Source organism: Moschus berezovskii, chromosome 26, assembly GCF_049115385.1.
Source record: "Moschus berezovskii isolate FMDL1 chromosome 26, NW_MosBer_1.0, whole genome shotgun sequence".
NCBI classification, from domain to species: domain Eukaryota; kingdom Metazoa; phylum Chordata; class Mammalia; order Artiodactyla; family Moschidae; genus Moschus; species Moschus berezovskii.
The window spans coordinates 37,252,383-37,396,561 of NC_142485.1; the positions used below are offsets into that span (position 1 = coordinate 37,252,383).

Genomic DNA, 144,179 nt, shown 5'->3' on the forward strand with positions numbered 1-144,179 from the left:
GGAGGCTTATCAGGAGATTGGTTATGCAGAGATTAGGTATAACACATCTATTAGCCATGCAAGTGAAAATGGCAAGTAGATGGCAGATGCATCATTGATGTTCAGGGAAGAATTCTGGGTTGGAAATATACATTAGGAAATCATCAGCATAGAGATGGTATTTATAGCCATAGGACAGGTTGAGACTTCCAGGAGAGTAAGTGTAATGAAGAGCTTGGGGCATTTCAGCATTTCACACACACACACACACACACGTATATATGTTTACATCCTAAATACTTACATATCATATAGATACCATAAAATATATAGATTCATACACAATAGAAATATATGTATATATATTTTAAGATTACTATATATTATTAATTGGAGAAGGAAATGGAAAATGAGATATTATGAAGACATTATGAAATAAAGATATTATGAAGAAGAAAATTCATGCTTTGTAATGCATGCCTGGATATGCCATGTAATCACCAAAGTTGGACCATAAGATGAGCTATGAAGCTCTGCACTTTCCAAAGACCAAAACAAGATCTACTGCACAGGGTTGGAGCACAAGGTGTGTCTGTGGAAGCAGCCTCACCCCAGTTGAAGGGGAGGCAGGAGTGAGATCACGCAGTATCTCATATTCAGGGCGTGTGAAAGCTGATTCATGTCATTAAGCTGCACTGGCTATTTCAAGGCAGCCTGTTTTCTGAATCGACTTGCAATCTGCAGATGGTTCTGTGTCCATCTTGTACTGTGTGTGTGTTAGTTGCCCAGTTGTGTCTGGCTCTGTGCGATCCCATGGACTATAGCCTGCCAGGTTCCTCTGTCCATGGAATTCTCCAGACAAGAATACTGGACTGGGTTGCCATTTCCTTCTCCACCATTGGGCAGTAGTTAAGTTTTCTATCACCCTCTTGTGAGATAGGTAAAATGCATGAATTTTGCCCTTTAGATTCAAGAGACTTGAAGGACTTGAACAATGATGTGAAAGAATTGTCTAACCTCAAACTTTTATTTACCTATTTACTCAATTGTTTGCTTGATTTTTATTTTTAAAATTATAGGGCAGTAGGGTGTAGCATAAACTACAAATGGGAAGTATTAGAAGAAGAAACATCAGCTAGAGGTCAATTGAAGGATGCAGTCTTGACCTAAGGCAGTGCAGTGGGAATGCGGACCACAGCAGCCAGACACGAGAGGGATTTAAAAGGCAGAATCACCAAATTGGACATTTATTAGATGTGGAGTGAGGCCTCTATGGCAATGTGGATGGTACTGTCACTAAGAAGAATAGAAAATATGGTTAGAAGAAGAGTTTGAGTTTAAAATTTGTGTTTTGTATACTTTGAACTTAAGAGTCTTGTCAGAGAGCCATTCATTTGTATTTTTATTTTTGCATAGTTAGTATTAAAGGATTAGCAATAAATATTTGGGAATGATCAGAGTATGCAGAGTGTCAATTAAAACTGGGAATTCAGAAAACCCTTCTATTGCTACAATTTCAAATACTTTACCAGATTAAATTTTCCTAAAGTACTGCTTCCATCTGTAAGTTCTCTCCTGATCTGTGGTAATACCCATTTCTAGGAAAGTAAACTTGCCTAGATAGTATATTAAAAAGCAGAGACATTACTTTGCCAACAAAGGTCCGTCTAGTCAAGGCTATGGTTTTTCCCATGGTCATGTATGGATGTGAGAGTTGGACTGTGAAGAAAGCTGATCGCCGAAGAATTGATGCTTTTGAACTGTGCTGCTGGAGAAGACTCTTGAGAGTCCTTTGGACTGCAAGGAGATCCAACCAGTCCATTCTAAAGGAGATCAGTCCTGGGTGTTCATTGGAAGGACTGATGCAAAAGCTGAAACTCCAATACTTTGGCCACCTCATGTGACGAGTTGACTCACTGGAAAAGACTCTGATGCTAGGAAAGGTTGGGGGCGGGAGGAGAAGGGGATGACAGAGAATGAGATGGCTGGATGGCATCACTGACTCGATGGACATGAGTTTGAGTGAACTCCAGGAGTTGGTGATGGACAGGGAGGCCTGGCGTGCTGTGATTCATGGGGTCGCAAAGAGTTGGACATGACTGAGCGACTGAACTGAACTGAACTGAACTGAAACTTGCCTGAATGTATCATAAAAGTCTCTGATCTCATCAAACTCTGTCTTTTCAGCTTTACCTCCCATTATCTGTATCTATTAGTCTGTTTTAATGAAATTTGACTTAATCTTTTGGAGTCCCTGTGATTTTGTGTGTATTATTTGATTTGCTTAGAATTCTTTGTCTTCCTCTCTCTAAAATTACATATTCCCTTTGCTCAAATTCATGCTACATCTGACAGTGACATGTTTTGTTGATTTATGTCAAACTGTAATCTGAGAATAACTCTAAAAGAGATCTGAAATATATAGTGAAAATCATTCAAATCCTATAAAACAAAATAATTTGCCTTTTCAATTGAAGGTTTTTAAGCTTTACTTAATAAAATATGGTCAAGGCACAAGTCCTGCTAGATTTTACAATAGTATTAGGTCCACACTTTCATGTAAATCTAACAAGTGGATTTCAGGCTAAATTAACTCTTCTATTTACAGCTATTCTTTACAAGACAGTACCCCTTTAGGCAGCAAACATCTGCCATGCGATTAACATGTCTGGGAAAATTTGAGTCATAGCTTATTAATTATGGCTTAGTGAGAACTGAGTAGAACTTAACCAAACAAAGGAAAGTCAATACAATTGATTCTGGGAAAGCCAGAAACACTCATCTGTTTTCAATTAATTCATAATTTGATCACTCAAGCAAATTATGGAAGAAATGAGGCATTTCTTATATTAGACTGGTTGTAAAAACAAAAGACTGGTTGAGATACTTTCTTTCAGGGATTCCTATTAAATTGTATTCACAGTGTGTTAGATTTAGAATAAACCTCAAGGAACCATCTATGGCAGCCTGTAGATTGCTAATGGTTCACCTATGACTGACTGGTTCAAGCTTAGATCACTATCATATCTGCCACCTACTGAGAGTAAAAATTTGCTCAGTTAAACAGCTGTTTAGTGATGAAAATGGAATTTTCATTAATTTATTCTCACCGATTCTAGTTTTTAAAATTATCAACCTTGTGGATTCTGTTGGGAGTTAATGGCATATGTTGGTGAATATAATGCAACCATGTGAGTAAGTTCACAGTATGGACATGAAAGGCCTAATCAAAGTCAAAAAAATAATAAATTTTAACTATGAACACTACTTAATAACAGTTAACCATGAAACTTCTGTATTTTTTCAAATTAATGAGATACAGCATAGAACCTGTTGCGAAGAACTGACTCGTTAGAAAAGACCCTGATGCTGGGAAAGATTGAAGGCAGGAGAAGGAGGCAACAGAGGAAGAGATGATTGGATGGCATCACCGACTCGATGGATATGAGTTTGAGCAAGATCCAGGTGTTGGTGATGGACAGGGAGATCTGGTGTGTTGCAGTCCATGGAGTCCCAAAGAGTCAGACATGACTGAGTGACTGAATTGAACTGAACACAGAATGATTAAACTACTTTTCAAAATAATTCACTGGAATTTATCTAATTTACTAATTAGTTTATAAACTATTTTCAAACTTAGATCTCTTTCATGTGCAGCCGCATAGGGCTTATGGTTCAGATTGGGTTGGGTTCTAAATTAAATATTGATAAGTTAAAATGTAATTCTTTAAGGACAGTTATAAGCTGTCTAATTTTTTTAGAGTCAAATTTTATCACTGAAGTATAACTGCATAACTTGCATAGATCTGAAAGAAATTAAGTAAATGTACTGCCTAACCACCACTCAGCACAACATACAGAAGGTTATCAGCACCACAGAAACTTTCCTTATGCCCCTTCTTATCATTTCCTTCCTCCCTAAAGTAATCACTATTCTGATTTCCATTGCCCAAAAATGTTTTTCTAGGTTTGACACTTATTCAAATGGCTATCATAAATAAAGCTGCCATGAAAATATATACACATCTTTTGGGAGTATTGCCAAGAGTAAAATTGTTGCATCAAAGTTTAGGGCTACTAGATAACCAAAATCATTTCCTAAGATATTTTATCAACTCAGATTCTCAATAGCAATGCACATGATTTCAGTTGCTCCAAATCCTCACACTTACTCATTATTATCACGTGTATGCTTCACATTAGTGTGCTCAGGAGCATACAGTGGTATTTTATTTTGGGTTTCATTTGCATTTCCTTGATGATTAATGATATCAAGCATACTGGGTCACTTGAGTATATTCTTTTATGAGTATATTCTTCTGTTCATATATTTTGTCCATTTGTCTATTAGACAATCTTTGCAGATTTTTGTTATATATAATGGATATGCATATATGTAAATGGCAACCCACTCCAGTACTCTGGCATGGAAAATCCCATGGACGGGGGAGCCTGGTGGGCTACAGTCCATGGGGTTTCAGAGTAGGACATGACTGAGCAACTTCACTTTAACTTTCATGTATATGCATACTATATATAAATAAAACGTCTATATCCCTTTATACATTTCCACTCTCTTAACAACGTCTTCAGGTGAACCTGGATGGTCATAATTTTAATAAAATCCAATAGGTAATTTTTTTCATTTACGGTTAGTAGTTTTTGTGTCCTATTTAAAAATCTTCCCAAGCCCCAATTCCAAGCCTCCACAATTCACCTGTTTAACCTTCAGTGCACATATGTACTTGTTCTTTGATTTTTGTTTGAAGTTTTGCTTGTGTGTAGCAGGAAAGATGGGCTATTGTGACCTGACACTTCATGCTATAACCTCAAATTCCATATATATAGTATTTTGAAATGGCCAATTGGATGTCATTGCTATCTTGGTGCTCAAATCTATTTTATGGTCTTAAAAAAAGCATGGAATATTTGGCTTTGTGTTTATTACCAAGTCAATTAAAATATATCCCCACCATCTCATTAAGTAATTCCAATTGTTTTTTGAAACTAAACTTATCTTTCCCTTGATCTGAAATATTATTTTCATGGTACCCTTTAAATAATTTTATTGGTATTCATTAATTTCTGATCTAAGAGTCATTTAGTTCAGTGTAGTTCAGTTGCTCAGTCATGTCTGACTCTTTGCGACCCCATGGACTGCAACACACCAGGCATCCCTGTCCATCACCAACTCCTGGAGCTTGCTCAAATTCATGTCCATAGAGTTGGTGAGGCCATCCAACTTATCTTTTCCTTGATCTGAAATATTTTTGAATGGTGCCTTTAAATAATTTTATTGTTATTCATTAATTTCTGATCTAAGAGTCATTTAGTTAGGTGAGGTATTTAGAGGAGACAGGCAGTGTAGATTGTTCTTCAGATTATTCACTGGCTATGTAAGTCTTCCTAAAATTCCATTTTTAGAAATAAAGAGAAAGAATGGTTCCTATGGACAGATTTAAGGAAACTGTTTCAGGACATTCATTCAGCAATTCTGGGTAAAAAGAATACATAATAAGCTGAACAGTCAGAATTTCCTTCCGTATTAAACTCTGCCCTCATGTCTTGGCTGGTTGGTGAGGATTGTGTTCCTTGATCTGCTTTTTGTGATCAGCATTTTCTTCCCTCTTCTCATCACTCTCATTTTTAACTCTTTTGCTTCCTGTTAAGCAAGTACTCTTAAAGCACAAGCCTCAAAAGCAAGTGTTAATGTGATAAAAAAAAAGTCTTTCCAGATTTTCTCAGGATATGGATGGCAGAAAGTAGGTTGGCGCTGCATAACAAGTTTCCAGTCAGACACTGCTTTATTCTTTCACAAGGAGTATATATTTCAAAGAAATGCTAGATTTTTTGGAAGAGGAAATCTGGAGATGTTAATACTTGACAACTCTTAAAACCCAGAGTGAGACCTATTTTTCTATTTGGCATAGAAGTTGATGAGTATAATAAAGAAATCACTGAAACCATATTTAACATGACATATGCTTTAAAGAAGTAAGTTTTGTTCATATTTTGTTGATATTTTCTGTAAACTTAATGATTAGTGTAAACTAACCAGAGCAATAAGATAGGTTTAAGAAACATTCAACAGCTCAAGCCAGCAATTTCTGCTGAAGATGAACTTTCTTTGCTAAGCTATAACTTTAATTTTGCCATATTTTGAAAGAAAAGGAAAATTAATCTAGTGCAAAAAAATGAAAGACAATTAACATTAGGACCTTATTCTAAGGAAGATTAAGAAGCAAAGCTATAGTCTTTTTAATTAATGGTAGTTACTACAGATCAATGACCTATGGTTCGTGGACAAGAGGTTATAGAAGCTACCTGGTGAGGAAGAGTGCAAGAAAGCAGAGGTGATGCTAATGTTACTACTGATGCCACTCTAATTAGATATTAGACAGTCAGCTTTTCTTCCAGTATGCTAATTTATAACACTGAAAGTCCATAGTGGGCTGTTTACATTTACAAAATCATTATTATGGAAAAGATTAAGAAGTGTTTTCTCTATCTCTCATTATTTGGAGGTACAAATGTGGGGATTAGAATGACATTTACACTGGAAATTCAGAGAAGGCAATATAAATGTTAAGATAATACAACAGTATACCAGCAAACATGTTTCAGTTAGTAGTTTTTAATTCAGAAATAAAAAATGAATAGAAGTATAGAAGAAAAGCATGCAGAAGAAGAAATACACAATTTACTTCTTCATCTTTAACAAAGGCTCATGCGATCTTGTAACCACAATGGGATCCCAATCTCTATTCTTGCTGGAACCAAGGAATTTAATTCTTTCCTTTCTAATTAAGGCCTATTTTCTGGATATGCTCCTGCTTTTCTCACAGATCTTTTGAGGTCAACTAGCAGATTTACTACAAAATATTCACTGTTAATACTATCTTTTTTTCCATTTGCTCTTGTAAATAATGCTGTCGAGAGATATCTGCAAAAGTTTTTCAGATTTTACCCAAATAAATGAGATTGTAGAGTGATTTATAAAGAGTATAAAAACAATAATTTTAAATTATTTTTTAAAATTTTATAAGTATTTACTATGGAAAGGTATGATGTTAAGTATTTTATATATGTTTAGTGGCTCATGGCTCTATTTTTGCTAATTGCCTGACCTTGGATAAGACCATTCACACTCTATTTTCTCATAAATAAAAAGAATATAACAGAATAGTGTTTTGCTATTTTGTTATTCTAATATGTAAACATTTTTTGGTTTTTTTTTGTATTTGAATTAAATAACTAACATTGATAGGCAAATATGAGTTACACATTTTAAAATACAGTATCAGTCCTCTCTGGTTTCATCACAATTTTTTAAAATTTATTTATTTTAATTGGAGGCTAATTACTTTACATTATTGTATTGGTTTTGCCATACATTGACATGAATCTGCCCTGGGTGTACATGTGTTCCCCATCTTGAACCCCCTTCCCACCTCCCTTCCCATGCCATCCCTCTGGTTCATCCCAGTACACCAGCCCTGATATGTAAACATTTTAGCCAACTGAATATTATTTAATTTTTTAGATGAATAACAACTTGTATTATGATTAATCATTATGAAAAATAATGTTGAGCATCTTTCCATGTACTTATTTGATATTCAAATGTAATTTGTGAAGTATATCTGTCACATCATTTGCCCATTGGGTTGTTTTCATATTACTGACTTTTGAAAGTTATTTACATATTATTAATTGACCCCTTTACCATTATCAGTTCAGTTCAGTTCAGTCGCTCAATCATGTCGACTCTTTGCAACCCCATGAATCGCAGCACACCAGGCCTCCCTGTCCATCACCAACTCCCGGAGTTCACTCAAACTCATGTCCATCGAGTCGGTGATGCCATCCAGCCAACTCATCCTCTGTCATCCCCTTCTCCTCCTGCTCTCAATCTTTCCCAGCATAAGGGTCTCTTCCAGTGAGTCAACTCTTCGCAAGAGGTGGCCAAAGTACTGGAGTTTCAGCTGTAGCATCAGTCCTTCCTATGAACACCAAGGACTGATCTCCTTTAGGATTGACTGGTTGGATCTCCTTGCAGTCCAAGGGACTCTCGAGCATCTTCTTCAGCAACACAGTTCAAAAGCATCAATTCTTTGGCGATCAGCTTTCTTCACAGTCCAACTCTCACATCCATACATGACCACTGGAAAAACCATAGCCTTGACTAGACGGACCTTGGTTGGCAAAGTAATGTCTCTGCTTTTTAATATGCTATCTAGGTTTGTCATAACTTTCCTTCCAAGGAGTAAGCATCTTTTAATTTCATGACTGCAGTCACCATCTGCAGTGATTTTGGAGCCCCAAAAAATAAAGTCTGACACTGTTTCCACTGTTTTCCCATCTATTTCCCATGAAGTGATGGGACCAGATGCCGTGATCTTAGTTTTCTGAATATTGAGCTTTAAGCCAACTTTTTTCACTCTCCTCTTTCACTTTCATCAAGAGGCTTTTTAGTTCCTCTTCACTTTCTGTCATAAGGGTGGTGTCATTTGCATATCTGAGGTTATTGATATTTCTCCCGGGAATCTTGATTTCAGCTTGTGCTTCTTCCAGCCCAGCGTTCCTCATGATGTACTCTGCATATAAGTTAATAAGCAGGGTGACAATATACAACCTTGACGTACTCCTTTTCCTATTTGGTACCAGTCTATTGTTTCATGTCCAGTTCTAACAATTGCTTCCTGACCTGCATCTATTTACCATTATATAAAGATCTTATTTTTGTCTTCTACTACCTTTTTGACTCAAATATATTGTTTGTTTGATAAAGGTGCCGCTAACTCTGATTTTCTTTGGTTTTCATGTGCCTGAAGTACCTTTTGCCACATCTTTACTCTAAGCCTATGTGTGTCCTTTAAGCCGAAGTGAGCCTCTTGTTGGCAGCATACAGTTGGCTCTTGATATTTTTTATTTGCTTTGGTTTTGTTATTTAATCCATCAATCCACTGTGTCTTTTACTTGGAGAATTCAATTCATTTCTACTAAGAATAATTATTGAAACGTAAGGACTTACTAATGCCATATTATTAATTACTTGCTGGATGTTTTGAAGTTCTCTTGTTCTTCCTCTCTTGCTGCCTTCCTTTGTGAATTGATTAATTTTTTATACTGCTATTCTTTGACCCCCTTCTCTACTTACGTTGTGTTTTCCTATGGCTTATTGAATTTCCTTCACACAGGCCTTTTGCAGTCTTACCTGGTTAAGCACAGATCGCCATGTGTTTGGGTTTGGGTTTGTGTGAAGGTTATTGTGATCCTTTGTGGCATCATGTTATCTGGATCATTTTCTTTAAAGTTTTGTGCTATTGTCTTTGTACTGAAGTAACAAACTTCAAATACAAATACAAACTTATATCATTTTTACTAACAATGTCATTGTATCCAAACTCCTATTTTTTGCTCCAGTGAATCGCTGGCACTCATTCTGTGGAAACTGGTCTCCCATCGAGGCTTTCTCATCCATGAAGAGCTGTCTAATGCAGTGTTCTCCATAGAACACTGCAGAATCCAAAGCCAGGGAAGAGTGCAGACTTGCCACGTAAGCAACCAGTCTCTCATTTTCCCAAACACAAGTCTACACGCTTCCCTTTAATCCTGTTCCACTCTTGTCCCATTTTGCTGATGACTCCATTCTACTCTCCCTTTGCTTTCAATGACCTTGCTCTACTGAGTGACTTTCTCCTCTCCTGTTCATTGTTTCTGTTTAATTTCATGATATATGGAGATGCATAGTGTTTGCTGTGGATTCTACTATCTCAAGACACCTTCTTATGGCCTCTGCTTTCTGGCTCCTTTGGCTCGGCTCTGATCCCAGTTACAGACTCATTCTTTTATGTATTCAGTAAAATTAACTCTCTAGTCTATTTTATTCTGCAGCTATTCAACCCCAGTCATTTGTTGTTGAATGTTACACAAACACTTTTTCATGAGGAAATGTATGTTTTTCAGCAATACTTTTAATTATACAGAAGACTCTAATCTCATACACTGGTTTTCCCTTGTGGCTCACATGGTAAAGAATCCACCCGTAATTTCATACATGAGTTTGTCCAATGGCATAAAATGATTTTACTGAGGAAACAAAAATCCCTGCTTTAACATATATGCCAGTATATAAGACACCAAGACACGAGGAAGAAAAAAAATGTGAATTTACAGTTGGTGAGACAAGTAAGTTATGTAAGGAATTATAATACAATAATCTAGATGCTAAAATCAATGCACAAACTAACCTCTCAGGGAATACAAAAGAAGGAGTGATTATGTGTAAAGGCGGAGAAAGGATGATTACAAGAGACAGTGCTGGAGTTTCTGACAGTGAATAGAAGGGAGGAGGGACATTAGAGGCAGAGGCAGTATCTGTTCCTGTAGATTTAGGGACATTCTCTTTTGTTTTTGCTCCTGCTAGTATAAGTCATTACTTCTTTAGGGACCCAATTATCCTTTCACATGATATAGAACGTAAACTATTATGAGGATATTCAACATGGGAAAATAACTGAGAAATGTGTAACCTTGTAGGCCACCATTTAAAATAGTCATCCTTATTTTAGGTGACAAAACTATACACTGTCTCCAGATGGAAATGTCAATTAAGAATATCATTTTAACATCCTCATAAGCATCTGGTCATTGAAGCCACTTGACCATTTCCTAGTTTTATATTAACACATATGAAGGAAATAATTGTACTTCACAGATGGTTTTATTCTAGGGTATGTGAATTTATGACTTTGTAGAGGGAGGGTCATATGTTTAAAACTTTTCTAAAGCTTCAGATGAGCCAGACTTATTAATGTATTATTGTTGCAATCTACTATTTTCAAAATCTCCCTATACTAAGCAAAGACTTGTTAGTCATCTGTCTTGTTAAAACTTACTGCAATTGAAAAAGCAATCATTGAGGGATTCTTTATGTAGTTGATTTATATAATGATTAGAAGCTTAAATTCTAGAGGTTGGGCTTAGGCAAGCAATTCCTAAAAATCAAGTCTGATTCAAGAAGAAATTTTCCAAAAAACCCCCAAAGGATCTTTAAAAAATAGTCCCATGAAGGTACAACAAGTATGTTTGCAATTACCCCACCAGCTTCCTGTTTCATCCCTTTTGGAGGTAAGTTTTTCAAACAATCCAGCTGCTGCCTGTACTATCACAAAAATGTTGGCTGAGTTCTGAAAATGAGAGGAGGCCTTCACCAGATGTGATCTTGCACTGCAAGCAACTCATGTCTTCTGGGTTCTCAGACCTACATCTGGTTGCTGCATGTTTAACTGTGCTAGAATTTTAGTCTCTGAAATGAAAAATGTCCTCTTTAGCACAGCTGGAACATTCTTGTATTATTTCAGTTAATGTTAACTATCATACTACTTGAAACACTAATGCTCAGTAATTTAAAATGAGATGCATGTGTACTTCATGTTGATGGAACGTCCAAGCAGGTATTCATTTGGATGCTCCATCCACACGAACAGTTGATGGCAGGCACCTCTTTCCAAGCAGCAATTCTAGGACCCAGGCTTCCTTCAGTGTGCAGACCCACACTGTTGAGCAGGTGGCTTCCTGGGCTCCCATGCTTTTCTGCATCAGGCCCGTCAAGGACAGAGGACATCGAAATTACAGGGGAGGAGTTTAATGACTAGTTCTGGAAGCGATGCGTTTGGTTTCTCCCATATTCTACTGGCTGGGACTCAGTAACATGATCACCATAACAAGCTAGTTCTTAGGAAAAAAGTAAATGGATCTGATAAGCAGTTTGCTACTATCCTCTATAGCTTCCGTCTAGGGTCTTTCCTATGCCAGGTGTCTATTTAATCTGAAGTAATTTGGAAAATTTCTATATTCCCATGTACTTCTTTAGGCTGTCTTCTAAAGTGTTTGGTTTTTTTTTTAAATATTCTTTTTGTGTGTCTCCTGCATTGGTTGGAGTTTTAAAAAAATATCCTTCAGTTTTATTCAAAATAATAAATTGGAACAACTTGAATTCCAAAGGATTTGTTGCCCACTGAGACTCATTCCCTGTTTTAATCTCTACTAATATTCTGAGTAAGACTCAGGCTGAGGGAGAGGTTCACATATCAGTCACTCAGTCCCTGACTCAGCACATCTTTATGGTGCCTGATCTGAAGCAGGAATTTCTGGAACCCTGCGATATATTGCTGCATAAAAGAGATAAAGACCCTTTAACGTGGAGTTTCCAACTGGAAGAAATGAAAAACAGGTGAAAAAGATGAAAACCAGATCAAATGAATGAGTTGATTGTAAGGTACATGAATAAATGACAACTGAAATGGAAAAAGGAAAAAGAAAGGTCAGAGAATGACCAGTGTGGTGTTGGTGGAGGATGGCTGCACTGTCAAATAAGGTGACAGACACACTTTACTGAGTGCGACATTTGAGCAGATCCTTAACAGAGATGCTTCCTGGGAAAGAGCGTTTTAAGCAGAGGAAACAGGCTATGTAAAGACCCTGAGGTGTGATCATGTTTAATATGTTGGAGAAACAACCAGAGAGGACTTGTGGCCAGAGTGAGGAAAACGGAGATGGTAAGAGAAGAAGAGATCAGAGAATTAACGGGGCAGAATTCAAAGGACACACATTTTGAAAGAGGCTGAGAAATGCAAATTGATCTCTTTAAAACTGTGCCTTTCAGTTTCAACTGTGCCTAGTTGAAGAAACCTTATCCTCTACAGAGATAATTTGAAAAAAAAAACTGAGTAATATTTTGTAATATTTTGCTGACAAAGGTCCGTCTAGTCAAGGCTATGGTTTTTCCAGTAGTCATGTATGAATGTGAGAATTGGACTATAAAGAAAGCTGAAGAGTGCTGAAGAATTGATGCTTTTGAACTGTGGTGTTGGAGAAGAATCTCGAGAGTCCCTTGGACTGCAAGGAGATCCAACCAGTCAATCTAAAGGAGATCAGTCCTGAATATTCATTGGAAGGACTGATGCTGAAGCTGAAACTCCAATACTTTGGCCACCTGATACCAAAAACTGACTCATTGGAAAAGACCCTGATGCTGGGAAAGATTGAGGGCAGAAAAGGGGACGACAGAGAATGAGATGGTTGGATGGCATTACCAACTTGATGGACATGAGTTTGAGCAAGCTCCGGGAGTTAGTGATAGAAAGGGAAGCCTGGTATGCTTCAGTCCATAGGGTCACAAAGAGTCCGACATGACTGAGTGATTGAACTGAACTGACTATGTTCTACAAAAATAATTTGAAAAAGAACTGGGTAATATTTTGTAGCTATATTATCTACAAGTTCAGGATGTGTTGCAAGTAACCAATATTTTAGTGCAATTTTCAAACAGAAGTGAATTTAGGATTTGGTCACATAATTCAATATATATAGAGAAAACTATTCATCTGGAGGAAATAGGTGGTATAAAATTCAAAGAAATTCTATTGATTCATCAATTATCTGTATTTCTTTCCTTTGTTAATCAGGTAACCAGGTATTTGGCAATTGGTATGTAGAAACAAGTTTCCTACTCATCTTTGTATCTTCAATATATTTGCCTTGCACATAGCAAACTGTATGAGAGTTTAAACTTCTAGTTAATATCATGTTGTTTAGACTCCAGACTATATTGTTTTGTTTTGCTTGGGGAGTTTGTAATAGGAAAAATTGATGTATTTTTATGTTCTAAAATACCATTTAAAAGAACATATTGTGTAGATAATTTTTCCATATTGAATTCACCCCTCTTTTATGACAGAGGTATATCCATTTTAATAGTGATGATTAACCAAATAAATTTCCATGAGGTACTGTGCTCCAATCTGTCTTCATTTATTTTTATTAAGATGGTGCCTGGTTTCCCATTTCCCTGCATTTTTCCTTCATGACTGTATCTTGTTTTCATAATTCAGTTAACTCTATTCTCATTGTTGAAAGATTTGTACTATTCAGGTGAGATATATTTTCAAGGTTTGTTTTTTTCCTGAATGTAATAATATTTCAGATTAGTCAAATTACCTCCAATTGCCTTCAAATTACCTTCAATATTTAGGGGCAAAGAGACTTTCGAAGCAATCCTAGAGACAATACATCATTCAAAAAATTTAAAATTAATCCCATTTATCTTTACTGACAGAATAGTCATGGAAAACTTTAAAGGAGAGAATAGTATTTGGGGATGACTATGTTAGAAACTTCCCTTTTGTTATTCAAGTTGGAGTCATGATGAGTGATATATGGATCCCCAGTCAGAGGATCTGGGGTCATCCCGCAAAGTTACATTTCAGTGAACTTCTGACAAAAAAATGATGATGCCATATGAGAAAGGTTAGGGGCTTTAGAGCTTTAGTTTTCAAAGAATTTAATCTTGTCTTTGGTAGGGAGTTAATTATAGAACTAATTGTGGAATTGATTTTCTTGAAGTAAGAGTTTGACATATTAGAATTATGACTAACAATTTATCCTAATTTTCTTCTCTCGACCAATAGCTTGACTCTGTTAGATTCTGGCGTGCATCTCTGTGTACTTCTCAAATAAAGTAAATTTTTGATTAACATAATTACTCCAGTAACACTTTTGCTTCGTATTTTCTCAGTGTTAAAGGACTTATTCTCTCTACAGGCCACATCTGCCTGTATATGTATATTTAATTTGTATACATGAGTGGGCATATACATGTATATGTATATGTGTGTGCACACATTATTATTGGTTAATATACATGCATATAGAAGATATATATATGTAGAAAAAATTTAATGCTAAAATATTAAAGGTATTAAAATGTATTTAACTAATATAGTTTCTTTTAAATAATTTTATTGAGGCAATACTTTAAAGGGGCTAGTGGCTTAGTACTGTTAGAAAAATTGATCCCAGAAGAATTGATCCTGTTCTGTATTAACTTGAATGCTGGAAAAATGCACATTCTATGCTAGAAGACAGAAATGAGCAAAATGTTCATCTCCTAAGACAGTGAAAAGTTAGAGGAAAAAAACTTTATTGCAGATATAGTAAAGCAGCAAAAGAAGACTAAATTATATCAAGAAGCAGTTTGGGGAGAAATAGGATCACTGTGAAAGGTACTAAGCATGTAGAAGAAATCAATATAACCAGCTGTTTATGAGTTCTTACTCTGAGATAAAGTTAATAAGTTGCCATAATAAACCCTCTTTTTGAATCCTTTCATCAAAGTTTTACTTTGAAATAATTTCAAATTCATAGAAAGATGCAAGGATAGTACAGAGAGGGTATATTTTTATGTAATCACAGTACATCATAAAAACAAGGGGACTGATATTGGTCCACAGTGTGTGTGTAGGTCTATTCTGCTGTGTCGTCTGTAGGCATGTGTAACCACTGACTTCTGTCTCCCACTGATCAAGATGGCCTGCTTGATTCCTAACTTGTTCATTCTTTCATAACTGTACATGCATGAGTGCCAACATGGTCCATGCCCCAGAGCAAAGAGCAACAGGTGCCCAATGGAACCAAAGTGACATACAAGATACTATGCCTGCAATAAGGACTGGAGTGCTGTATGGAGTATGTCAAGGCTGTATATTGAGATCTTGCTTATTTAAATTACATGCAGAATACATCATGCAAAACGCTGGGTTGGATGAAGCTCTGCTGGAATCAAGATTGCCAGGAGAAATATCAATAACCTCAGATATGCAGATGATACCACCCTAAATGGCAGAAAGTAAAGAAGAACCAAAGATCCTCTTGATGAAGTTGAAAGAGAAGAGTGAAAAAGCTGGCTTAAAACTCAACATTCAAAAAACTAAGATCATGGCATCTGGCCCCATCACTTCATGGCAAATGGATGGGGGGGAAATGGAAACAGTAACAGATTTTGTTTTCTTGGGCTCCAAAATCACTGCAGATGGTGGCTGCAGCCATGAAATTAAAAGACACTTGCTCCTTGGAAGAAAATCTCTGACAAACCTAGACAGTGTAATAAAAAGCAGAGACATCACTTTACCGACAAAGCTACAGTTTGTCCAGTAGTCATGTATGGGTGTGAGAGTTGGACCATAAAGAAGGCTGAGCACTGAAGAATTGATGCTTTCAAACTGTGGCTTTGGAGAAGACTCTTGAGAGTCCCTTGGAAAGCAAGAAGATCCAACCAGTCAATCCTGGAAATCCATCCTGAATATTCATTGGAAGGACTGATGTTGATGCTGAAGCTTCAATACTTTGGCCACCTGATGCAAAGAGCTGACTCATTGAAAAAGACCCTGTTGCTGGGAAAGATTGAATAACAGAGGATGAGATGGTTGAATGGCATCACTGACTCAATGGACATGAGCTTGAGCAAACTCTGGGAGACAGTGAAGGACGGGGAAGTATGTGTGCTATGGCCCATGGGATCGCAGAGAGTCAAACCCAACTGAGCAACTTAACAACAAGCAACACAGACTTAGAAATATGTGGTTGGACACAACATATCCCAGCCTAGACACTCTGTTCTCTTAAGGAAAGCTATGGTTTTCAATTCCTCCATGTTAACCTGACCACTGAGAATTTCTCCAAGGGCTGTAATCTCATAGTAATTATTCTTTAGATCTCAGACACTATCGCTGTCCTGTCCTTTCAAGGAAGTTTATTCTTCTGATTGTGACCTGCAAGAGGATACCGAGGTCAGCACCCTTGGATCCTGTCAGCCTCCTCTTTCTCCCTCTGAGGGTTTACTCCCTCTCTGGGTCAGTCCTCTTCCACAGTCTTCACAAAGCAAAGAGCTCATCTCACTCCCTTCTTGGACAGTTTCACCTTCCTTATTGTGTGGATTCTTTTCAGTGGAAAACTGGGAAATCGTTTTTGTATTCCTCCAAGTTTCCTATAGCACTGAGACCAAATTCCAAATCAGTAAATAAGATTTTTGAAAGATTTCTCAGGATTAATTTGTTCCTTTGAAATGCTGAGTTGTAAAAAGTTTTCGACCTTGTAGAGATAATGCTTCACTTTTGAAAATGAGGTGCTTGTGCTTCAGGAGTTGCACTGGTGACTGATTTTCAAGGATTTGGTCCGACCACATCGAGTAGGGTCCAGAGAAATCTCCTGGCAAGTGATCTTTTTCATGAGGCCATTTTCAGGCTTGGAAAATTGGTCAAAATTTATAATAGATGAAATTATGAGATCAGAGTTACAGTGAGAATGGAATACGCTATTTTTAGAGGTAATATAAAAATGTCACTATGTCAGCCATCAATACATTTTATCTTTTCATGGATTTATTTAGCAAAGGGAACAGCATCCAGTTCTCTTTACATTATCTTTAGGGTCAGGGATTTTTTTGGTTTACAGTGCTGCCAGTATAATTAAGAGCACTTCCTTTCACACTTAAAAAAGATGCCCCGATTAGAACAATAAATTATATGGTCACTCAAATCATCATCCTTAATTGTCAAATCCAAAGCCTCCAATTGGAATTTTAAAGTGTGCATGTGTGCACGCATGTGTGAAAGTGCAAGTGTATGTGTGTGCTAGTGTATATGTGAGTGTGTATGTGTGTATGTGACTGTGTGTACATGTACAAAGTCCACATTGCTCATAAAACTATGTTTGAATGTAACATCTTTGAGAATATTTCTGAGTTTCATTGGAGCTATGTTCTATTACTTGCCAAGATTTTTCTGGCTTCCTAAAAGTGTTTTTTAATCAAACCAGGAGTGCAGATGGTCAGTTCTCTGCTCAGTGACAGGGGAGTTAAAGCTTCTTTCTACATGACTACAGTCTGCTGAAACTTAACTATGACAGGAAGCTTACCCAAAAGATTGCAGTAACAAAACGTTACAGATTCTGAAACTCCCCAAAGATTACAGATGAACTAGGAGAGAATCCTGTTTTATTTATATTTAATTTCTGTGGTATCACTGTTCTACTCATGTACAGGTCAGATTTTGTAATATGGTGAGGAAACACAAAAAAATGATCACTTTCAGCTGACTCCAAAATACTTATCTCAAAGATAGAAATATGTTGATTTGATTTGTATTTAATCAAGAAAGTGGGCTTCTTGTTTAGAGGTATAATTAGAATTTTAATCTTTATATATTAATCAAAATTTACTACCTAAATATTTTTTCATAATACAAAGTTTACCTATATTGTCTAGAAGTTGATAAATGTGATTAGATGGGGTTTGGAGTAGAAAGTAATAAAGTAATTAGCTCTGAAATTTCTTAAACCCACTATTTCCTTTTAATTAATAAGAAAAATATTTCTAAATAAAATTAAAATCCCATAATACATAATTACACACTTATTATATATTATGTAAAAATAAAATAAAAATGTAACCAATAAAAATTCCCAGTGGTTTTATGAATCCAAGAAATATTTACACTGAAATTTAGAAACATACAGATTTCTGTTTTGGACTTGTGTGATATCAGAATGTAAGTTATGTTGGATAAAATGAATTTTAACTCATGGATGTGTTAGAGAGATCATTTCATGATGAAAGAAAACAACATTTTTACCCTCTAACTTTCCTGAACTACTTTGGGAACTTTGAGAGCTGTCGTTATGGAAGAAATTCTAATGTTTAGTTTCTGAAGCAATGATTCTATTGGGGGCCTCCATTTCCACAGAGAGTGTGACTGGAAGGAGCGTGTGCTTTGGAGAGATGCCGCAGGGACAGAGAGGATGCAGTGAGACAGAGCAGGGCTGTCTGCCCGCAGGGGACCCCATCCCCCTGCTTCACGTGCCGCCCTTTTGGCTGGGCATGATGTCGCTTCAGACAACCTGTCAGACACTAATTTCTTACTCCGCTGAGCACAGGAGTTCATTGTCAATGCCTAGAGGCTGCACTGTGCCAATCTGTATTTAGGGCCAGGAGAATCTGGAGAACCGTGGGTCTACAGGGGTGGAATGACTCTTACTCCTTGCCTTTAACACGTCAGTATCATTCGTATCTCATTGTTTCAACCTTTTAGAAAAATGACAGGTTTTAAATGAATCTCTTTCTTTCTCTCCCTTCCTTCCTGATACATACATGCATCCAGAGGGCTAGTTTTCAAGATGGTTGACATAAATACAGTTGTAGCCACGGCACAGACAACTGACCTCCATACATTTACTTTGTCCCTAAGTTAAACTCATAAAACCTCATTCTTTCTCTGGTATGATAGTAACTAACTAATCATGCTTATTATGTAGCAAGACATCTTTGAGTAATTTTATGCCAACTAATTAAAGCAGAGACATTACTTTGCCAACAAAGGTCCGTCTAGTCAAGGCTATGGTTTTTCCCGTGGTCATGTATGGATGTGAGAATTGGACTGTGAAGAAAGCTGATCGCCGAAGAATTGATGCTTTTGAACTGTGGTGTTGGAGAAGACTCTTGAGAGTCCCTTGTACCGTAAGGAGATCCAACCAGTCCATTCTAAAGGAGATTGATCCTGGGTGTTCATTGGAAGGACTGATGCTAAAGCTGAAACTGCAATACTATGGCCACCTCATGCGATGAGTTGACTCACTGGAAAAGACTCTGATGCTGGGAAAGGTTGGGGGCGGGAGGAGAAGGGGACGACAGAGAATGAGATGGCTGAATGGCATCACCAACTCTGTGGACATGAGTTTGAGTGAACTCCGGGAATTGGTGATGGACAGGGAGGCCTGGCGTGCTGTGATTCATGGGGTTGTGGAGAGTTGGGCATGACTGAGAGACTGAAATGAACTGAACTGAACTGAATTATTTTACCATACAACAATTAGGTAAGAGTTGATATTATTCTGTTTTTACAGGTGAGGAAACTGAGATAAAAGGTTAAGTACAAGATCACAAAACTGGTAAGGGACAGAGCCAGGATACAACCTCAAAGAACCACTCAACTCTGCTTTGAACAGACTTCTGGCTATCCATGTATCATATCAACACACGGGATAACTTCTAATCTCCTTGATCCCAAGGTGCGTGTGTGCTAAGTTGCTTCAGTTGTGTCCAACTCTCTGCAACCCGATGTACAATAACCTACGAGGCTCCTCTGTCCATGAGATTCTCCAGGTAAGAATACTGGAGTGGGTTGCCATGCCCTCCTTGAGGATCATCTTCCTGATCCAGGGGTCAAACCTGTGTCTCTTACGTCTCCCACATTGGCAGGAGGGTTCTTTACCACTAGCACCACCTGGGAAGCCCAAGGTAGGATTTTAAAAACGTAAACTATGGGTCAGACTGATACCTACAGTAGTTTCCATCTCCTCCCTAAGAATATTCATGTTTTCATCACAGTTATTAACATAATTGACAACATATATTTTGGCAATTTAAAATATTTTATGCAATCACAAAATAATCATTCTTTTTCTTGCAACTTGAACTGTGTCTCAATCTGACATCTACAAGTGCAATTAATTATCTGTACTCAGAATGTTCGCTCAGACCTGTTGATACCATTAAAATATTTTAAACACAAGCAGTTACAAGTTCTTTAAAGAATTTTATATAATTACCTAAAAATTCCAAGAATGCGTTTACGGGGTCATTTAATGCTCATGTATTTTCCAAGGCATTTGATTCCCTGCTCCAGGAAAGAAGGACATGTTCCATTTCAACCCCCATCATTTCCCTTCACCTTCCTGCAGTTACATTTGATAGTTATTGATAATTTGTATTTTGTTTACAGGATCATTTTTAAAAGATGCATTTAAACCTCGAAATTTTATTTCAATTGATTTAAGTCATCTCTCCCTATTTCCCCATTCCAGCCATACCCTTCTAACCTCCCCTCTTTTTCCAAAAATACTTCCTAGATTCTGTCAGTTATTCCTTTATATTTACATTACCAACTTGCTGGTATTGTTTGTAGCTATACCTTCTTCTTATTTTATCTATAGGTAAAGTGCCATTAAAATGGTTGTGACTGAGTGAATGTTGCTCTCTCGAGAGCTAAGGCATGGCCAGGACTACATTTTCTTTATTTGAATCCAACATGAACGTTCCTGGATTGCCTCAAAGAATCTGTCCCGAGATCATGGTCAAAATAATTTTTAATTACAGTCCTTCAATTATGACATGTTTTAATTAGCTTTATATTTGCACCGTGATGTTCTTACATAGATTTTGATTTCTCCATTGTTTCTAAGTGTGTGCTGCTGGGGAAGCTGGGAACTCACCCACTGGCTTCTGTCGCTCTAGGCTGTGGGGGAGAGGGGTGATGCTGGCCAAGTTCCTCTTATTCTCTCCAGCGCATCCAAACTTGTATTTTTCTCTCCGGTGTCATGCTGGAGCTTCTCCTCTGACATCTGGACCTCTCCAGGGGCTCTCTGGTCCGTGGGGTTCTGCACGAGTCAGCCTTCTGAGTCTCAGATGCTCAGAGACCAGGCCCCTGCCGGCCCCGCGGCCCACATCACGGCTGTCTGGCTGTTCCCCAGGCACACATGCGTAACCTCCTCCCTGTCCCGTGGCATCTGGGGCTGCATCTCTCAACTCCCTCAGAGGCACTTTTGTTAGTGAATGGATATTGAATTCTACTTGTTAAAGGGGGATGAAAATAAACGGCACCCAGTGCTGCCACAAGGCTGATGTCACGTGGCGGCCACACTTTTCTCCTGAGAAAACATACCTGGCAGGCCAGCAGGATCAGGGGCATTCAAAGGTCAAAGTTTCAGACTGCATCTACTAAGTCATTCACGTCTCGGTTCTCAGGGTCCCGTTCTTTCTCTAGGAAGAATTGACGATTGGTGTTAGGAGACTTGCTGGAGAGAAGCACTGAATATTTTGTAGGATGGTCATTTTACAGATGGACTGTGTCAGTTTCGTGCGTATCTCTGGGGACACGAAGAAGTACGGCACTGACTCTTGGCCAGATAAGGTAGTAGGCTAACTCATGATTTATGACAGACTGTTTAAAGTTCGGAACTCCCTGGTGGAACCCGGGCTGGTTTGTTTATTGATGGCTCGCATCTGGCATAACTGGTTATGCAGCTGATTTGGCTAGGTGACTATGGGGGAGTGGTGACTGCTGAATACTTCTAGGAGCCAAGTCTGCACAAATCTCGGAGGCTCAGGCCAGAGACAAAGCCAGCCCCTTGTGAACCCTCTGCTGCTGAGCTTGGGCCGTGATGCTCCTTATACCCTCTCATTCCTTCCACACTGTGTTCTATGCCATTATTTAAAATTCATATTACATGAATATGCTCTGCAGAATTTTGTTAGTCCTTTTTCTTCTCTAACCCTGTTGTATATACTGCAGTGTTTAAATCTCTGAAACTTCTCTCCTGTGAGTTAATCTTGAGCCCAGTCCTCCATTCAGTAGGCTCTCCTTTCGCAGGAGACAGGGCTTCTTTAAAATCTGGCAAGGCAGCCCTTTGGCATTCAGATTTTGTCCTTAATTGGTGATTAATCATCTTGGGCTTGTGGTTATCTCCCGACATTGGGTGAATGGCACTCGGTCACAGACACACGATTCAACAGTCTATTCCCTTCTGCTTCTCAAGTGCAGAAATATTATCCTGTTGATGTAATCCATCCCACCATCACTGCATCCCAGTTCTCTAATGATAAATGTTTTAACAACTGCATTATTACAGCAGTCATGGGCTATCTGTTCTCCATCCACCACTGGTAATGGAGTCCTTCATAATGCCAGATTTCTGGGGACTGATTCATATCCAAAATCTCATTTTAGAATCTGTTTCCTTGTGAGAAACACAGCTGTGAGCCAATCAGCAGCAGGTACTTGTGGCAGCTTGAGGATGAGGGGATTGGCTGTGAAAAAAAGAAATCACTACATTTGCTCTTTTTTCTTAACTAGTTGTACTTCTTCCCCCCGCCCCCCCCCCCCCACACACACACACACTTATGGGATCTTAGTTCCCTGACCAGAGATCAAACCTTTGCCCCCTTCAGTGGAAGGGCAGAGTTCTAACCACTAGACCACTAGAGAAGACTCCCAATTTGCACATTTTTCATAGTTAATTAAATGTGTTTTCAGAAGGAAGATAAGGCAAATGTATGTGTTTATTCTATTATCTAGAAGTGGAAGTGGTTATTTTAAAATTTCATTTAATACTGACTTGCTAAGGTTATTATTCTATATTCTAATTAATTTCTCAATTTACCCATGGAAAGGAATTTTTCAGACACAGTAGCAAAACCACAATCTAATCAAATACACTCACATTCATTCAAATGGAAATCAACATTACTACTCAGGATGTGAAAACAAAAATTGCTAAATAAATAATTCAATATACTTCCTCAAGAATATGAAATTATTCTACCTAGTATAAATAAATTCAAATAAGACTTTAAGTCTTCACAAGGTCAGAATTTTTCCTTTTTGAAGCAAGTAGAAAATACTTACATTAGTTATTTTTAATTTTAACTGATTATCCTATTTATTGAAGAAGCTGGCAGAGTGGGTCAACTACTGAAGATGTGTTTAATCAGGAAGCTCTATAAAATCAGTCTGGGATCAGAGAAGATTGAGCTGTAATCAACATCTAGTCAACCTTAGTGGGGAGCTTACACAGTGTCACCTTTAGGTGGCAGGGTGGTCCTATTTGGGACTGAGGGGAATTACAATGTGGAATCTGCTCCCAAGATTCCATGGACCCTGCAATTACAACTCAATGAATGTACTCTCTGGGAATAATTAGAAATGCATGCAAAAATGTGTGATTCATGATCAGAGAGAACACTGAAGATCAACAAAATGCCAGTGGATTCGATAAACATATTTCATAATTATGATAGAATAATGTGGAGGTATTAAATGCATTGTAGAAAAGAAAATATTTAACCTATGACTAATTAATAGAAATTAGTTCTGAAAAACTTATTCACATGTACATCTTTGAAACATTTGCTTTGAAAACCCATATTTAGTCTTAACATTCATTTTTGTTTTCTTAACTTTTCTTACTAGTTTGTTACTGTTGCCATCACTCCCACTACCATTTTGCTCAGCATTTACCAAAAGTATTGTTTTTCCTTTTTCGATAATATCAGGAATAGTGCTGGTATACAAAAATGCCTGATAAAAGGCTCAGTTATTTGAAGTCATTGCTAAACAAATCCAGTCATGTTAATTCAGCTAATTTGAAACATGTGAAAATGAGCAGACTTTGCCAATGGCAAGGAGCAGGATGAAAAAGGAAATATATTTTGTTTTCGAGCTTCTCTCAGTATTTGACAGGTCATGGAAAGTGAAGAAAACAACAAAAATCCACACTTAGAGAAAAATTTATCTGAACATTTTCAAAGTTTTATTTCTTCCAAAGTCAAGCAACTGCTAGGTGTCCCGTATCTTCCAAACCATAACTGGTAAACATTCCACTTCTCCTTAAATGGAAAATAATAAGAATATAAGTATATGAATGCAGAGTTCCATAGAATAGCAAGGAGAGATAAGAAAGCCTTCCTCAGCGATCAATGCAAAGAAATAGAGGAAAACAACAGAATAGGAAAAACAAGAGATCTCTTCAGGAAAATTAGAGATATCAAGGGAACATTTCATGCAAAGATAGGCTCGATAAAGGACTGAAATGGTATGGACCTAACAGAAGCAGAAGACATTAAGAAAAGGTGGCAAGAATACACAGAAGAACTGTACAAAAAAGATCTTCACGACCAAGATAATCACGATGGCATGATCACTCACCTGGAGCCAGACATCTTGGAATGTGAAGTCAAGTGGGCCTTAGAGAGCATCACTATGAACAAAACTAGTGGAGGTGATGGAATTCCAATTGAGCTATTTCAAATCCTGTGAAAGTGCTGCACTCAATATGCCAGCAAATTTGGAAAACTCAGCAGTGGCCACAGGACTGGAAAAGGTCAGTCTTCATTCCAATCCCAAAGAAAGGGAATGCCAAAGAATGCTCAAACTACCACACAATTACACTCATCTCACACACTAGTAAAGTCATGCTCAAAATTCTCCAAGCCAGGCTTTAGCAATATGTGAACCGTGAACTTCCAGATGTTCAAACAGGTTTTAGAAAAGACAGAGGCACCAGAGATCAAATTGCCAACATCCTCTGGATCATGGAGAAAGCAAGAGAGTTTCAAAAAAACATATATTTGTGCTTCATTGACTATACCAAAGCCTTTGACTGTGTGGATCACAATAAACTGTGGAAAATTCTGAAAGAGATGGGAATACCAGACCAACTGACCTGCCTCTTGAGAAACCTGTATGCAGGTCAGGAAGCTACAGCTAGAACTGAACATGAAACAACAGACTGGTTCCAAATAGGAAAAGGAGTGCGTCAAGGTTGTATATTGTCACCCTGCTTATTTAACTTATATGCAGAGTACATCATGAGGAACGCTGGGCTGGAAGAAGCACAAGCTGGAATCAAGATTGCCGGGAGAAATATCAGTAACCTCAGATATGCAGATGACACCACCCTTATGGCAGAAAGTGAAGAGGAACTCAAAAGCCTCTTGATGAAAGTGAAAGAGGAGAGTGAAAAGGTTGGCTTGAAGCTCAACATTCAGAAAACAAAGATCATGGCATCTGGTCCCATCACTTCATGGGAAATAGATGGGGAAACAGTGGAAACAGTCTCAGACTTTATTTCTTTGGACTCCAAAATCACTGCGGATGCTGATTGCAGCCATGAAATTAAAAGACGCTTACTCCTTGGAAGGAAAGTTATGACCAACCTAGATAGCATATTAAAAAGCAGAGACATTACTTTGCCAACCAAGGTCCGTCTAGTCAAGGCTGTGGTTTTTCCCATGGTCATGTATGGATGTGAGAGTTGGACTGTGAAGAAAGCTGATAGCCGAAGAATTGATGCTTTTGAACTGTGGTGCTGGAGAAGATTCTTGAGAGTCCCTTGGACTTCAAGGAGATCCAACCAGTCCATTCTAGAGGAGATCAATCCTGAGTGTTCATTGGAAGGATTGATGCTAAAGCTGAAACTGCAATACTTTGGCCACCTCATGCGACGAGTTGACTCACTGGAAAAGACTCGGATGCTGGGAGGGATTGGGGGCGGGAAGAGACAGGGACGACAGAGAATGAGATGGTTGGATGGCATCACCGACTCGATGGACATGAGTTTGAGTGAACTCCGGGAGTTGGAGATGGACAGGGAGGCCTGGCGTGCTGTGATTCATGGTGTCGCGAAGAGTCGGACACGACTGAGTGACTGAACTGAACTGAATAAGAATGTCTTAGTTTTACTAAAATGACTTAATTGTTAGCATTTTGAAAACAAGCATGAATAATGCTCTTACTTTTATGTTTTATATAACTAAAATATAAAACTGTATGTGATTCTATATTGTAATAATAATTCCTCATATTAGATCCTTCATATCTAATGAATTTCATAAAAATGAGGTAGAAAAATTTGAGTGTCATTGGCCCTTCCAGTTATTTCTCAGATTACAAAGACTTATCTTCTATTACTTCCCAATCTTTAGTTGAAACTTTGATTATAGCTAGAGAAAATTATGTCAGCATTTGTTTTGGGGTCACCTTACCCTAATTATTTATTCTGGATTCTGTGTAACATATGGATTCTCGGCTTATGTAAGGAAAATAGCAAGTGAGTCAGTGTTATTTTCAATGACCAGGTTTATAATATTGTGTTCCACTGGTCATCAGCCAAATGCTGGAGGTTTCAGCAATGTTAAATCAAGGTAGTTCCTCCCTTGGATCTCTCCACTAAGAAATTTTATATTCTAATTATACAAAACAGAAGTTTTTAGATATTAAGTTCTTTTCATCATGTATGATATTTATAGTTAATTTTAAATATGTGCTGGATTTATTTTTAAGATTAGATGGATTCAATTTTTTTTAATTAAATCATCAAATGTAATATGTACAAAATATTATCACCGTGTTGTTTATCAGACATATGGCATAGTGCCCAGAGTGCCAGTAAATATTCATTAAATTAATCAATTAAGGGAATAATATACTTAGAAGGCAGTATTTTTAAATGTTTTTCAGGAGTTATTGCCTTTAATTTTCTGTAAGTATATAGGGGATTAATAAACTTCTTTTCCTGTGTGAGGAGATGTATGTTAATTAACTTGATTATAGAAATCATTTCACTATGTACATGAGCATCAAATCATCATGCTCTATAGCTTAAATATACAATAGAAATAAACTGAAAAAGGTAGGCAATGGTACTATTTATGAATTAGTGAGTGAAAAATAGGATATGTGCTCCTTGATGTTGTCAACAGAAAGCAGGATAAAAAGAATTTAAACTATGGTTTGAGATTGCTTGTAAACTATTAATCAAAGGGAAATAAAATCTTTGAGTATTCATTCTTTTCTAGATAAATCAGAAAATCTGTACAGTCAGAAATGGATAGGTAGATACGGAGGAAGGGGACAGGGCAATGGACTGAAGTCCTGAAATTCTTTTGAAAGTAAGTTCATTGGGAATTCCCTGGCAGTCAAGCAGTTAGGACTCTACACTTTCACTGCAGGGGGCATGCGTTCGTTCCTTGGTTGGGGTACTGAGATCCCACATGCTATGCAGCATGGCCAATAAAAAGAAAAAGGACCTCACTGAGAATGATAGAGCAAGTGATAGTTAAAGACTGGAGTTAATGATCAGGCAACAGGAAGTTTGGAGTTTTATTTCACAGGTGGTACATTTCTAAATGATAAGACATTCTGGGATGTACCCATGAGAGGAATAGCTGGAACGGATTATATATTAATATATGGATACAATAAATGACAAGTAGCAAAGAAACCAGGATGCTGGAGGAACTGTCTTCATACATTCTGGCTCAGAGTTATGGTGGGGGTTGGTGTAGAGGGAGATTCTGAACCAAGTATGAGTATTTTCAATACTGAGGGAGCAGGACCAGAAAGCAGGAAGAAGGCAGAGACAAATGGAAAAGAAAATGGTACAGTCAGTCAGCAAGCAGAAACCACAAGCAGCAGCGTGGAGCCTTGCTGACCTGAAAGTAGCGTGAATCACAGGGATCTGTCTACCTTTTGTTGGAGGCGAGGAGAACAGGGTGGAGGGAAGGAAAGACCATTTTCCCCTGGATGGTACAGCAGAAGCAACGGCGCCTCAAGGAAAGTCATGTTTCAATTAAAGCCAAAAGGCATCGCGAATGTCTGAAGAAAAGGGGCATGTCTTCATTAGAGATGGAGTGAAAAGGAAAGGAGGAGTGAAATGCTGGTTCAGGAAAGAGTGCTGTACTTCCCCAGGTTTTAAAGTTGGATATTATTTCATAATTTGAAGAGAGATCATTGGTTTCTAAATGTGCCAGATTAACTCAATCCAGAACTTTAGCTTTGAGAGGATCTGGCAAAATGAATGCCACTTTTTCTTTTTTATAACCTCCCGAAGTGGCAACCCAATCCAATGTTCTTGCCTGGAGAATCCCAGGGACCGGGGAGCCTGGTGGGCTGCCGTCTATGGGGTCGCACAGTCGGACACGACTGAAGCGACTTAGCAGCAATATGGATTTACGCATGCTGTCAAATCACAATCATGTGAGAAGTACTAAGCACACTTGCAATTTTGCCTTTGAACATCCAAGTTCTGGGAGTGCTGCTCTCCAGTCTTGCTTCACACTTTCATGGAATTGCTGCTAAAAAAGATGTGTAAGAAAGATGTCGATACCGTCTCCTGTTTAGCAGTATGAATATATGTCGCTAGGTGAGTTCGCCATGGGTTATTTCACTTTTAATTATTAAAATATTAGATTTTGATCTCTATCAGAAGAAGTTGCCTCTATTATTCTCCTTTGCAAAAATATTTAATCAAGAACAAAGATTAGTATTAAAAATTAACTCTTTAGATATGTTCTGGACACAATCTGTTGTTATATTTAACTTTATTCATTCCATCTTACTTGTTTCCTATTTAATTTCCTTTTCCCTTTTCATCTCCCCACACCCCCGATTTACTACTTTCTTTTAATTATTTAGGTATTTGAAAGTTCTGCAACCTATTTCTATTCTTATGGTCTCCATTATGTTTTTACCAAGTATATTTAATCTGTAATTTCTGTCACTGTAGAGAATTATTAAAATCTGTGAATTTTTCTCTAAATAAAATTAGACTGCACAGTTTTGCTTCTCTGGATTGATTTCTCCTCTAACTCTAGTGTTTGTTGACATCTTCCAGAATTTTAAATTCAAGATTCTTTTTTATATCATTTCTATTTTCTTAAAATTGTTATTCTTTATAGATGTGTTATTCCAGTTAGTTAAATTTAACTTAAAAAAATTGTTTCTTACTCAGAGTGAAATAGTGACAGTCTCTTGTATCTTAGTTTTCTTGGTGCCTGTCCCTATTTGTATTTCTCTTTTGGCCACCAAACGTGTAACTACTATATGGAATTCTGTGGCAATTATTCCATTGATTTTTTTAAATGCTTTAGTCAATGGATGCATTATTAAATGATACATGGTTTAGTTTTGCCTGATTATCAATATTATATAAAATGTATATTCACTGGCACCTGCTTCTTTCATTAAATATTATATTTTTTAAACTCATCACTGTTGATACATTTTAGGTTCATCACTGTTGATACTGTGGTTCTTTCACTTTTCCTGGCCCAGAGTAATCCATGTTATAAATATGGCAGAGGCATTTACCATTCTACTGTGGTTTTACTTCTGGTTTAGGGCAATTATGAGTAATTTTTCTATAAACATATTTGTATGTCCCTGGTGTAATATGCCTATATAGAGAAGCAGAACTGCTTTGACATTCAGTTTACTCTTGTTCAATATAAAAGGGTAAATACTAAGTATTTTGCTATTCAATTGTACCAATTTACATCCCCCTAAAAATCAAACACCCTCTTCCAACAACACAAAAGAAGACTACACATGGACATCACCAGATGGGCAACAGCGAAATCAGATTGATTATATTCTTTGTAGCCAAAGATGGAGAAGCTCTATACAGTTAGCAAAAACAAGACCAGGAGCTGACTGTGGCTCAGATCATGAACTCCTTATTGCCAAATTCAGACTTAAATTGAAGAAAGTGAGGAAAACCACTAGACCATTCAGGTATGACCTAAATCAAATCCCTTATGATTATAGAGTGGAAGTAAGAAATAGATTTAAGGGTCTAGATCTGGTAGATAGAGTGCCTGATGAACTCTGGATGGAGGTTTGTGACATTGTACAGGAGACAGGGACCAAGACCATCCCCATGGAAAAGAAATGCAAAAAAGCAAAATGGCTATCAGAGGAGGCCTTACAAATAGCTGTGAAAAGAAGAGAAGCGAAAAGCAAAGGAGAAAAGGAAAGATATAAGCATCTGAATGCAGAGTTCCAAAGAATAGCAAGGAGAGATAAGAAAGCCTTCCTCAGCGATCAGTGCAAAGAAATAGAGGAAAACAACAGAATAGGAAAAACAAGAGATCTCTTCAGGAAAATTAGAGATATCAAGGGAACATTTCATGCAAAGATGGGCTCAATAAAGGACAGAAATGGTATGGACCTAACAGAAGCAGAAGATATTAGGAAGAGGTGGCAAGAAAACACAGAAGAACTGTACAAAAAAGATCTTCATGACCAAGATAGTCACGATGGCGTGATCACTCACCTGGAACCAGACATCTTGGAATGTTAGGTCAAGTGGGCCTTAGAGAGCATCACTATGAACAAAGCTAGTGGAGGTGATGGAATTCCAACTGAGCTATTTCAAATCCTGTGAAAGTGCTTCACTCAAAATGCCAGCAAATTTGGAAAACTCAGCAGTGGCCACAGGACTGGAAAAGGTCAGTCTTCATTCCAATCCCAAAGAAAGGGAATGCCAAAGAATGCTCAAACTACCGCATAATTGCACTCATCTCACACGCTAGTAAAGTCATGCTCAAAATTCTGCAAGCCATGCTTCAGCAATATGTGAACCGTGACTTCCAGATGTTCAAGCAGGTTTTAGAAAAGGCAGAGGCACCAGAGATCAAATTGCCAACATCCACTGGATCATGGAGAAAGCAAGAGAGTTTCAGAAAAACATCTATTTCTGCTTCATTGACTATGCCAAAGCCTTTGACTGTGTGGATCACAATAAACTGTGGAAAATTCTGAAAGAGCTGGGAATCCCAGACCACCTGACCTGCCTCTTGAGAAACCTGTATGCAGGTCAGGAAGCAACAGTTAGAACTGAACATGGAACAACAGACTGGTTCCAAATAGGAAAAGGAGTATATCAAGGTTATATTTTGTCACCCTGCTTATTTAACTTATATGCAGAGTACATCATGAGGAACGCTGGGTTGAAGGAAGCACAAGCTGGAATCAAGATTGCTGGGAGAAATATCAATAACCTCAGATATGCAGATGACACCACCCTTATGGCAGAAAGGGAAGAGGAACTAAAAGCCTCTTGATGAAAGTGAAAGAGGAGAGTGAAAAGGTTGGCTTGAAGCTCAACATTCAGAAAACGAATATCATGGCATCTGGTCCCATCACTTCATGGGAGATAGATGGGGAAACAGTGGAAACAGTGTCAGACTATATATTTTGGGGTCCAAAATCACTGCAGATGCTGATTGCAGCCAGGAAATAAAAGACGCTTACTCCTTGGAAGGAAATTTATAACCAACCTTGATAATATATTAAAAAGCAGAGACATTACTTTGCCAACCAAGGTCCGTCTAGTCAAGGCTATGGTTTTTCCCGTGGTCATGTATGGATGTGAGAGTTGGACTGTGAAGAAAGCTGATTGCCAAAGAATTGATGCTTTTGAACTGTGGTGTTGGAGAAGACTCTTGAGAGTCCCTTGGACTTCAAGAAGATCCAAGCAGTCCATTCTAAAGGAGATCAATCCTGGGTGTTCATTGGAAGGACTGATGCTAAAGCTGAAACTGCAATACTTTGGCCACCTCATGTGACGAGTTGACTCACTGGACAATACTCGGATGCTAGGAGGGATTGGGGGTTGGAGGAGACGGGGACGACAGAGAATGAGATGGCTGGATAACATCACCGACACAATGGACATGAGTTTGAGTGAACTCTGGGAGTTAGTGATGGACAGGGAGGCCTGGCGTGCTGTGATTCATGGGGTCGCAAAGAGTCAGACATGACTGAGCAACTGAACTGAACTGAAGTGAACTGAAAATCATTGAGACTGAGTTTGATCCCTGATTTGGAAATGCCCTGGAGAAGGCAATGACAACCCACTCCATTATTCTTGCCTGGAGAACCCCATGGAGAGGAGCCTGTTGGGCTAGAGTCCATGGAGTCTCAAGCATTGGACACGACTTAGCGACTAAACCACCACCACCACCAGAAGTCACCGAATGTTTCTTTTGTTCCACCTCATCTACAGAATTTTATATTTTCACACTGATTTTTTTCCAAACTGATGGGCATAAAAAGCTATCTGGTTGAAATTTGTATTTCCCTGACTCCTTATATAAGGTTCCACATTTTTCAAATACTCTCCTACTGATTGTTTTTCTTATTGATTCATAGAGTTTAAAATGAATATATCAGTTATATATTTTCCAAATACATTTGCATAATTTATGTCCTATTTTTTCACTTTATGATGTCATTTAATGAACATAAGTTCTTAATGTTACTATAGTTAAATTATTTCCTTTATAGTTTGTACTTTTTATATCTTATTTAGGAAATCACTCCTACTTACCAGTAAGATTACAAAACAGTTTTCTTCTAGAAAACATTTTGCAGTTTTTGCCTTTTACATTTAGGCCTTCAATCTACTTAAAGTTAAATTTGTCATTTTTATTTGTTTTTCATGTTATCCAAATGCCCCCACCAGTATTTATTGTCTCATGTCTACCATGCCTGCTTAGTAATATATCAAATGCATGCATATCTGCACAAGTCTACTTTTCAGCTTTTCATCCTGTTTTATTAGTTTTCTACCTCAGCAAAATGCGAGACCACTTATCTACTATAGATTCATAATAAATTTTTATATCTGTTTGGGCAAATATCCTCACTTCAACATTTGCTTTCATTCATTTCTTTGATATTCTTGGACTTTTCGTGATTTCATAAAAATTGAAGAATAAGTTTGTTAAGTTTCCCAAGGAAAATTCTACTGCAATTTTGATTGGCTTACATTGTATCAAAAATTCAATTTGGAGAGAACTATTATCTTTAGAATACATAGTCTTCAATCCAAAATGAGGTCTTTTTCCATTTATCAAAATCACTGCAGATGCTGATTGCAGCCAGGAATCAGCTTACTCCTTGGAAGGAAAGTTATGACCAACCTAGATAGCATATTAAAAAGCAGAGACATTACTTTGCCAACAAAGGTCTGTCTAGTCAAGGCTATGGTTTTTCCCGTGGTCATGTATGGATGTGAGAGTTGGACTGTGAAGAAAGCTGATCGCCAAAGAATTGATGCTTTTGAACTGTGGTGCTGGAGAAGACTCTTGAGAGTCCCTTGGACTTCAAGGAGATCCAACCAGTCCATTCTAAAGGAGATCAATCCTGGGTGTTCATTGGAAGGACTGCTGCTAAAGCTGAAACTGCAATACTTTGGCCACCTCAGGCAATGAGTTGACTCACTGGAAAAGACTCTGATGCTGGGAAAGGTTGGGGGCGGGAGGAGAAGGGGACGACAGAGAATGAGATGGCTGGATGGCATCACCGACTCTGTGGACATGAGTTTGAGTGAACTCCAGGAATTGGTGATGGACAGGGAGGCCTGGCGTGTGGTGATTCATGGGGTCGCGGAGAGTTGGACACGACTGAGCGACTGAACTGAACTGAACTGAGGACATGTCCAATTTCTTTCAATAAAGTTTTGCAATTATTTCATTGATGGTTATACACACTATTTTGTTTTTGATACTTTTGAAAACATCTATTTGAAAATGTAATTTTAAAATGTTATGGTTATATTCAATTTTATTGATATATTTAATTTATTTTTCCATATTGATTTTATTCAGCATAAATAAAATTTACTTGCTAAACTTTTGCTAACCTAAATATACAGAATATAATTTCTATATTTATTTGTAGGTTCTGGGCTTCCCTAGTGTCTCAGATGGTAAAGAAATTGCCTGCAGTGCAGGAGATCAGGGTTCAATCCCTGGGTCAGGAAGATCTCCTGCAGAAAGAAACAGCTACCTGCTCCAGAATCCTTGCCTGGAGAATTTCACGAACAGAGAAGCCTGGTGAACTACGTCCATTGGGTCGCAAAGGGTCAGACATGACTGAGTGGCTTTCACTTACAAATATTTTGAATGAATATAACCATGCCATGAAGATGATGGAAGATGAAATTTGCTTTCACATTGTTTCTTCATATTGCTCTACTGTAGGGGATAGATCCTGAAGTATAACGTGTGACTAGAATTGGAGTTAGGGGACATCCTTGTCTAGTTTCAGATTTTAAAGGAAGTATTTCAATGTTTCACAATGAAATAAGGTGTCTACTATACAAGGATTTTTGTAGATACTTTTTATCAAACTAAAAAGGTTCTTTCAATTGCTAGTTTTGAAACATTAAACAAATCATGATTTGATATTTGATTTTATAAAATTCTATTTTTGAATTTAATGCAATAATAATATATATGCTTAAAAATTTTTTTGTGACAAAGTACATACATCTATCTTCAAAAATTACAGAATGTTTGTTTCTATGGTCATGAGATGAGATCAATCGATAGTTTTCCTTCTCCATTTATCCATGTGAAATTTTGTATCAAGGTTACACTTGCCTTATAAAGTTAGATGAAGATTGTTCTTCATTTTTTTTGTGCTTTGGAATAGTTTGTGAAGCATCATAATTATGTATTTCTCATTTGTTAGAATTTGCTAAATAAATTGCTATGCCTGTTGAAAAGATTTTCAACATTGCTAATCAGCAGGGAAATGCAAATCAGAGTCACAATGAGATGGCTCCTCACACTGTCAGAATGGTTGTCACCAAAAAGACCACAAACAACAAATGTGGGTGTTGGTGGGAATATAAATTGGCACAGCCATGATGGAAAACAGTATGCTGCTGCTGCTGCTGCTGCTGCTAAGTCGCTCAGTCGTGTCTGACTCTGAGCAACCCCATAGATGGCAGCCCACCAGGCTCCCCCATTCCTGGGATTCTCCAGGGAAGAATACTGGAGTGGGTTGCCATTTCCTTCTCCAATGCATGAAAGTGAAAAGTGAAAGTGAAGTCACTCAGTTGTGTCCGACTCCTAGCGACCCCATGGACTGCAGCCTTCCAGGCTCCTCCATCCATGGGATTTTCCAGGCAAGAGTACTGGAATGGGGTGCCATTGTCTTCTCCAGGAAAACAGTATGGTGTTCCTCAAAAAAAAAAAAAAAAAAAAAAGTAGAACTACCTTATGATCCAGCAATTTCACTCCCAAGTATATATCCAAAGAAAATGAAAACACTAATTCAAAGAGATAAAATATCAATACATGTAGCCCAGTGTTCACAGCAGCATTATTTACAATAGCCAAGCTAGGGAAGCCAACTACAATAGCCAACACTAGGGAAGTGTCCATCAACAGATGAACGGATAAGGAAGATGTGATACGTATACACAATACAAATACTACTCAGTCATTAAAAAAAGAATGAAATATTGTCATTTGTAACAGCATGGATGGAGGTGGAGGTTATTATGCTTAGTAAGAGAAGTCAGAGAAAGACAAATACTGTAAGGTATCACTTATATGTGCGATCTAAGAAAAAAATCAATGAACATAACAAAACATAAACAGGCTTACAGATAGAACAAATTAGTGATTACTGGTGGGGAGACAGCAGGAGAAGGGGGAAAATGGAGTAAGGGGTTAGATAATATGGTCTGTTATGTATAAAATGAATAAGATACAAAGATATATTGTATAGCACAGGGAATAGAGCCAATATTTTTAAATAACTTTAAATGGACTATAACCTATATAAATATTAAATGACTATTTTGTACATCTGAAACTAATATAATACTGTGAGTTAATTACACTTTAATTTAAAAAAATTTTGTTTTGTGCCTGGAGTTTTAATTGTATGAAGATTGTAAATTACTGTTTCAAATTCCTTGATAATGTAAAAATAGCTTCTTTTTAATAAGTTATATAATTTAAGAAGTTTGTCCACTTCACTGAAATTTTCAGTATTATTGACAAAAAACTATTTCATAATACCCTTTTATCATCTACTTAATGTCTGTATCACCAACAGTTGTATCCTCATTTCTTCATGTCATTTGTGCCTTCTTTTATTTTTAATGAGTCAAGCCAGAGTTTTGTCAATTTAACTTTTCAAAGAATCAACTTTTGTCTTTGTATCTCTCCTAATATATATTTATTTTCTACGTCATTAGTTTTTCTCTTATCTTTATTATTTCCTGTTTCTTCTTTATTTGAGCTTGTTCTGCTTTTGTTCTCATAACGCCTTTAGATGGCAATTGTCTAATTAGCTTTCAGTCTTCTGTTCTAATATAAACATTTTGGAAATGAATTTGTCTATGTGTTTTGCTTTCTCTGTATTCCACAAATTTTTATGTATTTCATCTTTGTTGCTATTGTTATCATTTCTAAACTCATTCATAATTTTTTCTTGATTCACATTTTCTTTAGAAATAAATATCTCAATTACCAAATATTTAGAACTTTCATAGGGATAATCTTTGGTATTGATTTCTAAAAAGTTTGTATTGTGAGAAAGTATATTACTTCTTCATCATTTTATGAGTCTTGTCTTATATCCCATTTGAAACATATCTAGAAGGACTTTATGTTTCATCACTTGGTCAAATTTTGTTAACATTCTACAGGGGCTTAAAAAGAATGTGTATATGTGAGTTCTTCAATTTGTCAGTTTTTTTTATTCTTTTATTTTTTTTATCTTTACTGTTTTATTCTATCTCCATGCTTTTCTCTCTTTTAATTATTATGATTGTTTCCCTCCGGAATGTACTAGATTGGCTATCTAGGATTGGCTAGACATTAGTTTAACCCCTACACACACATTTTCTTTTCTATTATCTTCTTTTTCATTCTTCTTTTATTTCCTTAATAAGCACTGGAAAACGTGCCCTCTTGAGATCAAGCATTGGCTATACCTGTGTCCTACTCAGAGATGGTTAGGATCCCAAGACAATTCTAGATCTTAAAAACTAATAGTCTCTTTTGTTCCAGGATGGTGATAGTTTTGACAATAAAATATCCTTAAAAATTTGATTGGCTTCTTAAGTATTTGATTGTCGACAGATTTATGCTTCAAAAAGAATAGTCAATTATTTCCTGGACATACTTTTGTTAAGACTGACCTTAGTCCTTTGTTCTCTTGCCCCCATGTCTTCTCTTACTCTGAGTCCACCTCTTTCTATTTTGTTGTTCTTTCTTTGGTTCAACTGGGCTTCAGTGAGAGTCCATGTGTGAATTCTCTGTCCCTGATCTGTTTTACCCTGCTGAGAACATCTGCTGGCTACCAAACCAGCAGAGGGACTTTTATTCTGAACACCATAAGCAATTAATTCTAAGAGGAATATTTTATGACGGGCCTTATGCTTACCACTAAAGAAACAGATGAAGTCTAATTTAGAGGGTTGTCATTGTTGCTGTTGTTTAGTTGCTCAGTTGTGTCCAACTCTTTGTGACTCCTTGGATGACTCCTCTGTCCATGGGATTTCCCAGGCAAGAATACTGGAGTGAGTTGCCGTTTCCTTTTCCACGGATCTTCCCAACCCAAGGATTGAACCTGCATCTCCTGCATTGGCAGGTGGATATTTTACTGCTGAGCCACTGCTGCTGCTGCTGCTGCTAAGTTGCTTCAGTTGTGTCCGACTCTGTGTGACCCCAGAGACAGCAGCCCACCAGGCTCCCTGGTCCCTGGGATTCTCCAGGCAAGAACACTGGAGTGGGTTGCCAGTTCCTTCTCCAGTGCATGAAAGTGAAAAGTGAAAGTGAAGTCAGCTGAGCCACTAGGGAAACCAATTTAGAGTTTACTATAAAACAAAATAATGGTCAATGATATTTTTCATAATTCAAGGTAGCAAATACAAAAGTTCAATGAACAATTAACAGATTACCAAATGCTTAGCCATTTACTTATAATTTCCTTTCCAATAAAATTTCATTTTAAAAGAAATACATGTACTCCAACGTTCATTGCAGCACTGTTTATAATAGCGAGGACATGGAAGCAACCTAGATGTCCATCTGCACATGAATGGATAAGAAAGCTTTGTTACATATACACAATGGAGTATTTTTCAGCCATCAAAAAGAATGCATTTGAGTCAGTTCTAATGAGGTGGATGAAATTGGAACCTATTATACAGAGTGAAGTCAGCCTGAAAGAAAAACATCAATACAGCATACTAATACATATATATGGAATTTAGAAAGATGGTAACCTTAACCCTGTATACGAGACAGCAAAAGAGACATGGGTGTATAGAACAGTCTTTGGGACTCTGTGGGAGAGGGTGAAGGTGGGATGATTTGAAAGAATGGCATTGTAGCATGTAAATTATCATATGTGAAATGAATCACCAGTCCAAGTTCAACGCATGATACAGGATGCTTGGGGCTGGTGCACGGGGATGACCTGGAGGAAGGATATGGGGAAGAGGGAGGTGGGAGGGGGGTTCAAGAGGGGGAACACATGTACACCCGGGACAGATTCGTGTAAATGTATGGCAAAACCAACCAATATATTAATGTAAAGTAATTTGCCTCCAATTTAAAAAAAAATAAAAGATGTCCATCTTTTACTATTTAAAAAAAATAATATGGAGTATTAAGAAACAATGTAGTTATAACAAAAAATTTTGTAGCACTTTTAATTTTTATGGAAGAAATATTATGAAATGTATTTGGTTCAAATTCACTTGAGAAGAGTTCAGTTCAGTTCAATCGCTCAGTCGTGTCCGACTCTTAGTGACCCCATGAATCACAGCACGCCAGTCCTCCCTGTCCATCACCAACTCCTGGAGTTCAACCAACCTCATGTCCATCGAGTCAGTGATGCCATCCAGCCATCTCATTCTCTGTCATCCCCTTCTCCTCCTGCCCCCAATCCCTCCCAGCATCAGAGTCTTTTCCAGTGAGTCAACTCATCGCATGAGGTGGCCAAAGTATTGCAGTTTCAGCTTTAGCAGCAGTCCTTCCAATGAACACCCAGGACTGATCTCCTTAGATCTCCTTGCAGTCCAAGGGACTCTCAAGAGTCTTCTCCAACACCACAGTTCAAAAGCATCAATTCTTCGGCGATCAGCTTTCTTCACAGTCCAACTGTCACATCCATACATGACCATGGGAAAAACCAAAGCCTCGACTAGACGGACCTTTGTTGGCAAAGTAATGTCTCTGCTTTTTAATATGCTATCTAGGTTGGTCATAACTTTCCTTCCAAGGAGTAAGCGTCTTTTAATTTCATGGCTGCAATCAGCATCCGCAGTGATTTTGGAGGCCAAAAAAATAAAGTCTGACACTGTTTCCACTGTTTCCCCATCTATTTCCCATGAAGTGATGGGACCAGATGCCATGATCTTAGTTTTCTGAATGTTGACCTTTAAGCCAACTTTTTCACTCTCCTCTTTCATTTCATCAGAGGCTTTTGAGTTCCTCTTCACTTTCTGCCATTAGGGTGGTGTCATCTGCATAACTGAAGTTATTGATATTTCTCCCGGCAATCTTGATTCCAGCCTGTGTTTATTCCAGCCCAGCGTTCCTCATGATGTACTCTGCATATAAGTTAAATAAGCAGGGTGACAATATACAGCCTTGACATATGCCTTTTCCTGTTTGGAACCAGTCTGTTGTTCCATGTCCAGTTCTAACTGTTGCTTCCTGACCTGCATATAGGGTTCTCAAGATGCAGGTCAGGTGGTCTGGTATTCCCAGCTCTTTCAGAATTTTCCACAGTTTATTGTGATCCACACAGTCAAAGGCTTTGGCATAGTCAATGAAGCAGAAATAGATGTTTTTCTGGAACTCTCTTGCTTTCTCCATGATCCAGTGGATGTTGGCTATTTGATCTCTGGTTCCTCTGCCTTTTCTAAAACAGCTTGAACATCTGGAAGTTCATGGTTCACATATTGCTGAAGCCTGGCTTGGAGAATTTTGAGCATGACTTTACTAGCATGTGAGATGAGTGCAATTGTGCGGTAGTTTGAGCATTCTTTGGCATTCCCTTTCTTTGGTATAAGTTTTCCAAATTTGCTGGCATATTGAGTGCAGCACTTTCACAGCATCATATTTCAGGATTTGAAATAACTCAACTGGTATTCCATCACCTCCACTAGCTTTGTTCGTAGTGATGCTCTCTAAGGCCCACTTGACTTCACATTCCAAGATGTCTGGCTCCAGGTGAGTGATCACGCCATCATGATTATCTTGGTCATGAAGATGTTTTTTGTAACAGTTTTTCTGTGTATTCTTGCCACCTCTTCTTAATATCTTCTGCTTCTGTTAGGTCTATACCATTTCTGTCCTTTCTGGAGCCCATCTTTGCATGAAATGTTCCCTTGGAATCTCTAATTTTCTTGAAAAGATCTCTAATCTTTCCTATTGTGTTGTTTTCCTCTATTTCTTTGCATTGATTGCTGAGGAAGGTTTTCTTATCTCTCCTTGCTATTCCTTGGAACTCTGCATACAGATGCTTATATCTTTCCTTGTCTCCTTTCCTTTTCACTTCTCTTCTTTTCACAGCCATTTGAAGACCTCCTCATACAGCCATTTTGCTTTTTTGCATTTCTTTTCCGTGGGGATATTCTTGATCCCTGTCTCCTGTACAATGTCACGAACCTCCGTTCATAGTTCATCAGGTGTTCTATCAGATCTAGTCCCTTAAATCGATTTCTCACTTCCACTGTATAATCATAAGGGATTTGATTGAGGTCATACCTGAATGGTCTAATGGTTTTCCTCACTTTCTTCAATTTAAGTCTGAATTTGGCAAGAAGGTGTTCATGATCTGAGCCACAGTCAGCTCCCGGTCTTGTTTTTCCTGACTCTATAGAGCTTCTCCATCTTTGGCTGCAAAGAATGTAATCAATCTGATTTCGGTGTTGAGCATCTGGTGATGTCCATGTGTAGAGTCTTCTCTTGTGTTGTTGGAAGAGGGTGTTTGCTGTGACCAGTGCGTTCTCTTGGCAAAACTCTATTATCCTTTGCCCTGTTTCATTCTGTGCTCTAAGGCCAAATTTTCCTGCTACCCCATGTGTTTCTTGACTTCCTACTTTTGCATTTTAGTCCCCTGTAATGAAAAGGACATCTCTTTTGGGTGTTAGTTCTTAAAGGTCTTGTAGGTCTTCATAGAACCATACAACTTCAGCCTCTTCAGCGTTACTGAGTTAGATATGTATTAATAATATTATGAAAAAATGTTTTATTTTCTGTGTACCAGAGTGAATGCTCTGTCACTCTCCTAATTACTGATATTTTTGTTTACTTGAGAGGATTCCAAAGAACATCACGCTCTGGGAAAAAGAGCCAGATAATACTTCCATGTTGTCCTCTTCTGGGCAATATGAAATGAGAACATACTTGATTTTCCTCAGGCATTTACAAGGTGAAATTAATTAGGAAAGTGTCCGAATAACACTAAGATGAGGATTTTCCTCTGCCTTTGTGTGTGTGTGCTCAGTCAGTCGTGTCTGCCTCTGTGCGAACTCATGGACAGTAGCCCACTAGGCTCCTCTGTCCAAGGAATTTTCTAGGCAAGAATACTGGAGCAGGTTGCCATTTCGTGCTCTAGGGGAACTGCCCAACCCAGGGATGACCCGTGTCTCTTACACTTCCTGTACTGGCAGGCAGATTCTTTACCACTGAGCCACTGGGGATTCCCCTCTGCCCTTTAACCTCATGCTTTTATCTTTGGTTGTATTTGGGCCAGGGAAGTTATAACGAAATCTGCCAATACAATGCATACAAATAAAGGGTTAAATGCTTATTGTATGAGACTGAAATTCTTTCAACAAATCAGCTAGATTTATACCATACTGCAGAATTTTAATATTCAGAAAACAGTAAAAGACACATAGTTATGTATATGAGGCGGAAATGTTTTTGCTCAGCTTGAGGAATTCTGCGTAGGAAAGTTAGTTCTGTGTAGCTAGGACTTTATTTCCTGACTCATCCTTGGGCTCACTGGATATGGTAATTACAAGTACATTTTCTGCACTTAAAACTTCCAGCAATTTTCCACACTCTTGCTAAGAATCATTAATAGACTGGGAATGCATATGATGAGAGTGGTATGGCAGGAGGAAGTTGGACATAGCCGGACTCAGACTAGACACCCACTTTAACTGGGGAAACAAGAACAACCAAACCAATTTCTAGGCTAAAATCACCATTTCCTAAAATACCATATTAGTGACAGTAAATAGACATTTAAAAAGAAAATAACATTTGTGCTATTAAACTGTTTATGGAATAATTTGGGCTGTGCATTCTCATAAACATCAATTTCATATCTGGCTGAGGAAGCCTGAGTTCCAGCAAAAAAAAAAGTTCCTAAAATTTGGCAAAAGTTTCTTTAGAAGACCCAAGGAAGATGAACACTAAATAAATATTTAGAAGCTGAGCTGAATTAGCTTTTCATCATCTTGTTTCTGGTGATGTGCATGAAGAAAATGTTCATGGTCACTTATTTGTGAAGGAACTGATTTTTCTTTCATTTACCTTCATGTATAAATAGTTTAGAGAAACATGTAACAAATTTCAATCACAGCATCATAAGCCCATTCTTTTTCTACCACTTAAATTCATTTTAATCTCTTCTTAAAAGCTGAGGTTGAAAATTATTAATACAGCAAAGCAGGATATTGAATGAGATTTTTTCCCCTTATGTATACGTACGTGCATGTGTGTTTCTTCTGTACCAGGACCCAGGATCTTTTCTCAGTTACATATTTCAAGTGATTTTGAGATTCATTAATAGAAGCATTTGCACTAAATATAAAGGTGTTGACCTTCTATGAGATCACATCGTTATTCTCAAAAGTCTTTCCATTTTCTGGGATGACTTTTGCTCTACATCACTGATAGAAACTGTCTTTCCGTGAACAGCATGTGTAATTCTCTGCTGTCCAGGTAGCACCATGGTTTTCCCATACTGTTATATCTGTCTACTGTGGGACTGGGCAACAGACTACACACTAACAATTGTTTTATTTTTCCTAAAATTGCAGATGAAAACCTCAGCGGTTGTCAGTTCGACATTTAGCGCCAGAGAGTTTACATTTCTATGACGTCTAAGTCTATTTTAACTTTTCACTCCTTGGTTGTATATTCCAACAAAACCAATTTTTCATTGCTCTCCATAAGATGTAGAGTCATTAATGTTGAATACTTTCCTGTAGTTGATTTTGAAGCAAAGCAAGCTAATTAAATCTGTTTCATTGACTTAATGTTGACAGAAAGTGCTGGAAAAGGCCACAGCTGACTGTGTTGATTTATTTTTAAACTCTAGCAAGTGGTTGCTTTGTGTTCCAAATAGATATCTGGGAGGAAAATGAACTCATTCCGCTCATTTATAAAATTCTTGGGCTTGAGGTGAAACTATCTGAGACAAATTAATAGGTCCCTTCACGGATGTTGTTCTTCATTTCCCTAAAGAAAAACATTGAACATTCCAGAATTGTTAGAAATCTTAAAAATAACACCAGTGAGTTCAAGGCTGTTGGCTCATTCCCTTTACATGTTTCTTTCTTTTTTTATTTTGGATTTCATGATCACGGACTATTCCCTAGACCTGCTAGCCATTTCAGAAGAGTGCCTACTGCTCAAGTTTAACAACAGTTTTGACAGATAAGCACAGGTTGATCAGGGTGGAGTTACATCACTTTTATCAAGCCTTTAAGAGTGTCCATTATGCTATGGATTATATGCTAGTGTTGGGAGAAGAAAAAAAGATAAAATCCTAATCATTGATCAGTAAACTCTAGTTGATTTATTCGGTCTCATGCACCATAATGCAGAGACAGGCTTCACTAAATGCCAAATGAGTAAAGGAGGTAGCGATCACTTCAAGCAGGATCCACGGCAGTCATCCAAAGTCCAGACAGCAGGAACAGAATGGGAAGAGTCTGGGGAAGAAAATAGGAGAGATGAAGTGGTGGGCAGGAGGGGGCAAGGGGCAGGGCTCTGAAGATTAGGAAGGAAATAATACATTCGGAAGATCCTGACCAGAAAGCTGGAATGAGGCCCCGAGAGCATGGAGCAAGGCTGTGCTTGGTAAGATCTGAGGCGTTCCACAAATCGGACATGGCAGAAGGTGGAGAATGCCGTTTATGAGAATCGACATTTTATTCTGACGGAACTGAAAAGACATGTAAGCCTTCTGAATAGCCACTGCGATGCTTGGAACAGTTGTGAGGGAACACAGAAGAGCCTGCAAGGTGGGTTACCAGCAACTGCTCCCAGTTACATCAGAACATGCTCCTCTGTGACCAGAAGTCCTCCAACACTTTGCATTTCAACTGAAGCTAGGCGTGAGTCCCGACAAGCTCGACACAGCGGGTCCCCAACTGCCTTCACTCCCGTGTCTTGCTCTGTGCCGTTGTCATCGCGCTCCAGCTCTGCTGTCCTCCTCCCATCTCCAGTCAGGCCGACCTCAGGCTTTTCTCTCATCTTTTGCCCTTGACTCCCTGCCCAGGAAGACCCTTCTTCATGTTTGAACTTGTCCGGTCATTCAATGTTCATCTCAACTTGACCTCTGTTCAGAGACTTTCCACGACCCGATTATCTTATTTTGTTTGACAACCTCCCCTCCACCAACAAGCCACTCTCTGCACACCACCCTGTCTGCACTTGTGAAGACCTAAGATTTTATATTTATTTACTTTTTACTTGTCCACTGCCTCCATGATAGATTGAAAGCTTCACAAGAAATGGAGTTTGCATGTCTTTGTTCACTGCTTTATCCTTAGCACCTAGGAGAGCGCCTAGAAGATCTCCGGTAGGTATGGGTTAAGTGAGTGAATTGGAAGGGTGAGGTGATAACTCAAGGCGGAAAGGTCTGTGAGTGGTAGATAAGGCAGCACCTAGATACGCAGTCTGAGTACTGGAGCCTCTCACAGCCCACACTTCCGGTGCCCACATGCTGACAATACACTGTGTGATGATCCAGATTCTGTAATCTAACTTCACGGTCAGACGTGAACAATAGCCTTATTGTTCACAATCCCCTTCAAGAGAAAATGGGATGAATTTGGAAGGCAGAGGAGCCTGGCGGGCTATAGTCCGTGGGGTCGCAAAGAGTGGGACATGACTGAACGACTAACACGTGCACACAAGCGCGCACACACACACACTTCAATGCCATGGAAACATCTTATACTTGGTTCAAACTATAAAATTAATACTCCAATTAAAAAAAAATAAAATAAATAAAGACAAAAAAATTAATGGGAAACTTGAGGAAATTCTCTGGTTTCTTAAATTGGTTATAATCTTTGACTGTCTTTTAATAACACCCTGTTTTATGTTTTAAATATTAATGACACCACACTGGGACTATTTCATGAAACATTTTGCAAAATATTTGGAATAGGACTTAGAGTTCTCCCAAACCATCAGCATCCTCACATAAGATAATCAGAAAACAAAATAAATCCAAAATGAACTTGATAATGCTGACTGAAATTATGTAAACTCAAACCCCATATACTCCCTCAAACCCTTTTTAGGTACTTGGAGCCATTAAGACCAATTAAAAATCAACTATGAACTAATGAAGGCTTAGCTTTTCAAAAATTTAATGGAAGTATTTATAAACCTTTTCAAATATTCTAAGTTAGATAATAAACTGTCTTAACAGGCATTCCTGGCTCTTTATAACCTGGGTAACTAAATGTTTGTAAAAACAAAGAAAACTTTTGAATATAATGAAGGAAGGTAAGTTTTGGAGAAAATTGTGTAACATTTTAAAGAAACTGGAGGACATCAAAATCACAACTTTCATTGACTCATGTTTGTGTGCAATGCCAACACATTTCTGTATAGAGACAGGCATCTAGCCTTCTACTCTACATACTAACACAGCTCACTGAGCATGTTTTCTTGTGAGCAGATGAGTCTCAGATTGCCAGTGATAACTGATTTTACCAAATTTTCCATAACAGAATTACTACAGTCCAGATTAGTGGTTTGCAAACAGTATGATAAAATCCCTTAAAAACCCTTAAAAGGTAGTGCAGAAATTGATACAAAATCTAAAGTGAGATAGTCTGACTTTTTGTGAGATTTCCAGGCAGCAGAGCAGGAAAAATAGGAAAGTTGTTTATTTTGAGTGACTAACCTCTGGAAACTCACTAATAATAGCTTGTGGGCAACTGAATGAACAGAGAATGTTGCTGCTGCCACAAATGCCAATTCGAATAAGACGTGACACAGTTGGATTCCACTATCCTTTTAGATTTCAACCGCAGAAAGAAAGGCCACCCACACTCACAAGCCAGATAGAAAGGAAAGAAAAATCCCAGAAATTCTTACTAAAAAAAAAAATAAAAGCTACATCTGATACTCTGGCTTTGTCTCCAGGTCTCACAATCCTTACCAAGAGTGTTCAGTTCAACCTGCCAGGTCTTTCTTGAGCTGTGGGACTAAAGGCAAGGCTTGGTTGTCTAGTGCATGGTCAAAGGGCAGAGCTCCGGAGAATTTCTATAGAAACAGATAGGAGCAGTTATGAGCAGTGGTTTTAGTCACAAAGCAACAGATTTGATCTGTGTTAGGAATCTGTCGTGTGCATAAGTCAGCCTTCCATGCTACAGAGTGGAGCAGGTGCTCTCAGGAGAGGCCCTCCCAGGAGTGAAGGATGCTGGGTAATGACCTCTGTGTGTCCTGTGGGCAGCAGCTTCAGATGGCCAGCCACCTTTGTCCAATCCTGAAGAGGCAAGCAACAATCAGCACCTCCCACGGGTGTCTCCAGGCATCCAGAGAGTCAGGGAAGTCACAGGGGTGAAGAACCCAGAGGGTCTGGAGCTTCTGTCATGCACTGAGGTGTTTGCGGCCAGTTGGGTTTCGTCTTGACTTCCAATGACTATCAGCTCTCAACGGGAAAGGCCCAGGCCTCTCAGCAGTGTGTTTCAACTACTTACTGGTAAATAATTCTGCAAAGGAGAATCTGATCTGTGTAAAGCAGGGGGAACACTGCAGGTTTTCGACAATGTTTTCCCTTTTTCCATCATCGGGAGCACAATCTTCCTCATGATGTTTCACCATTTCAGTGACTGGCACTGAAGTGTCAGCCCATTTGTCGTGGTACATTTGTCCTCAGAATACTAGGTGGCCTGAAATTTAAAATAATTTTTTGCAAGAGACCTGAAGTAATTCTATACAAGATGCACTCAAGGAGAGACTTCAAATAGGACAGTGTAGTTTTGGGCATCCTTCAACACTCTACTGGTAAAATATATACAATTCAGAATTTTATTTAAAACTCTTTCTTGCCTGACAGCACGTAGAATGTTCCAGTGAATCCAAAGAAGGTTGGAAAGAAGGAAAATACTTATATTGTGTTATGCACACATTTCCACTATTTATGATGACTAGCCCAATTTTGTCATCAAATTCCATAAATCCAAATAAGATACACCAAAAACCTCAGGGTGCCACCAAATGCTTCACCAGCTTCTCAGTCGCACCCCAAATTGCTGCTCTGTGTCATGAAGCAGTAACTGCCCAGAAGATCGTTAGTTCAAAACCAGCCACACCAGGCCTGGAAAATACGGCGCAGAGAGCGGGGGAGGATATAAGCTTGGAAATCCTGAGAGAAACAGTTCTGTCAAACGGATATACAGATTTGCAGTCTGCAACCTGCACATGGGCCCCAGGCTGAGCTGGGAGATAAGACCACCAGAAAATCTAACCTATTGCATCTCTCCTTCCCAACATGGATGTACAATATTTGCTGTGGACAAGGCTAAACATGCCCAAGAGCTAATGCATTCTCTAAAAATGAGCAAATACCCAAAATACCTTGCCCTCCAATTGAGACGATTCTATGTCACTGAGCCTATGGCCTCCTGGAAGGCCACAGAGGACCTGTGCTCCAGTTATGGTACCAACATAAGCAATCCTCCCTTCTTAGCATCACCTCCTCACTCCCTTACTGATGTTTCTAAAAATCAGCTTCCAAATAAACTACTTGCAATCAAATTTTGTCTCTGAGACTTCTGAGAAAACCAACCTAAGTTACCAAGCACAGGTCCTGATCGTACACATATCACCATTCCATACAATGATTCCTGACATTCACCAAAGCAAGTTTGCAGTTTATTTGCAATCCTTTTTTGGAAGCAGAGAGATTTTTATTACATCCATTCTTACTGTCAAAAGGATCACAGTTTTAATTATAAATATTATTTAGCAGATATTGCTGTTGTCTGCATGAGTAATAAATAAAATAATACCCTTTAAAGTGCATTTTCCATAGGAGCAAAGGTAATGAGTAAATGCTACACAGAGGTAGGAGAATTTTTGTTTCGTTAGGAAGATAATCAATCTGACCTATCTTAGAGGACATATAGTTTTAGAGATCCAAAGGAAAAAATAATCTAACAAATCTTTAAATGTAGCTTTGAGTTTGCACTTGCAAAGGAAAAGCTAAAAAACCTTTGCATATATAGTTTTATGAGATTAACTTTGTAGTAGAAGAGTTATGGATATTTCAAAAATTACTGATTATCAAAGCAATTATAAAAATATTTTCCAATATGCTAAATAATTTCCAATCATACTAAATTCCAAATAAGCATCTTATTATACAGGAAACAGCTCTCTCAAAATAGTCAATGCATTTTTTAAAAAGTAAAGGATATTTCTGTATTAAAAGAATCCTGTCATAAAATTTAGCAGCCAGACAAACCTTTGGCAGGATTGACCATAGAATGGCACTGTGGGGAAATTGAACTGACACCACAAATATGTTTGAGTATTGTTTTGTTCCAATATTATGTAAATGCTGCAAATCTAAAACAGAAAGTTTATGTAAAAGACGCCAAGTGGATCTCTGTGTGTGCTTCATTCCTTGTTACTTAGGAAATGATGTGCTTTCTGCTTAATGATGCTGAAAATCACTCCAAGGACACAGAGCCAAATATTCAGGGGACACATTGCCTGGTGTAATTTGCAAACCATCAGTTATTTCTGTCATAGGCATGAACTTTGTTTAAAGCACTAGTAGCAGAGTGTAAGTGGTGGAGTAACTCTTAAAAATTGTAACATAAGACTCATAGGGCAGGAAGGTTTTTAACAAACTCCAGTTGGTATGACTGGTGAAACAAGCACCACTTAGAAAGTAAGCACAAAAGTCTTTGATGTAGAGATAACAGGGCAATTTAGACCAATAAACAAGCCAGTGGTATTTTCAATCTGTGTGCTGGAGGCCTTTCAGTAGAGTCTAAAACAGAATACAAGAACTAATTGGCCAACCAATAAATACAGTAGTAAGTTAGGGGTGTTCTTTCAAATTTAATCTTACCTTCATTTTATGCATGTTAACATACTCTTTAAGTTACATTTAGGAAAATCATTTTTTAAAATTTTTAATTGAAAGATAATTGCTTTACAGAATTTTGTGGTTTTCTGTCACATCAACAAGAATCAGCCACAGGTACACCCATGTCCCCTCCCTCCAGTTTAGAGTAGCAAAGCTGATTTGACATGTTGACTATATTCATAATCAATATGTATAAAGACTAAGTCAGAAATCACTCAGATGATCAGATTTTTTTTTAAAAGGAGTATTTTTTTTCCTTTTTCTCTCCAGAAAGATGCAAAGCTAAATATGACCCAATATTCGTTTGGTAATCTAAGCAAATTCCAATGGCTTAGCTATCACTATGTTGATTTTTATAACAAAATTTATGCAAGTAAATGTATTAATGGTGCTTCCAATTTATTGATGGCTTGGTAGCAATGTATTAATTTTGCGGTTAGCTGTCTATTAAGAAGACAGAAATAGCTTCTTTTTTTTTGCAAACCATAGAATATTAAGTTTAATCTTTGTGATGATTTCATTTCTGATATGAATATACTAAATTTGACCACCTATTGTGATAAAGTCAATATATTTCTCTTTGGGGGAAATTCGAAGCAGAGAAGACAAGGCATAAGCAAGATGTGTCGAATTTTCAAAGTTTTGAAGGAAAGAAAATACTTCTGCAGAAAGATAGGAAACTGAGCATATAAATTTTAGATTTTTCATGCTTAAGCCACTATTACAGTTATCCTGTTATTCTATTTATACCTTTCTTGTTTCCATTATTCACATCTTGTATATTATGGCCTAAATAATGTACGTATTTGCTTACCAGTTAGGGTGTTGTAATAATCTCAAACTATTTTCTGAGGGAAATATTGACCTTGGCTCCAGGTACTCACTTTGACAAATTCTGTAGGGAATTAAAAAGTAATCTGTTCATATACAAGTCAATTTGTCTTCTTAAATTAAAAAAAAAAATATATATATATATATATATGAACTTAAGTCTTTTAAAATCTTACCACTTTTCAAGTTCCATACCAAGGACAATAAATCTGTCCTTAATTAAAACCATAAAAAAGAACTCTACTGTAGGCACTTGCTAAAAATATATATTCTGAAATTTGCTGATGCCTAAGTCTTAATATACAACCTTGATGTACTCCTTTTCCTATTTGGAACCAGTCTGTTGTTCCATGACCAGTTCTAACTGTTGCTTCCTGACCTGCATACAGGTTTCTCAAGAGGCGGGTCAGGTGGTCTGGTATTTCCATCTCTTTCAGAATTTTCAAAGTGAAGAGGAACTAAAAAGCTTCTTGATGAAAGTGAAAGAGGAGAGTGAAAAAGTTGGCTAGAAGCTCAACATTCAGAAAACTAAGATCATGGCATCTGGTCCCATCACTTCATGGGAAATGGGGAAACAGTGGAAGCAGTGTCAGACTTTATTTTTTGGGGCTCCAAAATCACTGTGGATGCTAATTGCAGCCATGAAATTAAAAGACACTTACTCCTTGGAAGGAAAGTTATGACCAACCTAGACAGCATATTAAAAAGCAGAGACATCACTTTGCCAACAAAGGTCTGTCTAGTCAAGGCTATGGTTCTTCCCGTGGTCATGTATGGATGTGAGAGTTGGACTGTGAAGAAAGCTGATCGCCGAAAAATTGATGCTTTTGAACTGTGGTGCTGGAGAAGACTCTTGAGAGTCCCTTGGACTGCAAGGAGATCCAACCAGTCCATTCTAAAGGAGATCAATCCTGGGTGTTCATTGGAAGGACTGATGCTAAAGCTGAAACTCCAATACTTTGGCCACCTCATGTGATGAGTTGACTCACTGGAAAAGACTCTGATGATGGGAAGGATTGGAGGCGGGAGGAGAAGGGGACGACAGAGAATGAGATGGCTGGATGGCATCACCGACTCGATGGACATGAGTTTGTGTGAACTCCGGGAGTTGGTGATGGACAGGGAGGTCTGGCATGCTGTGATTCATGGGGTCGCAAAGAGTCGGACACAACTGAGCAACTGAACTGAACTGAACTGAAGTCTTCATAGAAGTTTGGTAATACTCATAGAATATCAGTTGCAGAGTATATAAAATATCTTATAGGGTATTTCATAAACATTAAATTTATCCCTGGATGAAACTGATTCACTTGAGAACCAAGCAGACTACTACCTTGACTCAACTTGTAATCAACTTTTATTAGAGAATTTCACCTTGACATATGCCACGAAAAATGACTACATTTGATCATGAAGCTGTGTCTGAGGACACTACTATACAACATAACTTTAGCTGTTTGAGGATCCACAGGAGAAATTTCTCTTAAGATGTAGTGTCACAAGTACCTATTTTCTTCTAAGAGAAAAAAGTCTTACAAAAAAGTCCTCAATCTTATATACAATGTTCTTTTTTGTGTTATGTGGTAGCTCAGGGCCAGATCTGAATCCTATCTCTATACACGTATAAATTAATTATACCTCTTACATTATCAGATTTTCTATTCAAATTTTACTTGTAACATGATAATACCTATTTATCTTCCCTGACAATATTTATTTTTGTAAACCACTTTTAATTAGACTTTTAATTTTTCTTATAGGTTACTGGGAATTCTTTAGGGGTATTAACTATTACATGTTAGCGGGTGACATGATGATGTTATAATTCTATTTTTTAATCTTTAAAAATTTTTTAAATAAAAAAGTCTTTATTATTTTTTTAGGTGCCCTGTGCTGCATGTGGGATCCTAGTTCCCTGATCAGGGATGGAAATGATGTCCTCCACTTTGGAAATGCAAAGTCTTAACCACTGGACTGCCAGGGAAGTCCAATCATGTTAGAATTTTAGACCAATTACTGTTAGTCCATGGGGTCACAAAGAATTGGACACGACTGAGAGACTGAACTGAACTAAACTGTTGGGACAACAACAGAAATAGGTTAGGGATAAATGTACTAGAGAAAAGAAGACTAAAGAGAAAATGATAACAAAATCCAGTGAATTAGAAAATTAATTCAGAGAGTAAGTGCTGGTGGACAGAGAGAGGAGAAGACAGAAGTTAGAGAAGTTTATGGGATAGCAATCAAATTGTTTGGGTGCCCGTTGGATGTGTTTATTCAAGATAAAGGAAATGAAGGAAGACAACTCTAGTGTCTGCCTTGGAAAATCTAGTGGGTGGCAGATCAGGGACATGGAGGGGTTAATGTGGGAAGAGCATTTGGAGCTTGAGATGGTCTGGAACAAGTCAGTAAATACATTCATTGGGAAGCTGGATATGCAGAATGGGAACAGGTAGAGCCATCCTGGAGATACAGAGTCACCATCCTATGATTAGGAATCAAAGTTATGATAGTGGATGAGGTTGTCCAGGGAGACCAAGTAGAATTAGTGCAGGACTGTGTTTTTGGGGAAATTGATATTTAAGGGATTGGCAGACAGAGCTGACTTCATGATATATAACTTAAAAAATAAAAAGACCAAAGAAAGAAAGTCTAGACAAAATCAAGTTTCAAGAAGAAAAGGGCTCTTAAAAATATCAGCCAGTAGACAAAACAAGTAGGAGGAAAGGTGAATGGGGTCTATTTGATGATTAGAAGACTGTGCATAACTTGGACCACAGTGGTTCTATCGATTGGTGACCAAAAAAAGACTGATTACATGAATGTGAAGATAAATTAGGCACTCAGTGCACTTATTTATAGAACCTCTTGAAGACAATTACAAATCTAGACCGAGATCAACATTAAAAAAAGAAAACTTTTGACCACTATAACATGAAATCGATACAAAATTATCCTAATAAGATATGATTTAAGATCCTTTAAAAGTATAATCTTAAGGTACCTATTACTCAAATACTGCATACAGTGGGCCAAAGGAGAAACATCATAACCACTTTAGTTTCAAGAAGACAATAACGTCACTAAGTTTCTCTCATAAAAATTCTGAGTAAATCTGAATGAACTTAGATTTGAAGGAAAATTCTTTAACATCAAAAGGGGAATAAGTCAATCCCCAAACCTGATAATTCGATAACATATTTAATAGCAAATATAACCTGGTTTTATAATATTAAATCACTGAAATAAAGTGATACATATTAACAGAAAGAAAGCTGAATATAATTCCACTTTCTGGAAACACAACTATTTTCTCAAATAAAGAAGACTGAGCGTTTACTTTCTATGGAGGCTTCATTTGGTTACCATTTGATGTTGGTGTAGATAGTTCTGTTCATGTTTTTCTGGCCAGGGATGAAAGACTTAATATCGTCTCTTCTATTACCATGCCTGCTTCAAGACTCTTTTTCACAAAGAATTTATTTTAATCATTTAACGTGCAAATGTTAACTATCTTGGAGAAATTCTCATACTGTAATTTACTCTCACATTATTGAAAATTTTAGGGCCATATTTTGTAATATCTTTTCATGCAAGCAATATGTGTATGTGTCAGCGAATGGGGCTACCATGTAATTTTAATTTCTGAAATAAAGTTGTCATGCAGAATATCCCTTTCCAATATTGTTTTCATTTCCTTGGTTTTAGCCATATAAAAAAATACCTAAAATTAACCTTTCCTGGTTAGCTACTATTTCAGTGCACTGCAAATCTATTTAGAGATAATTTTTTGGAGTTCTTCTCCCAGTTCCTTATATAAAGTTTTTCTAATCTCCAGAAGCACACAGTACATAACAAATGACTCTATGAAGTCAGGATACTTTTAAATTAATTTTACTAATTAAGGCCAATATATAATTTGTAGAACAGAAGATAGGATCAATCAGACTGTTATTATTTTTTTCCTCTTTTTTTTTATTTGAGGCTAATTATTTTACAATATTATATTAGTTGGTTTTGCCATACATTGACATGAATCCGCCCCGGGTGTACATGAGTTCCCCCTCCCGAACCCCTCTCCCACCTCCCTCCTCCCTTTATCCTCCCTCTGGATCATCCCCGCACACCAGCCTCGAGCATCCTGTAATTAATACAAACTAATGTATTTAAACTTTGTTTACTGATTGAGAAAGTAAAATACATATACATTGTGGTGAGGGGGGTCATTCTGGAAATGCAGACTTGGGTGTTGCCAGGATGTCACTATGAAATCTGAAAGGTATTTGTTTTGAATTCTGTCACAGTCAATTTAAAGGCCAGATATAAGGGAGATTTTTGACATAAATACTCTTTGCCCTTTGTACAGTATATGTTTTTGAAGACTTTAATACAGCAGAATGTGAGAAAGATACAAGAAATGTGTCTTCTGGGCCCTAAGGTCTAGGAATGTTTTAACAAATGCATACACTTTTGTTAAGAGTTTTCTCACTTTCTCAGTGTTAACATTTTTCTATTTGTAAGCTGCTCTGAAGATTCAAGACATGAGGATTTTTGCAAGAATACTGAGACAGGAGGCCAGGTATTTCTGCCGCCTGGATGGAGTGAGAGACATCGCTGAGCTGCATGCACAAGTGCACCTTCTGAGAGTCTGTGGGCTGGGTGTGCAAATGCTGGTGTCTGGCTGTATTAGCTGCAAGGCGTCTGACTTTGAGCAAGTTGCTGCAACTTCCTCATCCATAAAATCGGGTGGTATTATCTATGTTTCACTATTGCTGTGAAATTTGATTTATATATGCATGCTTAGTCACTTCAGTCTTATCTCTTTCTTTGCGACCCTATGGACTGTAGCCCACCTGGCTCCTGTGTTCATGGGATTCTTCAGGCAAGAATAGTGGAGTGAATTTCATTTCCTTCTCCAGGGGAGCTTCCTGAATGAGAGATCAAACCTGTGTCTCCTGCGTCTACTGCATGCAGGTGGATTCTTTACTCACTGAGCCGCCTGGGAAGCACCTTGAAACATATATAGTAATCTACATATTACATATAAAATTAATTGATATATATATAAGATTAATGTATATGTGTGTGTCTATACACACAACAACAATTATAAGGCTATATTTAAAGTTATATATATATGTGTGTGTCTATACACACACACACACACACATATATATAACTTTAAATATAGCCTTATAATTGTTGTTGTTCAGTCACTAAGCTGTGTCCAGCTCTTTGCAACCCCATGGATTGCAGCACGCCAGCCTTCCTTATGCTTTTCTATCTCCTGGAGTTTGCTCAGATTAATGTTCATTGAGTTGGTGCTGCTATCCAACCATTTCATCCTCTGTTGTCCCCTTCTCCTCCTGCCATCAATCTTTCCCAGCATCACGGTCTTTTCCAGTGAGTCAGCTCTTTGCATCAGGTGGCCAAATATAGGAGCATCAACCTCAGCATCAGCCCTCCCAATGAATATTCAAGGTTGATTTCCTTTAGGAAGACTGATTGGATTTCCTTGCAGGACAACAGACTTTCAAGAGTCTTCTCCAGCACCACAATGTGTAAACATCAATTCTTCAGTGCTCAGCCTTCTTTGTGGCCTTATAATAAGCACTAATAAATTCTCTGTTCTAAATGGTGTTGATTCAGTCTAACTTCAGATATTGGTTAGTGAAAGGGAAAAAAATGAGTAAAATTTCTGGTGATCTAATAAGATAACCTGAATGGTTTAGTGGTTTCCCCCACTTTCTTCAATTTAAGTCTGAAATTGGCAATAAGGAGTTCATGATCTGAGCCACACTCAGCTCCTGGTCTTGTTTTTGCTGACTGCATTGAGCTTCTCCATCTTTGGCTGCAAAGAGTATAATCAATCTGATTTCGGTGCTGACCATCTGGTGATGTCCATGTGTAGACTCTTCTCTTGTATTGTTTGAAGAGTGTGTTTGCTATGACCAGTGCATTCTCTTGGCAAAACTCTGTTCACCTTTGCCCTGCTTCATTCTGTACTCCAAGGCCAAATTTGCCTGTTACTCCAGGTGTTTCTTGACTTCCTACTTTTGCATTCCAGTCCCCTATAATGCAATGAACATCTCTTTTGGGCATTAGTTCTAGAAGGTCTTGTAGGTCTTCATAGAACCATTCAACTTCAGCTTCTTCAGCATTAATGGTCGGGGCATAGACTTGGATTACTGTGATATTGAATGGTGTGCCTTAGAAATGAACAGAGATCATTCTATCTTTGAGACTGCATCCAAGTACTGCATTTCGGACTCTTTTGTTGACTATGATGGCTACTCCATTTCTTCTAAGGGATTCTTGCCACAGTAGTAGATATAATGGTCATCTGAGTTAAATTCACCCATTCCAGTCCATTTTAGTTCACTGATTCCTAGAATGTTGATGTTCACTCTTGCCATCTCCTGTTTGACCACATCCAATTTGCCTTGATTCATGGACCTAACATTCCAGGTTCCTATGTAATATTGCTCTTTACAGCATCAGACTTTACTTCCATCACCAGTCACATCCACAACTAGGTGTTGTTTTTGCTTTTGCTTCATCCCTTCATTCTTTCTGGAGGTATTTCTCCACTGATCTCCAGTAGCATATTGGGCACCTACCCACCTGGGGAGTTCATCTTTCAGTGTCCTATCTTTTTGCCTTTCATACTGTTCAAAGGGTTATCAAGGCAAGAACACTGAAGTGGTTTGCCATTCCCCTTTCCAGTGGACCACATTTTGTCAGAACTCTCCACCACGACTCATCTGTCTTGGGTGGCCCTACACAGCATGGCTCATAGTTTCATTGAGTTAGACAAGGCTGTGGTCCATGTGATCAGATTGGTTAGTGTTCTGTGACTGTGGTTTTCATTCTGTCTGCCCTCTGATGGAGAAGGATAGGAGGCTTATGGAAGATTCCTGATGGGAGCTTCCTAATGGAAGCTTTCTGATGGGAGAAACTGACTGAGGGGGAAAATGGGTCTTGTTCTGATGGGTGGGGACATGCTCAGTAAATCTTTAATCCTGTTTTCTGTTGACAGGTGGAGCTGTGTTCCCTTCCTGTTATTTAGCTGGGGCCCAACTATGGTGGAGGTAATGAAGATAATGGTGACCTCCTTCAAAAGGTCCCACGCATGTACTGTTGCACTCAGTGCCCCCACCCCTGCAGCAGGCCACCACCGACCCATGCCTCCACCAGAGACTCCTGGACCCTCTCAGGCAAGTCTGGGTCAGTCTCTTGAGGGGTCACTGCTCCTTTCTCCTGGGTTCTGGTGCACACAAGTTTCTGTTTGTGCCCGCCAAGAGTCTGTTTTCCAGTCCTGTGTAAGTTCTGGCAGCTCTATGGTCGGGTTAATGGTGACCTCCTCCAAGAGGGCTTATGCCATATCCAAGTCTGCTGCACCCAGAGCCCCTGCCTCTGCAGCAGTCCACTGCTGACCCGTACCTTTACAGGAGATACTCAAACACAATTCTTAGTCTCTGTGGGGAATTATAGAGTGGAATTATACAGATTATACAGTGGAAGTGACAAAAAGATTCAAGGGATTAAATCTGATAGAGTGTCTGAAGAAATAGGGACAGAGGTTCATGAAATTGTACAGGAGACAGGAATCAAGACCATCTCCAAGAAAAAGACATGCAAAAAAAAGCAAAATGTTTGTCTGAGGAGGCCTTACAAATAGCTGTGAAAAGAAAAGAAGTGAAAAGGAAAGGAGAAAATGAAAAATATACCCATTTGAATGCAGAGTTCCAAAGAACACCAAGGAGAGATAAGAAAGCCTTCCTCAGTGATCAGTGCAAAGAAATAGAGGAAAACAATAGAATGGGAAAAACTAGAGATCTCTTCAAGAAAATTAGAGATACCAAGGGAACATTTCATGCAAAGATGGGCTCAATAAAGGACAGAAATGGTAGGGACCTAACAGAAGCAGAAGATATTAAGAAGAGGTGGCAAGAATACACAGAAGAACTATACAAAAAAGATCTTCATGACCTAGATAATCAAGATGATGTGATCACTCACCTAGATCCAGACATCCTGGAATGTGAAGTCATGTGGGGCTTAGGACGCATCACTGCAAACAAGGCTAGTGGAGGTGATGGAATTCCAGTTGAGCTATTTCAAATCCTGAAAGATGATGATGTGAAAGTGCTGCACTCAATATGCCAGCAAATGTGGAAAACACAGCAGTGTCCACAGAACTGGAAAAGGTCAGTTTTAGTTCCAAACCCAAAGAAAGGCAACATCAAAGAATGCTCAAACTACCACACATTTGCACTCATTTCACATGCTAGTAAAGTAATGCTCAAAATTCTCCAAGTCAGGCTTCAACAATATGTGAACTGTGACCTTCCACATATTCAAGCTGGATTTAGAAAAGGCAGAGGAACCAAAGATCAAATTTCCAATATCCTTTGGATCATCAAAATAAGCAAAAGAGTTCCAGAAAAACATCTATTTCTGCTTTATTGATTATGCCAAAGACTTTGACTGTGTGGATCACAACAAACTGTGGAAAATTCTTCAAGAGATGGGAATACCAGACTATTTGACCTGCCTCTTAAGAAATCTATATGCACGTCAGGAAGCAACAGTTAGAACTGGACATGGAAGAACAGACTGGTTCCAAATAGGACAAGGAGTATGTTAAGGCTGTGTATTGTCAACCTGCTTCTTTAACTGATATGCAGAGTACATCATGAGATATGCTCGGTTAGATGAAGCACAAGCTGGAATCAAGATTGCCAGGAGAAATATCAATAACCTCAGATATGCAGATGATACCACACTTATGGCAGAAAGTGAAGAAGAACTAAACAGCCTCTTGATGAAAGTGAAAGAAGAGAGTGAAAAGTTGGCTTAAAACTCAACATTCAGAAAACTAAGATCATGGCAACTGGTCCCATCACTCAAGGCAAATAGATGGGGAAATAATGAAAACAGTCACAGACTTTATTTTGGGGGGCTCCAAAATCACTGCAGATGATGACTGCAGCCATGAAATTAAAAGAGGCTTACTCCTTAGAAGAAAAGTTATGACCAACCTAGACAACATATTAAAAAGCAGAGACATTACTTTGCCATCAAAGTTCTGTCTAGTCAAAGCTATGGTTTTTCCAGTAGCCAAGTATGGATGTGAGTTTTGGACTATAAAGAAAGCTGAGCACCAAAGAATTGATGGTTCTGAACTGTGGTGTTGGAGAAAACTCTTGAGAGTCCCTTGGACTGCAAGGAGATCCAACCAGTCAATCCTAAAGGAAATCAGTCCTGAAAATTCATTGTAAGGACTGATGCTGAAGCTGACACTCCAATTCTTTGGCCACCTGATGCAAAGAACTGACTCATTTGAAAAGATTCTGATGCTGGGAAAGATTGAAGGCAGGAGGAGAAGGGGATAACAGAGGGATGAGATGGTTGGATGGCATCACTGACTCAATGGACGTGAGTTTGAGTAAACTCCAGGAGTTGGTGTTACACAGAAGGCCTGGCATGGTGCAGTCCATGGGATTGGAAGGAGTTGACACGACTGAGTGACTGAACTGAACTGAATAATATAACCAGTCCTTTGCCAGCTTCCCCAAGCCTTGATTCCTTCATTATCATCCCACGGTAGCTTTCTCACGAAGCACTTGTAATTATGGGCATTTTCTTCAGATCTGAGTGTTTATAGCTGACTTATGTATATTGATAGTTACATGACTACTTGGATGGACGTGAAGTCTTAGCACTGGATTGTTTTCTAGAGTTCCTCAAAATGTTTGTCTTCTGGGTTCTTTCTTTGTAAGTTACTCTCAAAATAATACCAATCTGACTTTCTGTCCCTTTGAAATGACTTCATGGATGTCTTGAAGCCTAAAGGATATTTACTTCTGCTACATATTTTTTAATCTATTAATTTTACTAAGATTAGTCTTGGAATTAATGCTTCCAGGTGAATTTTTTCCAAGTGCATATTTTGCCCTTTTAGCATACACACTCTTGTCTTTATTTCTGAGAAATTATCTTAGGCTATAGATTTAAAAGAATCTCCTCACTCCTTAAGACCCATTGAGCCCCTTTGTAGTAAATTCCTCTCCCCATTTCCAGACACAAGAAATTATTTCACTACACATCTGACATTTCTAGAAGTTTTTATAGATGACATGACAGAGTACATGACATGTTATATTTGATTTCTCTCATTTAACATAAATATTTTTGAGATTTATTGATTAGAGATAATAAAAGAGTGAAACAAAATGGGCAATATAATTTCAAGAAATGTTAAAGGCTACAAGAAAACAAGACAAGTTGAAAAGTAGAGTATGTCTTTCTCACTGTATGAAAAGATCAAGGGTTTCTTCAAGTTGAAGATCTTGAGAAACTTTTCTGAGGAAGTGGCATTCAAGTGGAGACATAAATGTCAAGTAGAGAGTGGAGGACAGAATATTCCAGACACAAGTAACAATAACCACAAAGATCAAAAATCAAGGGAAAAAAAATAACAAAGCTGCAATGGCTAGAGAGTAGTTATAGAAATAACTACATTTTCCAAAACAAAAATACTTACAGAGAGGCACTATTTTACATTATGCAAATCTTATTTGGCTAAAATTGAAGAAAGCTGAATTCTTATAACTGTTTCTATATTCAATTTTTATATCTGTTTCCACATTTTCCATATTCATAATTTCACACTTCAAATAGTCTGTGAAAAACTCCCCAGAGTTTAAGAAAGAGAGTGAAAAAGTTTAAGAAAGAAAAAGTTAAATAATATCCTTATATTTTTATGAATTTTTATTTTACAGAAGCCTTTAGAAATCTCATGGACAGCCAAAGACTCCCAGGGCAATGTGTGTGACCCAGTGAACCAACCTGTATTGAATATTCGGTGTTAGATGTGCTTCCTGTGAGTTACCTCATGCGAACATGAAGATGGGAAAGGCGTCTGACAATGGCGAGAGGTCTTTGCAAGAGCTAAGCTCAGAAAGCATGCTCCCAAAGTCCACTCTGGCCACTGCCCCATTTCACTCTTTCTATTTAGATACAAATTTTAAGCAAAAGTTTTCCCTACTTGGTATTTTTACCTTTCACTTCCTACATATCTTTGAATACACTGTAGTGTGATGTGTGCATTTCACGACCACAAACACTTGCTGCTGCTAAGTCACTTCAGTCGTGTCCGACTCTGTGCGACCCCATGGACGGCAGCCCACTAGGCTCTGCCATCCCTGGGATTCTCCAGGCAAGAACACTGGAGTGGGTTGCCATTTCCTTCTCCAACGTGTGAAAGTGAAAAGTGAAAGTGAAGTTGCTCAGTCTTGTCTGACTAGTAGCGACCCCATGGACTGTAGCCCACCAGGCTCCTCTGTCCATGGGATTTTCTAGGCAAGAGTACTGGAGTGGCTTGCCATTGCCTTCTCCGACCACAAACACTTAAAGACATATAAAATGAATTTAATGCTAAATTTTATGCTAAGTGTAACACCTCTGAGGTTCACAGGCAAGGTTTTACTCATTTTTTGAGTTAATCATTTAAAAATATTCATTATTCAAGTGAATACTTTATATCTCTGTGATAACACAGTAAGTAGGATCACAATTTCCACAATGTAAAATACAGGGGCATGATATGATGCGGTTAAGTGAAATACTTTTAGTTTGTATGAACTATTACCAACACCAAAACTAATGACAGTAACACGCAAATGTGTATGACTTACATGAGAAAGAAGCATTAATACTATGAAAATTAGAAGTGGAAAAACACCCGAGGAGGTTTCAATGATGATAACCCATTATCTTTTATCCCAACACAATATCAGAACCCAACTCATCATTGATAGTGTGTTTTTTTTTTTTTAACACTTGTAGGCTTTGCTTGGAGAAGGCAATGGCACCCCACTCCAGTACTCTTGCCTGGAAAATCCCATGGATGGAGGAGCCTGGAAGGCTGCAGTCCATGGGGTCGCTAAGGGTCGGACACGACTGAGCGACTTCACTTTCACTTTTCACTTTCATGCATTGGAGAAGGAAATGGCAACCCACTCCAGTGTTCTTGCCTGGAGAGTCCCAGGGACGGGGGAGCCTGGTGGGCTGCCATCTATGGGGTCGCACAGAGTCAGACACGACTGAAGTGACTTAGAAGCAGCAGCAGCAGCAGGCTTTGCTTCACTGCATTCCTAACCAAAAGGTTTATAATGAATTTAGAGGTATAAGAAAAATTTTTCATTAAAAAGTAGTGATTTCTGAGAGAACCTAATGAGGACATTTGGGAAACAGAATCTGCAACCTCGGATAAAGAGTGTATTATCATCGTATATGTATGAAAAGTGTAAACATATAAGGATGATTCTTGGAGTTCAAAAAGTTTGTCCATAATGATGCTGGGACAAGCTCCAGGTCTCTAACCCCTATTCTAATAAATTTTTTATCTATTAATGTCAAAGAAGATGGGTCATTCAATATTCCTCCCTTCTGTCAGAAATCATGTTAAATCTATGTAGGGCATCTTTTCAGACATGTCCAGTGTATAAAAAAAGAACTATCCTGGTTGAAAATGAGTTAGGAAGACACACACCCCCCCCTTTCCCATCCCATATAGCTAGGTGATGAGATATTTACTTCGAGGTAAAGTTTTAGGTTTGTGTTTAGATGAGTCAAATATTGGTAAACATTCTCATAAAACAGCCCTGGTTACCTCAGGGGAGTGGTTGAGTGGAGTTCGGAGGTAACAGAAGGGAGGAACAGAAGCCCCTACATAATGTCTGGAACCCTCATGGATTTTGATGTGGGCGTGAAGCAGGGGGAGTCTTAAGTTCCTTGGAGAATTTCTTAAAACCATAGATTATTCTTTGAAGAAAAAGGTATATACAGCTCAGGTTCATAACCTTACTACACTTGGAGTGGGGCCCACATCATCGAGTGACTCAGGGATGCTTAGGTTTTATTGGCTCTTTTTATTTTGTCAGGTTCCTTATCGGTAGCATTCTTTTAGACTGCAGGTTGGGGAGCTGATGTTCAGGTGGTTTTCATCAGGGGCCGATCATCTCTGCTGATTGGGAATGGCACCTCTGCTTTCTCGTTCCTTAATCTTAAGCCATTAACTCAGTCTTCCCATCTATTAGTGATGAGTCTTTTCCTTGTCTCTACCTCTCCAAGATTTTCCATTGGATCTAAGATAGCATTAAACCTTCAGGCTGACAACATCTTTGAGGTTTAGCCTTCTCATGTGTTAAGATCTGTGCTTTTTTTTTTTTTTTCCTTAGAATTTGTTTTTGGCTGTGCTGGGTCTTTGTTGCTGTGAGTGGACCTCTCATTGGGGGTGACTTCTCATGCAGAGCACAGGGTCTAGGCTTTAGTAGTTGTGGCTCCCAGGCTCTAGAGCACAGTCTTAGTAATTGTGGTACACATCCTTACTTGCTCCTAGGCCTGTGGGCGGAAAGGCAATGGCACCCCACTTCAGTACTCTTGCCTGGGAAATCCCATGGGTGGAGGAGCCTGATAGGCTGCAGTCCACGGGGTCGCTAAGAGTTGGACACGACTGAGTGACTTCACTTTCACTTTTCACTTTCATGCATTGGAGAAGGAAATAGCAACCCACTCCAGTGTTCTTGCCTGGAGAATCCCAGGGACGGGGGAGCCTGGTGGGCTGCCGTCTATGGGGTCGCACAGAGTTGGACATGACTGAAGCGACACAGCAGCAGCAGCAATGTCTGTTGCTATTTTTTTGCACATTCCCTTTCCTATCATGGTTACTGATGAGTCTTCCCTTTTCTTGCTAGATATTAATAGATAGATATAGATATATAACCACACACACGTATACACACATATAACCCACGACTCTGGGAAACTCACACGAAGGAAGTCTTACTTATTAGAAAATGAAGTTTCAGCATTTCTCAGATTTACAGGGCATGGAACAAATCAGGAAGAGGTCATTTTCCTATGATGTAAATATAGTACTAGGGTCCCACACATTCTGAATATAGTTTGAATTAAAAGCATGCTTGGCACTCTTCCAAAGTGAGAGAATATTATTTATTTGGTAACTTTCCATAAGCTTATTTCTTTACTCAATAAATAAAAATCTAAGATAAGATTGTCATTTTAATGCATCAATGATAGTGTAAAAATAGAGGAATCAAGAAGGAAATAAATGTCTCTGTGGCATGATTTTAAGGGTTCTAATAGGAAAGGTATTTTGAATCTGCTAGTCAAATGATTGGTTTTTTTAGCAAATGAGAAAATCGAAGTGAAATGCAACTGAAATGCATAAATTAAAAGTGATAGTTATTTAAAGAGAAACGAAATGCTTTTTCATTACTATTGATGTACAACTATAAGATAATACATTTAGACTCCTTATAAATAATCTGTGAAATAATTTATTTACCTGCTCCTTATGACAATTGACAAGTAACAAGAACTAGTCTTTTCACAAAGAGAAATTCATATTCCAATTCCAGAACCAATTATATGTTGAACTGTTATGTATAATTAATAGGGCTTTTTTGAATTTACTGTCAAAGCATCCCCTAGGATACCTCAGGTCTAAAAATTCATGACATAAGACTTCATTGTGTGTAGAGAATACTTCAGTCAGTACTGACAATGTTTACTCAGTGGAAATCAAGTATTAGGCGAGATAGAGAACTATCAGGTCAGTAAGGTGTAATTAGGTGCCTCTGGAAACTTTCATACAAAGTTTATGGGATACTAGCAGTAACGGTGATGCCTTCAATAAATATTTAATGTCTTGGCTCCTGAGATTAATGACACCATGAGCATATTTCCACATGGACTACTGACGTTGACCCAGAGAATTCAGCCAAAATGTTTACTATTCACTAGTATTGGTTCTGCTTCTCTAGTATTGATTGACCTAATGTACAGCCTTTTACAGTGTTCAACCCAGGTCTCAAGCGCCCTCATGACGAAATAGGACTTCGTCTAATTCACACCTGCCTACATTAAACAATGCACCAAACAAAATCGACATAATCCCAGACAAAGAAGAATCCAAATTTATTCATAGCATCCATTGTTGGTGCATAAATTCTTTTGGAAAATTTAGATAATATATATATACTTCTTTTTTCTACATTAGCTAGAGTTTAATTTGAATGAAAACTTGATATTAAGATGTAAAATATTACATGTTGTATTAAAATGCATACCTAGTTTTTTAATACTACTTCATTTTTATTGTAAAAATATGATATGATTGTTATTCATGACTCAAAAATCAAAAGCCCATATTGGCATATGATATGTTAAGAATAACTGTGATTGGTACATCAGTTCAGTTCAGTTCAGATCAGTCGCTTAGTCGTGTCCGACTCTTTGTGACCCCATGAACCACAGCACGCCAGGCCTCCCTGTCTATCACCAACTCCCGGAGTTCACTCAAACTCATGTCCATCGAGTCGGTGATGCCATCCAGCCATCTCATTCTCTGTCATCCCCGTCTCCTCCTACCCCCAATCCCTCCTAGCATCAGACTCTTTTCCAGTGAGTCAACTTGTCGCATGAGGTGTACATAAACCTCTGTAAATTCTAGGGAATAGGTCATATTTATCAAAATATTATATTGCTGGGAAATGTACAGAGAATTTGAAGCCAGTAAAAGAAGACAAGCAATGTATTTACTAAAGCTAGTGATTTGAATCATTCTTTTTTCCTTTGCCAAAGATTGGAAAATAGCAATGAATTCTGATCTTGTACTACTTTTCATTTTCTCCTTTGGGAATTACTTTAAAATGGTGATAGTAATACTAATATGATATATAATCATGACTGAAATATTGAAAATGCATTTCTGGATACTCATATATTTATATTATTACCAAAATAAAGAGTATATTTCATTTAATTGTATAATACAAACTAACTCATAATGCTAAGGGTTTATTTATTACACTATTTTTTTTAATTTATTTATTTTAATTGGAGGCTAATTACTTTACCGTATTGTAATGGTTTTGCCATACATTGACATGAATCCACCCCGAGTGTACATGTGTTCTCCTTCTTGAATCTCCCTCCCACATCCCTCCCCATATCATCCCTTGGGGTCATCCCAGTGCACTAGCCCCGAGCATCCTGTATAATGCATCGAACCTGGACTGGTGATTCGTTTCACATACAATAATATACATGTTTCAATGCCATTCTCCCAAATCATCCCACCCTTGCCCTCTCCCACAGAGTCCAAAAGACTGTTCTATACATCTGTGTCTCTTTTGCTGTCTCGTGTACAGGGTTATCGTTACCATCTTTCTAAATTTCAAATATATGCGTTAGTATACTGTATTGGTATTTTTCTTTCTGGCTTACTTCACTCTGTATAATAGGCTCCAGTTTCAGCCACCTCATTAGAACTGATTCAAATGTATTCTTTTTAAAGGCTGAGTAATACTCCATTGTGTATATGTACCAAAGCTTTCTTATCCATTCGTCTGCAGATGGACATCTAGGTTGCTTCCATGTCCTGGCTATTATAAACAGTGCTGCAATGAACATTGGAGTACATGTGTCTCTTTCAATTCTAGATTCCTCAGTGTGTATGCCTAGGAGTGGGAATGCTGGGTCATATGGCAGTTCTATTTCCAGTTTCTTAAGGAATCTCCACACTGTTTTCCATAGTGATTGTACTAGTTTGCTTTCCCACGAACAGTGTAAGAGGGTTCCCTTTTCTCCACACCCTCTCCAGCATTTATTGCTTGTAGACGTTTGGATACCAGCCATTCTGATTGGTGTGAAATGGTACCTCGTTGTGGTTTTGATTTGCATTTCTCTGATTATGAGTGATGTTGAGCATCTTTTCCCGTGTTTGTTAGCCATCTGTATGTCTTCTCTGGAGAAGTGTCTGTTTAGTTCTTTAGCCCATTTTTTGATTGGGTCGTTTTTTTCCTGGGATTGAGCTGCAGGAATTGCTTGTATATTTTTGAGATTAATTCTTTGTCAGTTGCTTCATTTGCTATTATTTTCTGCCATCTGAAGGCTGTCTTTTCACCTTGCTTTTAGTTTCCTTTGCTGTGCAGAAGCTTTTAACTTCAATTAGGTCCCATTTGTTTATTTTTGCTTTTATTTCCAATATTCTGGGAGGTGGGTCATGGAGGATCCTGCTGTGATTTATGTCGGAGAGTGTTTTGCCTATGTTCTCCTCTAGGAATTTTATAGTTTCTGGTCTTATATTTAGATCATTAATCCATTTTGAGTTTATTTTTGTGTATGGTGTTAGGGAGTGTTCTGATTTCATTCTTTTACAATTGGTTGACCAGTTTTCCCAGCACTACTTGTTAAAGAGATTGTCTTTTCTCCATTGAATATTCTTGCTTCTTTGTCAAAGATAAGGTGTCCATAGGTTTGTGGATTTTTCTCTTGGATTTCTATTTTATTCCATTGATCTATATTTCTGCCTTTCTGCCAGTACCATACTCTCCTGATGACTGTTGTTTTGTAGTAGAGCCTGAAGTCCAGCAGGTTGATTCCTCCAGTTCCATTCTTCTTTCTCAAGATTGCTTTGGCTATTCGAGGTTTTTTGCATTTCCATACAAACTGTGAAATTATTTGTTCTAGCTCTGTGAAAAATACCGTTGGTAGCTTGATAGGGATTGCATTGAACCTATAAATTACTTTGGGTAATATACTCATTTTCACACTATTTATTCTTCCAATCCACAAACATGGTATATTTCTCCATCTATAAGTGTCCTCTCTGATTTCTTTCACCAGTGTTTTTTAATTTTCTATTTATAGGTCTTTTATTTCTTTCAGTTCAGTTCAGTTCAGTGACTCAGTCGTGTCTGACTGTTTGTGACCCCATGAATCACAGCACGCCAGGCCTCCTTGTCCATCACCAACTCCCAGAGTTCAACCAACCTCATGTCCATCGAGTTGGTGATGCCATCCAGCCATCTCATTCTCTGTCATCCCCTTCTCCTTCTGCCCCCAATCCCTCCCAGTATCAGAGGCTTTTCCAATGAGTCAACTCTTCGCATGAGGTAGCCAAAGTATTGGAGTTTCAGCTTTAGCATCAGTCCTTCCAATGAACACCCAGGACTGATCTCCTTTAGAATAGACTGGTTGGATCTCCTTGCAGTCCAAGGGACTCTCAAGAGTCTTCTCCAGCACCATAGTTCAAAAGCATCAATTCTTCGGTGATCAGCTTTCTTCACGGTCCAACTCTCACATCCATACATGACCACTGGAAAAACCATAGCCTTGACTAGACGGACCTTGGTTAGCAACGTAATGTCTCTGTTTTTTAATACGCTATCTAGGTTGGTCATAACTTTCCTTCCAAGGAGTAGGTGTGTTTTAATTTCATGGCTGCAATCAGCATCTGCAGTGATTTTGGACCCCCCAAAAATAAAGTCAGCCACTATTTCCACTGTTTCCCCATATATTTCCCATGAAGTGATGGGGCCAGATGCCATGATCTTAGTTTTCTCAATGTTGAGCTTAAGCCGACTTTTTCACTCTCGTCTTTCACTTTCATCAAGAGGCTTTTGAGTTCCTCTTCACTTTCTGCTATAAGGGTGGTGTCATCTGCATATCTGAGGTTATTGATATTTCTCCCAGCAATCTTGATTCCAGCTTGTGCTTCTTCCAGCCCAGCGTTCCTCCTGATGTACTCTGCATATAAGTTAAATAAGCAGGGTGACAATATACAGCCTTGACGAATTCCTTTTCCTATTTGGAACCAGTCTGTTGTTCCACGTCCAGTTCGAACTGTTGCTTCCTGACCTGCATACAGCTTTCTCAAAAGGCAGGTCAGGTGGTCTGTTATTCCCATCTTTTTCAGAATGTTCCACAGTTTATTGTGATCCACACAGTCAGAGGCTTTGGCATAGTCAATAAAGCAGAAATAGATGTATTTATGGAACTCTCTTGCTTTTTCCATGATCCAGCAGATGTTGGCAATTTGATATCTGGTTCCTCTGCCTTTTCTAAAACCAGCTTGAACATCTGGAAATTTACAGGTCACGTATTGCTGAAGCCCTGCTTGAGAATTTTAAGCATGACTTTACTAGCGTGTGAGATGAGTGCAATTGTGTGGTAGTTTGAGCATCTTTAGGTAGATATATTCCTAAGTATTTTATTCTTTTCGTTGCAATGGTGAATGGAATTGTTTCCTTAATTTCTCTTTCTATTTTCTCATTATTAGTGTATAGGAATGCAAGGGATTTCTGTGCGTTGATTTTATATCCTTCAACTTTACTATATTCATTGATTAGCTCTAGTAATTTTCTGGTAGAGTCTTTAGGGTTTTCTGTGTAGAGGATCATGTCGTCTGCAAACAGTGAGAGTTTTACTTCTTCTTTTCCAATTTGGATTTCTTTTACTATGTCTTTTTCTGCTCTGATTGCTGTGGCCAAAACTTCCAAAACTATGTTGAATAGTAGTGGTGAGAGTGGGCACCCTTGTCTTGTTCCTGACTTTAGGGGAAATGCTTTCAATTTTTCACCATTGAGGATAATGTTTTCTGTGGATTTGTCATATATAGCTTTTATTATGTTAAGGAATGTTCCTTCTATTCCCGCCTTCTGGAGGGTTTTTATCATAAATGGATGTTGAATTTTGTCAAAGGCTTTCTCTGCATCTATTGAGATAATCATATGGTTTTTATTTTTCATTTTGTTAATGATGTTCTAGAGTTGTGTTTCCATTCTGGCTGGGTGAAGTTTCATATGTGTATTGATTTATTCATAAGTAACATTATGTCTTTCACTTTACCCTCACGTATATCTATAAATTCATGCTTTTAGCATTCACTGCATCCATGCCCAAATGTGTAAACCAGCCAGAACTGAATTATCTACATAAGACATGTCTGACAAACTAGGCATTATTGACATTTAAAAAGTAATAGGATGAACAGCAGGGCTACATGGAAGAGACGAGTAGGATGACAGGCCGCTAACTTCCTTGACATTAAAAAGTTTTCTTTTACATTGTCTTTTACATCTTAATATTTCATACCTTCTTTTATATCTTCTTCAAGACTGGGATATTGTGACACCATAAATGCTCTGAAAACAGGTTAAGAAGCCAGACTTTATACCCAGAGCCAAACTTCTCAGTCTGTTTATCAAATACCGATATGATTAGAATAGCTTTCTTATGCCTGAAGGCATTTGAGTGATCAAACACAAATATTCAAAACTATGAATGTGGTGGACTGAAGCATGGCCATCACTGTCTTTCATCTGTATTTTGTAACTAATATGATGGTTTCACACTGCAATAACGTGAACAGTTGGAAAGCACAGCTTAATTTTCTGTTCTGAAGAGATATTATCTGGGTTGGTGGTCCAGAAGTATCACTTCATGAATTAATTTAAGCAGAGGCTTTTTCTGTCAGTATCCAAGGCACTTAGTATATAAGCTGGAATGGGCAACTCTTTATCTGTTGGATGACTGGAGTAATGATAACCATGTGTGTTTGCTTTTTGTCTATCAGCTGGGTGAATACTATTGTTACCATCCTATCTTAGCAACTAACAGCTACACACTAGTTGGAGACATCGCATTCAAAATTGAAATGCCCACTCAAACTGAACCATTTGTTGTGCAAAAGCCAAATTTAACTGGTGAAAGCAAAAGATGTGAAACATAGTTTAGTCAATAGCCCCTGACTGTGCTCCTCTTGACTGGCTGCCACTGATGCATGCCCTGTATGGTACATGCTATACCGATACTCGCCACACTGATAAATGCTACACTGACACTCTTGGCCACTGACCACGATCGCAAATCCAGCCATAAGAATAAATAGGAATGTCTAAAGAAAAAAAAAATCTGTTCCATTTACAGAAGCAGATGCTGGGGAGTCAATACAAGGCAATGAGTAGTTCTGGTTCCCCAGGTTAAGAGAATGATGAGCATTTCCAGACTTTAAATGTAGATCTTACAGCATTCATCACTGCTGTTTCCAAAAGCTAAATATGTAAGTGCTTTTGTAAACAGCTGTGCATATACTAAATTTTAAGTAAACTTTTAATGGAAGTATACAAAACTGCATGAATCACAACTCTATAGCAGGAAGAATTTTGGCAAAATGCACCCCTGTAATTAGCACTCAGGTCAAGTGACAAAACTTTACTCTCACTTCAGAAATGGCTTGAAGGACAATTCATTCCCACCTCTCCCTTAAGGGTAACCATAATCCTGATTTCTAAGACTATAGATTGGTCAGTCTTGTGGCTGTATAATTTATTAATTCAAGGGTGTTTGGTGGGGAGTCCATTTTATTTGATGTAGATGTACGTTAACTCATTTAGGTTTAACTAGTGTGACTAATCGGAGGTTCAGTTCGGTTCAGTTCAGTCGCTCAGTCGTGTCCGACTCTCCGCGACCCCATGAATCACAGCACGCCAGGCCTCCCTGTCCATCACCAACTCCCGGAGTACACTCAAACTCATGTCCACAGAGTCGGTGATGCCATCCAGCCATCTCATTCTCCATCGTCCCCTTCTCCTCCCGCCCCCAACCTTTCCCAGCATCAGAGTCTTTTCCAGTGAGTCAACTCGTCGCATGAGGTGGCCAAAGTATTGCAGTGTCAGCTTTAGCATCAGTTCTTCCAATGAACACCCAGGATTGATCTCCTTTAGAATGGACTGGTTGGATCTCCTTGCAGTATAAGGGACTCTCAAGAGTCTTCTCCAACACCACAGTTCAAAAGCATCGATTCTTCGGCGATCAGCCTTCCTCACAGTCCAACTCTCACATCCATACATGACCACGGGAAAAACCATTGCCTTGACTAGACAGACCTTGGTTGGCAAAGTAATGTCTCTGCTTTTTAATATACTATCAAGGTTGGTCATAACTTTCCTTCCAAGGAGCAAGCGTCTTTTAATTTCATGGCTGCAATCAGCATCTGCAGTGATTTTGGAGCCCAAAAAAATAAAGTCTGACACTGTTTCCACTGTTTTTCCATCTATTTCCCATGAAGCGATGGGACCAGATGACATGATCTTTGTTTTCTGAATGTTGAGCTTCAAGCCAAACTTTTCACTCTCCTCTTTCACTTTCATCAAGAGGCTTTTGAGTTCCTCTTCACTTTCTGCCATAAGGGTAATGTCATCTGCATATCTGAGGTTATTGATATTTCTCCCAGCAATCTTGATTCCAGCTTGTGCTTCTTCCAGCCCAGCGTTCCTCATGATGTAAGTTAAATAAGCATATAAGTTAAATAAGCAAGGTGACAATATACAACCTTGACGTACACCTTAGGCAATGGCAAACCACTCCAGTACTCTTGCCTAGAAAATCCCATGGATGGAAGAGCCTGGTAGGCTGCAGTCCGTGGGGTCGCTAGGGGTCGGACACGACTGAGCGACTTCACTTTCACTTTTCACTTTCACACATTAGAGAAGGAAATGGCAACCCACTCGAGTGTTCTTGCCTCGAGAATCCCAGGGACGGGGGAGCCTGGTGGGCTTCCGTCTATGGGGTCACACAGAGTCGGACACGACTGAAGTGACTTAGCAGCAGCAGCAGCAGTGTGACTAATGGAGGATACAGAAATCCTGTGGGAAAAAAGTGAAAGTGTTAATCACTCAGTTGTGTCTGACTCTTTATGACTTCATGGACTGAAGTGGGTAGCTGTTCCTTTCTCCAGGGGATCTTCCCAACCCAGGGATCAAACCCAGGTATCCCACTTTGCAGGCTGATTCTTTACTGTCTGAGCCACCAGGGAAGCCCATGGATATTCTAGCACTTCAGAAAACTGTGGCGTTTTACCAAAACTTATGATTTCATTAATGCATAATCACATTGCTAGGAACATAATTGGAAAAAAGAAAAACTTCCCATCTTCATTTCAGACAATGTCCCAGATATTAGCACTGTATATATTGAGCTGATTAAGAAATAGCAAAAAAAACTTTAAAAGTAAGAATACAGTGCTAAAAACTAAGCACACAAAAAAATGACTTTCAATAGAGTAAGACTGAGGTAACAACAGTTAGCAACAGTTAGAATCAGACATGGAAAAATGAACTGGTTTAAAATTGGGAATGGAATACGTCAATGCTATATGTTGTTACTCTGCTACTTGAACTTCTATGCAGACTACATCATGCAAAATGCCAGGCTGGATGACTCACAAGCTAAAATCAAGATTGCCTGGAGAAATATCAACAACCTCAGATATGCAGATGATACTACTCTAAAGTCAGAAAGCCAACAGGAACTAAAGAGCCTCTTGATAAAGGTGAAAGAGGAGAGTGAAAAAGCTGGCTTAAAACTCAGCATTCAAAAAACTATGATCATGGCATCCAGTCCTATCACTTCATGATAAATAGAAGAGGAAAAAATGGAAACATTGGCAGATTTTATTTTCTTGGGCTCCAAAATCACTGTGGACTGTGATTGCAGCCTTGAAATTAAGACACTTGCCCCTTGGAAGAAAAGCTATGACAAACCTAGACAGCTTTTTAATAAAAAGCAAAGACATCACTTTTCCCACAAAGGTCCATCAAGTCAAAGCTACGACTTTTCCAGTAGTCATGTATGGATGTGAGAGTCGGACCACAAAGAAGGCTCAGCACCAAAGTATTGATGCTTTTGAATTATGGTGCTGGAGAAGACTCTCAAGAGTCCCCCAGACTGCAAGGAGATCAAACCAGTCATCTTAAAGGAAATCAACCCTGAATATTCATTGGAAGGACTGATGCTGAAGTTGAAGCTTCAATACTTTGGCCTCCTGGTGTAAAGAGCCAACTCATTGGAAAAAATACCGATGCTGTGAAAAATTGAAGGCAAAAGGAGAAGGGGGCTGCAGAGGATGAGATAGTTGGATAGCATCACTGACTCAGTGGACATGAATCTGAGCAAACTCTGGGAGATAGTGGAGGACAGAGGATCCTGGTATGCTGTGGTCTATGGGGTTGCAAAGAGTTGAACATGACTGAACAACAATGAAGAAGACTTGAGGCAAGCATCTGTTTTAGATAAAGTAGCACATTTCCATGCACACACAAAAAGAACTAGTGCTATTAAGTCAGACATGACCTCAATGGTTGTTACCAACATGCTTGCATTTGGTCTTAGAGATTTTGATGTTAATTTCTAACTTTGTGCTCATTTTTAGAAAATGGCAGAACAGAAAATTTTCAGTTGGCTCACTTTTTTTAATCTATGGGAAGGTTTTTAATTTTTTATATTTTCCTTTATAGTACTTCCTACTACTTCATCTCTCTTACAACTCTGACAATTTTGTAGTCTAATAGAAAGTGGTTTGTGATATCAACTATACATTGAAAGAGTTACACTGAATAATTCCTTAGTTATTTGTACTGGTCAAGCACAAAATACAAAAGTTTCTAATTCAAGAGAAAATTGTGATTGCTGTTTTTACCATTGATTCATTCATTCTTCCTGGAAACACAGAAGGACCATCACTTAATATAATTCTCTGGTCTAGATGGATGGATAAAAACTAAGAGAACTGACGTTCTGTCTTAGCAAGCCGAGCCCTGGGCTGATTTTATACAGGATATAAAACCACTGCTTAGTGAGTTATTGAGGCAGCACCTAAGTCACTGTCGAGGTGTAAAGGCCTGCCTCCATAGCTGCCCAGAAAGCCATCTGGAGGTCAATCTAGCTATTTCGGCTATATTAATGAACAACTTAGATACAACGCACTGCTTTGCCACTGCATGCCATCATAAAAACAGAATTTAAAATTCCCAAAGCTTGACTCAAAGTTCCATATTAGCTTTTCAGGGAAATACTGTAACTATTTCAAGTCAGCCTTGGGGCACTGCTACCATTTACATCTTCTGTAATTCATAATTTTTCTTTCCCTTTCTTCAAAATCCTTGACACTAAAGCACATTCTTAGAAAGTTTACTTGTTTGAATTTTTAAGATAATATGTGTAGTAAACGTTTTACTAAGGTTGTCCTTATGTCAATAACAACATCAATAGATATGATACCAGATCAGTTTTTCAAATAGCAAAAATAGTGTTCTTTTAGTTTGATAAATACACTTCCAAGACTTCTGTATCATTTTAATAAGATAAATTATAACTAAAAGTGACATCTAGATATCCTCCATTAGCAATAGAAGAATTATTAAAAACTGTCACATGTTAACAGATAATTCAAGAGAGAATGGATTACATGATTATAAATGATAAAGCAGAACTTAGGCTTTAGGAGAATCAACTAATTAAAAGGCTGACTATGAATTCTTAGGCTTTTCCTGAAAGCAGAATATAAAATGTCAGTCACTGAACTTTTCAAGTTTAGATATCTTTTGTCTTTCCCTTTTAATTGCAATTTCTTATTCTTTTTTTTTAATTTGATACATAAAACAGGCTCATCTTCTTTCTATAGGGCTCACCATCTGATTTGGGTGTCACTTTCTGTCTGATATCATCTTGTAATAATGCTGTGATATTTACCATGGTTTCTTTTTCCTTTTAGAGTATCAGTCCAATTCAGTTGCTCAGTCGTGTCCGACTCTTTGCGACCCCATGAATCACAGCACTCCAGGCTTCCCTGTCCATCACCAATTCCCGGAGTTCACGCAAACTCATGTCCATCGAGTTGGTGATGCCATCCAGCCATCTCATTCTCGGCCGTCCCCTTCTCTTCCTGCCCCCAATCCCTCCCAGCATCAGAGTCTTTTCCAGTGAGTCAACTCTTCGCATGAGGTGGCCAAAGTATTGGAGCTTCAGCTTTAGCATCAATCCTTCCAATGAACAGCCAGGACTGATCTCCTTTAGAATGGACTGGTTGGAGACGGAACAAGATGGCGGAGGAATAGGACGGCGAGGCCACTCTCTCCTCCACAAATTCATCAAAAGAACATTTGAACGCAGAGTAAAGTCCACAAAACAACTTCTGAATGCTGGCAGAGGACGTCAGGCACCCAGAAAAGCAGCCCATTGTCTTCGAAAGGAGGTAGGAAAAACATAAAAGATGAAAAGCGAGACAAAAGACGTAAGGACGGAGCTCCGTCCTGGGAAGGGAGGCTTTAAAAAGAGAGAAGTTTCCAAACACCAGGAAACACTCTTACTGGCGAATCTGTGGCGAGCCTTGGAAGATCAGAGGGCCACATAACCCTCTTTTTTTTTTAAGATTTTTTTAAAACCCACAGACTACCCACCAAACAGTAACTCCCAGCGGAGAAGCAGCGCAGACGCCTGCATACGCCATTAGCAAGCGGGGGCTGGGCAGGGAGGAGCCGGCTGAGGCTGAACTGCTTAGAGAGAGGACTGGTCTTAAATGCCACGAGAACAATTTGAGAGAACTGGGGAGAGCAAAGCAGACTGTGGGATAGCTTCCCCACGAAAAGGCGGAAAGCTCTAACCTAAGACTCAGCCAGCCCCACTCACAGAATAAAGGACTGAGCAGAGCGAGCCGGCTGCGGTCGGCCCATCCCCCATCCCCCACCGAGACAGGCAGGGAGTGCAGCCAGAGCCGGAGTGGGCAACCGCGGCACCAGAAAGGCATCTGATACAAACTGCAGACAGGCTTGTTGCTAATCAGGACTTCTTGGGCTTGGGCCGGTCAATATCCCCCTGAGAAGGTGTGCCGGTTGTTCATCCAGAAAACTGAGTGGTGGGGACTGGGGAGGCGATAAGTCACAGAGACAGCACTCGCCAAACACCTGGTCCCCTGAACTGCTCGGACCAGTGAAGGCACAAAACGCAGGCCCAACCAAGTCTGTGCCTTTGTCGAGTACCTGAGAACCTGAACTTGAGCCGCTCAGACCTGGGAAGTGCATACAACCCGGCACCGGCCTCGGACAGTTCCCGGCAGAGCAACCTAGAGCCTGTGCAGTGTAGACTGGGACAGCACACGCGCTGTGAGTGGGGGCAAACCCAGTGTGGCCGAGTCGCTGCGAAAACTCCCCACAGACGCCAGAGATATTCGTCTGCATCGTTCCTCCCTTCCCAGAACAGGACTGAACAACTGAGCGTTAAAGTGTCCACCCACCCCCTAGTATCAAGGCGGAAATTAGACACTGAAGAGACCAGCAAACAGAAGTTAAAACAGAGGGAACCACCTTGGAAATGACAGATAGAGACGTCTAGAGGCTACTCCAAGAATAAGACCAAAAACCAGAGGCAAGAGGCTTAAGCCCGAATCCTGAGAACACCAGAGAACTCCTGACTCCAGGGAACAATAATCGATAGGAGCTCATCATACGTCTCCATACCTACACTAAAACCAAGCACCACCCAAGGGTCAACAAGTTCCAGAGCAAGACATACCACGCAAATTCTCCAGTAACACAGGAAACTAGCCCTGAGCTTCAATATACAGGCTGCCCAAAGTCACTCCAAACCCACTGACATCTCATAACTCATTACTGGACACTTCATTGCACTCCAGAGGGAACAAATCCAGCTCCACCCACCAGAACACCGACACAAGCTTCCGTAACCAGGGAACCTTGACAAGTCACCTGTCTAACCCCACACACAACGAGGAAACTACATAATAAAGAGAACTCCACAAACGGCCAGAAGAGGGAAAGGCCACCCCAAGCAAAGCATTATAAGCAAGATGAAGAGGCAGAGAAATACCCAGCAAGTAAAGGAACAAGATAAATTCCCATCAACACAAACAAAAGAGGAAGATATAGGGAATCTACCTGATAAAGAATTTCGAATTTTGGTGGTGAAAATGATTCAAAATCTTGAAAGCAAAATGGAGTTACAGATAAACAACCTGGAGAAAAAGATTGAGAAGATGGAAGAAAGGTTTAATAAGGACTTAGAGGAAATAAAAAAGAGTCAATATACAATGAATAATGCAATAGATGAGATCAGAAACACTCTGGAAGGAACAAACAGTAGAATAACAGAGGCAGAAGACAGGATAAGTGAGCTAGAAGACAGAATTGTAGAAATAAAAGAAACAGAGAGGAAAAAAGAAAAACAAATTAAAAGAAATGAGAACAATATTAGAGACCTCTGGGACAATGTTAAACGCTCCAACATTCGAATCATAGGAATCCCAGAAGAAGAAGACAAAAAGAAAGACCATGAAAGAATACTTGAGGAGATAATAGTTGAAAACTTCCCTAAAATAGGGAAAGAAATAATCACCCAAGTCCAAGAAACCCAGAGAGTCCCCAACAGGATAAACCCAAGGCGAAATACTCCAAGACACATATTAATCAAATTAACAAAGATCAAACACAAAGAACAAATATTAAAAGCAGCAAGGGAAAAACAGCAAATAACACACAAGGGGATTCCCATAAGGATAACAGCCAATCTTTCAACAGAAACCCTTCAGGCCAGGAGGGAATGGCAAGACATACTTAAAGTGATGAAAGAAAATAACCTACAGCCCAGACTACTGTACCCAGCAAGGATCTCATTCAAATATGAAGGAGAAATCAAAAGCTTTACAGACAAGCAAAAGCTGAGAGAATTCAGCATTACCAAACCAGCTCGCCAACAAATGCTAAAGGATCTTTTCTAGACAGGAAACACAGAAAGGGTGTATAAACTCGAACCCAAAGCAATAAAGAAAATGGCTACGGGATCATACTTATTAATAATTACCTTAAACGTAAATGGGTTCAATGCCCCAACCAAAAGACAAAGGCTGGCTGAATGGATACAAAAACAAGACCCCCATATATGTTGTCTGCAAGAGACCCACCTGAAAAAGAGGGACACATACAGACTGAAAGTGAAGGGCTGGAAAAAGATATTCCATGCAAATAGAGACCAAAAGAAAGCAGGAGTAGCAATACTCATATCAGATAAAATAGACTTTAAAACAAAGGCTGTGAAAAGAGACAAAGAAGGAAACTACATAATGATCAAAGGATCAATCCAAGCTGAAGATATAACAATTATAAATATTTATGCACCCAACATAGGAGCACTGCAATATGTAAGACAATTACTAACAAGTATGAAAGGGGAAATTAACAATAATGCAATAATAGTGGGAGATTTTAATACCCCACTTACATCTATGGATAGATCAACTAAACAGAAAATTAACAAGGAAACACAAACTTTAAATGATACAATAGACCAGTTAGACCTAATAGATATCTATAGGACATTTCACCCCAAAACAATGAATTTCACCTTTTTCTCAAGCGCACACGGAACCTTTTCCAGGATAGATCACATCCTGGGCCATATATCTAGCCTTGGTAAATTCAAAAAAGGTGAAATCATTCCATGCATCTTTTCTGACCACAATGCAGTAAGATTAGATCTCAATTACAAGAGAAAAACTATTAAACATGCCAACATATGGAGGCTGAACAATACGCTGCTGAATAATGAACAAATCATAGAAGAAATCAAAAGAGAAATCAAAATATGCATAGAAATGAATTAAAATGAAAACACAACAACCCAAAACCTCTGGGACACTTTAAAAGCAGTGCTAAGGGGGAAGTTCATAGCAATACAGGCACACCTCAAGAAACAAGAAAAAATTCAACTAAATAACCTAACTCTACATCTAAAGCAACTAGAAAAGGAAGAAATGAAGAACCCCAGGGTCAGTAGAAGGAAAGAAATTGTAAAAATTAGGGCAGAGATAAATGCAAAAGAAACAAAAGAGACCATAGCAAAAATCAACAAAGCCAAAAGCTGGTTCTTTGAGAAGGTAAATAAAATTGACAAACCGCTAGCCAGACTTATCAAGAAACAAAGGGAGAAGAACCAAGTCAATAAAATTAGAAATGAAAATGGAGAGATCACAACTGATAACACAAAAATACAAAGGATTATTAGAGAATACTATCAGCAATTATATGGCAATAAAATGAATAACCTGGAAGAAATGGAAAAATTCCTAGAAAAGTACAACTTTCCAAAACTGAACCAGGAAGAAATAGAAAATCTGAACAGACCCATCACAAGCACGGAACTAGAGGCTGTAATCAGAAATCTTCCAGCAAACAAAAGCCCAGGTCCAGACGGCTTCACAGCCGAATTCTACCAAAAATTTAGAGAAGAACTAACACCTATTCTACTCAAACTCTTCCAGAAAATGCTGCGCGAGGGAAACTTCCAAACTCATTCTATGAGGCCACCATCACCCTAATCCCAAAACCTGGTAAAGACCCCACAAAAAAAGAAAACAACAGGCCAATATCACTGATGAACATAGATGCAAAAATCCTTAACAAAATTCTAGCAATCAGAATCCAACAACATATTAAGAAGATCATACATCATGACCAAGTGGGCTTTATCCCAGGAATGCAAGGATTCTTCAATATCCGCAAATCAGTCAACGTAATACACCACATTAACAAACTGAAAAATAAAAATCATATGATTATCTCAATAGATGCAGAGAAAGCCTTTGACAAAATTCAGCATCCATTTATGATAAAAACCCTCCAGAAAGTGGGAATAGAAGGGACATACCTCAACATAATAAAAGCTATATATGACAAACCCACAGCAAACATTATCCTCAACGGTGAAAACTGAAAGCATTTCCCCTAAAGTCAGGAACAAGACAAGGGTGCCCACTCTCACCACTACTATTCAACATAGTTCTGAAAGTTTTGGCCACAGCAATCAGAGCAGAAAAAGACATAAAAGGAATCCAAATTGGAAAAGAAGAAGTAAAACTTTCACTGTTCGCTGATGACATGATCCTCTACACAGAAAACCCTAGAGACTCTACCAGAAAACTACTAGAGCTAATCAATGATTACACTAACGTTGCAGGATATAAAATCAACACACAGAAATCCCTTGCATTCCTATACACTAATAATGAGAAAATAGAAAGTGAAATTAAGGAAACTATTCCATTCACTGTTGCAACGAAAAGAATTAAATACTTAGGAATATATCTACCTAAGGAAACAAAAGACTTGTACATAGAAAACTATAAAACACTACTGAAAGCAATCAAAGAGGACACTAATAGATGGAGAAATATACCATGTTCATGGATTGGAAGAATAAATATTGTAAAAATGAGTATACTACCCAAAGTAATTTATACATTCAATGCAATCCCTATCAAGCTACCAAAGATATTTTTCACAGAACTAGAACAAATAATCTCACAATTTGTATGGAAATACAAAAAACCTCGAATAGTCAAAGCAATCTTGAGGAAGAAAAATGGAACTGGGGGAATTAACCTGCCGGACTTCAGGCTCTACTACAAAGCCACAGTCATCAAGACAGTATGGTACTGGCATAAAGACAGAAATATAGATCAATGGAACAAAATAGAAAGCCCAGAGATAAATACACGCACCTATGGACACCTCATCTTTGACAAAGGAGGCAAGAATATCAAATGGAGAAAAGACAGTCTCTTTAACAAGTGGTGCTGGGAAAACTGGTCAGCCACTTGTAAAAGAATGAAACTAGAACACTTCCTAACACCATACACCAAAATAAACTCAAAATGGATTAGAGAGCTAAATGTAAAACCAGAAACTATAAAACTCCTAGAGGAGAACGTAGGTAAAACACTCTCCGACATAAATCACAGCAGGATCCTCCATGACCCACCTCCCAGAATATTGGAAATAAAAGCAAAAATAAACAAATGGGACCTAATTAAAATCAAAAGCTTCTGCACAGCAAAGGAAACTATAAGCAAGGTGAAAAGACAGCCTTCAGAATGGGAGAAAATAATAGCAAATGAAGCAACTGATAAAGGATTAATCTCCAAAATATACAAGCAGCTCCTGCAGCTCAATTCCAGAAAAATAAATGACCCAATCAAAATATGGGCCAAAGAACTAAACAGACATTTCTCCAAAGAAGACATACAGATGGCTAACAAACACATGAAAAAATGCTCAACATCCCTCATAATCAGAGAGATGCAAATCAAAACCACAATGAGATACCATTTCACACCAGTCAGAATGGCTGCTATCCAAAAGTCTACATGCAATAAATGCTGGAGAGGATGTGGAGAGAAAGGAACCCTCTTACACTGTTGGTGGGAATGCAAACTAGTACAGCCACTATGGAGAACAGTGTGGAGATTCCTCAAAAAACTGGAAATAGAACTGCCATATGATTCAGCAATCGCACTCCTGGGCATACACACCGAGGAAACCAGAATTGAAAGAGACACGTGTACTCCAATGTTCATTGCAGCACTGTTTATAATAGCCAGGACATGGAAGCAACCTAGATGTCCATCTGCAGACGAATGGATAAGAAAGCTTTGGTACATATACACAATGGAGTATTATTCAGCCATTAAAAAGAATACATTTGAATCAGTTCTAATGAGGTGGATGAAACTGGAGCCTATTATACAGAGTGAAGTAAGCCAGAAAGAAAAACACCAATACAGCATACTAACGCATATATATGGAATTTAGAAAAATGCAAATGATAACCCTGTATACGAGACAGCAAAAGAGACACAGATGTATAGATCAGTCTTTGAGACTCTGTGGGAGAGGGTGAGGGTGGGATGATTTGGGAGAATGGCATTGAAACACATGTTGTCATATGTGAAATGAATCACTAGTTCAGGGTCAATGCATGTTATAGGATGCTCGGGGCTGGCATGCGGGGATGACCCAGAGGGAGGATAAAGGGAGGAGGGAGGTGGGAGGGGGGTTCAGGAGGGGGAACTTATGTAAACCCGGGGCGAATTCATGTCAATGTATGGCAAAACCAACCAATATAATATTGTAAAATAATTTGCCTCCAATAAAAAATAAATTAATTACAAAAAAATAAAAAATAAAAAAAATAAATAGAATGGACTGGTTGGATCTCTCTAACTGCTATATCAATTTCCTCTTAATTAAAACAGTGAATTATATGTAAAAAGATTAATATGTGATGGTAACCACATACACATTTATGTGGCATTAAAAATGGCTTCGGAGAAGGCAATGGCAAGCCACTCCAGTACTCTTGCCTAGAAAATGCCATGGATGGAGGAGCCTGGTAGGCTGCAGTCCATGGGGTCGCTACGAGTCATACACGACTGAGCGACTTCACTTTCACTTTTCACTTTCACACACTGGAGAAGGAAATGGCAACCCACTCCAGTGTTCTAGCCTGGAGAATCCCAGGGATGGGGGAGCCTGGTGGGCTGCCGTCTATGGGGTCACACAGAGTCGGACATGACTGAAGTGACTTAGCAGCAGCAGCAGCAAAAATGGCTTAACAGCAATTAGAGAGCTGAAAAGTAAGAATGATGGATAGAAATCACTGTCAGATAATGCAAACAGGCACTGGAAGCTGCAAAGACCACTATTCATTGGCAACTACTCATCTACAGGGTAATAACAGAATGTATAACTTGTAAGTAGCTAGATATTGTAGTGGATAGTGGGGGAGCGTGTGCCTAGAGTTTGGTAAGAGCAACACTGGACAGCTGACACATTCAATTTAATCTCTTAGGCTGAAAACTGGAAGGAAGCATGGACTCTGCAAGAGAGACTTTGCTGATTTGAGAGACAAGAATTGGATTTTCCAACAGAGACAGCAATGAATATTCAGAAATAGAGTGGGAGAATGAAAAAAAAGTTTTGGAAGCGACTCGGCTATTTTCCATCTATGTGGTGTTGGGCTACCTCAAGCCTGTTTTTCCATCTGCAGAAGGAGGTCCTGGGTGACGAGGCTCTGTAAGCACCTCCCAGCTCTACGAGCCCACTGTTATGCATTTAAGGGACATACATGGGAATCCTGTCTAATGACTGGGGCTCATCCTCAGGGAGCTTCCTCCCCCAACATCAGGACAAAATTCAAATACTGTTTTCTGATCTTCCTTCTTCTCAATTCAGCACCTGTTTCCTGCTTTACAGGAACTACGCTTGCACTCTAGTACCACTGCTTTGTGTCTCCTGGGACCCTAATTCACACTGAAGTCCTTGGACAAATGAGTCAGGACCCTGCCCACGCTCACTGACTTTTCCAGAGATGATCAGGTGGAAAGGCAGTATATAACACGAAGAAGTGAGTGGTCAGTGACAAAAATTCTGGTGTCAGAGGCAGATGGCAGGAAGATGTTTTTGAGAGGGAACCTTCCAGAGAACCAAGCCAGCTACCATACATCCTGTGGCCTCTATTTTTTCTGCTTTCCATCTCAGAGACTGAATCATAGGATCCTCCATTGGTTTAACAGTGACCAATATTTACACATCCATAATAAAGCAAACAGTAATATATGTGTATATATATATAATACATACATTAATATATATATATATTTATACATACATAATAGTGGGAGAATTGGGGAAAGCAGAGCACTGTCAGAGTTGAAGCTTCAACTAACTATATAAAAAAGTCACTAGGGGAAGTTTAAATTTGATAAATATAAAATAGCAGTATTTGTGAATTAATTTAACAGGCTTATTAAATATCTATCACATATCTAGCAGTTACAGGCATTGGAGTTACAAGTGAATGACACAGATAAAAATCCCTGCCCTCATGAAATATACATGTAAGTACAGGAAAGATATTAATCAAAAAATAAAAAATCAAAAGATAAAATACATTGGTGTGCTAAGGATGGATAAATGCAGGAAGCATTATCCCAATAAATGCCAGTTGCAAATTTAGCTATAAAGGGAAGTTTTCACTGAGTTAGTGAATTTGGAGTGAAGACCTTATGGAGGTAAGCTAAGTTTCAAAAGAAACCACACACATGAAAATTCTTATGTAGCTATCAGGATGTACTAGAATCTACATGTACAAAACACACATGGAGACAGAAACTTGAGAAAGAAAAGTTCCTGGGAGCATCTCACACTTTATTTATGATACAGAGTAACAAGAAAAGCATTTTATGCCAAGAAGGAGCCTAAAAAATAAAAAGGACACAAAAAATTGATTTATTATTGAGAATAGGTATTGAGCTTAAAAGCTTTGAAATAAATGTACATTGAGGTTTAATCTGATGAACGAAAAGCTAGTATTTTCAAACTGGAAAGCACAGTTGTTATGTGTAAACAAACACAAAATGACTTCAAGCTGATATTTGCAAATAAAAGTATCTAATATTCATCCATATTTTGTCCTATCTTTCATGATATATGGGATAATCACTTTTCTTAGCCATCTTTGCAGGTTGGGCAGTGTATCTTACTAGTTCTAAGCGCTGGTTCCTGGACAGAAACAAAGTGTATCATGTCCAGGCCGCAGTACCAAATTGCCTCCTGTGTTATTACTCTTTCCCTGCCACCACAATCAGAGAAGGCAATAGCAAACCACTCCAGTACTCTTGCCTAGAAAATCCCATGGACGGAGGAGCCTGGTAGGCTGCAGTCCATGGGGTCGCTGTGAGTCGGACATGACTGAGCGACTTCACTTTCACTTTTCACTTTCAAGCATTGGAGAAGGAAATGGCAACCCACTTCAGTGTTCTTGCCTGGAGAATCCCAGGGACGGGGGAGCCTGGTGGGCCGCTGTCTATGGGGTCGCACAGAGTCGGACACTACTGAAGTGACTTAGCAGCAGCAGCCACCACAATTGGAGATTCATAAAAAGATGGAGCCGCTACCATCTTATATTACTGTGTCCAGGATAAATCGATTCCTCTGGTGTCCTATGTTAGACATATATCCTGAGAAATAAAGGTAAACCTTTGTTATTTTAGTCTACTAATATTTGGGGGTTACCTCTTCTGTGGGGGTTTCCATTATTTCTAAATTGTCACTGTAAATACTTTGAGGAAAGAAAAGATTCTTATCCTTTAGGAAATATTCTGCTATAATTTTGCTTGACTGGCAGTAGGCAAATATTAAAATATATCAAAACACCTAATAGCAGAACCAAAACATAGACATCAATGATTACTACCACATCAGTAATTTAATATCATGCATTGACATGAGTAAATAAATAATTAAAATGGACTCTTCAGATGAAACTGTCATACAGTCAGTACTTTCTTAAGAACAGAATATTAAGAATTATCTCAGAAGTAATATTTAATTGTAAATATGAAGAAATAAAAATGAAAGAAAGTAATGTAGATACCCCACATAAGTTATTTGTAAAGTCAAAGAAGAGAAAATCCTGTAGAATTTATCATTTTAAAGTTTAGTGTATAAAGATTTTACTAGTGTATTAATCTGTATGCTTTTTAAAAGAAAGAAATGGAAAGTACAATGCTAACTTGAGGACTAAAATCCACATATTTCAAAGATTTCAAAAATGCATATTGGAAATCAAATATTCTTTTTTATTTGAATGGAAATGAGAAATAATGATCTGTAAAACCAACAAAGCCCAAGAGGATTTAATCAGCATAAGTTTTCCTTATTTAATATTGTCTATATTTTAAGCCCTGGTTGATGGTTATTTTCCAACAGTCCATTAATAACCTAGAAAAGAATTTCAAATGGATTTTGTGATTTAGGCCTATGTTTCAGAAATGGACTATTTAATGGAGAAATAAAATGTTTAAAGATGACTACATGAACTGTGTACTATTTGTCCTTCAGAATATTGAATGTTAAAAGTTTTTGGTTAAAGGTAGACTCGGACCACAGCCGAATGTGGTCCACTGGAGAAGGGAATGGCAAACCACTTCAGTATACTTGCCTTGAGAACCCCATGAACAGTAACAAAGGGCAAAATGATAGGATACTGAATGAGGAATTCCCCAGGTCGGTAGGTACCCAGTATGCTACTGGAGCTCAGTGGAGAAATAACTATAGAAGGAATAAAGGGATGGAGCAAAAGCAAAACCAATACCCAGCTGTGGATGTGACCAGTGATAGAAGCAAGGTCCGGTGCTGTAAAGAACAATATTGCATAGGAACCTGGAATGTCAGGTCCATGAATCAAGGCAAATTGGAAGTGGTCAAACAAGAGATGGCAAGAGTGAACGTCGACATTCTAGGAATCAGTGAATTAAAATGGACTGGAATGGGTGAATTTAACTCGGATGACCATTATATCTACTACTGTGAGCAGGAATCCCTTAGAAGAAATGGAGTAGCCATCATGGTCAACAAAAGAGTCCAAAATGCGGTACTTGGATGCAATCTCAAAAACAACAGAATGATCTCTGTTCATTACCAAGGCAAACCATTCAATATTACAGTAATCCAGGCCTATGCCCCAACCAGTAATGCTGAAGAAGCCGAAGTTAATCGGTTCTATGAAGACTTACAAGACCTTTTAGAACTAACACCCAAAAAAGATGTCCTTTTCATTATAGGGGACTGGAATGCAAAACTAGGAAGTCAAGAAACACCTGGAGTAACTGGCAAATTTGGCCTTGGAGCACGGAATGAAGCAGGGCAAAGGCTAATAGAGTTTTGTCAAGAGAATGCACTGGTCATAGCAAACACCCTCTTCCAACAACACAAGAGAAGACTCTACACATGGACATCACCAGATGGTCAACACCGAAATCAGATTGATTATATTCTTTGCAACCAAAGATGGAGAAGCTGTATACAGTTAGCGAAAACAAGACCAGGAGCTGACTGTGGCTCAGATCATGAACTCCTTATTGCCAAATTCAGACTTAAATTGAAGAAAGTAGGGAAAACCACTAGACCATTCAGATATGACCTCAATCAAATCCCTTATGATTATACAGTGGAAGTGAGAAATAGATTTAAGGGACTAGATCTGATTGATAGAGTGCCTGATGAACTCTGGACGGAGGTTCGTGACATTGTACAGGAGACAGGGACCAAGACCATCCCCATGGAAAAGAAATGCAAAAGAGCGAAATGGCTGTCTGAGGAGGCCTTACAAATAGCTGTGAAAAGAAGAGAGGTGAAAAGCAAAGGAGAAAAGGAAAGATATAAGCATCTGAATGCAGAGTTCCAAAGAATAGCAAGGAGAGATAAGAAAGCCTTCCTCAGTGATCAATGCAAAGAAATAGAGGAAAACAACAGAATAGGAAAAACAAGAGATCTCTTCAAGAATATTAGAGATTCCAAGGGAACATTTCATGCAAAGATGGGCTCGATAAAGGACAGAAATGGTATGGACCTAACAGAAGCAGAAGATATTAAGAAGAGGTGGCAGGAATACACAGAAGAACTGTACAAAAAAGATCTTCACGAGCAAGATAGTCACGATAACGTGATCACTGCCCTAGAGCCAGACATCTTGGAATGTGAAGTCAAGTGGGCCTTAGAAAGCATCACTACGAACAAAGCTAGTGGAGGTGATGGAATTCCAGTTGAGCTATTTCAAATCTTGAAAGATGATGCTGTGAAAGTGCTGCACTCAATATGCCAGCAAATTTGGAAAACTCAGCAGTGGCCACAGGACTGGAAGAGGTCAGTCTTCATTCCAATCCCAAAGAAAGGCAATGCCAAAGAATGCTCAAACTACCGCACAATTGCACTCATCTCACACGGTAGTAAAGTCATGCTCAAAATTCTCCAAGCCAGGCTTCAGCAGTATGTAAACCATGAACTCCCAGATGTTCAAGCAGGTTTTAGAAAAGGCAGAGGCACCAGAGATCAAATTGCCAACATCCGCTGGATCATGGAGAAAGCAAGAGAGTTCCAGAAAAACATCTATTTCTTCTTCATTGACTATGCCAAAGCCTTTGACTGTGTGGATCACAATAAACTGTGGAACATTCTTAAAGAGATGGGAATCCCAGACCACCTGACCTGCCTCTTGAGAAACCTGTATGCAGGTCAGGAAGCAACAGTTAGAACCGGACATGGAACAACAGACTGGTTCCAAATAGGAAAAGGTGTACGTCAAGGTTGTATATTGTCACCTTGCTTATTTAACTTATATGCAGAGTACATCATGAGGAACGCTGGGCTGTGGAAGAAGCACAAGCTGGAATCAAGATTGCTGGGAGAAATATCAATAACCTCAGATATGCAGATGACACTACCCTTATGGCAGAAAGTGAAGAGGAACTCAAAAGCCTCTTGATGAAAGTGAAAGAGGAGAGTGAAAAGTTTGGCTTGAAGCTCAACATTCAGAAAACAAAGATCATGGCATCTGGTCCCATCGCTTCATGGGAAATAGATGGAAAAACAGTGGAAACAGTGTCAGACTTTATTTTTTTGGGCTCCAAAATCACTGCGGATGCTGATTGCAGCCATGAAATTAAAAGACGCTTGCTCCTTGGAAAGAAAGTTATGACCAACCTTGATAGTATATTAAAAAGCAGAGACATTACTTTGCCAACCAAGGTCCGTCTAGTCAAGGCAATGGTTTTTCCCGTGGTCATGTATGGATGTGAGAGTTGGACTGTGAAGAAAGCTGATCGCCGAAGAATCGATGCTTTTGAACTGTGGTGTTGGAGAAGACTCTTGAGAGTCCCTTATACTGCAAGGAGATCCAACCAGTCTATTCTAAAGGAGATCAATCCTGGGTGTTCATTGGAAGGACTGATGCTGAAGCTGAAGCTGCAATACTTTGGCCACCTCATGCGACGAGTTGACTCACTGGAAAAGACTCTGTTGCTGGGAAAGGTTGGGGGCGGGAGGAGAAGGGGACGACGGAGAATGAGATGGCTGGATGGCATCACCGACTCTGTGGACATGAGTTTGAGTGTACTCCGGGAGTTGGTGATGGACAGGGAGGCCTGGCGTGCTGTGATTCATGGGGTCGCGGAGAGTCGGACACGACTGAGCGACTGAACTGACTGAACTGAACAGACTCCGGTATTCACAAGAAAGCATTCTTTTTCTTTTTGAATACTAGTTTTATTCAAATGGAAAGATAAGTAGGACAGCTCTGGTGGAACTTTACTCCTCCCCTTTTCCATACCAGAGAACTAACATTCACCTATGAGTGCATTCAACCATTCTTTCATTTATCCACTGGAGAAGCAAGAACTGACCGAGCATGTACTAAGTGATAGATGGTATACCAAGTACAAGTGATACAGAAATAAAAAATGCAGCTCCTGCCCTAAAGGCACTCACTCTTTCGGAAGTCTACATGCCAAACAGCAAATGTCAAGGTGAATGAGAACAGGGGCTCGAGAATCATATGGACGTGACTGCGTTCCAATCCCTCTCTGATTTGTCCAATATTAGCTATGTGACTCTGGGGAAAAATTCCCTTGTCAATGAAATGTGGCTTTAGTTCAGTTCAGTTCAGTCGCTCAGTCATGTCCGACTCTTTGCGACCCCATGAACCACAGCACGCCAGGCCTCCCTGTCCATCACCAACTCCCGGAGTTCACTCAAACTCATGTCCATCAAGTCGGTGATGCCATCCAGCCATCTCATTCTCTGTCGTCCCCGTCTCCTCCCACCCGGCTTATATTATAATCTATTAGTTGGACTAAATTAAATCATATACATATTTGGTCACATAGATTTATGAATTATTACACAGTTGAATCTGATATATGGTAGTTATTATGATGGCTTTTAAAAAAATGTTTAAATGTAAGAATTGCTACAAAAAAGGGTTGATGAGGAACTCTTTCTTATTTAGCCGGAAACTGTTGGAATGGGGTCGGTAAGGTCCATACAGACAATAAAAGCTGGACCACAGCTCAAAACACAAGGAAAACTGAGATAGCTAAGCTGTGGAGAGAAGTCAGAGTATGACACACACAAAGGTACAGAAAAGGGCACCAGGGAAGGGTTTAAGGAGCTGTGAGTACTTAGTAAGGGAGTGTTCTTGGCAAACTAGTGGGAGATGAGGCTGGAGAAATGGAAAAGAATTTAGATTTCATTCAGAAAGATTCATAATTTATCCTGAAGATGGTAGACATTCAATCAACAATAATGAAATAATTATATATTTATCTTTGCTTTATATTACTAGCAGAATCAAGCCCTCTTTGTGGTTCACAGGTGTTGAAATGAATTAGAACACAGTTTACACTTCAATATCAGAGTATTTATATCCATGCAGTCTTTATATAAGTGAGTAAGTAATTGAGGATACATTTTTCACTTTAGGAAATAACACGAGAGTTTAAAATATAAGTAAAATATATGATATTTATTCAGCATATATTTATGAAGATTACTTGGTGACAGGTACTATGCTAGAGTCTTCAGTGATAAACACAGAAGTCTGTTTCCTTCTTTCAAGGATATTACAATCTGAGTTAGTGAAATAGATACAAAAGCAGTAAGTTTTAAGATGTGTGTGCTCTCTTAGAAGTTTATGAAAGGCATGAGTAGTATGGAGAATAAAGTGAAGTGAAAGTCGCTCAGTTGTGTCCAACTCTTTGAGACCCCATGGACTATACAATCCATGGAATTCTCCAGGCCAGAATACTGGAGTGGGTAGCCGTTCTCTGCTCCAGGGGCTCTTCCCAACCCAGGGATTGAAGCCAGGTCTCCCACATTGCAGGCAGATTCTTTACCAGCTGAGCTACAGGGAAGCCCAGTATGGAGAACAGAATGGCTAAAAGCTCTTAGCAAGACCAGCATCAGAAGGACCAGCAAGGAGGCTACCTCAGTGGTTCAAGTTAGATTACGACGGCTTGAGGAGTAACAACTGCAGTGTTGATGGGGACAAGGGACCAATACGGGGTCTATAAAATGTCCTTACCTGAGAGTCCACATTTGAAGTACAATGAAATGACAGGTTTGTCTGGGGAAATGGTGTTACACACATGGGAACCTACTCTAAAGAAATCCAAGTGCTCTGGGAGCTGAAGGATAAACTATGAGGGTCCTGAACTTGTTCTCTCATAAATTTGGACCCACCCTCAAGCAGACCTGCTCCATGCAGGGTTCAGTGGGGCGTCTGCCATTGGAGTTACCTCTGTGGTCACTGAACTGTCCCTTTGGTCATTTTGTTTTCCATGCAGAAAGTCTATTTCACTCAAAGACGAACAGGCAACGACGTCTCTTTCCATCTGGAGGTGTATATGCTCAGTGTAAACAGCTGGTGGAACAACTGTGGGTGGAAATTTTGCTCTGTAGAAAATGACCTTGAGGAGCCACCATGGTCACACTGCTCTCAGGACTCAGGCCCATCTGCGGGGCTGGCTGAGTGCCTGGTCACTTGCTAGTCAGAGTTTAGGACATAAAATGTCTCCATCAGCAAGTTCATCTCCCGCCACACCACTGCCCCCTGGGTGTTGAATGCTCCTGTATCTCAGACAAGCTGCCTGTGGTTGATTTAGATATAAATCCCTCTTCTCACTGGCTCATCAGAAAAAAAAAAATCAAAATTTCCTGGAAGGTATATATTGAAGGCCAGAGTATATTAAGTCTGTTATTGACTTGATTTTTTTCTGCTTATTCTACTCCCTCCAAAGATGAGAGAAGGTTAGTGCGGCATGCCCTGATCGCACATAGGAATCATTGCATGTGGATGCTTATTTGGTTTTCATAAAGAAGAGCTTTCATACAGATTTCCTTTCTGCACACACATAAAATCAAATAAAATACAGTATAGGAGTCTGAAAACAATTTTTTTCCTGATTTTAATTTCTTTTATTTTCTTACTATTTAAAACTTTTTTCATTTCCTTATTCCTTTATTTCCCTTGCTTCCTTTTCAGGCTTTTTTTTTTTTTTAACTTTCTGCTCTACTTCTCTCATAACATTAGGATTCTGGTTTACTTTCTCCCTGACCTGTTTTAGTTTCCCCTCAAGTCTTCAACATCTCCAAACAGTGTCTTCCTCTAATTATTTCCTTCTCCCTTAACTCAGTCTTCCAGTTTACCTGTCACTGATTCTGTGCATCTTCCAGAAGATGGAATTCTTCACATTCCTTGCCCTTTTGTGAGCTGTCTCATTTTAGTTGACCACTTTTTCTAACTCTGAGAGCAACTAGGGAATAATGCCACGCGAGTCTCCTCTTCTGCCCTTCTAATGAGCTGCCTTCCATTTGACACTCAGACAGCAGCGAGAAAGAGACTCAAAGGGAATATAACTCTAAACAAGGGGATTTCTCTGCAGGACACAGAAACACATCAGTGTCCTTTGCATAAACCCATGGAACTGAGAGGCTGGTCTATGTAACCCACTGCTGCTTGGGGACCATAAACAATCACAGGAACCTCAGGAAGAGTTGCTCAGCTTTACAAGACTGATAACATGCAACGTGAAGTGTGACTACAGAGTGAACATATACTCAATACTGTTCTCTTCTGTCTAACTGTGCCTTTTTCTCTTCCAGCCCATAACCAGGATGGCAAAATCAAGAGAGGGAGGAAATTCTGGGAGAGAGTGAATGCAAAATTGAAACAAAATGTGTCAGCTCCCTACTGTGTCCACACACAAGATATCTGGTCACCCTGGATTCACAGAAATCTATGAAGATTGTGTAATTGCATTTTATTGGTTTTTAATCGAATACATAGTAGCAAATGATATGTTGCATTCACTGTTTCTATAACTGTTTATTAAGTGGATCTACTAATGAACTGAGAAGGCAATGGCAAGCCACTCCAGTACTCTTGTCTAGAAAATCCCATGGATGGAGGAGCCTGGTAGGCTGCAATCCGTGGGGTCGCTATGGGTCAGACACGACTGAGCGACTTCACTTTCACTTTTCACTTTCACACATTGGAGAAGGAAATGGCAACCCACTCCAGTGTTCTTGCCTGGAGAATCCCAGGGACGGGGGAGCCTGGTGGGCTTCCGTCTATGGGGTCACACAGAGTTGGACATGACTGAAGTGACTTAGCAGCAGCAGCAGCAGCACTAATGAACTGTGGTGCTGGAGAAAACTCTTGAGAGTCCCTTGGACTGCAAGGAGATCCAACCAATCCATTCTAGAGGAGATCAATCCTGGGTGTTCATTGGAAGGACTGATGCTAAAACTGAAACTGCAATACTTTGGCCACCTCATGCGACGAGTTGACTCACTGGAAAAGACTCTGATGCTGGGAAAGGTTGGGGGCGGGAGGAGAAGGGGATGACAGAGAATGAGATGGCTGGATGGCATCACCGACTCTGTGGACATGAGTTTGAGTGAACTCCAGGAGTTGGTGATGGACAGGGAGGCCTGACGTGCTGTGATTCATGGGGTCGCAAAGAGTCGGACACGACTGAGCGACTGAACTGAACTGACTGACTAATGACAGGTTATGTATCAGAAGATGCAACTAAAGTTATATACATTTTTACTTAACATATTAAATTTAATAAATCCCTTGGTCAGAGTAGATTGAAACGCACACATTTACCATGTGTAAAATAGATAGTTAATGGAAAACTGCTGTATAACACAGGGAACTCAATCCAGTGCTCTGTGATGACCAAGACAGGTGGGATGGAGTGGGGGGGTGGGAAGGAGGTTGAAGACGGAGGAGATACGTGTATGCTTATGGCTGATTCATGCTGTTGCACAGAAGAAATAAGCACAGCATTGTAATTATCCTCCAATTAAAAATAAATTTAAAAAAAATCCCTTAGTCACCAAATACTGAAAACGTTATTATATATAGAAATAATTAAACTCTACTAAGAATGAGTTTGAGTGAACTCCGGGAGTTGGTGATGGACAGGGAGGCCTGGCATGCTGTGATTCATGGGGTTGCAAAGAGTTGGACACGACTGAGCAACTGAACTGAATTGAACTGAAGAATAAAAATGATCTGTAAAAAATTTATTTAAAATAAGATATAACTGGCATAAAACAATTATATAAGTATAAAGCATATGTTATATTGGCTTGCTATATTTATGTCTTGTAATGTGATTACTGCTGTCAGTTCAGTTCAGTCACTCAGTCGTGTCCGACTCTTTGTGATCCCATGGACCACAGGATGCCAGCCTTCCCTGTCCATCACCAACTCCTGAAGGTGCTGAAACTCATGTCCATTGATTCAGTGATGTCATCCAACCATCTCATCCTCTGTCATCCCCTTTTTCTCCTGCCTTCAATCTTTTCCAGCATGATGTTTTTTTCCAAGGAGTCAGTTCTTCGCATCAGGTGGTCAAAGTATTGGAGTTTCAGCTTCAACATCAGTCCTTCCAATAAATATTCAGGACTGATTTCCTTTAGGATGGACTGGTTGGATCTCCTTACAGTCCAAGGGACTCTCAAGAGTCTTCTCCAACAACACATTTAAAAAGCATCAATTCTTCAGTATTCAGCTTTCTTTATAATGCAGCTCTCATATCCATACAAGACTACTGGAAAAATCGTAGCTTTGACTAGACAGACCTTTGATGGCAAAGTAATGTCTCTGCTTTTTAATATGCTGTCTATGTTGGTCATAGTTTTTCTTCCAAGGAGCAAGCGTCTTTTAATTCTATAGCTGCAGTCACCATCTGCAGTGATTTTGGAGCCCTGAAAATAAAGTCCACTGTTTCCCCATCTATTTTCCATGAAGTGATGGGACCAGATGCCATGATCTTAGTTTTCTGAATGTTGAGTTTCAAGTCAACTTTTTCACTCTCCTCTTTCACCTTCAGTAAGAGGCTCTTTAGTTTTTCTTCACTTTCTGCCTTAAGGATGGTGTCATCTGCGTATCTGAGGTTATTGATATTTCTCCCAGCAATCTTGATTCCAGCTTGTGCTTCTTCCAGCCCAGCCTTCCTCATGATGTACTCTGCATATAAGTTAAATAAGCAGGGTGACATTATACAACCTTGACGTACTCCTTTCCCAGTTTGGAACCAGTCTTTCGTTCCAAGTCCAGTTCTAACTGTTGCTTCCTGACCTGCATACAGATTTCTCAACAGGCAGGTAATGTAGTCTGGTATTTCTACCTCTTATAGAATTTTTCACTGTTTGTTGTGATCCACACAGTCAAAGGCTTTGGCCTAGTCAATAAAGCAGAAGTAGCTGTTTTTCCAGAACTCTCTCGCTTTTTCGATGATCCAACGAATGCTGGCAATTTGATCTCTGGTTCCTCTGCCTTTTCTAAATCCAGCTTGAATATCTGGAAATTGTTGATTTACATACTGTTGAAGCCTGACTTGGAAATTTGAGCATTACTTTGCTACCGTGTGAGATGAGTGCAATTGTGCGGTAGTGTGAGCATTCTTTGGCATTACCTTTCTTTGGGAGTGGGATGAAAACTGATCTTTTCCAGTCGTGTGGCCACTGCTGAGTTTTCCAAGTTTGTTGGCATATTGAGTACAGCACTTTCAGAGTATTATCTTTTATCATTTGAAATAGCTCAACTGGGATTCCATCACCTGGAATAGCTTTGTTTGTAGCGATGTTTCCGAAGGCCCACTTGACTTCGCATTCCAGGATGTCTGGCTCTAGGTGAGTGATCACATCATCTTGATTATCTGGGTCATGAAGATCTTTTTTGTATAGTTCTTCTGTGTATTCTTGCCACCTCTTCTTAATATCTTCTGCTTCTGTTAGGTCCATACTGTTTCTGTCCTTCATTGTGCCTGTCTTTGCATGAAATGTTCTCTGGATATCTCTAATTTTCTTGAAAAGGTCTCTAGTCTTTCCATCCTATTGTTTTCCTCTGTTTCTTTGCATTGATCACCGAGGTAGGCTTTCTTATCTCTCTGTGCTATTCTTTGGAACTCTGCATTTCAATGGGTATATCTTTCCTTTTCTCCTCTGCCTTCTCCTTCTCTTCTTTTCTCAGCTATTTGTAAGGCCTCCTTAGACAACCACTTTGCATTTTTGCATTTTTTGTCGCGGGGGGATGGTCTTGATCACTGTCTCTTGTACAATGTCATGAACCTCCATCCATAGTTCTTCAGGCACTCTTGTCTAAGTGACCTAATTCCTTGAATCTACTTATCACTTCCATTGTAGAATCATAATGGATATGATTTAGGTCATACCTCAATGGTCTAGCAGTTTTCCCTACTTTCTTCAACTGAAGTTTGAATTTGGCAAATATGGAGTTCATGATCTGAGCCACCATCAGCTCCCATCTTGGGTCTTCATCACTGGTGAAAGTAATGGCAAACTGCTTCAGTATTCTTGCCTTGAGAACCCCATGAACAGTATGAAAAGGCAAAAAGATAGGACACTGAAAGATGAACTCCCCAGGTGGGTAGGTGCCCAATATGCTACTGGAGATCAGTAAGAAATAACTCCAGAAAGAATAAAGGGATGGAGCCAAAGTGAAAACAACACCTAGCTGTGGATGTGACTGGTGATGGAAGTAAAGTCTGATGCTGTAAAGAGCAATATTGCATAGGAATCTGGAATGTTAGGTCCATGAATCAAGGCAAATTGGATGTGGTCAAACGGGAGATGGCAAGAGTGTACATTGACATTTTAGGAATCAGTGAACTAAAATGGACTGGAATGGGTGAATTTAACTCAGATGACCATTATATCTACTACTGTGGGCAAGAATCCCTTAGAAGAAATGGAGTAGCCATCATAGTCAACAAAAGAGTCCAAAATGCAGTACTTGGATGCAATTTCAAAAATGACAGAATGATCTCTGTTTGTTTCCAAGGCAAACCATTCAATATCACAGCAATCCAAGTCTATGCCCCAACCAGTAATGCCAAAGAAGCTGAAGGTTCTATGAAGACCTAGAAGACCTTCTAGAACTAACACCCAAAAAAGATGTCCATTTCATTATAGAGGACTGGAATGCAAAAGTAGGAAGTCAAAAGATACCCTGAGTATCAGGCAAATTTGGCCTTGGAGCACAAAAGGAAGCAGGACAAAGGCTAACAGAGTTTTGCCAAGAGAAAGCACTGGTCATAGCAAACACCTTCCAACAACACAAGAGAAGACTCTACACATGGACATCACCAGATGGTGAATACCGAAATCAAACTGCTTACTGCTGTACCTTTAGCTAAATCTCTATCACGTCACATAATTATCATTTCTTTTTTGTTGTGAAAACATTTAAGATCTGGCGTCACAGCAATCTTGAAGTTTACTATATAGTATTGTTGACTGTAATCACTACCTTGTGCATTAGACCGCTAGAACTTCTCCATCTTCTCTCTGCAAGTTTATACACTTCGGCAGCATCTCCCTGATTCCCCTACCCCTGTCACCTGTTAACCACCATTCTACTTTTTGTTTCTACAAGTTTGGCTTTTTTAGATTCCACACGCAATATTTATACAATATTTGTCTTTGTCCGGCTTAACTCATTAAGCATAATGCCCTCACATTCCCTTCATGCTGTAGCAAATGGCAAGATTTCCTTACTTTTTATGGCTGAATAATATACTAGTGTGTGTGTGTGACAGGGAGGCCTGGCGTGCTGTGGTTCATGGGGTCGCTAAGAGTCGGACACGACTGAACTGAACTGAACTGAAGTTTGTTTTCATATCTTGGCTACAGTGACTAATGCTGTGAAAAACATGGGGGTGCAGAAATATCTGAGAGTCTGCTTCCATTTCCTTCCTGTTTACACCCAGAAGTGGGATTGCTGGATCATATGGTAGTTGTATTAACAATGCTTAATATTTGTGAGGGCTAACTATTGGTGCTATGCTCAGAACAATACAGTGAGGTAGGTTGCTCTTTAATGTAACATTTTTAAAGAAAGGAACTCAGGAAAGTGAGTATTTGCTCACAGCTAATAAGTGGAAGAGCTGGGTTTGAGAATGCTCTACTTGGGGATAGCAGGGAAAATTGGACGTGTGTGTGTGTGTGTGTCCATATGTGCATAATACATGTATATACATAGCCATATATTTTTAAACCTAGCTTTGATCACTCTTTGTATAGAAAAACCTTTGTGCAAATGTGAACATTAAAGTTTAATTTAAATCACTGTCATTCTAAAGTGGAACTGTCCATTAATCACATTCTGCAGAGTGTGGACTGATTCAATACTCAACTTGGAAATTGCTGCAGGTATCTTTCTTCCCATTTCAAGTGCATGTTCTGCAAAAACATGCTACATTATCTCTCCCATCAGCATTTGGTGTGTTGCAGCAAAATCAAAGGCATCTTAAACATTTCAGCGAGAAGAATTTCTTTGAGAACTAAACTGAAAGTTCGTTCAGACAGAAAGCTGAGCTCTATGGCAATTCTCATAAAATTATATTAAATTCTACATTTTGAGATATTCCACCTTTGTTTTCAGAATCCACTGGGCATCATTTCTTCTTTTTCATTCCCCATTCACATTGTTCCATATCTAGCAATGAACTAAGATCTTTGTCATGTTTAAAAACAATAATTTCCATCTATTACCAAAGCAAAATCTGTTAAAATCTTCCAAGATTTGAGCACTATAATAGGAGGTATGATATGTTAAGTCAAATTTGATATCATATATATCATACACATATATAACTCTATATAAATTGCACTCAGGGCAAAACAACATCCTTCTGCCTCTATTAGGAAGACCTCAAAAAATTTACATATAATAAAAAACACGGGACATAAATGTCCTTTAATATAATCATATGCATATATATGCATTATATGATAATATGTGCAACAGATGTGAAATTACATTATTTTCATATTTGTCTTGCTAATGCTGTGAATTTATTGGTCTTTAGTAAGTTCTAAAATTTATAGCTGTAAAAGCTATTTTCATAACATTTGCATCTGTAAAGTAATACAAAACTTAATACATGATCTCTGCAGGGATCTAATGATTTAAATTATATCACGGTAGCCTTCAAATAAAGTAAAACTTTCAAAATAGTGTTCTTTAAAATGCATGGCCTCATCCATTCAAACTTAAAATACTTATGCAGTATTCTCTGTGCATTTGATAAGTTACAGAAAAAGTTTATTTGGTGTGTTTTTAACATATACCAAATCAAATAAGGCTATCCTCATATTTTCAGGCTAAAAAGTGTTGGACAGTAACTTGCAAAAAGAACAAAACTAGTTTGAGAGAAAGGGTCACGCCGAGGTCATCAAGAAGCCCATCTTAAAAGGTGAGTGATGGATTATACTGTGTTAGGTAGAAGACAAGGGGGAGGTTGATAACATGAAGATTAGAAGAAGACAGATCAAGGCAACAGGTAACCTTGTTTATTTGGAATGTAAAACTTATTTGGAAGCTGTCTAAACAACTGATAGATAAATCAACGTGAAAACGTTCTTCCCAAGAATATAAAATCTAGAATAAGGGGTTTTTACAAGAGGAAATGCCAAAGGTCTTTCCAGATAATAAAACTTTCTGCTAAATTTCACTCCATTCAGTTGAGAGTGATTACAGAATTTAGGTATGTGAGATGCTCCCATTCTGAATTTCTTCTGAAAACACAGACTTATGAATGCGTTAAAATTTTTTTTCAAAAAGTATTCTATCAGTATTGAATATACATTAAGCCAGTTTATTACCTTAAGAGGCAGTCAGCAAAACAATTTTCATCTTTCTTGTACTTGTTGTTATATGACCAAAGCTTGGTTTCTGAAAACATGTGCTGTGTGCTAAGTCACTTCAGTCTTAAGACCCTTTGGACTGTAGCCCACTAGGCTCCTCTGAGCACGGGATTCTCCAGGCAAGAATAGTGGAGTGGGTTGCCATGCCCCACGCCAGCGGATCTTCTCAACCCAGGGATCGAACCCATGTCTCTTATGTCTCCTCCATTTGGCAGGCAGGTTCTTTACCAGTAATGCCACCTGTGGAGCCCTTCTGAGAACATAATACATGCAATCATATCTAAGGTTTCTAAACTAAGCACATTCTTATAAAATCATAAAAATAAATATTTTCTAAAAACCATAGGAAGACTGATGATATTCAGGTGTTTAAATTCTTTCACGCAAAATTCAACTCTACCTCTTAAGTTGTCTACATCTAAGAAGCTCAAAACAAAACAATCTGGAGAATTTTTTTCCCAATATATTATGAGGGAATAAAATATTATACTTAATCTATGTGTAAGGAGATCCAACCAGTCCATTCTAAAGGAGATCAATCCTGGGTGTTCATTGGAAGGACTGATGCTAAAGCTGAAACTCCAATACTTTGGCCACCTCATGCGATGAGTTGACTCACTGGAAAAGACTCTGATGCTGGGAGGAATTGGGGGCGGGAGGAGAAGGGGACGACAGAGAATGAGATGGCTGGATGGCATCACCGACTCGATGGACATGAGTTTGAGTGAACTCCGGGAGTTGGTGATGGACAGGGAGGCCTGGCGTGCTGTGATTCATGGGGTCACAAAGAGTCGGACACGACTGAGCGACTGAACTGAACTGAACTGAAGCTCACTAAGTTACAAAATTAGTTTCTTAAATGTATCAACACCTCATTCCCTCATTAAATTGTTTGCTTTAAATGTGTTAGTCTCAGAGGAGCTTTGGGGGTGGATGTCCATGAAATTTTGGTTGCATTTTCTTTATAAAAACATAACCTTCATGGTATTAATGAATAGCTAGTACATGCTTCTTAACAATCTGTATATAAATGGTGTATTTCTTCCTACAAGGTTTTGTCTCAGGCCGTGTTTATTTGTTACAAGCAGGAAAGATTGGTCAAAGTCAATAGCCCTGGGGAACCTGGCTAACAGAAGCCAACTGCTCTCAAGGAACACCGCTTCAAGCTAAGCTTGCCCTGCCCAGTGACGCATGTAGTGAAGAGCCAGGAACCAGCTGGAAAGCAGCCTGGGGGTGAGCGCAATGAAAGGACTCACGGTGCCCCTTCCATGATGCTTCCACAGTGAGGGCAGCAGCGTGGCACTGAGGGAGATGTGTGGGCTTTGGATTTAGGAAATCCTCAGCGTAACAGTGCTTCCCTGGTGGCTCAGCTGGTGCAGAATCCGCCTGCAATGCAGGAGACCTGGGATTGATCCCTGGGTTGAGAAGATCCCCTGAAGAACGGAAAGGCTATCCACTCCAGTATTCTGACCTGGAGAATTCCATGGGCTTGCAAAGAGTCAGACACGATTGAGTGACTTTCACTTTCAGCTTAAAAGTGAGCAAATTAGCCTTTAAGGGCCTCAATAAATGGGGATGTGACTATCTTGTTTTGTACTTTAAATAGATTAAATGAGATAAAGGATGTACAATGGTTGGCACACTGGTTTTGCCTGAAAACTAGTGGTGAACATCATCACCTTTTTAACATGGATCCTTCGATACAAATCAGCAGTTTGATTTTTGGTTGTGTATCTCTGCCTGTCTTTGTAGTCATGGAGTATAAGTGTATATACTTAAATGTAGTATATAAGCTTATTTATAGTATTATAAATACTAACTACCCCCAAAACTTAAGCCATAACATTTGAATTTATTTGACGTAGGATTCGTTCACGTAGCCAAGCGTGAAAGTGAAAAGTACTTTGACAGTCTTCTTCCCATCAAATTCCTCACATGTAAAAATCAGAAAGATTCACAACCCATATTATGTTAATGATCAGTTTCAAATGCCCTAGAGCCACAATAAATGACCTCCAATGTCCATAACCATTTTGTGACTCATCGTTCATAACCACAGGACTTCCCTGACATTTATCCACTCTGTTAAACCACCCATATCTGTGCAAAAAGAAAAAAAGGGGGCATGAGCAGGTATTTGTTAAAGTAGTCTGAACAAGGCCATTCAAGCTTATGACCCAAAGCATATCAGAAGACTCAGTTATTCAATTATGGAGAAACCAGCCTATCATTGCACATTAATTAAGTATAAAATATGAACTGTCTCTATATATCTGCATCCTGACACTGCAAACAATATTAGCTGAAGTATTATTTTTATATGCTTTAACAACTTAATATGTTTAAGGGTGGCATAAATGTCTCGACTATCTTCTATTCTGATAGAACACTGTCAGGTAATTGCGTGCTGTGGGTTATGAACTACAGTCACCTGACTCTAACCTTGTGCTCAGGCCTGCAGTGGAAGCATCCATCAGGAGAAAGCATGCCTGGCATTCAGAGAGCATTCAGCAAGCATACCACCTCCATCAAAGCTCCTGCTCCCCAAGAGGGGAGGGACCACTATGCAGGAGAGGCATGGAAGGGCAGGGAATCACATCCCAATGAGATGGTTTTAGACCTTGATTTCTTAAACTTATGTGGTCCTTTGCATTTATTATTAAAGTACAAATAACTCTGGGAGGGCTAACACCTTAATCCATTATCAGACCACAACTGGAGTGTCATTTACACACACCAGGCTGATCAGAAATATGAACTGTCAAAAAAAGTGGGGCATAACCAGAGAAAAGCAAGAGAAAGACAAAATACTTCTACTTAACTTCTCAAGTTTCCGTTCAAATTCATGCCGGTTCTATGCTTGTGAGATAACAGAAAAGGAAATAATTCTGCTTATAGATGATCCTTGTATGACTTTTTCTTCCCTCAGAAACTCAAGGTGAATGAAAATAATGTTAACCTTGTGATATTATAAAAACTGCAACTGATTTTAAGTACATCTTGAATGCTGGAATATTTTACAGAATCATTAACCCATAGAGGTGTTTGTATAACAACCAACTTAAATTTAACTAGAATTGCATCCTGCTAAAGTCTTTGGGATACTATTAACCACTTGATAATAATAATATCTTTTATAGAAGTCTCTTCAGAAAAGTGAGAAACATTTTGAACAGTGGACTACTTCTCCATCTGATAATACCAAGTGGAAATTAAAGACTAATGTCAGGGTACAAAAGACAGGACCATTAATCTAACAGAGGCATAAAGAAAATGCCAGTTTAAAAGACAAAACAGAGTGATGACAGGACCCTGCTGGCCCATAGGAAGGAAGGAAGGAAAAAAGGAAGAAAGGGAGGGAGGCAGGAGGGAAGGAAGGAAGGAGGTGATGCCTGGAGAAGTTGTCTGAGATTGTGGAGGGAAACTGAGGCTTTTAGAGGACATGTGTTTCCTTGACCTCGAATACAGAGAAAGCTGTCATGGATATAAGCCAGTTTAAATGCAATTTATATAACATCTGTATTTTTAATGAGCATCACGGTCATGATAGAACTTCAAAATGGTAAGCTGAGTGTACAGGTATTTTGGCATATTCATTTACATGACACCTTGAAAATGTGCCTTAAGTATGTCTCCAAGATGTGTAGGGAAACAAGGAAGCTGGGGTGAGTGGATATGTCTCTCTAGAACATACCACCAAGTTAGAAATCACTGAACTCTAGAGTTCACTAAAGGGCCAGTCCCCAGATGTCAATATAAGCCAGTGTGCCTGCGTGCTCAGTCGCTTCAGTCGTGTCTCTCTTTGTGACCCCATGGACTGCAGCTCGCCAGGCTCCTCTGTCTATGGGATTCTCCAGGCAAGAACACTGGAGTGGGTTGCCATGTTTTCCGCCAGGGAATTTTCCAGACCCAGGGATCGGATTTATGTCTCCTGCATTGCAGGTGGATTCTTTACCTACTGAGCCACCTGGGAAGCCCCCAAGATAAGCCTAGGGGGCTCACATAGAAATAAACAATCATCCAAAGAACTTGCTAATAAAATTTTTTATTTAACTAGTCTAATAAGGGATCAAGTAATCACTTTATCTGAAAAGTTCCCTAGAAGATTCTGACGTATAGACAACCATTAGTCGGTCTTTTCAGAAGCAAATGACTGTGTTAGCTTCAATTGCAGTTAGGTGGTTCTCAGGCTGCTTGTCCAGACTCACAGCAGACAACCATGGCTGTCCCTTACACCTGTGCCCTGTAATGCAGAAAGGGCTGTAAAGCACAAACTCAAAGAACTCCTCAAATTTACCCCAGCTCTCCATCTATTAAAACAGGAGAAGACGTTTCCCTGATCCTATATCTCCCACTTCCTAGTCCTTCAAGAAGCAGGAAAATCAAGTCCATGCTTACTTGCTTTTTGTAATTTGTTCATGCATTGGAATAAATCCTTTGCTCCTGCTTATTACTGTATAAAATTCACTGATTAGGAAAAGAAAGAAAAGAGGAAAGAAATAGATTTATTTTCAAAGATGCTCCAGGGTTTAGTTAGAGTAGAATGATGATTCTAAGTAAAGAAGAGCCTAGAACTATTTGTTCTTGGCAACAAAATAAGATACTCTGATGGATTTTCTTTTCAGTGCCTTGTAAGGCTGACTGCAGAAATATGTGTCTTATAATTCACGTCTTACACACCGTGCATGTTGCCTTAATGTTGATAACTCTTAAACAACTGATTTAAGAGATAAGCAGGTACCATTTAACTGTGCATATTTCCCCACATAACTGTTCAAATCCAGTTTTATTCTTATTCTTTTGCAGGTTTGAGTCTTATTATATTTAATAAATAGACTTATTTAGAAACACACTAAGTGACTAATATCAAGTTGGCTGGGGTAAAAATGTTAAGTAGCAGCTATTAGTAACCAGTAATGACATAATTCAAGGAGTTGAAGTTTGAGAGAAGAAAATGTTTTAACTTCTAGGTTCCTTAAAGGAAAAAGAAAAGGTAAGAGGTCAAAAAAAATTGAGAAACTATGTGGTGAAAGGAAATAAACAGCCTTTCAAGTCTGGTAATGATTCCTTTGGAATAAATAGATAAGAAAGTATTCTAGGTGACAATAACAAATACTTTTAAATCTCAGTGATTTGAGAAAAAAAGCAATGGCTTATTTCTCTTCTATCACACATCCATTATGGGGCTGAGCTGATGCTCCTCTCCTTGTGGTCCTCTCTCAGACCAATGCAACACTCACCCTGTGGAGTACTACTGGGAAATGTGACACAGAAAAAGAGGAGTGGTGAACTGTGCTCTGATGCATAAAATCTCCCATCCTGAACTGAGAGAACTCAGCTGATGTTTCATTGACTAGAGCAATTTCAAGTTGGCCAGAATGTATATAATCTGATCCTTGTGCCCAAAAGGGAGGAAAGCACTATTTGGGGCTCATCACTAATCACTACATCATCACTAGTGACTTTCTGGTCACTAACTATTTGCGTTCCTCTCTCTTGAACAATAAAATACACAGTAACTCATTGCCCAAGTAAGAGTCCCATCAAGTCATCCAAGTCATGACTCTCCTTGGAATAAATCTTAATAATCCCATGACCATTAATAAAACTCATTGGGATGCTGTGGCAAAACAATATAGAGTCTACAAATTCAAGGACTTGTGGAGGTGGGAAAAATTCCTTTGAGCAACAAAAGGCTGATTAAAACTTACCCTTGAAGTGAAGATCAAATCCAGGGTAAAGTTGTTTATTCCCATTATTAAAACTCATGAGGGACCCAGTGTCCACGCTCTCCAAGCATCTATTCATGCAGACGTATTTCTCTGTCTGGAGATCTCTGTACTAAACAGACAAGTTATCATCCGCCACCAACTGCCACCTGCCAATCCCTGTTCTCTGCAGTGGTAGAACAGGGACAGATGCTTCTCAGCACCAGAAAAAGTGAGATATGAGAAACATAGTGAAGTTACTCATATGTAGAAATCATGCCAGAAAATGTTGCAGAGCGCTTATGTTGGGAGAATGGAGCAGGTTTTTAGTTTAGACTGTGATTCTGGTTCCTAGAAGGGCCCCTCCTTCTACCTTTTCTCCACAGCTCTTGGCTACTCCTTTTGATTGTTTATTCTTTTTTTATTACTTTCCTTGGACAATAAAATATCCTTATCTGGAAACAAGACTGGGATGGTATTTTCTCTTTGGTTGCTAAGCAGCTTTCTCAGTTGGCTCTCCAGCCTACCAGAAAGTTAGGGACCAAAAGTCACTTTAACTCTTGCATATATGTGTTTGTGTGTGTGTGTGTGTCCATGCAGATGGGCAACACACTTTCTTAAAACCTTAATAGTTTTTCAAATGTTTGACTTGGTCAGTTACAAGTGCCAATAGCCACATTCAGAATTCTTTCTAGACACATATCTTAGATTTACAGTATTTCTTTCCTTCCTGCCCTATGCTTTCTTTTCCTCAACTTAATTACAAGCCTTCGGCAATCATGCCAAGGTGGGTGATGCATACTTTTTATCTCTTTTCCCTGAACTGGTTTATCCATTGAAAGGATTTACTGTGTGCTACTTTAATCCATTCAAGGTTTGTTTATTTTTTTCTCTTTCTTTTTTATTTTTCAAACTATGGAAGTAAGATAATACATTTACAGGAGACTTGAAAAATACAGAAGAAAGTAACATATAGTTCAACTAATATTACAATTATTTTTTAAGTAGATAAATTAAGATTTTTTAGTTGAAGTTTCAATATCAAACTCTCAAAAATTAATAGAAGGAATATACAGAAAAGTAGAAGGATATAGTAGAGTTGAAAAGCACTATGAACCAGTTCAACATGATTAAGATTTATACAATTTTCACACAACAGTAGGATACAAACTCTATTCAAGTTCCCACAGACTGTAAACCAGGAGACACTGAAACAAATCCAGGGACATAAAACAAGGTGCAAAAATTTCATGGTCTAAAGGTATTGAAATAGAACAGAGTCTGTTCTCTTATTAATGTAGAATTATGTTAGAAATCAATATCAAAAGATGTATTGTGCTGTGCTTAGTCGCTCAATCGTGCCCAACTCTTTGTGATCCCAGGGACTGTAGCCTGCCAGGCTCCTCTGTCCATGGGGATTCTCCAGGCAAGAATACTGGAGTGGGTTGCCATGCACTGCTATAGAGGATTTTCCCAACTCAGGGATCGAACCCAGGTCTCCCACATTGAAGGCAGATTTTTAACATCTGAGCCACCAGGTAAGCCTAATCAAAATGTACTTGAAAATAATCCACGTATTTACCAGGAGAGATCTTTGACTTAGCCTTTGAAAGCCTTAATAAAGCTAGAAGGCTGGAAAAAAAAACCTTACAGAGGAAAGAGAATTTAAATGAGAAACTAATATCAAAATGAGAAATTAATATCAAAGATACTTTCAAAACCCCAAGAATTTGGAAATTAAATGCTTACTTTTAAACTATGGGTATATCTAAAAGCCAAAACAAGGAAAATTAGAAAATATTTGTTACAGAATGAAAATGAGAAGAGAATTCACCAGAATTTATTGCAGGCAGCTGAAGCTGCTCAGTGCAACTAAATACAATGTGGAATCTTGAATAAGGTATGAAAGCAAATAACGGACACTAGCATAAAATTTTGTGAAATTTGAAGAAACTCTGTACTTTAGTTAATAATACTGTATCACATGTTAATTTTCTGCTTTCTATTTTTCTTTTACAACATAGTATTTCTTTATATCCTCTGAATTGGATGAATGTTTCAAGCCTCATTCAATTCTTTAAAATTACTAATATAATAAACTTTCAAAACCTTAAGTAGTAATACTAGATGCCAAAATACATGGAACTATATCAAACTTTGTTTCAAGAGGTTTCAATAATGGGAATAAACAGCTTTAGCCCTGATTCAATCTTCACTTCGAGGCTAAATTTTAATCAGCCTTTGTTACTCAAAGGAATTTTTCTCCTACTCCCAGAAGTCCCTGAATTTGTAGACTCTGTTTTGTTTTGCCACAGCCTTCCATGGTCATGGGACTGTTAAGAGTTACTCCAAAGAACAGTAGATTTCAGATGTAAAACTCATTACTTACTTTGTAAAGCAGGAGCCAACTTCCTTAACAGAAATCAATCTCTGCCCCTCTGTTCAGCGGTAACAGAAGTGTTAAATGGCTGGGGAGCAATCTTAGCTCCTATACTGATGAACTATGATTTTCTCCCTTGTAGAAAGGGCAGGAAGCAGATATTTTGTAAATTCCTTAGCAGGATAATTTTGTACAAAATACCACAATGGAGAAATCTTTAAAGGGGTCAAGCAATGCTAGCAGAAGCCGTGCAGGCAGTTCAGTTCAGTCGCTCAGTCGTGTCCGACTCTCCGCGACCCCATGAATCACAGCACGCCAGGCCTCCCTGTCCATCACCAACTCCCGGAGTTCACTCAAACTCATGTCCATCGAGTTGGTGATGCCATCCAGCCATCTCATTGCAGGCAAGGAAAGCTAATTTCTTATATGTGATATGCACCCATTTCCATGAGGACAAATTTGCTGTCCTCATGGTGGAAAGGGGGTGTAATCAAAGAAATCAACTTGCCACTAGATGAGTGGATAATAACTGATCTCTCCAGATAATCCCCAAGCCTCCCTGGGAAACTCCCAAACAGTCACAGGCAAGTCTGTCTTAGTCTCTTGTCCCATAACTGCTCCTTTCCCCTGGGACTTGCTGTGCAGATGGTTTTGTTTGTGACCTCCAAGAGTCTCTATTTCTCCAGCCCTGTAGAAGTTCTGTAATCAAATCATGCTGACCTTCAAAGTGTGAATCACTTTGGTCAGTATGGAAACCAGATTAATACATTCTTTACATGGAGAAGCTCTATACAATCAGCAAAAATAAGACCAGGAGCTGACTATGGCTCAGATTATGAAATCTTTATTGCCAAATTCAGACTTAAATTGAAGAAAGAAGGGAAAACCATTAGACCATTCAGGTATGACCTATATCAAATCCCTTATGATTACACAGAGGAAGTGACAAATAGAGTCAAGAAATTAGATCTGAAGATAGAGTATTTGAAGAACTACAGACAGAGGTTCATAACACTGTATAGGGGGCACTGATCAAAACCATCCCCAAGAAAAAGAAATGCAAAAAGGCAAAATTGTTGTCTGAAGAAGACTTACAAATAGCTGAGAAAAGAAGAGAGGCAAAAGGCAAAGAAGAAAAGGAAAAATATATCCATCTGAATGCAGCATTTCAAAGAAGAGCAAGGAGAGATCAGAAAGCCTTCTTAAGTGAACAATGCAAGAAAACAGGAAAACAATAAAATTGAGAAAGACAAGAGATCTCTTCAAGAAAATTAGAGATACCAAGGGAGCATTTTATGCAAAGATGGGCAAACTGAAGGACAGAAATTGTATTGACCTAACAAAAGCAGAAGATATTAAGAAGAGGTGGCAAGAATGTACAGACCAAATATACAAAAAAAGATCTTAATGGCCTGGATAATCATGATGGTGTGATCACTCACCTAGAGCCAGACATCTTGGAGTGCAAAGTCAGGTGGGCCTTAGGAAACTTCACTGTGAACAAAGCTAGTGGAGGTGATGGAATTCGAGCTGAGCTACCTCAAATTCTAAAAGATGATGCTATGAAAGTGTTGCACTCAATACACCAGCGAATTTGGAAAACTCAGCAGTGGCCACAGGACTGGAAAAGGTGTTTTCATTACAATCCCAAAGAAAGACAATGCCAAGTGATGTTCATACTACTGCACATTTGCACTTATTTCACATGCTAGCAAGTTAATGCTCAAAATCCTTCAAGTTTGGCTTCAGCAGCACATGAACTGAGAATTTCCAGATGTATCAGCTAGATTTAGAAAAGGCAGAGGAATCAGAAATCAAATTGCAAACATCCGTTGGATCACAGAACAAGCTAGATAATTCCAAAAAATCATCTACTTCTGTTTCATTGACTATGCTAAAGCCATTCACTGTATGGATCACAACAAACCATGAAAAAATCTTCAAGAGATGGGACTACCAGGACACCTGACCTGCCTCCTGAGAAACCTGTATGCAGGTCAAGAAGCAATAGTTAGAACCAGAAATGGAACAATGGACTAATTCAAATTTTGTAAAGGAGTACGTCAAGGCTGTATATTATACCTCTGCTTAAATGCAGAGTACATCATGAGAAATGCTAGACTGACTGGATGAAGCACAAGCTGGAATCAAGATTGTTGGGACAAATATTAATAACCTCAGATATGCAGATTATACCACCCTTGTGGCAGAAAGCAAAGAGAAACTAAAAAGCCTCTTGATGAAGTTGAAAGAGGACAGTGACAAAGCTAGCTTAAAACTCAGTATTCAAAAAACTAAGGTTATGGCATCCAGTTCCCTGACTTCATGGCAAACAGATAGGGAAACAATGGAAACAGTGACAGACTTCACCTTCTTGGCCTACAAAATCACTGTGGACAGTGACTGCAGCCATGAAATGAAAAGATGCTTGCTCCTTGCAAGAAAAGCTGATAAACCTAGACAGTGTATTAAAAAGCAGAGACATTATTTTGCCAACAAAGTTACATATAGTCAAAACTATGGTTTTTCCAGTAGTCATGTATGGATGTGGCAGAAGAATAAAGAATGCTGAGCACTGAAGACTTGATGCTATCGAACTGTGGTATTGGAGATGACTCTTGAAAGTCCCTTGGAAAGCAAGGATATCAAAGCCGTCAATCCTAAAGGAAATGAACTCTGAATATTCATTGTAAGGACTGATGCTGAAGCTGAATCCCCAATTCTTAGCCATCTGATGTGAAGAGCTGAGTCACTGAAAAATACCTTAACGCTGGAAAAGATTGAAGGCAGGAGGAAGGAGGAGAAGAGGACGAGATGAGAAGAGATGGGATGGATGGATGGCATCACCGACCCAGCGGACATGAATCTGAGCAAGCTCCAGGTGACGGTGAAGGACAGGGAAGCCTGGCGTGCTGCAGTCCGACTCACAAAACGTCAGACACAACTGAGTGAGTAAACAACAAAGCTGCATCCATATCAGCCCTGAAGAGGGTACTTTTCCACAGGTGAGCCTATTTCTAGCATTCCCTGAGCATCGCTGTTCCTGGTAGAGAGGGAGGTTCTCTGCATCATCAGACTGCTGAGAGCATCCTCTGTGGTTGGTGCCCCTTGTGGGCATCTAGGCACCACAAAGACTATGGATACACCACGTGCCCATCCCAGCACCCTTCCAAAGATCGCCTGTCACCAACCTTATTCTTTTTAACTGGCCAAAAACATTTCCCAATGTTCCTTATTTGGTATAAATGCATACCTCAAATTATTTTTCTACAAAACAACATGGACTGCCGGATATATGCCCACAATGATTACTACTGGGAAACTTTCATTTCGGAGACATCTCACAAAGATATTTTGTGAGATCTACTTCTAGTCAACCACAACTTATCATGCTCAAGAACAACAACAGAAAACTATGCCTGAACTTTTCGCTCTTTGGATAACTAAGTTACACTGGTCATGAGGAATTTCCCACTAAATCACAGGTGGGAGCTGAGGAAAGGCCACAAAGCAGCAAGAGTGTGTCTGGGACGCCTGCTCATGCAAGTTTCTCATATTTTCTGCACCCACTCAGGACAGTCTCATACACAGCACCCCTGTTTACAAACAGAAGATTGATGCGTATAATTTGCTGGCTCGAATAATATCCAGTAAGCAGCCTAGAAGAGCCTGAGCTGAATCATAGGCAGAGAATCCAGCAGAAGTGGGCAGAAGTCTACCAAGACTGCCACAGCAGTAATTCACAACCTTTCAGCCACTTTTTAGAATTGAGACAGTTCATGGATCCAGAGCCTACCGATTAAGGGATAACTTTGTTTGTGTGAGTTTTATTCAATTATCCCTAAGTGAGACAACTATTTTATTCTGAATTTCACACTGTGATTTGGGGATTAAATGCTCTCCATCTCCCCACCTCTTACTTTTCCTGCAGACTTGCATCATGAAGGTTTTAAGATATTTTTTATTTATTTTAAATAACTTGTAGAATAGAAGCCTGCCTGCAATTCCATTTTGGCCCAGATTTTGATTGGAAAAATCTAGTGATATATTGTAATTTTTCTTGGATCTAGCTTCTTTTTCTTCTTGCTTGGACTTAGCAATTTGGAAAGTAAACTTTTGGTCTTTACTTTTGAAAAAGAAAATGTAAATACCTAAGGAAAGATTCTTGTTTTTTTTTCTTCAAACAGAGGAGTTATGTCTAATTTATTTAATTTACTTACTTTTATTATAGCTGAATATCCCTTCTTTTTCAAAGCACTTCTTTATTTTCTGTTTCAATTGTGTAAGAACAATCTTGGAGCAATAAAATCCTTAAAGCCATAGTTTCCTTTATATTCACACTCCTTAATACACTTTTTTACTTCAGTGTTCAGAAATACAGAAGATAAAAGGACTGGGGAATATGTTTTTTCAACATATTATGTATAAGGACCAAGTTGTTAATAAATACTTCTATATCTGTAAAACCACCTCAGAACTTAATTTATTTTAGTATAAATCATATGGAGATAATCTTTACATTTTTGTGATTTACAAGGCAGGGGAAAGAGGTTCATGGCGATGTTTTGGTCAACTGTAATCTCTGGGGTTCTATATTAAATTAAAAACAAATATGTTCCTAGCCAGGAAAATTCTTAAATTAATCCTGTCATGGGAGCCCACATTCAAGATGTGTCTTGGGAGGAGATTGATTAAAATTAGATCAGAAGGTATACTTTGGTCACACTGTGGCTCCCAAGATGCCCAAATGATAACCCTAATAATGTCTACAGAACATTCTGTAGAAGTCAGGTGCTTTACTATGAAGAATAGAGAAAACATTCCAGAGTTTTCCCTTGAGATTGGCCAAAGCTTCCTGGGGCACTGCAAGAACTCAGCATGCCTTTGCTTCTTAGTTAAAAACATCTGGGGCAAGAATTTTGAGAAAGGCTTCTGGTGACAGAGAATGTAACAAACGGAAAATAACAAAGTCAGAAGATACAGGCTTAGAGAGGTCCTGCCCTTACCAGCTGCTCTTAAATCTCCAAGCCTTGTTTTCCTATTTGTGCCCTCTGGAAAGAGGACCGACCTGTCTGGCAGTTTGTTTATTTTGGTTATCAACAAAAATAACGAGTTCTTTGAGAAATGCATTGTAAACTGAATGCAATATACAAGTGACACACACTTTTGTTTATAAATAAGAAACAAAGGGTCGGATTTTGTGTGGACAATGCTTAGCTTCCACTACAGATGGAGAGACAGAGAGTCAAGAGGCTGATTCCACTGCTCAGGGTTACATAGGAGGAACGAGAATTAAAAACTAATGTTCTTTGGAAAATCAGTTATAAAACTTAGGGAGATCTGAGAAGACGGTAGGTCAGCATTAGTCAAAATGTGGTCTCTGAAAGGCCTGTCTTAGCATATGTGTTAAAAATGCAAATTCAGGGGCTTCACCCAAGACTGAGCTGGAGTCTCCGGCAATGGCCTAGCTCTATCCACACCCCCGTGGTGACCGCGTGTGCGGGGGTCACTGAAGGCAGCTTGTGCACGGAGACTGCTAGGGCGGGCTCCTCAAAGGAAGGTCAAAGGTTGCTACCATTTGCCAGTCTGTGATGTCATACAGGTAAAAATGTGATAAAGGGAGTGACATATGATTAAAAAAAAAAAAAGCACTCACTTGACCACTGGCTCCTGCACAGCAGCAAGTTCACCCGCTCACTCAGCAGAGGCAGAGGGCAGAGGGCCTGGCTATCTCGGCTCCTGCTGCAGCTGAGGCCAAGAGCATCTGAGATGCAGTCCCCTAAGCGGGAAGGAGAGAATTTATTACTGGATGAAGGAACCACTGTGTTTTTAAAAAATCTTATTTGGCTTATTTTCCAGAATAAATACTACACTCTTCCTAAGCCTTCTAAAAATTATGCTTGCACTTGCAGCCATGCCTGTGACCGGGTGCTGACAGCTCCATCACAGGCCTGTGTTATTTTTACCTCTTCCAGCACTGTATGCCGCCGTGCACAACGGACCAATTTGACTGCCTAACTTCCCGTTCGAAGGGTCTGGTGGCAAATGGGCAAAGGAAGAACAGAGAAGCGAGGAGTACACCTACCAGCGTGGTGACTGTCAGCTTGACTTTGTTGTCAATAAGGACTCAATTCCTATCAAGGGAATTGTGTTAAGCCCCTTAATACAATATAGACCAAAGACACATAATACGTCTTCTGTCATCCTAATGTTATTGATCAGAGATATAGTAACATATTTTTAGAGAGTAATACAATGAATATTCCTAAATGTTAGTTCTCTTATTAGTTGAATTCAGGACAAAAGCATTGGATTCAAACAAAACTAAAATCAGAAAATGCATATAAACTTGCCTGGCGCAAAGCAATTTATAAATTAATATTTCCTTCCTTGCAGATGTGTGTCCTTTACTGCCCTTCACCACATCCCTCTTATTATTGGATTCACTTAAATTTAACATATATTTATTTGATGCCAGGGGTACAGAAACACAGATGCACTAATATATCTGCTCTCCAACAACCGCTGAAGAATTTCACCTGGATTTCATGTAGGAATTTCATCATTAAGGTAGAGACACCGTTAGACTCTTCCATACAGTTTGGGAAAAACTGCTTCCACAAGGAATAAACGATGGTGCTCCTTTTACAGATGGAGTCACTGCTCAGGAAGGTGAGGGGAAGAAGCAAGGCCACAGAGCTCCCGCCCCGCACAACTGGGGCTTGAAGGCAACTGTGTCTCCCTCCGAGTGCACCTCTGCACTGAACCACATCCATGCCCAGTCTGAAGCCAGGTTGAAACCTCAAACCTATTCCTTCCTCTCTATTTCCAGTTTCAGAGAAGAGAATCACAATCAAGGCAGCATTCCAAAAGGAAACTTGGTACTTTTCCTTGGAACTGCCTTTTTCTTATCTCCTGCTTCTCATCATTAACTAAGGTTTCTTCATTTATGCTCTTCATATTTTAAAAATTCGCTCTTATTTTCAGACACATAACTTCTACTTTTGGAAGTTTAAGTTCCCATGATCTCAAACTTGGGTGGCAAAAATAAATCACTTCTCTTTGCCCAGTGAGAGATCTCATGTCCGAGGTGGAGTGCCCCTCCTTAAGGAGAAGCCAAAAATGTTTGCCAAGGGAACTAAGATCACCCACACTTGTCATCCAGAAACTGAATGAAATCATACAGGCAGGAGGCAAGAAAGGAACTGATCGTGCAGCCCAGATTGAGCTGCTTCAGCCGCTGGTTCAGATTGCCTCTGAAAACAACCTAGGAGAGGGTCAAGATCAAGTTCAACATCACCACTTCTCTTTATGACCACAACGCCAACCTGGCCACATACATGAAGCCTGAGATGTGGCAGAAGTGTCTGGACTGCAGCAATGAGCTGATGGACATCCTGTTTGCAAACCCCAACATCTTTGTCAGAGAGAACATTCTGGAACAGAGTGAGAACCTGCATAACGCAGACCAGCCCCTGGGTGTCCGTGGCTGATCTTAACTCTGGTGGAACGAATGGATGAAGAATCTAATAAAATAATGCAGAACACTGATCCTCACTCCCAAGAGTATGTGGAGCACCTGAAGGATGAGACCCAGGTGTGTACCATCATTGAGCGTGTGCGGCGCTTCCTGGAGGAGAAGGGCACCACTGAGGAGATCTGCCACGTCTACCCGAGGCACATTCTCCACCCCTACTACAAGTTTGATTACAAGGCCCATCAGAGGCAGCTTACCCCCCTGAGGGTTCCTCAAAGTCTGAGCAAGATCAGGCCGAAAATGAGGGTGAAGACTCAGCTGTGCTGATGGAGAGACTGTGCAAGTACATCTATGCCAAGGACTGCACAGACCGAAACTGCACGTGCGCCACCCTCTGCCATATCTACCACCATGCCTTGCACTCCCGCTGGTACCAGGCCTGGGACCTCATGCTCATGAGCCACCTGCTGGACAACATTCAGCATGCAGACCCACCAGTCCAGATCCTGTACAACCGCACCATGGTGCAGCTGGGCATCTGTGCCTTCCGCCAAGGCCTGACCAAGGATGCACACAACGCCCTGCTGGACATCCAGTCAAGCAGCCAGGCCAAGGAGCTTCTGGGCCAGGGTCTGCTGCTGCACAGCCTGCAGGAGCGCAACCAGGAGCAGGAGAAGGTGGAGTGGTGTCAGCAGGTGACCTGCCACCTGCACATAAAACTGGAACTGCTGGAAGGTGTTTACCTGGTGTTGGCCGTGTTCCTGGAGATCCCCTACATGGCCGCCCACGAGAGTGATGCCCACTGATGCATGATCAGCAAGCAGTTCCATCACCAGCTGTGGGTAGGTGAATGGCAGCCCTTGCTGGGCCCCCCGGAGTCCATGAGGGAACATACGGTCGTTGCCTCCAAGGCCATGAAGATGGGCAACTGGCACAGTTTTATCATCAATGAGAAGATGAATAGCAAAGTGTGGGACTTTTCCCCAGAGGCCAACAAAGTCAGAACCATGCTGGTTAGGAAGATCCAGGAAGAGTCACTGCGGACCTACCTGTTCACGTATAGCAGTGTCCACGACTCCATCAGCATGGATCCGCTTTCCAACATGTTTGAGCTGGACCTGCACATGGTACACTCCATCATCAGCAAGGTGATCATTATGAGGAGTTGATGGCTCCCTGGACCAGCCTTTGCAGACCATGGTGATGCACTGCACAGAGCCCACTGCCCAGCAGAACCTGGCCCTGCAGCTGGCCGAGAAGCTGCGCAGCCTGGTGGAGAACACGCGGGTGTTTGACCACAAGCAGGGTACCTATGGTGGCTACTTCCGAGACCAGAAAGATGGCTACCAGAAAAATGAGGGCTACATGCGCTGGGGTGGCTACCTCCAGCATCAGTCTCAGACGGCCTACTGATGGCTTGACTTCTGTCCCCAGTGCTCTAGACCATTCACCCTTTAGGTCCAACCACACTGCGTTAAAGGTCTGCCACTAAAGGTCTGTTTTTATATATATATATATTTAAAAAGCGCTTCTAGCATGTCAACACTCCTAGAATGATCCTTCTCTCTCCTTTTTTTTGCCCCATGGCATGTGGGATCTCTCTGGTGGCTCAGTGAGAAAAGAACTGGTCTGCCAATGCAGGAGAAGCAGGTTTGATTCCTGGATTGGGAACATCCCCTGGCGAAGGAAATGACAAACCATGCTAGTATTCTTACCTGGGAAATCCCACGGACAGAGGAGACTGGTGGGCCTCAGTCTATAGGCTCCCAAAGAGCTGGATATGACTGAGCAACAAAGCAACAGCAACAGGCCAGGTCTTAGTTTCCTGACCAGAGATCAAACACATGCCCCCTGCATTGGAAGCATGGAGTCCTAGGCACTGGACGGCCAGGTAAGTCCTGGAATGATCCTTCTAACACCTAGGTTTGAATTTGATCATGGCCCTGTTTCCTGTGTCTCTGGTTCCTCATCTCTATCCAAGCAGCCTCAGCTCCTTCCTCACGTGCCATGTTCGATTCCCGACTGGGTGGCTCTCTGTGCATGATGTGAACTTTCTTCTCTGTCCCTCTGGCAAACACTGAGGCACACTCAGGACTCACTCAAGCGCCATATCCTCTATGGACACTTCGCTAATCTCCAACTAGAACCTCCCTGTCCTGCTGCACTGTGCAGGGGTTTGTGTAAAGGGTGACTTGCTAAATGTTCCCCCTCCTGGAACACTGTCCCTTCCTTGGAGTCAGGGATGGGGACTTTTTCATCTTTGATTTCTAAGTCTGTCCAATGTGAGCAACTAGTACAGGCACTTAGTGAGTGTTTAGTGTAATAAGAACCATGTGAGTGAGTGAAGAGTATGATGCATGTATCCTGTTCTGTACTGGATTAGGGAGGTGGGGGCCAGAGGCTTCACGCAGGGTCTGTAACACTCCAAGGATAGGACTAGGTCTTTGAAACAGCCTGTCTACATGACTGAACAACAGGTCAAGTTTAATTGGTGAGTTAAGCCTTGTCTTCCTTTTTTCCTCATTATTACTTTGTGGAAATGAGAGAGTTTATTTACCTGAATAAATCAAACTTGCTTTGATTCTCCCTTTGTGACAGTGAAAACTGTTAATGGCCAGAGCTCTGAAAGGGACTGAATAATTCTACAAATACTTCTGGAGACAGATTAACCCAGCTTCACAGAGGACCCTGAAGATATCACCCTGAATGTTTACCTTACAAAGCTCTGCCCAGAAAACTGAGGTGGATCTTCATGACTTCAACGAGAGATCATTCATTATACTCCTTCAATGGGAAGAGCTAATGGGCTTCCCTGGTGGCTCAGATGGTAAAGTATCTGCCCACAATGTGGGAGACCTGGGTTTGTTTGATCCCTGGGCTGGGAAGATTCCCTGGAGAAGGAAATAGAAACTCATTCCAGTATTCTTGCCTGGAGAATTCCATGAACAGAGGAGCCTGGTGGGCTACAAAGAGTCGGACATGACTGAGGGGTTAACACACACACACACACACATACACACTACTTCAATAAAAAAGGAAAGTAAAAAGGAACACCAGAGGGCTCTGTTAAATGGCAAAGAAAACAGCTGGTTTAGTTATGGCTGTTTTCAGCTGAATGTCAAAGAAACCAACTGCAGGGGCTTATTCAAACAAAGGCTGAATTTTCTCATATTAGAGCCACCCTGGCAGGAGACAGAGAGGACTAGTGAGGCAGTTTCATTAAGTCAGCAGTGACTCAGTTTCCCTTTTCTTCTTTATCCATCATCATCATCATCATCATCATCATCACCACTGGGATTTTGTTTCCAGGTCTTAAGGTGGCTGTTCCACCTCCAGGCAGTGAGTGCACTTCACAGACAGGAAGGAGCCTCAAGAGCAGAGGGAATAAAATGGGTGGCTTTTTTTTTTCTCCTCCTGGCTCTTTTTCTCTTTTTGACTGCACCAAGTAGATGGACCTCTCCCTGGCTAGAATACATCACAGGGCTACATATACTGCAAGGAAATCTGCAAGATGTACAGTGGGCACTTAGCCTCTCTGAACAAATCATGTTTCTTTTCATGAGAAAGAAGGGAGACAGAAAATTGTCACAAATCTTTTTTTCCAGTTGTGCAACCAATAAGGAAGAAGGACACCTGACTCTGCTCTGACCTCTTGGCATATGTTCCTGTTTGGGTGACAGACAGGGACACTGAAAGAAGCGTGTGCCTCTCTTTAGGCTGACTGCACAGAGGCCTGGCCCTTCAGGCGCTGGAAGGGATATGTGGGCCCTGGCACAGCCCTGCTCTCTGCCCCTCCCTGCCAGCTGGCTCAGACTGTAGAGACTGTAGCCTGGATCCTCTTGCCCAGGCCCCATTTCTCTGCTCTGAGGTTCCTCCCCCTGCAGTTTCTTCTCTATACTCCTCTGAGAATAAACATTCTAAAATACCAACTGGTTGTGTCACTACGTGAATCTCTCTTATAAAGCTCAGCTCGTTAGAGAGCTGGCTCCTCATTCCCAGCTCTCCTCCACAGCCTCCCTTTCAGGATGGGGCACCTTGTACGTTAGCAAATCTGGCCAGATGGGACGGCTTTCAGATTTAGCACCTTCCTAGTCTGGACCTTCGGTCACCCACTTCCTTCACTTGAACTATTCTTCATCCTTCTCCAACTTTCTTGCCTGCACAGTCCCAGAAAGAAGTGACTTTCTGCAAGAAAACCTCTGGTTCCTGGGGTATGAAACTTTGATATCCTTCTTGGACATCCAGCAATGTGAAGTCAACTGGGCCTGAGGGAAGTATCACTAAGAACAAAGCAAGTGTAGGTGATTGAATTCCAGCTGAGCTATTTCAAATACTAAAACAGGATGCTGTTAAAGTGCTGCACTCAATATGTCAACAAATTTGGAAAATGCAGCAGTGGCCACAGGACTGGAAAAGGTCAGTTTTCATTCCAATCCCAAATAAGGGTAATGCCAAAGAATGTTCAAATGACCATACAATTGTACTCATTTCACAGGCTTGCAAGGTAATTCTCAAAACCCTTCAAGCTAGGTTTTAATAGTATGTGAACTGACAACTTTCAGATATACAAGTTTGATTTAGAAGAGCCAGAGGAAACAGAGATTAAATTGCCAACATCCGTTGGCTCACAGACAAAACAAGGGAATTTCAGAAAAACACCTATTTCTGCTTCATTGACTACACTAAAGCCTTTGACTGTGTGGATCACAACAAACTGGAAAATTCTTAAAGAGATGGGAATACCAGACTACCTTATCTGCCCCTTGAGAAACCTATATGCAGGTCAAGAGGCAACAGTTAGAATGGACATGGAACAATGGGCTGATTCAAATTTGGGCAAGGAGTGTGTCAAGGCTACATATTGTCACCCTGCTTATTTAACTTCTATGTAGAGTACATCTTGTGAAATGCCAGGCTGGATGAAGCATAAGTTGGAATCAAGATTGTCAGGAGAAATATCAATAACCTCAGATATTCAGATGACACCACCCTTATAGTAGAAAGCAAAGAGGAACTAAACAGCCTCTTGATGAAGGTGAAAGAGGAGAGTGAAAAAGATGGCTTAAAACTCAACATTTGAAAGATTAAAATGATGGCATCTGGTCCCATCACCTCATGGCAAATAGAAGGGGAAAAGTTTAAACAGTGACTGGTTTTATATTCTTGGGCTCCAAATTCATTGCAGACAGTGACTGCAGCCATGAAATTAAAAGATGCTTGCTCCTTGGGAAAAAAGCATTGACAAACCTAGACAGCATACTGAAAAGCAGAGACATCACTTTGTCCATAAAGGTCAGTTCAGTTCAGTCGCTCAGTTGTGTCCGACTCTGCAACCCCATGAATTGCAGCACGCCAGGCCTCCCTGTCCATCACCAACTCCTGGAGTTCACTCAAACTCATGTCCATCAAGTTGGTGATGCCATCCAGCCATCTCATTCTCTGTCGTCCCCTTCTCCTCCTGTCCCCAATCCCTCCCAGCATTAGAGTCTTTTCCAGTGAGTCAACTCTTCGCATGAGATGGCCAAAGTATTGGAGTTTCAGCTTTAGCATCAGTACATATAGTCAAAGCTATAGTTTTCTAGTAGTTGTGTATGGATATGAGAGTTGGACCATAAAGAAGGCTGAGTGCTAAAGAATTGATGTTTTGGAATTGTCGTGCTGGAGAAGACTCTTGAGCGTCCCCTGGACTGCAAGCAGTTCAAGCCAGTCAATCCTAAAGGAAGTCAAGCCTGTATATTCATTGGAAGGATGGAGGTTGAAGCTGAAGCTCCAATCTTTGGCCACCTGATGTGAAGAGCCAATTAATTGGAAAAGACCCTGATCCTGGGAAAGATTGAGGCATGAGGAGAAGAGGGTGACAGAGGATGAGATGGTTGGATGGCATCACCAACGCGATGAACATGAGTTTGGGCAAACTCTGGGAGATAGTGAAGGACAGGGATGCCTGGCATGCTGTTTTCCATGGGATTGTAAAGATTTAGACATGTCTTAGCCATTGAACAAAAACAAGAAAGCAGCTTATGCTTTTCCAACTAAAATAGAAGCTACTTTAAAAAGCAGAACCTTATATATGATAGATACCGAATTATTTGTTGATATTTAACATAAGAAAGGCAACATCATCCAAATACCACTGAGGTCTGAGCACATGGATTTGGGCCCTGTTCTCAGATCTGTGCCTAATTAGCAGGATGACGCTGAGTGATTTCACCTCCTCTGTTTGGTTTTCTCATCTACTTACACATGGCATTACCAGTTTCAGTGGATGCCAGGTTTGCATGTCCAGTCGCTACTCCTTCTTCTGATGAGCGCATCCTTGTTTTTATTATGACACAAACTCCTCTCAGGTGCTCAGTCACGTTCTTTGAGTGAGGTGAGATATCCAAGCCTTGTAGATCAGTATGTAACTCTTATGGCACTGAGGTCTGTTCCAAAATCAACAAGGACTAAGCCAAGTCAATAAAAGTTGATTGTGGGACATTTGGTAAAACTATTGAAATGCACAAATAGCTCTCTTATGGCTACACTTGAAAGGTGGAAACCTGGAATATCTGTGCTCATGAATGGACAGAGCCTGCTTGAGTGAAGCCATAACAGAAGAAAAGAGAGCAGTGAAATGAAAAAACAATGAACTCAGAAGCCCTTGTTTGAGCCATTGGATCTCTTGACACCCAAAGTCAACATTATCCAATCATTATCCAGCTATTCGGGCTTCTATCAATATTCCCATTCCCCTCATCACCACTTATCCCAGTTTGAGTCAGTTTGATGTCAGTTATAATGTAAAAAATCTGGATTTCATAACAACAAGAAATATATTTCTTTCATATATATTTTGGAAGAACTGGTATACCTTTTAAGAGTCTTTACTATGTCCATATGTTTTCCCTCCACATCTGGAAATTCATCCTAAATATGAAAAAGACTTTTTGACAAAGAAGGTAGTAAACTCCTTAAAATCAATTTTTGTTTCTTAAAAATCATTGTATACACACAGCACGTGACACAATGTTTAACATAAATTACTTGTTAAATGAATCAACCAACTAGATAATACTAACTAAAATTGTTTATCGTAATGTCAAAAACCCAAATGTAAAATCTGTAGGGAAAGAGTTAACACACACACACACAAACATACACACATTTTATGGTCTACTCTACTGTCATTAAGATATAAAGGATTTGTAGTACCATGGACAACTAAGCATGACATAACGTTAAGAGAAACAAATTTAGAAGCCTATATTTAAAGCATAAGCATTAAAGGCGTATTTCATTAAAGGCGTATTCCACAAACATAATCCAAAAACGATAATGGAATAGCACGAATATTTTTTCTTTCTCCCACTTTTCTATAACTACCAAAATGTATTAACATGTTAACATATGACAGTTTCAATATTGAAAAAAAATAAGCACCTAAAATGTCTGATTTCAACCATCTGCCCACCACCTTTATGATTCTATCATTCTGTGATTCCAAGAACTGCTCAGTTATCATGGTTTGCACAAACCTCATTGTTTTTGTAAGTGGGGAAAATTTAGTACCAAAATTAAAGGACAAAGCTGACAGAGTTATTGGTCTCAAGGAATTTGCATGTCCTTTGTTTTTGTTTTTTTAATGGTTGTTTCTAATGCTCTCCTATTCTTGTGAAATCAAACAGAAATGAAGTTGCTACAGACACACGGAAGGGGTCATGTGCTTTCTTGGAGGGATCCTTTTACTTGATTCGAGTGATCACAAATAGTGCCCACTGACTTTATATTCTCTGGCCTGACCAGAATCCGTCCGCATCTCCCTGGTCAGTTTTCTCTCCCCTTCTTTCTAGCAACCACCTCTTGCCTACGCTTACTTATCCTTTCTTACCATGTGTACCTAACCCCTGCCATGCTACTCCCTTGCTCCCCTGACCTTGTGATAAACACCTCCTCTGTGACACATCCATGCTGAACTTCATTCGGTCTTCCCCAGCCCTGTGTCTTCTTGCTTTCAGAGTATTTTTTCTCTGCCTGCTTCCCTGGAAAAATTTATACTTATTATTCTATTTCCAATAGTAGCAGTTCCCAACCTTTTTGGCACTGGGGACCAATTTTGTGGGAGACAATTTCCATGGATGGGTCGGGGGATGGTTTGGAGATGATTCAAGCACATTACGTTTATTGTGCACTTTATTTCTATTATTATTAAATCAGCATCACCTCAAATCATCAGGTATTAGATCCTGAAGATTGGAGACCCCTCAAGTATAGGATGTCTTTCTCTAAAAAGCCTTTCGTGAACCCTGCAATGGCAAGTGTTGCCTTAAAAATTATTCCTCTCAGACCCTTGGGCTCGCTGTCCATAGCTCTGACAACATGTTATTATTTAATACTAGCAGGTCATCCATGATGGAATGCAACCCTGGTGATCACAGACATAATCTGTATTTCTGTCTTGCATGTAGTCATTGCACTTGGTGCAGAGCTTGGCACGTATTAATTCTAGTCCTTCGTAAAATCAGAAAGAAAGGGTGGTTATCATACACTAGTTTAACAGCACAACCATAATTAAAAAACTGACAAGCTAGTCTTCTGGTCCCCAACTTATTCCATTCAGTGTCACTCTGCCTTCCTTGATTTCTCAAATGGGCTGTTTTCAACTTTTCAAAGTAAGTCATATAACATTATGCCTCTTTTGCTTTAAACTACAGACTTCTGAGATATGCTTCATTTGTTTCTACAAGTGGAAAAGAAGAGAGAGTGGGGGAAAAAAGGACAAAGGAGAAAAGGAACAGAACTATAAAACAGTATGTTTAGAAAGACCATGTCTTTGGAAAATCAGTATTTCCTTGTTGATCATATCTCTTTGGCAGCAGAAGGCTATGGTACAAAATTCCTTTTATTAAAAGAAAAAACTATAATATACAAACATACTTATTACTGACTTCAAATCACTTGATTGGAAGTTTCAGAGAGGAATTTATGAAAATATTTTGTTTTAAAACCATTTTTGTTATGATGTTAGTAAACTGTGGTCATTTATGAACTTTTGTAGAAAAGAGTAATATTTGGAAACTAAAACAAACAAAAGAAACAGGAAAACTAAAAAACAGAGTTTTTTCACACTTGTCCTTTTGGTGCCCTTCATATACACAGATGATAAGACAAGAGCTTCTAGACTGAGGAGTCAACTGTTTCAAAAATTAACAAGGGATTCATGAAAAACAGCAGAAAACAGGTGATATGAAAAATCTCTATAATGATCCAGCATTGAATCATAACAGATGGTAACTCCCCATGAAACTGTAGACTAAAAATAGGAAAAACAAAATAAGCTTGAACAAGTTTAAGGAAAGCTGAGAATCTTAAAACTCCATTAAAAAAAAAAGTAGCAATAATCAGACTTCAATCCAATGTGAGTTTATTTATAAGAGATTTGGTTATCTCAATAAATAACTTATTTTAAAGTTTCATATCATTTGACTGGATCTCTGCTATAGTATTTGTATTTTAGGGAAAGAAAAAATGCACAAGCTGCAAAATATGATGAAACTATTTCACTTAACATTTACTTTCTAAACAACTTGATGAAAATAATGATAAATTTTACTTTAGGGATTTCTGGTGAGCAGTTATGAGGCTGAGCTCAGCAAATCAAACGGTCTGTAATTGGGCCATGACCCTATATGCTCTTGCTTCACTGGAGGGAGGAAAACAAGTTGAGATCAATATTTACACATAGAGAAAATTTCCTAAATACTTGGAATTTTTTTTTTCCACAGTGGTTAATTTGACCACACAATGCTTTTTTATGTTCTGCAGTTGTAGAAGAAAAATGTATAAATCCTCAGATACTTGAAGAAACATATCAAATTAAAAACAACCTGTATCTTCAATGACTGATTTTATTGCCCAGATTATATGGTATAATCACTGTCAATAAATGGATACTAGTCATTATGGAGATCAGCGGGGTACTCAGTAAGACCTTGAGGGGGTTCTTTGAAGATGGTCTCTAGAGAGAAATGGATAACCCTAAAGAACTGGCCAGAAAACCAGGTGGGTTGAAAAATACCCATTTTAGAGTCAAGTACAAACCATTATTTAACTTACATAAAGGATTGTTTTCAATTTTACTGTTTTTATAGGGATGCAGAAATATCTAAATCATTTTTGGAGCAAGCTATATCAGTGGTCAAACTCATCTAGTCATAACAGATCCCTTAATGATCCAGTTAACAAATATTCATAAGGCATTTTTATGTGTTAGGTGGTATGCTAGAAATAGAAATGTAAGGCATGGGTTCTGTTCTCAAAGAATGTACACTTTAGATAGGTGAAAAAGAAGAAACCGGTGAAAAGCTAAATAAGGATACGCATTTATCAATAATATAGGCAATCATGACACTTTTGAATTTTTGGCATTACAATGGTTTAATGATGGAATCAAAGACACTTTCTCCTTCCTTCTCAGTGTTTCATCTTCCACAGTGTCAGTTCCTTCCTAAAGTGGTTTCCCCTCATGGTGGCAAGAAGGCTGCAGAAGAACGAAATGTCTCAATTGCTTAGCACATCATCCAAAAGGAGAAACAGCAATGGTGGCTGCAGGTTTGACCAGGAGAATGAGGAACATTCTCATATACCATTGCTCTGAGTCAATTCAAGTTTATTTCTGAAGTAATCACCTTGCCTATAGTAATATGCACTGATTGGCTTAGATGTAGATTTTCTGAATTTACCTCTGTGGCAAGGGGGTCGTAATCAGCCTAGAGACGGGAGGTGGCTGAATCCTGTACCTCATTCTATTCCTAAGACCATGGAGATTTGGATGGAAAAGATGTTCCAACGATAACCAACACAATGCCTAATTCTTTTTTTCTCCAACTCTCTTTCTCACTCACTTACCACCCCCCACTCTGCCCACACACAGAAATACACAATCTTATACACACTTTTCAAAAACTGCTACAACCTACAGGGGAATATTTAACTCTCCCCATAGGATAACACATTTTTGTTTGTTGCATAAAGATCCATTTGCAAGATATCTTGGTGACATGCCATCTTCTTCCTTGTGCTGTCTGAAACTTTCGAAGGTCCAGTAATCTATGGGTAAGAGACATTTTTTTCCATCCCTGTTTTTTTCATATATAATCATGGTAAAAGAATAGGAAATGCCAAAGAAAATTCTCCTTTGAAAAAGGATAAAATGGGAAATAACATATTCAATATTCCATGGCACAAAACATACACTGCTGTCCAGAAAAAGCAAGGATTCCCCTTTCCTTGAAATGGAGTAAGTCTTTTGATCAGACAGTAGCTATTCAAGAAGCTGTTTTCTGTGACAGTCTTCCTTGTCCATGGTCCTATGTGGCCACACCAGGGGACAATGTCTCTTCCAGGCAATGTACCACCTTAACTTTCCAGTGGACCATGTCAGATTTTGGGGAGACTGCTTAGGGGGATGAAGAAAGCAGTGATTGGGACAGGAGAATAAGATGGCAGAGGAGTAGGTGGATGTGGAGTGCATCTCTCTCCATGGATACATCAGAAATACACTTTCAGACACAGAAGTGCATGCAAAACACCAACTGTGAGCAGACAGGAGTACCTGACCAGTGGAAAAGAATATATAGAATCATTTATAACTTGGTAGGATGAAGGAAGTAGGGGGAAAAACAGGAGTGTTACTAGGACTGGACTTGCCCTCACTGGGTAGGGGAACTGAAGCAGGGGTCCAATCCCCACATTGGGGCAACAGTGTGAGTCACAGGAGAAACATTTAAAGATGAGAGTGAAACAGCTGATCTGTGGCAGCCTAAATGGAATGAGAATCAGAGAGTCCTTGCTGCAGCCATACATACGCTGGACAGGGACACAGGTCCCCTAGAAGGTGCAGCAGCTGAGACCTGGAGATTAGGGATTGTGGAGGGTGAGGGCTGCTGTTGACCAGGTCCTTACTGGGAAAGTAGCAAGTCCTCCAGGGCAGCCTCAAGAGCAAAACCCAAATGACAACCCACATGCAGAGGTGGAAATAAAACCACGATTGAAACCCAGGGGCAGTGTGGCCAAGGGAGAAGACCCAAAATGTTCCCACCAGTTGTATAAGCTGCAGATTAAACCCACACGATAAACTAGGCAGACTATGTGTCTATGAAATATATAAAAAGACAGTGAGATCATCCACAAAAGAAAATGCACTAGTTCTGATAGCTGTGGACATTGGAGGCAAGAACACACAGGAGTAGGACCAGATTAGAATCTGAACTATTAGACACCAGCACAGTGTTGAAGAGCATCTTAAGGAGGTGAGGTGGACTGTGACTCCCAGGGAGGGAAAGGACTCTGACAGCAGTGACACAAGAAAAACATTTATTATTCTTATGTTTTGACTTGTTCTGTAGACTCTATTGGATTTTTTTTTTCTTTTTCTTTTTCCTTTTTCCTATTTTTATCCCCTGTGTTGTAGTTGTTGATTTTATTGGCACTGTGAAATATAATTAAGCTCTTGAGCTTTTTTTTTCCCAGTCACACTTTTTATTGTTATAAAACTCTGCCTCTTCATTGGGCTTTTGCAGTGGAGTCTTCCTTTTTTTCCTCACTTTCTTTCTTCTTCCTTTTTTTTCTCATTTTTAATTTTAACTTTTTTAAACCTATTATTATTATTTCTACATTTATTCCTTTGCTTGCTTTTCCTGCTGTTCTTTTCCCCTTGCAGTTAATCTTTAATATATGTAAATCTTCTTTATTTACCTCTATATAATTTTGCATATCTATTCTTTCTTTCCTTTCCTCTCAACATATTTGCTATTTTAGTTTTCATTGCTTTATTCCCCACTTGGCACCTTGTTTTAGTTTTGCTTTCCAATTTGTGCTTTACTTAGTTTTGTTCTTAACTGGTAGATATAATTTTTGGTTTCCTTTGTTCACTGGGTCAGTCTATTATAGCTTACTTTTGTTTGACTGTTTTGATTTCACTTATGGGTGTGTATGTGCATATTCCACTATTTTAATTATAATTTGCCTGGTTTTGTAACTGCCATTTGCCTGGGGTTTATCTTTGGTTTCTCATTTTTGGCATTTGTTTTAATCTCATTTAATGTCATAGCAAACCACTTGTGGAATCTTTGTTCCTAACCAGAGATCAAGCTCTGAGCCTTTGGAGTGGGATCACTGACTCCAAGAACCCAGACTACCAGAGAATTAAGCCTAGGGAGTATCAGATAGTGAGAACTCACACAAAGGAAACTACTTGATAACAAAACACAGCATTATTCAACCACCAGTAGCATCCTCTGCAGGAAGAGTCATCTAAACAACAAACAAAATAAAAATACAAACCCAATCATCAGCAGACAGGATTACCACATCACTCAACCTTGCCCATCAGAGAGAAAACAAACAGAAAAACTCAGCACAAATTTCACCCTATATGAAGCTTACACAAACCACTGGACCAACTTTAGGAGGGCAGAAACCAAAAGGAAGAAAAAATTCAACCTTGAAGTCTTGGAAAAGAAGACCTCAAACACAATAAGTTTAAAAAAATGATGAAAAGGCAGAGAAATACTACACAAATGAAGGAACAAACTAGAAACACAGAAGTCCAAATAAATGAAGAGGAAATAGGTAAACTACCTGAAAAAAGATTCAGAATAATGATAGTAAAGATGATCAAAAACCTCGAAAACAGAATGGAGAAAATGCAAGAATCAATTAACAAAGACCTAGAAAAATTAAAGGATAAACATACAGAGGCAAACAACACAATTGCTGAAATTCAAAACACTCTAGAAGGAATCAACAGCAGAATATCTGAAGCAGAAAAGTGAATCAGTGAGCTGGAAGATAAAATGGTGGAAATAACTTCTGAAGAGCAGAATAAAGTGAAATGAATGAAAAGAACTGAGGATAGTCTCAGAGACCTCTGGGACAATATCAAGCACACAAAATTTGAATATACAGGCCCCAGAAGAAGAGAAAAAGAAAGGGTATGAGAAAATTTTTTAAGAGATTATAGTTGAAAATTTCCCAAACATGGAAAAGGAAATAGTCAATCAAGTCTAAGAGGCACAAAGAGTCCCATACAAGATAAACCCATGGAGAAACACACCAAGACACATACTAATCAAGCTAACAAAGACTAAACACAAAGAAAGAATCTTAAAAGCAGTAAGGGAGAACGAACAAGTAACATACAAGGGAAATCCCATACGTTTAACAGCTGATCTTTCAGCAGAAACTCTCCAGGCCAGAGGGAATGGCAGGATATATTTAGAGAACTGAAAGGGAAAATTCTACAACCAAGATTACTGTACCTGGCAAGGGTCTCATTCAAAACTGATGGAGAAATAAAAAGCTTTGCAGACAAGCAAAAAGTTAAGAGAATTCAGGGCCACCAAACCAGCTTTACAACAAATGTTAAAGGGACTTATGTAGCTGAGAAATACAAGAGAAGAAAAAGATCTACAAAGCCAACCACAAACAATTAAGAAAATTGCAATAGGAACATATATGTATCAATAATTACTTTAAATGTAAATGGATTAAATGCTCCAACCAAAAGACACAGACTGGATGATGGATATAAAAACAAGACCCACATATATGCTGTCTACAAGAAACTTGCTTTATGCCTAAAGACACATATAGACTGAAAGCGAGAAGATGGAAAAATATTTTCCATGCAAGTGGGAAGCAAAATAAAGCTAGAGTAGCAATCCTCATATCAGACAAAATAGACTTTAAAATAAAGAAGATTGCAAGAGAAAAGGAAGGACACTACATAACGATCAAGGGATCAATCCAAGAGGAAGACATAACAATTGTAAATATCTATGAACCCAACATAGGAGCACCTCAATACATAAGACAAACACTAACAGACATAAAAGGAGAAATTGACAGTAACACAATAATAGTAGGAAACTTTAATACTCCATTCACACCAATGGACAGATCATTAAAACAAAAAATTAATAAGGAAACATAAGTCTTAAATGATACATTAGATGAGATGGAGCTCATTGATATATTTAGGACATTGCATCCAAATGCAAAAGAATACACCTTCTTTTCAAGTGCACATGGGACATACTCCAGGATAGACCACATCTTGGGTCACAAATCAAAACTCAGTAAATTTAAGAAAATTGAAATTGTAAGAATCTTCTCTGACCACAGTGTTATGAGACTAGATATCAATTACAAGAAAAAAACTGCAAAAAAACTTAAACACATGGAGATTAAATAATACTTTCTAAAAAACCAACAGGTTACTGAAGAAATAAAAAAGGAAATCAGAATTTTCTAGAAACAAATGACAATGAAAACATGACAACTCAAAACCTATGGGTTGCAGCAAAAGCAGTTCTAAGATGGAAGTTTATAGCAATACAATCTTACCTCAAGAAACAAGAAAAACATCAAATAGACAACCTAACTTTACACCTAAAACAACTGGAAAAAGAAGAACAAAAACCCCCAAAATTAGTAGAAGGAAAGAAATCATAAAAATCAGAAAAGAAATAACTGAAAAGGCAATGAAAGTAACAATAGTAAAGATTAATAAAACTAAAAGCTGGTCCTTTGAGAGGATAAACAAAATTGACAAATCTTTAGTCAGACTCATCAAGAAAAAAAGAGAAAAGAATCAAAAGACAAAATTAGAAATGAAAAAGGAGAGGTTACAACAGACAATGCAGAAATACAAAGGATTATAAGAAACTATTATGAACAACTATATGGCAGTAAAATGGATAACCTGGAAGAAATGGAAAGATTCTTAGAAAAGTTCAATCTTTCAAGACTGAACCAGGCAAAAACTGAAATTATGAACAACCCAATGACGAGCACTGAAATTGAAGCTGTGATCAAAAATTTCCCAAAAGACAAAAACCCAGGACCAGAGGGCTTCACAGGAGAATTCTATCAAACATTTAGAAAACAGCTAATGCCTGTCCTTCTAAAACTCTTTCAAAAAATTGCAGAGGAAGAAGCACTTCCAAACTCATTCCATGAGGCCACCGTCACCCTGACACCAAACTAGACAAAGACAAAGAAAGTAACCACACGCCAATACCACCGATGAACACAGATGCAAAAATCCTCAACAGAATTTTAGCAAACAGAATTCAGCAACACATTAAGAAGTTCACATACCATGATCAATTCGGGTTTATTCCAGGGATGCAAGCATTCTTCAATATACGCAAATCAATGTGATACACCATATTAACAAATTGAAAGACAAAGACCATGTGATAATAGATATAGAAAAAGCCTTTGACAAAATTTAGCGCCCATTCGTGATTAAAACTCTTCAAAAAATGGGCATAGATGGAACCTACCTCAACACAGTAAAGGCCATATATGATAAGCCTACAGCAAACACTATTCTCAATGATGAAAAACTGAAATCATTCCCCTCAAGCTCAGGAACAAGACAATGGTGTCCACTTTCACCACTATCATTCAACAAAGTGTTGGAAGTCCTACCTACAGCAATCAGAGAAGAAAAAGAAATAAAGGAATCCAGGTTAGAAAAGAAGAAGTAAAGCTCTCAGTACTTGCAGATGACATGATACTGTACATAGAAAACCTTAAAGACAGTATCAGAAAACTACTAGAGCTAATCAGTGAATTTAGCAAAGTTGCAGGATACAAAATCAGTACATAGAAATCACTCCCATTTCTATATATTAACAGTGAAAAATCAGAAAGAGAAATGAAGGAATCAATCTCATTCACCATTGCAACAAAAAGAATAAAATATCTAGGAATAACCTTACCTAAAGATACAAAAGAACTGTACACATAAAATTATGACACTAATGAAAGAAATCAGACAACATAAACAGATGGAGAGATATTCCATGTTACTGGGTTGGAATAATCAATATTGTGAAAATGACTATACCACCAAAGGCAATCTACAGATTCAGTGTGATTCCTATCAAATAACCAATGGCATTTTTCACAGAAGTAGAATAAAAAACTCCACAATTCATATGGAAACACAAAAGACTCTGAGTAGCCAAAGCAGTCTTGAGAAGGAAGAATGCAGCTGGAGGAATCAACCTGCCTGACTTCAGATTATACTACAAAGCTACAGTCATCGAGACTGTATGGTACTGGCACAAAAACAGAAATATAGACCAATGGGACAAGATAGAAAGCCCAGAAATAAACCCATGCACCTATGGGTACTTCATTTTTGACAAAGGAGGCAAGACTATAAAATGGGTCAAAGACAGCCTCTTCAATAAATGGTGCTGGGAAAACTGGACAGCTACATGTAAAAGAATGAATTACAACACTTCCTAATAGCATACACAATGATAAATGCAAAATGGGTTAAAGACCTAGATGGAAATCCAGAAAATATAAAATTCTTAGAAAAAACATAGGTAGAACACTCATTGACATAAATCAAAACAAGATCCTCTATGACCCACCACCTAGAGTAATGGAAATTAAAACAAAAGTAAACAAGTGGGACCTGATTAAACTTAAAAGTTTTTGCACAGCAAAAGAAACTAGAAGCAAGGTGAAAAGACAACCCTCATAATGGAAGAAAATAATAGCAAATGAAACAACTGACAAAGGATTAATTTCCAAAATATACATGCAGCTCATACAACTCAATATCAAGAAAGCAAACAATCAAATCAAAAAGTGGGAAAAAGACCTAAAATGACATTTCTCCAAGGAAAACACAGATGGCTAAGAAACACATGAAAAGATGCTCAATATTGTTCTTTACTAGAGCAATGCAAATCAAAACTATAATGATATACCATCTAACATCAGTCAGAATGGCCATCATCAAAAAGTCTAAAAACAATAAATGCTGGAGAGGGTGGGGAAAAAAAGGAATGCTCTTGCACTGTTGGTGGGAATGTAAATTGATATAGCCACTATGGAAGATGGTATGTAGATTCCTTAAAACACTAGGAATAAAACCACCATATAACCTAGCAATCCCACTCCTAAGCATATACCCTGAGGAAACCAGAATTGTAAAAGACACATGTATCTCATTGTTCAGTTGAGTTCAGTCGCTCAGTCGTGTCCGACTCTTTGCAACCCCATGAATCACAGCACGTCAGGCCTCCCTGTCCATTACCAACTCCTGGAGTTCACTCAAACTCATGTCCATCGAATCGGTGATGCCATCCAGCCATCTCATTCTCTGTTGTCCCCTTCTCCTCCCGCCCCCAATCCCTCCCAGCATCAGAGTCTCTCCCAGTGAGTCAACTCTTCACATGAGGTGGCCAAAGTATTGGAGCTTCAGCTTCAGCATCAGTCCTTCCAATGAACACCCAAGACCGATCTCATTTAGAATGGACTGGTTGGATCCCCTTGCAGTCCAAGGGACTCTCAAGAGTCTTCTCCAGCACCACAGTTCAAAAGCATCAATCCTTTGGCAATCAGCTTTCTTCACAGTCCAACTCTCACATCCATACATGACCACTGGAAAAACCATAGCCTTGACTAGATGGACCTTGGTTGGCAAAGTAATGTCTCTGCTTTTTAATATGCTGTCTAGGTTGGTCATAACTTTCCTTCCAAGGAGTAAGTGTCTGTTAATTTCATGGCTGCAATAAGCATCCACAGTGATTTTGGAGCCCCCAAAAATAAAGTCTGACACTGTATCCACTGTTTCCCCATCTATTTCCCATGAAGTGATGGGACCAGATGCCATGATCTTAGTTTTCTGAATGTTGAGCTTTAAGCCAACTTTTTCACTCTCCTCTTTCACTTTCATCAAGAGGCTTATGAGTTCCTCTTCACCCTCTGCCATAAGGGTGGTGTCATCTGCATATCTGAGGTTATTGATATTTCTCCCGGCAATCTTGATTCCAGCTTGTGCTTCTTCCAGCCCAACGTTCCTAATGATGTGCTCTGCATATAAGTTAAATAAGCAAGGTGACAATATACAGCCTTGACATACTACTTTTCCTATTTGGAACCGGTCTGTTGTTCCATGTCCAGTTCTAACTGTTGCTTCCTGACCTGCATACAGCTTTCTTAAGAGGCAGGTCAGGTGGTCTGGTAGTCCCATTTCTTTCAGAATTTTCCACAGTTTATTGTGATCCACACAATCAAAGGTTTTGGCATAGTCAATAAAGCAGAAATAGATGTTTTTCTGGAACTCTTTTGCTTTTTCCATGATCCAGCAGATGTTGTCAACTTGATCTCTGGTTCCTCTACGTTTTCTGAAACCAGCTTGCTTCATTGCAGCACTATTTACAATAGTTAGAACATGGAAGCAACCTAGATGTCCATTGACAGATGAATGGATAAAGAATTTGTGGTACATATACACAATGGAATATTACTCAAGTCATAAAAAGGAACACATTTGAGTCAGTTCTAATGTAGTGGATGAACCTAGAGCCTATTAGAGTGAAGTAAGTCAGAAAGAGAAAGATAAATATCACATTCTAATGCATATATATGGAATCTAGAAGAATGGCACTGAAGAATTTATTTGCAGGGCAGCAATGGAGAAACAGACATAGAGAATAGACTTATGGAAAAGGGGTGAGGGGAGGAGAGGGTGAGATGTATGGAGAGAGTAACATGGAAACCTACATTACTGTATGTAAAATAGATAGCCACGAGGAATTTGCTGTATGGCTGAGGAAACTCAAACAGGGGCTCTGTATCAACCTAAAGGGGTGGGATGGTGAGGGAGATGGGAGGGAGTTTCAGGAGGGAAGGGATATATGTATACCTATGGCTGATTCACGTTGAAGTCTGACAGAAAACAACAAAATTCTGTAAAGTAATTACTCTTCAATTTAAAAATATTTTTTTTTTTAAAAGGAAAGCACTCATTGGTTTCAGTCAAGTTAGAGGTTTCTTTGGTGACTTCAACTCACTTTACAACACTGTCAGCATTGGTTTATTTACTTCTGGTAAAGACCATGGTCTAGAGATTGAGTCGACTCTCAGTCCACGAGTCTGTGAATTTCTGTCCTCTGTGGGGATGCTGTGTGGTAACAGGCATGTGCACAGCCCATTTGCCCTGACTGTCCCTTTAACAGACTTAACCTCACCCTGCAATCTGCCTCAGAAAAAAGGAAAAATAGCCTCTCATAGGGAGGTGATGCTAACTTTCCACTATCTCCATTCTGTATCCCAGGCACATCGTCAGGGTGAGATTGAGCTCCAATTTTTTCAGTTATTGGATACTTTATAAAGGTACTTAAGAGACTGGGGTATCTGCACCAAATTTTTCTTTTTTGTAGGATTCCTACCTGTCCATGTCTGCTCACATGGACTCCAGTTTGGGATAAAGTATTTGGCTTTAAGTTCAGTTCAGTTGCTCAGTCGTGTCGAGTCTTTGCAATCCCATGAATCGCAGCCTGTCAGGCCTCCCTGTCCATCATCAACTCCCTGAGTTAACCCAAACCCATGTCCATCAATTCGGTGATGCCACCCAGCCATCTCATCCTCTGTCGTCCCCTTCTCCTCCCGCCCCCAATCCCTACCAGCATCAGGGTCTTTTCCAATGAGTCAACTCTTCGCATGGGGTGGCCAAAGTACTGGAGTTTCAGCTTCAGCATCAGTCCTTCCAATGAACATCCAGGACTGATCTCCTTTAGAATGGACTGGTTGGATCTCCTTGCAGTCCAAGGGACTCTCAAGAGTCTTCTCCAATACCACAGTTCAAAAGTATCAGTTCTTCAGTGCTCAACTTTCTTCACAGTACAACTCTCACATCCATACATGACCACTGGAAACCATAGCCTTGACTAGACAGACCTTTGTTGGCAAAGTAACGTCTCTGCTTTTTAATATGCAATCTAGTTTGGTCATAACTTTTCTTCCGAGTTCAGACTTAAATTGAAGAAAGTAGGGAAAACCACTAGACCATTCAGGTACGACCTAAATCGAATCCCTTATGACAGTGGAGGTGAGAAATAGATTTAAGGGATTAGATTTGATAGAGTGTCTGATGAAATATGGATGGAGGTTAATGACATTGTATAGGAGACAGGGATCAAGACCATCCCCATGGAAAAGAAATGCAAAAGAGCAAAATGGCTGTCTGAGGAGGCTTTACAAATAGCTGTGAAAAGAAGACAAGCAAAAAGCAAAGGAGAAAGGAAAGATATAAGCACCTGAATGCAGAGTTCCAAAGAATAGCAAGGAGAGATAAGAAAGTCTTCCTCAGTGATCAATGCAAAGAAATAGAGGAAAACAACAGAATGGGAAAGAGTAGAGATCTCTTCAAGAAAATTAGAGACACCAAGGGAACATTTGGCTTTTCCTCTACCAAATTTCAAATTACAATTCTTCAAGCACTACAGATGATTGTTTGAAAACAGAGTACACTTTTTTTGTTTTGAGCAGAGCTATGTACATTTTTGACTCTATCCCTTCAGATTGATGGAATCAAGATTGCAGGGAGAAATATCAATAATCTCAGATATGCAGATGACACCACCCTTATGGCAGAAAGTGAAGAAGAACTAAAGAGCCTCTTGAGGAAGGTGAAAGAAGAGAGTGAAAAAGTTGACTTAAAGCTGAATATTCAGAAAACTAAGATCATGGCATCCAGTCCCATCACTTCATGGCGAATAGATGGGGAAACATTGGAAACAGTGGCTGACTTTATTTTGGGGGGCTCTAAAATCACTGCAGATGTTGATTGCAGCCATGAAATTAAAAGACGTTTGTTCCTTGGAAGGAAAGTTATGATCAACCTAGACAGCATATTGAAAAGCAGAGACATTACGTTGTCAACAAAGGTCCGTCTAGTCAAGGCTATGGTTTTTCCAGTAGTCAAGTACGGATGTGAGAGTTGGACTATAAAGAAAGCTGAGCACCAAAGAATTGATGCTTTTGAACTGTGGTGTTGGAGAAGACTCTTGAGAGTCCCTTGGACTGCAAGGAGATCCAACCAGTACATTCTAAAGGAAATCAGTCCTGAATATTCATTGGAGGGACTGATGCTGAAGCTGAAACTCCAATACTTTGGCCAGCTGATGCGAAGAGCTGACTCTTTCAAAAGACCCTGAAGCTGGGAAAAATTGAGAGCAGGAGGAGAAGGGGAAGACAAAGGATGAGATGGTTGGATGATACCACTGACTCAATGGACATGGGTTTGGGTGAACACTGTGAGTTGGTGATGGACAGGGAGGCCTGGTGTGCTGTAGTTCATGAGGTCGCAAAGAGTTGGACATGACTGAGCGACTGAACTGACTGACTGACTTCAGACTGATCTTAGATTAATCCACTTTCTTTCTTCAGTCATTTTACTGAGAATCAAAAGATAGAGCTAGCACTCTAAAATTCTGATTTTTACTATAAATTATTTTAAGGTTACAGCTAAAGCATATGCTCTTTTCCTTGGCATCTCACAAACCACAACTTACCAAAGCTGTTTATCTACCACACAATAGGTTCTAGATCCCCACACCTTTTCAGCCACTTCTTCAAGCAGAGGACATCTTCACATTTGGGTTTGTTACATGGCTCACTACAATCTAAACCCATATTTCTAAATTAGCCACCTTATAGAGATTTTATCATGGAAGATAATACAAAAAAACAGAGTGTTTCAAAATCCTACCCCTGAAAGGAACATATAGAGTTTGCATCCAAGAAAACAGATCTGTGAGAAAATGAAGAGGAGTCATCAACTAAATCCTGACTGTCCACCTTCAGGTTTGAGAAAGTCCTGCTAAGTTAGAGAAAGGGAAGCAGGCATGTGAGATTCAAAAAGGAAGTAGACATGGTATTCTGTGCACTAATTTTTTAAGTATAACATCATACACTTAATATACATAGAATATTTACATATACTTAATCTACATCATATACAAAGAAATTTCATAGGAAAATAACAAAATAATAGTAACATGAGGGAAATATAGACAGATAGAAAGCCATTAGAAGAAAAAATTTGCAGGGGAGTGGGAATTTGTACAAATGCTTGTTCTTAATCTGAAAAAGAGGATTGATAATGATCAACTAGATTTTAGAACTAACACCCAAAAAAGATATCCTTTTAATTATAGAGGAGTGGAATGTAAAAGTAGGAAGTCAAGAAACACCTGGAGTAACGCAAATTTGGCCTTAGAATACAGAATGAAGCAGGGCAAAGGCTCATAGAGTTTTGTCAAGAGAACACACTGGTCATAGCAAACACCCTCTTCCAACAACACAAGAGACAGCTCTACACATGGACATCACCAGATGGTCAGCACCGAAATCAGATTGATTATATTCTTTGCAGCCAAGGATGGAGAAGCTCTATACAGTCAGCTAAAACAAGACCACGAGCAGACTGTGGCTCAGATCATAAACTCCTTATTGCCAGATTCAGACTTAAATTGAAGAGATTCAGACTTAAATTGAAAATCACTAGATCATTCAGGTGTGACCTAAATCAAATCCATTATGATTATACAGTGGAAATGACAATTAGATCCAAGGGACTAGATCTGATAGAAAGAGTGCCTGAAGAACTATGGACAGAAGTTTGTGACACTGTATAGGAGACAGGGATCAAGACCAACCCCAAGAAAAACAAATGCAAAAAGGTAAAATGATTGTCTGAGGAGGCCTTACAAATAGCTGAGAAAAGAAGAGAAGTGAAAAACAAAGGAGAAAAGGAAAGATATACCCATCTGAATGCAGAGTTCCAAAAAATAGCAAGGAGAGATAAGAAAGCCTTCTTCAATGACCAGTGCAAAGAAATGGAAAAAAAAAACAACAGAATGGGAAAGATTAGAGATCTCTTCAATAAAATTAGAGCTACCAAGGGAACATATCATGCAAATATGGGCTCAATAAAGGACAGAAATGGTATGGACCTAACAGAAGCAGAAGATATTAAGAAGAGGTGGCAAGAATACACAGAAGAAGTATACAAGAAAGACCTTCACAACCCAGATAATCACGATGGTGTGATCACTCACCCAGGGACAGACATCCTGGAATTTGAAGTCAAGTGGGCCTTAGGAAGCATCACTACAAATAAAGCTAGTAGAGGTGATGGAATTCCAGTTGAGCTATTTCAAATCTTAAAAGATGATATTGTGAAAGTGCTGCACTCAATATGCCAGCAAATTTGGAAAATTCAGCAGCGGCCACAGGACTGGAAAATGTCAGTTTTCTTTCCAATCCAAAAGAAAGGCAATGCCAAAGAATGTTCAAACTACCACACGATTGCACTCATCTCACACGCTAGTAAAGTAATGCTCAAAATTCTACAAGCAAGACTTCAACAGTACATGAACTATGAACTTCCAGATGTTCAAGCTGGTTTTAGAAAAGGCAGAGGAACCAGAGATCAAATTGACAACATTTGCTGGATCATTGAAAAAGCAAGAGAGTTCCAGAAAATCATCTATTTCAGGTTTATTGACTATGCCAAAGTCTTTGACTGTGTGGATCACAATAAACTGTGGAAAATTCTGAAAGAGATGGGAATACCAGACCACCTGGCCTGCCTCTTGAGAAATCTGTATGCAGGTCAAGAAGCAACAGTTAGGACTGGACATGGAATAACAGTCTGAATCCAAATAGGAAAAGGAGTATGTCAAGGCTGTATATTTTCACCCCGCTTATATAATTTATATGCAGAGTACATCATAAGAAACACTGGCTGATGAAGCACAAGCTGGAATCAAGATTGCCAGTAGAAATATCAATAACCTCAGATATGCAGGAAGAAGGCACTGGCAACCCCCTCCATTACTGTTGCCTGGGAACTCCCGTTGACAGAGTAGCCTGGGGGTTACAGTCCATAGGGTCACAAAGAGTTAGACATAACTGAAGCAATTTAGAACACAAGCACACAATGATCAAAATGTTGCAGTGGGATGAGAGAAGAATACTAAGCATGCCTGTTTCTCAGCTCATGTCTGGGTCCTGAGACATATCGCATATGGAAAAATGATTAGCAGACACAAATGAAGTGAAAATATAATTTAAAAATAAAGGAAAACATGAAAAATAAAAATAAATGAAACAGAACATTTAAATGAAAGATGTATATTTTTTAAAAGTCCTAATAGCCACTGCAACATCTCACAATCTGTTTTTCCCAGCATTAATGGTGTAAAAAATTCAACACAAGCAGTGACTATGGTGTCAGGAAATAAATAAATTAAAAAAATAATAACTTAATGCAACTGTTGGTCTAAACTTGCAAAGGCATGTGCAAGTTGCTCTCATTCAGGGATAAAATCTTTTGCTGAGTTCTCGGTATACTGGACACAGAGAACCAGCCTTAGTGAGCTCTGTGGAGTTCACAGATATTTACTGCAGGAACTCTCTGGCACATACAGTCAGGTCTCACTCATTTCCGCATCATTAGACCTGGAAATATCAAAATGACATAAACCCTATCTATCAAGGAAGCAAATAATTAAGGCAAAACTTCAGATAAAAGGACTGCAAGTTATTAGAGGCTGGCATAATTTAGGAGATAAAGAAGAGTTACAAGCCCCTAATTATGGAGAACAATGGAAGACAGATGAATATTTTCCAAGAAAGGCATAACTCTAATCCCACACCTTAATTCACTCACCTCAATGCGGATTAAACATCCTTTGTAAAAATTTTCATAACAAATCCAGATAATTTTTAATTATCTACATATATTAATATCTGGCACACAGAATGCATCCAATACACATTAGCTCATAATGTGCAGCATCCAATGCACATTAACATTATGGGTTACGGTGTTGGTACCAATAATAGAATGTTTATTTTATTTGAATTGATTTGACCAATTAGATAAATGGTCATCAAAAGAAATCTGATTTGACTAGATGAGGAGAGCCACATAAAGATCCAAGGGAAAGGATAATGAGAAAATGAAGATAATATGGTGAGAAGATAAGTTGTGAGTTAGGCTGGGTAGAAACAAGGTTTGGGTTTTCATTGTTTCATGAGCTAGAGAGTGATTCATGGGGAATCCAGCATTCTTTAAAGACCACAGATAGAGTGAACAGTTCCTTCTCAACGACGGTATAACTTTTAGGCTAACCCAATATAATGCATATGTATATGTGTGTATACACACACACACACATATATATGAAAACTAACCCTGTCCTTGAAGATGTGCACATTTAAGTTGTTTAAGTAATAATAAAAATTTTGTTAACATTATTCAATTGGCTGATTGACTTAATAATAAGGAATTTATGTTAAACATCATGCTAAATGTTGTATATACATAGACCAGTAAAAAATAAAAACTTGTTTCAAGGAGTTTGCTATATTGTTTGTTGTAAAGTCCTTTTCATATTTAGAATGATTCTGTTAGGATGGATTTCCAGATGTAAAAAATAGAAGTATGAATACAGTAAAGTCTCTTGATTTCTTAAAAGGATATACCAGTTCACAATTCTTTAAAAATATATGGAATTTATTTTTTCCCATCATTCAATCCAGATTCTTATATTTAAGAAGTCAATTAACATTTAGTGAACATTTAATCTATGCTACATTTCAGTCCTACACAAAGAAATAAGAATATAAAAATTAAGAAACAATTGCCTCGCCTAATCTAGTGGGGAGAACTTATATGGAAACTGTTACTTAGTGCCATAGCTGAGCTATTTAGAACCATGGGAACCAGAAGAAGAGATGATTAATTCTATCTGACAAGTTATGGTTCATAAAGCTTATGATATTTTGAGTTTGGTCTTTGGGGATTGAGAGGGGGTTTTTCTGAGTTGGCATGGGGATAGAAATTTCATGAAAGAGTAGATAAAGTGCATGAGGTCTAAATTGTGAAAGGTTATGGCATCTTTAAGGCAACTGTGAATTGCCTGTTTTACGCGAGAGTCCAGGAGGAAGAAAGAGCAAGATGATAACAAAACTAAAACGTGTCCTCGGGCCAGATCCTGACTGAACTTATAAACATGCTAAGGTAATTGAACTTAAAAAAGGAGTTTAAGAAAGAGGGTTGCTGTAATCAGATGTGTACTTAGTAAGTTAATACTACCTTCAGTGTTGAGGATCGTCAGGAGAGAGTAAAAGGAGTCAAGGATTAGTATAAGGCACCAAGCAAGAGCGATGAGGATCAGAGCCACGTAGAAATTCTAGGAGAATCAGGACTTCTGAGCCTGAGATAATTTCTGAGGTAAATTTCAAGACTCGGGTAACAAGTGACTGCAAGTGCACTGAGAAAGGGGAGCCACTGGGATTCTGTGTCTCATTGGAAACCCCAAAGGGAGATAGGTATGCAACAGTCTTTTTAGGAACAGTACAAGAGTACAACAACAAAAATCGTTTTTCATGAGGGGGAATAAGAAGTAAGGTCACACTTGGATCTCTGGATTGTAAGATCTAGCAGACATTACACAAGGGAAGTCCAGATAAAAATTATGGTCCTGGAAGATATGAGAGAAGGATGGAGCCTGACAAACAAACTTTCATGCCATCAATGTAGGGGTGATATGTGACATTATTGGGGAAAAAAGGAAACGTTCAGTGGAAGTATGGAATGTGAGACAAGAAAGAAGCCTGAAGCCAGAATTTTGAGACCTTTACATATTCAAGGGGCTGAGTGAAGGAAGAAGGGGCAACAAGCTTGTGGGGAAAATTAGCATAACAGTCTCAGAGCCTCTCAGAGGATGGAGACTTTCAACAATGCTTTAAGACATTTTTCAGTAGTAGCTATATAAACAAGCATAGAATTATTTTTTGAGTGCAACAAAAATCTGAATGCTGAATTTAACAGGGAAAGTTCCCGTGATGGACATGATTTGAAAGGTCTCCTTGTTACAGATGGGAAGTATGCTAAGTCAACTGATTGAAAGGACAATTCCTTCAGGAACACCACCCCATGACAAATCGCCAAGGCACTGTGCCCTCAAATACGTCAGCACAGTCTCTGATACAACCTGACCACACTTCCACCCCGTAAGAAAGGCTACCTGTCAGTAAGGACTTGGGGGAAGGTTGGTGTTCCAAGGTGTTTACCTTTGCTGTGTGATGAATGCTCTCATTGTCTGAATCTATCTCCCTTTCAGATGAGTGTGAGGGCTTTCTAGTATTCTTGAGATTGGTGACTGCTGGCACTCCCTGGACAGTCTTCTCAATCTTCCCAAGTTTTCCTCATGAGAATTTCTTGGTATGGACTTGTTGGGGTACCATCCTTCCTTCCACTTACTGACTGTAAGAGTGGTGCAAGAGAGTAACACAGATTATAACTGGTTTAAGTAAACCTCCATTTCTCTGTACTATACCCTCATTACTCTTCAGCTCATCCAGGAGCTGACCTCCTCTCTTCTTAAAAAGATGGGGAGCAGATAGACACAGAAGAGATCAACCTGCAGAGTAGAAAATATCATGGAATCTGAGACTACTGTTGCCAAA

General features: G+C 39.1%; 1 pseudogene; it reads left to right on the forward strand.

Moving 5' to 3' along the window:
- The first annotated feature begins 52,531 nt into the window (after window positions 1-52,531).
- LOC129549199 (eukaryotic translation initiation factor 3 subunit C-like) lies at window positions 52,532-117,248 on the forward strand (annotated as a pseudogene).
- Window positions 117,249-144,179: the final 26,931 nt, after the last annotated feature.